This window comes from Rhipicephalus sanguineus, chromosome 9, assembly GCF_013339695.2.
Source record: "Rhipicephalus sanguineus isolate Rsan-2018 chromosome 9, BIME_Rsan_1.4, whole genome shotgun sequence".
In the NCBI taxonomy this organism is placed as follows: Eukaryota; Metazoa; Arthropoda; class Arachnida; order Ixodida; family Ixodidae; genus Rhipicephalus; species Rhipicephalus sanguineus.
The window spans coordinates 144,427,988-144,572,166 of NC_051184.2; the positions used below are offsets into that span (position 1 = coordinate 144,427,988).

The following is a 144,179-nucleotide window of genomic DNA, read 5'->3' on the forward strand; positions in this document are numbered from 1 at the left end:
TGTATTGACACCGCCTGATCACAAGGATCATTGAATACCATCAATCCACATTTTGTTACACTAAATCCTAGCCCTAGAGCTTCACTTTCCCTTCCGCATATACCCGCCAGCTGCTGTATATCGACGAGGGTAGCCAGGAAGGCAACAGTGCGGCTAGGATCTTGACACACAAGTAAGAAAGGGCCCGATGAACAGGAAATGAATTTGACGAGGGTAGCGATGCGGGCTTGTTGGTCTGTCATGGTACTTGGGATCGCTACCCTCGTCAAATTCATTTCTTGTTTATCGGGCCCTTTCTCACATCCAAGTGCTGTATATCATCTCGACTGTCAGCAAATAAGACAATATCGTCAGCATAAAATATTCCTGGAAGCTTCTGCTCAGTCATCACGCCGCCCTGTTTGTGTGACAGATTAAAACCAATGTTGCTACCTTCTAGGGCTTTTTCCATATTCACCATGTACAGCATGAATAACAGCGGGGACAAAGACATCCATGTCTCAGCCCCTTGCTAATCTCAACGTTCTCTTTGCTACTCATTCCTTCCCGTTCTATGCAAACTGTATTTTCTCGGTATATCTCCCTCAAAAGCTGTATACAGTCGTCGCCTGTGCCCATTTCTTTCAATATATCCCACAAAATTCCCCGATTAACGTTGTCGTACGCCCCAGTGATGTCTAGAAAAGCCATGTACAAGGGCCTATTTTCTATTTTAGATATTTCGATACAATGAGTGAGAACAAACAGGTTATCGTCTAACCGCCTGTCGACTCTAAAGTCATTCTGATGTTCTCCCAAAATATCGTTGTGTTCTGCCCACGTTTCTATTTCCATGTTTACTGCTTGCATCGCCAACCTGTATAGTACCGATGTAATGGTTAGTGGTCTATACGAGCGAATGTTATCCTTTTCTCCCTTGCCTTTATAGATTAAGCTCATTCTACTTTTTCGCCAACTATCTGGTATTTGCCTGTCCTTTAAGCATAGAATAACAGAGAGCTGAGCTAGTTGGTAAGTATTCATTCTAAAAAGACAGGGCGTGCAAACAAGGACACAAGAAAGAAGTCAGGACACCACAAACGCCGACTAACAACTGAAGAGACGCACAACGGCTGAAAAGAAAGAAGGCACGAAAACTTATCTGCGCATGCCCATGTAACAGGCGAACCTATCAATCCGGCACGCGTGGCGGTCTACGTTGAAGATAACTGTTAAGGCATTTGATTTCATCTTTATGCAAGTTAATCGACGGTTGGCTCACGCATGCGTTACCACTATTCTCGATATGCCATGCTTCTATCATCAGGCGCGTTTCTTCATTTCTATGACGGTACAACACTGCGCATTCATCGAATTTTGGCGTGCACTTACAATCTCGACAATGTAAAGATAGATTAGAAGGTGAGCCTCCTGTTAGCGATCTCTTATGTTCTAATAATCTCTGGTTGATGCATCGGCCCGTCTGTCCTACGTTTGTGGTGTCCTGACTTCTTTCTTGTGTCCTTGTTTGCACGCCCTGTCTTTTTAGAATGAAGACCTTTAAGCATTTTTCTACGGCTTTCAGCAGTGCTTCTTTAGTGCTATGTCCTAGTTCGTTAATGAGGCCTTTTTCCAGTTGAAATCCTCCAGTGCTAGCTCTTCCTCGGTTGCTCTCTCCGCCACACTTTTACTCACCGGGGAAATCCCCTGGACGCTCTTTTTAAACGGATCGACTGCTAGCTTTCGGATGTAACCAAGCGCTTCGTACCCTTCCAATTGATTTCCTCCTTCATCTACAATGAATTGTTGCATTGTGACGGACTTCCTACCGAGCGCCTTTATGTGGCTCCAAAATATCCTAGGTGCGGCCTCCCTTTTTTTTTTTTTCGTGAATCTCTGTCATCCAGCGGTCACTTTCACCTTTAATTTTTGCCTCGACCAATTTCCGTACAATGGATTTTTTCTATAAATATATTTCCCATATATTGTTGACTTCGTCCTGCGGCCGTTTCTCCTTTTTTTCCTCTTCTCCTTCTCCTTGTTTCCTTATTTCGGTCCTCAGTCCGGCGCGCAATCTCTCGGCACGCGGATAACGAGAACATTAACCATCTCTCCCCAACGAGCGCTCCCTTCGCGTCGTTCGCTCACCTATTTCTTACACCGTGGCCGCGGTGTACGGGTATGCGCCACAGGTGATTGACAGTTTATATCTACCCAGGAAAGGCAAGAACAGACATGGGTAATTTAAATGCGAGCGCGTAAAAAGAAACCGACATCGGCAGCGTTGACCCGACAGATGGAAAGAATAAAATTAGCATCCCAGCAGGAATCGAACCCAAGCATTCTGCGTGGCAGTCAGGTACTCTACCATAGAGCCACGCCAGGTCTATAAAGTGGTTTGGAAAAACAGCCTATGCAGGCGTAATGTCGGTGTAACGTCAATTGTGGTTGTGGTGCTGGCTATCTAATTTTACAAGAAAGCAATAAACACTACATATGTACTCTTACGATACAGGCGTCATATCAGATTAATGTCTGTGGTTCCAGTGTTGGCTGCGTTTTTATAGCAGTCTCATAAGCATTACATTTGTATTCCTATAATTCAGCAAGCTATATTGAAGCATTGCTCGACCCGGGAGGAATACATTAACAGTTACGTATGATATTCACATGATTGCGCCATAAAGTGCACTTAGTTTCGATAATACTGACGTATGTACTCGAACGTGAGGGCTGACGTTACGTCGCACCACAAGTTACCCTTTAAACGCCAGTGTTGCCGACGCGCCTGGTAAGCCCACGATGTGCACACAGCTACTACACTTACAAAAACACGTCGATCCACCTCGTAATGCTCGGCTCAAAGCCATAAAATACATAATAGAAGTACTTGCTGACTGCTTCGCGTGAAACAGATTCCCCACAACGCATGGGATCTGGCGAACTTTTATGTTTTCTTTTTAGTCTGTGTTTCTATCTCGCTCTATGCTTGTAAGCAAATCTCGAGCATAACAGCTCTGCTGTAAAACTCGTATAGCGCGTATGTGCCACAGAAATTGAGCAAATCCCACTACTCGCTATAGTGGTCCACTAAACATTAACGAGGGGACGCACGGGCTGCGAACACTGGGTAGGGGCCGCACGTAGCAGCTTCTCTCGTTAACGATCTGTACCGAGTGCTTGGGCGGCGACTGAGCGCGTTTATGATGATGATCATCTTCTATCTACGACACACGGCAAGCCTAGACCATAGCAGCTCTGCTGTAAAACCATAAATCCATAAAGCTGCCTGTTTAAGGTATAGGTGCAGCAATGCCGTCGCCTAAGCGTTCTTAGGGCACTAAAGCGGCTGTTTGGGTACGTCAGTAAGGCAATATATTTTACCAAAAATGGTTTCTGTCAAGCGTGAACAGTAGACCTTCCCTGCGTTGCCATTCACCTTTTTTTTTTTTTTCAGCGTGTACACAATGCAAATACGCGCTGGTTGGAAGCACAGCGTTGTATCACACTCTCTTAAAGGCAAACTGCATATTTATTGATAACAGATCTCTCAAAATATGATGCAAACACAACATTAATGCTACCACTGTGCGAGCGTGGTATCAAGTGCAGTCACATCATTTATAAATTGTAGTCAAGCATTAATAGAACGGAACATTTCTTGTATAACTCCCGCTCTGACACGACACTTGTTCTGCAGGTGCTTTCAGTGGGCGTGTGTGGACCAGTTGGAAGCCTGGAGCCCAGCAATGCATCAGCTCATTGTTGCAGCTTAGGAGATGCAAGTCCTCAATGGCAACATTGAAATTGGTAATTTCATAGTAGAAAACATACACTGTGAGCCTGACAGTGAAGAGTAACTCAATCTTTGTTTTCACCTCAAGAAATGTCTAGATGTTCAAGCAGTGCTGAATGGCTAGCTGTTTTTTCTGGCTTTATCGAAATTCTGGGCATATCATTCTGTGAACCAAAAATGGGAATTAGTAGGAATGTTGATCTGCCTAAATTATGTCCACCTGCTGTCTTCTCTCTTGCATGGAAGTCAAATTCGGTTACAATAAAAAAAAAATGGAATAGAATTCTCCACTTCGTGCCACTGACACTGCAGGAATGTTGGTGTCCTCTGGTTGTTTTCAAATTTCAGTGCCCAGCATCTGCAATGAAGGAAAAAAATACCTTACACTGTTTCTTTGTGCACCACACTACATCCATCACAAAGAGTAAAATGCACTCATTCAGACAGATAAAAAAGTAAACGTTGCACTTATGTAACAACAACGCATACACGGCATCCACTGAAAGGCACCTGACACTAGAATGCAGTGCAATGCTTGCAAAGTATTTCACGATAGGTCTCTTTACGCGACGGCAGCGTCACCAAGTTTCTGGTACAGCGAGTGCACCTGCACTCAACAATAACTTGCGAACAATTACAATTCAGCGAAAGCAGGCAAAATGCAATAGTAACAAAAGGAGGCTTTGTGGCAGAATGAAAAAAGAAAGAGAAGATATGACATAAATCAATAACAATGTCCACAAAATAAGTGTTTCAGTGCAATGGATGATGCATTCAGCAAGGAAACAACGAGAACATCATAGCTGACATAGTGTTAATGTGGGAGACGTAACCGCATGCTCGGCATGGGTGGCTCTAATGTCATGTGGTTGTTAATAAGGCGCAAATGTCATTTTCGTGATATGCGTTTTTTGGTTGTTTTTGTCATTTTCTCAGGTTGTACACGTACGCTTGTGCAGGCTATTGGTCTCATGAACCGCTGATGGCAACTCTGCAAACGGAACTGCGGTGGCACGAGCACGGGGATACGCCATGACTATAGGTCAAGGTTTTCTTGGTGAACAGGGTATACCATTCATATCGTGACTGATGATAACTGGAGACGCTTATGATCGATAACACATAATAACAATTACCCTATTAATAGCAAGCATTCACAACCCAGTGAGCGTTAAACGGCCCATTAAGAGTTTGCCACGAGCCATACGCTACATCAAGAGGGGGCAACAGGTCTACACATGGTTACCGAAGAGACCTTTCCTTTTAGCAGCAGAGCTGTTCAAGCTTGCGGATCTCCCGCGAGGCGTTCGCTAAAACTCGGGCGGGTATGCGTCACAGGAAGTGCGCAAGCCCCACTACCAAGTACAGCAGGCGCGAGGGAGACAATTAGGAGTTTTCGAATAGGGGCCCCAAAGAAACAGCGTAGAGGCCACAGCGCATGCGCAAGACCCGAAGAGCGTTTGGGCTTTGCGTTGGGGACGCTATTTTTCGAATTTCGCGTGAGCCCCAGAAGCTTTGCATCAAACAAACATGGCGCCACCCACTGAAGCGACGGATCTCGGCCAAGGCCAAACTGACCCGACTTCTGAGCGATGGATGACACTATGAATTAAAAATGCTGGCGTAAGCTATCGCACTCTCATATGAAAGGGAAACTGACAACCACCCGTTTGCAGCACGAAGCCACAAGGAAATCCATGCCGATTTTTCAGAAAGAAAGCTTCTTAGTTGCCAAAAAATTCGTCCTGGTCCGGTGATCGAACCCGGGACCAACGCCTTTCCAGGGCGGTCGCTCTCCCAATTGAGCTAACCAGGATGCTAGCAATAAGCAGCGCGGGGCGAATTTATCTACAACTCGAAGCACATGGCCACACATTATGCAAATTAGTTATGCGGAATCCTGCAAGATGGCGGAAGGGTTAGGAAAGGGAAACCGACAACCACCCGTTTGCAGCAAGATAACCCGCGGCTTACGGAGCTTTACGTTTTTCTGAAAAGCGTGAAAGCTGGTCCCAGCCGTAACGTACGTGTTCCAGAAGCCTACGGCCGCGCATTTCGTTGACATCGTACACTACAAGAGAGTTGAAGCTCTTCTGAATTAGCCGCTCATAAAGGGGCGTCACGCAGCGGCTGCAGGGAGTTCTGCTAGGGTGGCTGGAATGTGGAGGTGTGACGACCGGCCTGGCCCAAAGACGCCTTCCTGTCACACGATGGCGCGGCCGGCGGGGGCACTGTGTTTTTCTCACTTCGTCGGCTTATCTCCGTGCGGGAAAATGATTTTCCACTGCTGTCATTTCACGTGTAATCTACAAGCGCCGACCAAGCTGCCGATATGCAGGGGTCTCAAACACACGGCACGCGGACCTTTTGCTAACGGCCCGACCCGCACGAGACTGCCTTTTCCTAATATTTTTTGTAGCGATAGCAATTACATGGCCACTCGACGGGTTTTCGCCGTCGTCGTCATGTTCCGTATCAAGACCACACGTTCAATAGCAACCTCTGCTGTTTCGGCACGTAGTGTCGTCCAAAGGTGCTTCTTCGTTTTCAGGGAGCAGATGGCCTTCGCAAAGCAGGGCCTTCAAAAGTCCAGGAGACATATCTCCTCCCTTGGAGATAAGTCACCAAGCGAGGACTTTTACCTCAACTTTTATATATGCATACACATGTACGAACGTACGTACCCTGCATGCAAGGTACGTACGTTCGTACCCTTTCGAAACCGCAGAATTGTCTTGTAGTAACTTGTCGGCCCTCGGTATGGCACGTGCCCACTTTTAAAATTTATCTTTGCAGGCAGCTGCACGAAAGAAACTCTCAAATTTCTCCGCAGGACTTGTAGCCGCCGTCGCAACCTGGCATAAAGCACCCCCTTTGCGTTTTTTTAAATGCGAAGACTTTCTTAGCGAACCTCAGGCATCTTCAAAGGTGCGCTTAGTGAACACAAACGACACAAACGAAAAAGTACAGGACATAAGGCAACGAGCGCAAATTGCACACGTACGAGAGGTGGGGAATTAGGAATGAAAAAACCCGATGTACTCAAAATGACATTGAGAAGAGCTATAAGGTGGGCTAGTTGGTGTTGATTCATCTTCTTGAACCTCAGGCACTTTAGGCGCGCGCATCCATCCGTCCGTCCGTCCAATCTATCTAGCCGCCTACGTCTGGGCACTCTTACCGGTCGTCTCCATAGGTTGTAATATACCAAAATTTGCATAGCATAGGATGAAAGTATGACAAACACGATTCACTGGTGATGACATGAATAACGCAAAATACCTGTCGCGTACGTCATGAAACCCTTTCCCTCAGTCACGTGTGGCACATACCCGCATACCAGAGTTTGTTATGCTGGTATGTGCACAGCTGATAACCGAGTCTCAATCAACACAGTAACCGCGAACATACACATTGACGTGGAAGGAAAGTGATAATAATAGTGATTGTTGGGCTTTTTGTCCCGAAACCAGGATATGATTATGAGAGATGCCATAGTGAAGGGCTCCGGAAATTTCAGCCACCTGGTATTCCTTAACCTGCACTGACATCGCACAGCACACGGGCCTCTAGGCTTTCGCCTCCATCGAAATGCAACTGCCACAGCCGGGATCGAACCCGCGACCTTCGGGTCAGCAGCGGAGCACCGTAACCACTACACCACAGCGGCCGACACAAGGAAAGTTAGGGAGCTGAAGACAGCACCCCTGCAAGACGCTGGACTACCATTCACTCGTCCACGTGGTCCACAACGTCGAATACGTGGATTACACAAAAACCGGGGTCAATGCTTCCTACAATAACTGCCCCGCCACGGTGGTCTAGTGGCTATGCCGCTCGACTGCTGACCCGAAGGTCGCGGGATCGAATCCTGGGCGCGGCGGCTGCATTTTCGATGAAGGCGAATATGTTTGAGGCCCGTGTACTTAGATTTAGGTGCACATTAAAGAACCTTAGGTGGTCTAAACTTCTGGAGCCCTCCACTACGGCGTCTCTCTAATCATATTGTGGGTTTGGGACTTTAAACCCCAGATATTGCTTTTTTTATTATTATTCCTACAACAACTCTGCCGAAAGGATGATGTCCCTCATGATTACCGGTGACTTCAGCATTGATTTACCAAAACCCAACAACGCCTGGTTCTTAGACGGCATGGAAGACGGCTTGGATGCGGACAGGGCAGTACAAGACCTCGGTGCCACGTGCAGGATAGAAGTCATCATAGATCATTTCTTCGTGAAAGCCATCCGCGGCTTCCACCAGCTGTACTATACCTTGCACTTCGCTGCACTTGGACCGTTCGTAGCCGCAATCACTAACGGATCCGATAACAAGTCCTGTCCAGCTGCCGGTGCTCACTGATCGCGGTGATGATGACCTTATTCAAGAACTGCCAAGAACCCTTTCCACATATGCACACAGGTTCGTGAAACGTGCGTGCGTTCTCCGTCATAACGGATGAGTATAAGCGTAACTGAAACGCAACTATAACTGCAACCATGACTGTAACGTACGTGCAGTGCGCCTGCGCGTGCCACTCGGTTGTGTATATGTCTAACGAAACTTTCCGGAATAAAGCTTCAGTGATGCTACCGAGGACTTCTGATTTGGAGCAATTTTTGGAGCAGCGAAATTTCCGTTTGGGAGCACTTTGGAGCAGTAAAAGTTTTCATCTTGGAGCACTTTGGAGCAGATAATTTTGCATCTGGGAGCAATTTGGAGCAGCAAATTTTACATCCTGGAGTGCACTATAGAAGCATATTGCATTAACATTCAAGCCCCTTAATATTATTACAGGGCTCTTATGAAGGCTAGAAATATTTCGATTCATTGCAAATCTCATGAAAAAAATCATCTCAGGAGAACTCCATACTTCACTCGCTAATGAAAAAATAAGGGCTCATGCAGTTGAGTGTTCTGGATTAACCTCTTCGGCGATTATTTTCGACACTAACAAATAAACAGAAATCCGAATCAATAAAATTGCATTTTATGAAATAACACTAAATACACCTATGTGGTTATCAGCAATAAGGTACGCATTTGGGCTGGTTGATTCATGATTAACTGTAGAAACTGTAGTTTTTTTTTTTTTTTTTTTTTTTTTTTTTTGGTTGTTAGTCAGCGCCGTTGTTTGTGTCCTTTCCTCGTTCGTCCCGTCTTTTAGCGCTGTTTCTACAGTTAACTACGGTTATCAGCAGACGTGGTAGACAAACGCCGTGATGTACAGCAGTGCCTCAATACCAAAGAGCCACACTGTCCCTAATGCATTCCCCCAAGAAAACTCCAAGGCGAAAGCCAGGTTCTTTTTCTTCCTCGATTGACAGGCAGATCGTCCCTCTCCCTCTCTGCAAGCTTTCTGCACCTCACCTGGTTTTGCGCTAGCTCCATGATCGGCGCACCAATCACGGAAGCAGTGCAAAGCGACGATGTCCTGCGATGACGTCATCACGTGACATCACGATATATGACGCCATGATGACGTCACAAGTTTTGACGATCTATGACGTGTGATAACGTCATCACATGATTATTTTTTGCATCAATCGATTGACGCCGCCGATGGTCAATTTTCGTGTTTGATAAAGCATCTAAGGCTTTCGCATTAATATTACGTATTGAAAGTTAACAGCTTACATACCAAACTGGCCTCCACCATGTCACATCTGTGCCATGCGCGAAACAGCTTTGCTTATCATCCACTTCAGAAAGTGAAATGGCTCCTCAATTGTCTTTTAATTTTTATTGTGATAGCAATTATATGGACACTCTCGGCGGAATTTTGCCGTCGCCGTTGCCGTAATTTTCCGTATAAAGTCCAAATTAATAACATCACCACGCGCATTCTAGCCGCGGGTAAAATCTCGCGAGCACTGACGACGAACGCGGCTGAAGCGGAGATAAAACTAGGCGGCCGTCTGTCTCCGTCGCACGGAGTGCGCATGAGATAACATCTTCCCGCGTGCGGGCCTGCCGTCGATTGCTCATCAAACAGAGAGGAAACGCCCCGCCCGTCTTTCGTAAGGAGCACGGGGCGCCAGTGGAGCGGAGGGGACCGCATCGTTCGAAGGGCGCAGTCGCTGGCGCGCGCGCTATCTCGAGGCATCAGGAGACGGTTCGTAAACTTGCTGTGCTCTCAACGCTTACTTCGCGTTTAGAAAACTCAGAGCACAAAAACACTTCGGTTCCTGGAGTGGCCATATTCTTTAAACCAGCGTTTTGTTGAATTACGCGAGATCGGATCCAAAAGAGTTAGCTGCTAGTCTTACTTCGTTTAACAATACAATTTGTTGGTATCGCATTCATTGCTTCGCCCTCAAGTGAAAATTTTTTTTAACCGTCAGGTATTGACCCTCGAAAGCGAGGGGCGGACATGTAACATGGCGTAGCCGCTTCACTGTGGGCCGTCAGTGATGGGCCCGCTACTGACAGCTGCGCATTTGCAGCTGCTCCGACCAGGAGATATGCTTTAATAATGAGATTACATTTTTAAAAAAGCAAGCGAAAATTCGAATTGGAACCGTAGCACGTGAGCTCGAAAGGGCAGGGCCTTTTAGGGGTTACCGCAGAGTGATTACGAACTCGGATGTGCCGGCGGAAGGAATTACGAAAAAGCACTTCTGGATGAAGATCCATGGATAAAGTATATCTGAGGAAAAGTGTCAACGCGTCCCCACCGTTCGCGTGCTCTTCCATAAACGCGAAGCAAGGAAAATTCAATATTGTTCCATATCCCAGATTTCATTCCGCGATGTGCAGAAACAGAAGTGACAGACATTTTAGCGACACGCATGTAGGTATTACTGAACATTGCTTTCCTTGCGTGCCGTGCGACGCTTGAAACGAGCTATCAGCAGCGTTTCTGGAACAGACAACGTCCACCGATGAATCGCCGTCGCACTTTCTCGCTACCGATAGGCCTAGACGTCACGAGCCTCTGCGGAGAGCGCGTTTTGCTGTCGAGTCGACATGCAGAACAGAAGCTGCGTCGGCACTGGCATCGTGGCTTACTCGGGACGCACGCGCGAGCGCTATTTATTGAGCGGAATAATTCTCGGTCCATGGTTGCGACTTTGGCAGCCCCAAAATCAAGCTGCACATGTTCTGACGCTCCGGCGGTCCGATTGCCGGTGATAGACGGCCCCAAACCCGAGACTTTGGCGCAGTTTGGCGCAATTTTCGTCGATATTATCCGGATGGCGCAGTAAGTGCCATTTGGCGCACTTTGGCGCAGTTGGCGCAGGAGTGGAATCACTGAAGCTTATTTGTGAGTAGCGCCTGTCCTGTAAATCTGTGTTCCTTCATTGTCTTATTCGAATTCGCGCTATCCAGTATTGAGGAATATAAGTACTACATATCAGCTTACAGCGTCTGGTGTTCGTAACACCTATGTTGCTGTTGACATCGTTAAGCAACTGTAAACAACTGATTATATAACACATGTGCGACTCTTCAAAATGGTTTCAAGAAAATGGTGTCAAACTGAAGGCAGAAAAATTTCATTTTCGTAAAGACTCAGTCGTCCACTTAGGAGGTCGGATCGACAAAGGCGGCTTGCACCCGCTGGGAAAGAACCTGGCCGCAATCAGGGGCGTAGGAAGAATTTTTTTTCGGGGCGGGGGGGGGGGGGCACTTTACTTTCTTGATTTGAAGTGGGGGCCAGGCAGGCAGATGTGGTCAAGTGTCATTTTGGGCTTGTATGCCACAGCAAAAAAAAAACCGGGGGGGGGGGGGCGGGGCGGAGGGGGCACGGGCCCGGTGTGAGCTCCCCCCCCTCCCCCCCGGCTATGCTACTGGTTACAATACGCGATTCAACACGGCCTACTAATGTACACGAACTACGCTCATTCGCTCATTTTTGGGCCTGCTGTCTTATTATCACCGGTTCATGCCAAACATGTCAGAGATATTGGCCCACTTGTAAATCTGCCCGAAAAAGAGCATAAATGAGAGTGGGGAGCATCTCTGAAACAAACGCTTCTCAGTTCACCAGTGCTGACATATTTCAACCCCGACCAACCAGTGCGGTCGCATGTGATGCGCCACCGTCTGGTTTAGATGCAGACATCTCGGACCGCATGCGACCGCATGGACGAGCGCAAAGATGTCTGTAGCAAAACAGCCATTTGGGCTAGCTGGTAACGGTTCATACCATAAAGCAAAAAGGCACACTGCGGGAACAAGGACATAAGAAGGGGGGAACCGACGACACAAAGCGCACTATTGAAAGATCACACATAAATATGTTACAAAAACGGCACGTGGTGCAATTTCCCTCGCCGAAATAGGCGCATGCGTCTATACAAAAAGGAAGTTTCTTCGAACTTCCTTTTTGTATACACGCATGCGCCTTCATGATCTGTTAAGGGGATTTCCATCTTGTTTTGTTTTGTTTCGGCGAGGGAAATTGCACCGCGTGCCATTGTTGTAACATATTTATGTGTGCTCTTTCAATAGTGCGCTTTGTGTCGTCGGTTCCCCCCTTCTTATGTCCTTGTTCCCGCAGTGCGTTTTTTTGCTTTAAGATATGAAAGATCTCGGTGTTGTTTAGAACTTCGTACTACATGGATGGCCTAAACGCCGTTCATCATGTCACGGTCATCTTCAACCTCATTTTTGCCGAATACTGGAGCTATCGAGCGCAGAAGGCCTGCTCTACTGAGGTCATCGAGTTATCGTACCCTGCAAAGCGCGGGGGCCCATGCTTGCTGAGCTACATCGGTCACACCAGGGAGCACCTTCGATGAAAGGACTGGATCAGACGCTGTTCTGGTGGCCAGGTTTGGATGGTGAGGTCGAAAATCTTGCACGTTCATGCATCTCATGTGTACAAGCGCAACCAATCCCCCATCGCCAAGCGCCTATCAGTTGGCAAGAAACAGGGACGAAGTGGTCACAGTTTCACATTGTTTAACCGTGACATTGTTCATGGTCACGGTTTCACATTATGACGGGCTAATAGAGGGGCGCATGTTGCTGATAGTCGTCGACTCGCACACAAAGTGGACCGAGGCACTCTCGGTCAGGTCGGTAACTACCGATGTCACAATCACGCGCCTTCGCAAATTGTTCGCTCGTTTTGGTTTGCCGCACACAATTGTGTCAGATAACGGGCCTCAACTTGCAAGTCAGCGTTTGCCCAGTTCATGACAGACAACAACATAACGCATCTACGCTGTGCCCCACAGCACCCAGTCTAACAGCCTTGCAAAGCGCGCAGTCTGCACTATAAAGGATGGCCTTCTCAAACACTCGATGGTGAACGACCTCGAAGCAAAACCAGCGAGTACTGCTAAACTACCGCCGCACCCCTCTACCGTGCGGCAGGTCTCCTTTGGAAATGCTGCTTAATTACCAAGTTCGCTCACGCTTGGATACTTTTGTGCCATCTCTATCTCGGAGTCATTCGCAGCCTTCCAGATTCCAGCCCTCGGACCCGGTGGGGGTGCGCAACTTTGCCCACGGAAGGCGCTGGTGTCCAGGTGTCATCAAAGGCACCGATGGTTCACGACTGGTCAGTCGACCCTCCAGATGGGTCAAACCGGCGTCACTTGGACCAGATTCGGCGGCGGGTGCCTATGTCACCCGTGGCTCCAAAGGCGGAGGCTGGCGATTCGGTACCCCCCAGCCCTGACAACGGCGAACAGCAGGCGTCAGCACGAGAGTCCAGTACGCATTGACGCCGTTCCTTCGACAACACTGCGGAGCCCGTAGGTCTGCCGGTCTCGCGAAGGTCTACCCGACCACGAAGACCAGTGCAAAGACTAGCTTGAAAGAAAGGGAGATGTGATACGAAGTGCTGTGCCAACACGTGTAAAACTTCATTCGCTGCGAGATCGAGCGGAGTCGCCGCCTGGCAGCTACTGGCTGAAGCGCGCATAGTGTGGATTGCTCCCTACGTCGTCTGCTAGCCCCGTCGTGTTTGCATGTGCGCGTACGTCCTGCACATTCTCAAAGGGCGGTTTGTTTTGTTATGTTAGCGCGATTTTAACTGCTCGTACGTATACCTACCATGGTGTACGGAAGCAAATGGGCTTGCTCGGCTGCATGCGCATTGTAATAAGATCAGTGAGTGCGACTTTCGAGAGGGCTGTGTATTGGTGCCGTACCCTTCGTTCGCCAGAATCATTTCAGTGCTGATGCCGCTTTCTGGTTCAAGCACGTCGTAAAGTGCGCTTGGCATAGTCCCAAACGTGAGGAGCATTAAATTGTGTGAACGCAGCGTTTTAGCGACTCCGTGGTAAGCAAAAAACGCCAGGCCTGCGCTGAAACCGCAGCACAGTCACAGCGAAAGCTGGAAGAGCGGCGTTTCTAGAGCCCGTTAAGCTCTCTTGGGGCTACAATACAAGTACACTAGAAAGGTACCCACTACGCCACAAATCAAAATTTTTGTGAAGTTGGGAAGCACCCACTAAGCCATTATTCGTCATTCTATGGAGAAGCGAGGCACCAGCTACACGTCTGTAAGGCATTATGTGCACTTTGTTGACGTGACGACTGATGACGATGAAGAATTATGGCTCAGCCCTTTGTAATGGGTTGGAATCTTTAAACGGCCCACCAGTTATGTAATTTGCATTGGGTGACGCCCGGTCGCTATTTCCCTCTCCCGTCATGCTGTATACGTTGACGTGGAAGAGAGACGGGGGGGGGGGGGGCGAAGAACTTTATTGAGACCCCGAGGTAATGGATCATGCGCTTATGGGCTTCCTTGGCAACCAATACAAGTGCACTTGCGAGGAATCCACTACGCTGTAAATCATTGTAATCTTACTGAGACCCCGAGGAGAGAGAGAGAAGAAATAGTAGAGAAGGAAAGGCAGGGAGGTTAACCAGTATAGGACAACCGGTTTACTACCCTACACATGGGGAAGTGGATCATGCGCTTATGGGCTTCCTTGGCAACCAATACAAGTGCACTTGCGAGGAATCCACTACGCTGTAAATCATTGTAATCTTACTGAGACCCCGAGGAGAGAGAGAGAAGAAATAGTAGAGAAGGAAAGGCAGGGAGGTTAACCAGTATAGGACAACCGGTTTACTACCCTACACATGGGGAAGTGGATCATGCGCTTATGGGCTTCCTTGGCAACCAATACAAGTGCACTTGCGAGGAACCCACTACGCTATAAATAATTGTAATTTTTTAGAAGTAGGGCAGCAGGCACTGTGCCATTTTTCGTCATTCTACAGAGAGCGTTGGTACCTGCTAAACGCATGTAAGGGATTATGCGCACTTTGTTGATTCTGCGCCTGATTACGATGAAGAATTATGGCAGAGCCCTTTTGTAATGGGTTGGAAGCATTCAACAACCTACTCGTTGCGCAATTCGCAATTGTTTGACGCCTGGTTACAGAATTCGCGTTGTGCGACGCTTGGTGCTTATTTTAATCTTCTACCACGCTATATTGCATATGCTAATGTGGTTCCTTCCCGACATGAAGCCTGTATAGGACCTTTTTGCAAAGCAGTTTCAAGCACCGGCATGGCTCAGAGGTTGAATACTGGGCTCCCACGCAGAGGGCCCAGGTTCGAACCTCGTTCCATCCTGGAATTTTTTTCTTATGTTTTTTTTCTTATTTCGAGTGATACTGGTTACGGACACCGGCGGCGGCGGCGGCGGCGGACAACTACGGCGCCAAAAACGGCCGGAGAAATGATCTCATAACAGCTTTCGCTGTAAAACGAGGCTCATGCACTTTCGTGTTGTTGTTAGGTGTATAACTGTGGCACTGTATTTCATGATGAGCTTTAGTTGCGCTTAAGATGTCCTTTTATTTTACGGTCGTGGTCCCGCTACAGCGAAATATGTGTATCGAGTGAAGTCTGACACTTCGGTACTCAAACTGTCATTAAAAAAAAAAAAAGGCAATGAAATGACACGGCAGTGATAAAACGGTGATGCCGCGGGCAATTTGAACTTGCGGCGAAATTTATGCAGAACCACCCGTGTTCTTAGCCCGACGGCGTGCCTCACATTTATGTCGTATAATTTCACGCAAAACCTCATCCTTTTTAAATGCGAAACATTTCTTAGCGAACTTCTGCGACTTTGAGCGTATCTATCTATCTATCTATCTATCTATCTATCTATCTATCTATCTATCTATCTATCTATCTATCTATCTATCTATCTATCTATCTATCTATCTATCTATCTATCTATCTATCTATCTATCTATCTATCTATCTATCTATCTATCTATCTATCTATCTATCTATCTATCTATCTATCTATCTATCTATCTATCTATCTATCTATCTATCTATCTATCTATCTATCTATCTATCTATCTATCTATCTATCTATCTATCTATCTATCTATCTATCTATCTATCTATCTATCTATCTATCTATCTATCTATCTATCTATCTATCTATCTATCTATCTATCTATCTATCTATCTATCTATCTATCTATCTATCTATCTATCTATCTATCTATCTATCTCTATCTATCTATCTATCTATCTATCTATCTATCTATCTATCTATCTATCTATCTAGCCGCCTACGACTTTGTGCTCTCCTGGCCGTTTCGTTAATCGGATGTATACCAAAATTGGTGTGTCATAACATGGCCTTATTACGAACATAAATGACAGGTCATATCATGAAAATCATGACACGCATGTCATGAACAGCATGATTTACATTCCACGGCCTTTGGGCTCCCTGGCCGTTCCGTTAATCAGATGTGTACCAAAATTGGTGTGTCATAACATGGCCTTATCACGAACATAAATTACAGGTCATATCATGAAAATCATGACACGCATGTCATGAACAGCATGATTTACATTCAACGGCCTTTGGGCTCTTGCGGCCGTTTCATTAATTTCATATATACCAAAATTGGTACAGCGTGACAAGAGTTCATGACGAACATAATGACAGGTCCTAACATGCAAATCATGACGCGCATGTCATGTGTTTTTCACATTATCTTGAGCGTTTATGTGGAGTTGTTATAAATTGATGGAAGGCAGCGGACATTATTATTTTGAAAAAAAAAAAAGACACTTATTCCACAAAATAACCGGACCTTTGTTGCATCACTGTCGTGCACGTAATCAATCGATGAAAGCTCTGTGCTAAACTCCTACCTGCGTATGCGTATTCGCGTGAACAATGCTATTGAACTCATTGCACAGGAATATGGGCTGGTATACAAATGAACAAGAAGTGAAGTAAACACTTAAGTAGTTCAGCCGTGCTACAGCAGTGCGTAGCACAGAGAACGCAAGCTAAACACGTACAGAGAAAACAACAATATATATATATATATATATATATATATATATATATATAGTGCGTAAGCGCAGACTGTCATCCAGGGCGAGCATCCGTTTCATCTAATAATAATAATATCTGGGGTTTAACGTCCCAAAACCACGATATGATTATGAGAGACGCCGTAGTAGAGGGCTCCGGAAATTTTGACCACCTGGGGTTCTTTAACGTGCACCTAAATCTAAGTACACGGGCCTCAGACATTTTCGCCTCCATCGAAAATGCAGCCGCCGCGGCCGGGATTCGATCCCGCGACCTTCGGGTCAGCAGTCGAGCGCCATAACCACTAGACCACCGTGGCGGGGCCATCCGTTTCATCTGATGCTTGCGCTTCTCTCACTAGTAATAGGAACGTTGGATGATCTTCGTGCATCATTTCAACAATGAGGAGTGTATATATTACCAGTAAGCAGCAATCAACGCATTTTATTCGCCGACAATCGGCTCAAACTACTCACAACGAAGCGCCGCTGTGTGCATTTGTATACGCGGCTCCGGCCGCCTCTCCACACTAACGCGGCGACACTGCTGCCACCTATAGGTCCATCTCGCGGCCAATAGACCTTTGCATCGGGCAAGGAGGACCGGCCTGGCAACCAGCGCACTTTCCTCTTTTCTGGAATGTGCGCGACGGCTTGGAGTGTACGGGCTGGTGCTTGGATGTGTGGCGTTGTAGAACAATTTTTGCGTGCTTTAGGCTGACCTGCGGATTTTCTTCTTTTATTGCGATGTCAGCCAGGAATACGTCAACGGGAAACCACTGACGGTTTTGGTCGTACTAACAACTGCAGAAAAAGGAAACTACTGGCTGAAGAAGTATGCGACGCGCATCACAAAACGCGAAGTGTTTCTGGCTGCGGGCTCTGTGGATTTTTTTTCTCTTTTATTGCGATGTCAGTCACCAATACGCCAACGGGAAGACACTATGCAGTTTTTGGTTGAACCAACATTTGCAGAAAAAAGAAACTGCTGCCTGAAGAAGTATGCGACGCTCATAACCAAACGCGGAGTGTTTGGGGCTACCGGCTATTCCTAGTTACATCGTTTTTGTTACGTTACAGCTCATAAGTCGGCAAGTGTTGCAATATATCCAACTGGAATACCAACTAGCCCGATCACACACGTTACTTCAATATATCCAGAATGGCCAGTAATCCACGCAGTGACATGGTAATCGTATATGCAAAGGTTGGTGAACAAACATATGTAGGCGGTCAGGTACGGCCTTGTCCAGTAAAGTGCGAAACATCTAAACGCCACTCGTGAACATACTTGCGTAAGCGCGCCACCGATGTTTTCGCTGCCTTTTATTATTATCTGTTAATATGATGTGTTTGGTCTAATAATTAGCCTCGTACCTCGGCCCAACACGGTGACCGCTTCAGTTGATGTAGCGGTATTAGCACGGATGAGTAATCCCTCACTTCGCAGCGGGGTAATCGGTATGATAGGTAGCTCCGCACCGGCCCTTTAAATCCCGAACATCCAATGAACACTGCATAAAATGGACGTGGCGGGATCCTTGTAGTGAGGTTGCAAGTTCCGTAAAACAGCGGGGTGTACGTAGCGTAGATGATATGCGATATGAAAGCCGAACATTAAGTACTTCAATATATAAAAAATAACCAATAATCAACGCAGTGAAATGGCAATCGTATATGGCGAGGTTGGTGAACAAACATATGTAGGCGGTGAGGTACGACCTTGTCCAGTCAAGTGCGAAAAATCTAAGCGCTACTCGTGAACATACCTACGTAAGCCACCGCTGTTTTAGCTGCCTTTTACGATTATATGTTAATATGATTTCTTTGGTCTAATGCTCGGCTGAACACGGTGATTGCTTCAGTTGACGTAGTGGTGTTAGCACGGATGAGAAATCCCTCACTTTGCAGCGGGGTAACCGGTATGATACGTATAACTTGTTCTCCGCCCTTTAAATTGCAAACATCCAATGAACACTGCATAAAAAGGACGTGGCGGAATCCTTGTGGTGAGGTCACAACTTCCGTAAAAGAGGAGGCTGTATCGTAGATGGTATGAAAGCCGAACATTAAAACGTTTCTGTCGCTTCGTGTGCTGGACAACTTTGCTTTACTACCTAAGAAGGAATTTTCTTCGTGGTCAAAAACCGCGTCCGACCTGTCCGGCAATGCTATACCACATAATGATCTTTGAAGTAACAAACAAAAACCACGTTGTGCTTGCGTAGTGTTTCTTGAATTGCTAATTTTAATGCTTTGCGAATGACAGCGAGAATTTAGCAAAAAATTTCGTAGACGAAGCTATTAACACACACACACACACACACACACACACACACACACACACACACACACACACACACACACACACACACACACACACACACACACACGACGTCCGAGGTGATTTGTGTGTTATGTGAAAAAGAAATTGTGCATCTTAGCAAGTGCAACAGAACAAACACAGAAGAAAGAGACACGTAAACAGGACGGGCGCTAGACATCAACTGAAAGTTTACTGACGTAAAACGGTTGAAATGTACAGATATGTGCAAAACGCACCAAGAGGTGAAGACTGCGCTAACGTAGATAGCAAAACTTTGGTTTGGGCGAGCTGCTTCATCGTCGAACTTGTTTGGGGCAGCGCTAAGGAACACACGGACAAAGACACATAATAGACGCCATGGGCACTGACTTACACAACTGAACTTTATTGCTTTTACCAGTGCCTTTATATGTGCCGTAATCACTCGTTGTGACAGCCAAGTTTTCCCAGAACTAACAAGCAGCGATAAACAACAATCTTAACAATTCGTTTAGCTAGCAGAGGATTTCACATGGTACATGCGTGCAAGAATAAACGAGTAATGTAACGTAACTGGCGGACGCTTCGCGTGTAAAAGGCATAATACGATGAAGGATTACATGACAACAAAACCGAGATGTGCATAATGCGAACGATGCTTAAATAATACACCATATATACACCAAGTGTCGCACAATATTAAATGAATAGCAAGGAAACACAACGTCCAAGTTGTTTTTTCCACTCCTGCGAACTCTCAAAGTTGTGTGCTATGACTAACGGTAAGAAGAGACGTGTTTGCGTCACGCAACACCGGAATAAGTTTACAGTGTGCGTTTTTAATGTCGTCTACAGCATTCCGCTGAGTTGTGGTCGCCGGTACATCGGTCAAACCGGCCGATGTTTTAACGAGAGCTAGAGAGCATGCGGAATCAGGGCATCGACGAAGCCTATATAAACATAATGGAAGAAATCTACAGCGGATCCACAGCCACTATAGTCCTCCATAAAGAAAGCGACAGAATCCCAATAAAGAAGGGCGTACGGCAGGGAGACACGATCTCTCCAATGTTATTCACCGCGTGTTTACAGGAGGTTTTCAGGGCCCTAGATTGGGAAGAATTAGGGATAAGAGTTAATGGAGAGTATCTCAGTAACCTGCGATTCGCTGATGACATTGCATTGATGAGTAACGCGGGAGACGAATTACAGCTCATGATTACTGAACTGGATACGGAAAGTAGAAGAGTAGGTCTGAAAATTAATATGCATAAAACTAAAGTAATGTGGAACAATCTTGGCAGAGAATAGCGCTTTGCGATAGGTGGCGAGACACTGGAAGTTGTAAAGGAGTACGTCTACTTAGGGCAGGTAGTAACCGCGGAGCCGAACCATGAGAGTGAAATAACTAGAAGAATAAGGATGGGATGGGGCTCATTCGGCAAGCATTATCAAATCATGAATGGTAATCTACCACTATCCCTCAAGAGGAAGGTATATAACAGCTGCATCTTACCGGTACTTACCTACGGAGCAGAAACCTGGAGACTTACAAAGAGGGTTCAACTTAAATTGAGGACGACGCAGCGAGCGATGGAAAGGAAAATGATAGGTGTAACCTTAAGAGACAGGAAGAGAGCAGAGTGGGTCAGGGAACAAACGGGGGTTAAGGACATCATAGTTGAAATCAAGAAGAAGAAATCGATATGGGCCGGGCACGTAGCACGTCGGCAGGATAACCGGTGGTCATTAAGGGTAACTGACTGGATTCCAAGAGATGGCAAACGCTTGAGGGGGAGACAAAAAAATTAGATGGGTAGATGAGATTAAGAAGTTTGTAGGTATAACGTGGCAGCAGAAAGCACAGGACCGGGTTGATTGGCGGAACATGGGAGAGGCCTTTGCCCTGTAGTGGGCGTAAACAGGCTGATGATGATGATGATGATAGAGCATAATTTGAACGCGCGCAATCAAACGGGAGGATTTCTGGGTGAGCATTGCAAACGCTGTGGTTGTACCCCTGATTTTCAACGTACACAGTTCTCTAAGAAAGCGAAAGAAAAAATTGAGCGCGAAATCATGGAAGCCTTTTTCATACGTAAGGCAGGTGACAACTGCGTGAGCAGGCCTTCAATCGTTTTGTCTGACGCTGAGATTATCTCAAAGGTTTTATTTAAGCGTGATTCTCATTCGTACATCTCGCTTTTGTTGTCATGTAATCTTTCATCGTTTTATGCCTTTTATACGCGAAGCGTCCGCCAGTTGTTATGTTACATTACTCGTTTATTCTTGCACGCATGTACCATGTGAAATCCTCTGCTTGCTAAGCAAATTGTTAAGATTGTTGTTTATCGCTGCTTGTTGGTTCTGGGAAAACGTGGCTGTCACAACAAGTGATTATGGCACATATAAAATGCACTGCTAAAGGCAATAACGTTCAGTTGTAAGTCAGCGCCCGTGGCGTCTACTATGTGTCTTTGTCCGTGTGGTCCTTAGCGCTGCCCCAAACAAGTTCTAACGTAGATACCTGCAATGTCGCTTCAGATAAGCTGTTGCTTTCGCATGCAAAGCCAGTGAAGGTGTACTCACACATTTATTAGCTTCTATACCGATGCAGTATGCCTCACAGATTTCGCGAGCTTGCTGAGCAACAAAGCTGCGCAAGATACGGGTGCCCTTAAAGCCAGGCGCGCAAGAACGCCTCCGACAGTGATCTGCCAAATGTCCAACACCCGCCAATGAATTGACAGCTGCGCGATGCTGTCTCAACCTTTCATTAATGCAGCGGCCAGTTTGACCGACATTCCACAAGTAAGTGGGATCCTGTATACCACACCTACTTTGCATTCAACGAAATTTGTGGCGTGCTTTTTATAAGTGCAGCCAGCCTTGGCAGCCCCATTCACACAGCTGCACGTACGTACAAGCTTGTCAGATGCCGAAAAAGCAACCGAAATGCCGCACTTCCCGGCCAGCTTTTTGAGGTAGTGGGAGAGGTCGTGCACGTACGGCACAACCACGGGCCGCACCTTTTTTAGTGTCCGGGTTATTGGGGCCAGTGTGGTTCCCGGTATTTTCCAGCAATGGAAGCCAACAACCCAATGGGGAAGCCAGCCCTGCCTAGGCGGAGCACTTGGAGCTGAAGACTGCACACGACCTGATGAACCCATGACATTTTGAGAGCAGCGCGCATGCAATTTCGCAATCTTGGAATGGGCCGAGCTGAGGACTGGTCTTTTGGATCTCGGATGGTATGACCCACTGATCTCCACTAGGAGGAGCTGGATGGCGCATCGAGCACGCGAGCGTGAAGCCACCGGAAGCCGCCGTTTTGTCCCGGAAAGGAGCTTTTCTCTTCTTTTTTTTAAAGAAATACCTGCTTGTACCGCAGTAAACTGTACGAATCGACCGGAAAAGTCGTCAGGGAAAACATTTCACGCGCAAGTACCTCAAAGTTGCATTACTTTTTACGCATTTTGTACGTTGCAGCACTCCGCCGTATTCGGACGGTGTCGGCACGGCGTCTGTCATCTTTTGTGTAGCGTTCATCGGCGTCTAAAGTGACGCGTAATCGCAGAGTTTGAAAAAATAAAAAAATAAAAACAATCGTAACAACAGCTGCCACCCGAGAATATTTGAATTGCGCGACTGAGACGCACAGAAGACGCCGGCTTCCGGGACAAACAGGGCACCTTCCGGTGGCTTCACAAGCGCCCGCCTCGCAGAGCGTGGATGCGCCGTCCAGCCTTTTTAATGGAGGTCAGTGGTATGACCAGCATACCTTACCTTCATGCACACTTAAGCGTATATCGAGAAATGGACCACATCCTGACTCAGGTAGCTCAAACGTGAATGTAACACCTTTGCCACATGGCTCAAAAACGCTAAGCACTTGTTGCACAATCTGTTCAAAACCCCCCGGCTTCGCTTCCTTAAGGATTACTAGTAATAGTCTACATATCTAAATATGTTTGAAATCTTAGCAGCACATGATTTTTCGATGCACGTTGGTATGCTGGCGATACCATCCGAGATCCAAAAACCAGTCCTCAGCTACGATTCGGCCCATTCCAAGATTGTGAAACTGCATGCGCGCTGCTCTCAAAAATACCTGCGTTCATCAGCTCCAGGCGCTCCGAGTACGCAGGGCTGGCTTCCCCATTGAGTTGTTGGCTGCCATTGCTGGAAGCTTGATCAATGAGTTGAATACCGGGAACCACACTGGCCCCAATCAACCGGACACCAAAATGGTGCGGCCCGTGGTTCCAACCACAGGCGTACAAAGAAAACGAACACAAGAAATGCGTACATTTCTTTTTTAAACACAATTTTCTTTTGCATTTTTTTTAAGTTTTTTTTAAATACAATTCTTTTTAAATGCGTACAAAGAAAACGAAGACAAGAAAGAGAGGAAAGAAGCATAATATGATTATGAGGGGCGTCGTAGTGGAAGGTTCCGGAAATTTTGACCACCTGGGGTTTTAGAACGTGGAGTTCTTCGTGCATTGAATACAATAATGAGGACAGAGACGAATGCGACAGATGTAATCTCTTGTCTCTCCATTCTTGTTCTTGCACAAGAAGAAAGCATGAATGTGAGAGGGAAGTGTGAAAGGGGACTGCAAATTTGCAATAGTCTAAACAATGGAACTGTATTGAGCAATTCACTAATGCATCGAAGTTTCTTTAGATACAAATGGCAAGTAACATATTGAACACACTCATTCTGCTAATAACTTTGATCTGTACCTCCAATACTTATCCTCCCGGTATCTTGTATGGTAACTCCATACAGTAGCAAAACACCTTTGCCCTGCCCTGCTGACCACGGATTAAACGAGCGTTTAGGCTGAGCCTTGTGATTGGAATTCCGATGCAGCACGAATTCTAATCCAGCGGGTGTTACCGCCTGTGCGTTGATTTGACAAAACTCAACCAAGTCGTTCTCCGTGAACGCCACGTACTCCCGACCGTCGACCAAACCCTCGGACTTCTCTGTGACGCACGCGTTTTTCGAAGTTCGACGTAACTTCAGGCTTCCACTAAGTACGCCTGGCGCGCGACTCCCAGAAGTACACGACTTTCATCCCACCGTCTGGCAAGTATTGCTACTGCCGCCTCGCATTCGGCATAACATCAGCCCCGGAATACTTTCAGCGTAAGATGTCTCGCCTGCTGGAAGGGTTGGCCGGTGTTGTTAACCTTATGGACGACATCCTTGTGTTTGGCCGCACCACAGAAGAACACGACCAACGCCTCCAGGCAGTCCTCGGTCGCCTTAAACAAGCAGGGGTCTACCTCAACGCTGCCAAGTGCACTTTCGACGTGTCCAGCGTGCGATTCCTTGGCGTTGTAGCCGGTGCCAAGGGCATCACTCCGGATCCAGACAAAGTGGCGGCCATTCAGCGCATGCCAGCTCCTCAGGACGTTCGTGGTGTCCAACGTTTCCTCGGTATGCTTAACCATGACGGTCGCTTCCTCCCGGGCCTCTCTCAAACAACTGCGCCAATCGGAAGTCTCCTGAACAAGACTGCAGCCTGGGGACCAGCGCAAGCTTCAGCATTTGCAAAGTTCAAGAGCATGCTGTCCTCAGACATCTGCCTCGCAAGGTATAACGCTGCGCTGTTGACGACAGTCTCCGCAGATGCCAGTTCCTTCGGGCTAGGTGCTGTTCTTCTTCAAGACTAGCGATCAGGGGAGCACCGACCAGTTGCATGAGCCTCTCGAGCGCCGACTGAAACGGAACGGGGGTACAGCCAGATCGAAAGAGAGGCACTGGCTGCCACCTGGGCCATCAACCGATTCAACGAGTTTCTTCAGGGTGTTCGTTTCACCCTGGACACCGACCATAAGCCGTTAGTAAAGCTCCTAGGAACGGCGGATCTCGATCTCATGCCACCACGAATCCAGCGCTTCCGCATCCGCTTTCTCCAGTACCAGTCTGACGTCAAGTACGTTCCTGGGAAACAGCTGGCCACCACAGATGCACTCTCAAGGGACCCAGTCGTCCAGCTGCCAGCGACTCCAGCTGTTGACAAGGTGGAGCTGTACGTTCAAGAAGCACTCCGTGCTATCCCTCCCACATTTGCAGCCCTCCTCGACGACTTCCGAGCTCACCAGGCTTTAGATGTCGAGTGCGCGCAGCTCAAGTCGTACTGTGAGCAAGGGTGGCCTCGGAAAGAGAATCTGCCTCTCAGCATGGCTCAGTTGTGGGCTCATCGGGCCGAATTCAGTATCGGTGACGGCCTTCTCCTCTGCGGAGGACACCTGCTGGTGCCCGCTTCTCTGCGGAAGCACATCCTCGCTCCCTCATCCACAACGGACACCTCGGAGTGAACCGCTGCCGTGCCATCGCCAGGGGAGCTGTCTAGTGCCCAACCATGGGGAGCCAGATCAAGAGCATGGAGAACTGCCCCAACTGTGGCACCACGCGGGTCCAGCGAGTAGAGCCACTGCTGCCTACTGCGACGCCTAGCCGTCCCTGGGAGCGAGTCGGGGTGGACATCTTTCACCACGAAGGAGCAGACAACCTTCTCCTCGTAGATTACTACTCGAGGTACCGCGAAGTGCTGTCCCTTCGCTCGACGACGTCCACAGCGGTGATCTCCATCATCAAAACTGTCTTCGCAAAGCTTGGGATCCCAGAGACCCTCGTCAGCGATAATGGGCCTCATTTTTCGTCGGCAGAATTCCGCGTCTTCGCCCAGAGCTACGGCTTCTCCCACGTCACCAGCAGTCCCATGTACTGGGGAAGTCCAGCGTATGGTGCGGACGGTTAAGGAACTATTCAAAAAGTCTCCGGACTGACCTTTGGCTCTCCTGGCATACCGCAATGCGCCTGGCGTGACTAGGCACAGCCCTGCTCAGCTGCTCATGGGGCGTAGCCTCAGGACTCGCCTTCCGGTCCCAACGGCCACGTTACTTCCCGAACCGCCTAACGCTGCCGACTTCCACCGGCGTGGCACTGCCCAACGGCGTCGCCAGCGTCAAGACTTTGACCGTCGACATGCTGCACAAGATTTGCGGTTCCTGGAGGAGGGAGAGAGAGTGTGGATTCGCGACAGAGATTGTGCTGGCACTCTTCTCAGCCCAGCGCAGCGTCCACGATCCTATGTGGTCCAGACGGATGCACGTGCTCTCGTCCGCAACCGGAGACATCTGGTTCCGCAGCAGTCTCCGTCATCAGGGGGTCTAGACCTCGGCAGCTCCAGTCCACGGACGCAGGGATCCGAAAGCCTGCCACCGACTCCAACTCGCCCAGAGACTGGGTGCAGCAGTTCAACTCCCAGGGCACTTACTCCTCTACCAGTTGCATCGCCACCGGTTGCCCCAGCTACTCCCTCAGGACCGCCTGTGTCGGTTGTGCGCACTCAGTCTGGATGTTGTGTTAGGCCACCGGTGCGGCTGAACTTGTAGAGCATGCCATGATATCTGGGGTTTAACGTCCCAAAACCACGATATGATTATGAGACGCCGTAGTGGAGGGCTCCGGAAATTTCGACCACCCGGGGTTCTTTAACGTGCACCTAAATTTAACGTACACGGGCCTCAAACATTTTCGCCTCCATCGAAAATGCCTCGATCCCGCGACCTTCGGGTCAGCAGTCGAGCGCCATAACCACTAGACCACCGTGGCGGGGCTGTAGAGCGTGCCATGAGACATTTGTTATTACGTTGCATACCGGACAGTGAGGGGTTGCTGTCAATTTCCCAAAGGGGGGGAGGGGGAGTTAGAGGGCGCGAGTGCCAAGTCAAATATGAGGCGCCCTCTATAGGATGTAGTATATAAAGGTGTATTGTCAATAAACGGGGGCACTTCTGCTGGGGATTCGGAGCGTGTGTTTTTACTCCGCGGCCCTCGGGCTTCAGCCTGCCTCCTCGGCCGCCTCGGCTCGAACCCTCCGAACACAGTTAGTGCCGCAGGGGCAGGGGCACGCAGAGACCGACGCGTACACGCTGCTGGCTCGGACGAAAGTGGAACCCCCAGGCTTTATTGGGCACGAACATATATCATGCACTCATGCAAGTAACAGGGGGCGCCACGCTCCAGCGGCGGCCTAATCAAAGGGCTGAATTGTGGCGACCTCTACAACCAACTCTGTGTGAGACATGTGCGCTTTTTGCTGGGCTTCATCGACTTCCTGCTTGTTACGGCGGTTGAGATATGCGTCGTCTGCAGCGAGTTCTGCCAGGTTGTTTCAGATGTAGTCGCGTAGAGACGCAGCGGCGCGCTGGCGCCGTGCCCCGCCGAAGTCAGCCCGATGTTTCAGAAACGTTTTAGCGATTTTAAGTTAATTCGATTACTCCTTGGTTATTTCTGTTAATTATATTACTTTAAACCTTGTTCGTTCACTTTAACCCGGGTTTGAGCATTGCTAGCCTTGTTATGGCTTGTATTGAGCGCTTTACTGTGAGCGTGATCATGCCACACTGGATGGACGACAAGCCGGTCCCTAAAGTGCCCAGCACTTTAAAAAAATTGGCCGCCATCCCGCCCTGCGAACGTGAATGTCCAGCGAAGCTATATCAAACACCACACACATGCAGAAAGGGTCTGCTTTATTGTTACTTTAGAGTAGTGGTACTTATAGTCGCTTTGTGGTAGACCGTGATTGGTTCCGCGACCATTTTCATCTAGATGAATTTGTTCCTTTCATCGAGCGTAGTATTCACGCTGTTCTTCTAGTGCCTTTAATTTTCGTGGTCTACCCACGGCAGTCTTAGAATGAACTGAATGAGTTGCTAGACGGGTCTTTCTTTTATATGAAAGCGGGAAACACACGCGGGGAGAAGGAAAGACCATCTGACATCATTCGAAGCCCTCGTGTGAAGTGCAAAGCAGCTGCAACCTAATCTGTACCGGGAACACGTGGGAGGGTGTTCCCATTGTTTACGGGCACCTTCCATCATGCGGTTTCGATGCTTGTTTTGTGGTTTTCTTTATTGAAACGAATACTGAGCTCTATGCTGTATGCCTGATTGCAAAGAAAGATATGCCCTTTGCCTTCAATAGTTAAAGGACGCTTGAGCTTCGCCTTCAAGAGCAGAACGCGATAGCGTAATCGGGCCCTGTGCGCATCGCCCCCGCCCCCCCGTCTCTCTTCCACGTCAACGTAACAGCATGACGGGAGAGGGAAATAGCGACCGGGCGTCACCCAATGCAAATTACATAACTGGTGGGCCGTTTAAAGATTCCAACCCATTACAAAGGGCTGAGCCATAATTCTTCATCGTCATCAGTCGTCACGTCAACAAAGTGCACATAATGCCTTACAGACGTGTAGCTGGTGCCTCGCTTCTCCATAGAATGACGAATAATGGCTTAGTGGGTGCTTCCCAACTTCACAAAAATTTTGATTTGTGGCGTAGTGGGTACCTTTCTAGTGTACTTGTATTGTAGCCCCAAGAGAGCTTAACGGGCTCTAGAAACGCCGCTCTTCCAGCTTTCGCTGTGACTGTGCTGCGGTTTCAGCGCAGGCCTGGCGTTTTTTTTACGTAACCACATGCATGTATATAAGTGTGTGTCGACGTGAATAAAGATCAGTTGAGAGTCCAGCGCCTGTCCTCGTGTATTCTTCGTTTGTATATCGTGTCCGCTGCGCCGAGTTTAAATCATGAACCCACACCAACTTGCCCAACTATCAGGGTTACTGAACGTGATATCTAGTACATCGGGCTTCATTGCTGTCAACAATGTTCATCTATCCAATCCCGCGTACGTCGCTACAATCATCGCAGTATGTGTGTTCAAGGCAAGGGTGCTGTCGTGGCATGTACGCCACGGCCTAAAGGTCGAGACAGACGGTACGATTTTCTATGCGATGCGACGTCCGACACGGCGGTGGGGAAAACCGGAATGGTGACCTTTCATAGCATCGGACCGCCACCATTCCCTCTCCCCCACCGCCGCGTTGGCCAGCACATTGCATGGAAAATCGTACCGTCTGTCTCGCGCCCTCCCGAAGTTCAGTCGTTGTGCGGCTTCGCCGCTCCTTCTAGGGGTCATGTCAAGAGTCGCGAAAATCGCCATTTCAGAGCGGTGGCGTCAAAGTCGCATGTTCAAGGACTTCCTGCGTGTGGCTTGCGGAGAGACAAGGACACGGCTGGGGCGCCATCGGTTCCATGAGTGGTGCTTCACCGCTGAGAGAACTGCAGATCAGCTGTGGAAAGTTGTACGCCCAGGCCTACCGTCCAGAAAAAGACAGCCAGTTCAAGAGGAGAAAGTGGTGGTGCTCGGCGACAAAAGAGTGCCGGGATCGATCAAAGACGTGCTCAGTAAGGGCCCCAAGTTCGCCACGGAACCTTCATTGTCAGCTGCGGAAAAAGTCTCTGTTGTAAGGTCAGTCGCCAGAGTTGTACCTGATGAAGTTAAGAACCGTTTCATTGATGAGTGTGTTGATGTAGTGTGTAAATCGGATAACGTTCATAAGAAACGAGTTAATACGAAACCTGTGGTTGATTTTCTAGTAGACCACGGCTAAGGTGGCTAGAATGGCCACCCTACCACGGCCTTAGGGCCTTAATTAGTTGCCGACAAGGAGGGTTCCTTCGTAATCCTTCCTGAACAGATGTTTTCGGAAAAAGCACTCGCTGCAAGAAGAACTTCAAAGAACTTCAAAGCCGTAACCGTTAAATTTGAGAACGCTAAAAAGGAAGCTGCCGAGCTTTTGAAGAAAAGAGGTCTAGAAAAGTTAGCCTCTAGCGTGAAGAGAGAAAAATGATTGCTGTTAGAAGTATTTCTTACAGTAAAGGCCCACAAGGAAGGGATGCCGTTCCGAAGCATTGTATCCGAGAGGGGTTCATGGCAACTGCTTGCTTCGAAGTACCTTCAGGCAATCTGATAGTCCCAGATCCCTTCTTGATATCAAATTCGGAAGGCGTAGTACATCACTCAAGGAAATGTGAACCGGGCTTATACACCGCGTTTAGTGTAGACGTGCAAGAGTTGTATTATTCGATACCACAGGAGCAATTGTTGTCATGTGTTAAAAGATGCACTGATTTGTACAATGATGAATTTAATTTTGTTACCAAGTGTGGCGTTTCCGTGGCAGCCTTCTTGGAAATTTGAACGTGCTATTTAATCTACCGTCATTGGTTTTGAAGACAAACGGTACACACAAAAAGAAGGTCTAGGATAGGGATTGGGATCGCCCCTATCCTTAGCAATGTGTTTCTAGGATGTGTAGACGAAGGTATTGAGCGGGGCATAGAACGTCGGAACATCAGGATCTTCCGTTACGTAGACGACTATTTAGTGCTCATAGATGAGAGTCGGTGCAATAACTATGAATGAAATTTTAGAGCTGTTCAAGCAGGAAGGCATGGGCCTAAAGTTCGTGCACGAGGTTCCGGAGCAGCAGAAACCAAGATTTCTTGATTTGGCGATTTTCGTGATGCCTGGTCATCTATGTTGGGAACTTTGGCCACGCTCCAAAAAAGGCTTTCTAAATTACTCATCAGCCCACTCCAAAGTAGTAAAGGAAGACATTGCCACTTCATGCCCGAGGTCGGCTGTCCAGAAGACATGCCGTCGTAGAATTAAGGCAAGCGTGTTTAGACAAGTAGGCCGGTTGGAGTGCGCCGGTTTTCCGGATCATGTAGTATCCAGAACATGTGAAACGTTAATCAGATCAATAAAGGCTGAAGCGAACGGAGACAAGAAAAACAATAACGAGGAAAACAACAAGAAAATAGCTGTTGTACCGTATGTGCATAAATTGTCGCAGGGGTTGAAGAACGTGGCAGGCCGATTCGTTGTTAAAGTAATTTTTTTCTGTGCCTAATCAGATGGAACGAATATGCGCACTCGTCAGCAAAAAAGGCAAAAGAAAGAAATGAGAAGAAGACGGCAGGATGCGGTGTCAACCACCGATCCCCAGCCACTGATTGCACCACGGGGGTTGTGTACCAGCTTCCCATGTCTTGTAACGAGGTATACATAACTTGCAACTACGTCACACCGCGGAACTCTGGGATACGATTTCGCGGCATGCGCCGCCATTACCGAGCACATGGCCGTAGACGACACCGACTCAAGCTGTGCGGCTCTCGCATTTCCCATAACGCTGCACATCGCAACGGCGATTTGTGCGATATTTGGCTGCTGCACGAGAAGTGTAAATCTATAAAAAAAAAAGACCAGACGGGTGGGCGTACTGTTTGCCAAAGTGATCACAAACGAAAGAGCTGTCCGAGAAACGGAGCACATATAACTTATGCGCGCGTAAACAGGAAGGCCCTCAGACGTTGCACATCTGTGTGTGCGGGTGTCACTTCATAACAGGCAAGTTATGCTTCCGAATCTCCTCACCTTTTCGCCGAGTGTATCACCACGGACTTATGCGCGAGGTCAATTTTTGTCGAAACGTGAAGCACCGAAGTGAACACAGTAATCGCGCCTTGGTTTTCAGGAGGTCCTCTTAGCTCTTCAGGGAAACGAACCCCGACTGGACGCCAAAATGTTATTGGGCCATGGTTTTATGCAGCAATCAGCGACGAAATCTGTGCAGTTTGAGCGCCGTAAAATGCAGGTGGCGAAGAGCGCCGATGTATAGGTGACTCGTGCGAAGTTGTTCCTACCATTACGTGCGACACCACTGACGACACTGCAGGCTTCATAATGTTCTGAACGATTCTCGCTCGTCATAAGCGCAAGGCAAACGATCAAAACACGCGCACTACGGTGAACGATCCGCACACGAACGTAAACACAGCGCGGTCACTGAGACGTACGTGCTCGGTGATGGCGGGCGGAAGACAAGAACTTACGTCACTTGCAGGTTATGTATACATAGGACAAACCGGAAGGTGCATCAATGTTAGATTAAGGGAACACGAGGCCAATTGCCGCACCGATGGCCTTTCACATATAGGCGCGCACTGCAAAGAGTGCGGGTGCGCCCCGCAATTTGAAAAAAGCCAACATCATCGCCAGGAATAATAAACAGACAACTCGCGTGATAATAGATGCTTTGAACATTCATAACAGCAACTCATGTATCAGCGTTCCGTCCATCGCCCTGCAGCAAAAATAAATTTCGTATTTGAGCAGGACAGCGTGAAAAAACCTTGTATATTTTACCACCATCGCGTGTTTTTTTGTGTAACCACGTGCATGTATATATAAGTGTGTGTCGACGCGAATAAATATCAGTTGAGAGTCCGGTGCCTGTCCTCGTGCATTCTTCGTTTGTATATCGTGTCCGTCGCGCCGAGTTTAAATCATGCATCCGTAAGGAAACACACGAACCTACGCATGCTGCTCACTTCGTTGATGTTCTTGCCAGTGATGCCACGGCTGCTGATTTATCAGTAGATCTGACTTTTTAAATTTTCTGCTGATTCAGTGATAAGGCGTCTCGATCTACGGATTTTTCGTCTTTTTGCAGAAAACAAAGGAACTTGTGCTTTTTCACCGCCAACCTTTCTTTGCTGTGGTGCCACGAGGCAAACAAGAATGTTCCTTCAATTCCAGATTCTCAAACGCAGCAGTACATATGTCCTAAGAGCCATCGAATTCCAAGAGTAGTTGGTGTAGGAAGCTCCATGTTATTCGTAAATATCGGAAAATCACAATGTAAATGCATTAACGCCCCCCGCGGCTACGAAGCCACAACGAATAGCTCCATTCCCGTTGTGCTTCGAGTTCCCCCGCTGTGCTAAGAACTGGTATTGGCTCGATAGCCAGAGGAAGATATGACCGGCCGGCCGTGTACGTTCACACTCAGAAGGCGCACGCTTGCTGGTCACGTTGGTGATTTCGGCAGTCAATCCCGCCGTGGGCCTCGAGATGATTCTTTTGTTCTCCGCGTCCTCTCTGAGCGCCACAGCTGGCCACTGGCTCGGAAGCCGCGGCCCTTGGTCAGTAAAGGGAACCTAATGGGAAGACCTACATGCTACAAGGCCAACACGGACGCTATTGGGGCATTCTGCACCCGGGACACATCAAGACTTCTTCAGCATGTCACGTACAGATTCAACATCCACAGGCCATTGATAAGGCGAATGAACAACACGGATGAACATTGAGCATTTAATGGGGTGTTGCTGGTTCACCAACCTCTGGAATGCAAGGAAACACGTGGTCGTGTTAAAGCTCTGCCAGGAAAGTCATTTTCGGAAGCTTTGTGGGCCTCATGCTTTCTTTCATATCTGGCATAAGTAATGCCTGAAATAATCATGCTAGGACATGGCTCTCGGTTATAGTGAACTAGAACTCGGTATACCGGGTTTCTGCAGTAATGCGTCACCGCTAATCTCACGGACATTTTCGTGCTATTTGTTATAAAGTACAATACTGCAGCAATTGCCAATAAAAGCGCTGAATTTGTCATTAAAGAAATCCTGCGCAAATACTGAAATTAGAGGCTTACTGATTTCTGCTGATTTTTCGCAAAAATATTCACTACTATTTTTTATGTGTCGTGGCAACACTGGTTCTTGCTGATGATGATGATTAAATATGTCTGAGCGCTTTGCAATGGGTGGCCCTTTAAGACATCCGTTCGTGGCGCAATTCACATGTTTTGACGCCTGGCAAGATTCTATGCGCTTATGCCACACACTATTACATGCGTTAAGGAGACACCTCCCACAACAAGAAGGTTCAAGCAGCGGCGTGGCTCAGTGGCCTGCTCGCCACGCAGAGGGCCTGGGTTCGATTCTCACTCGAGCCGAAGATTCTTATTATTTGCATCTTTTTGGTGTTTTTTGTTTACGCTACGAAATTTTCCGACCAACGAGCTGTTACAGTTTCACTGTTAAATGATCACCTGTCTGTCTCATGCATTATTGCGAGATCAAAACAAGAGTTAATGATAAAACAACAATGCAGCAGCTGTGATACTTGGTTAGGTGTACGTAAAACCATGAGCCTAGTTGCCCTTTGACCCACCCCTTCGGAACGGGTTCCCCGGCATACCCCAAGGCCCGTAAGATTAATTTACTTTTATACATTACATTCAGAATAACAGTGCACTGACACACACTGCTTTGTCAATGTCTAGTCAAATGTCTTGTAGACTAGCTTTCCATTCTTTCTCTTTTTCATTATCTTGGTTTCTTCGGAGATTGTATGATGTTTCCTTTGTTTGATATCTTGTTTCACTTCCCACTCACTGCGTACTTCGAATATTAATTGTACCACATCTTTTTATATTTGCTTTCATTTTGTATAACACCTTCAACTATGTAATCGCCATGCTTTCATTTGTCCAATGCTGCCTATGTTTTTAGCACTGCGCAGGTGGCATGCAGATTTCTGCCTTTAGTGTTGCATCCCAGAGAAACCAAGAAATTTATTTGAAAAAAAAAAGAAAGCACACACAGCACAGGTACAAAGCTTGCCCACTGCAGCAAGAACTATTGCGAAGTGAAGCAGCTGCAGCTGTTTCAAGAAAGCACTTGATATGTGCACTGCACAAGAAAGCAAAATGCAGAATGATTAATAAGCAAACCTTTTTGCCTTTGCTGCAGCCTTTGAACAACAATGCAGTATATTCCCAGTTTTCGCTATCTCAAGAGACAGATGTGTGGAGCCTTAAATAGGTACAGCATTTAGTACAAATCATCGATACACCTAACTACCCCTTCGGGTTGGCTATGTGCAGGTTCAGCTTTGTGTAGATAATCCTCATCAGTTTTATAGCTTTGAAGACCAAGCACATCATGAGCGCATTTAATGGGTTGCTTTCAAAATGTGGACATCATATTTGCATACCGTTTCACAGTGAATGGCGGCACAATGCAATCACGATATTGCCTGTGCATTCCCCAATACAAAAAAATTCACAAACGTCACAAACTAAGCGGTACAACAAGTATGCAAGCCTCAGCAGCTACAGTTGGCAGAGAAGTGGCTACATCCACTGAAACCAGGGGCAGTCTGACGCTGTCTGCAGTTTGATATGCTGTACGCAACACATATAGCAAATAGTGTGTACCTTGCATTCACTGCTTCTGCTCAAAGTAAACTCTGGTGTCAGTGGCGCCTCTGTGGCAGCTTGCTGCTACCCTGCCAGAAGCAAAACATGCGGGTTAGTGCGTTATCAACACAAATTAGTAAGCAGCAGCCATCAAGGTGCAATCAGCACAAAATAGGGGGTGCTGAAATACACTGTTGCATCATCCGGAATAATGTACTTTTGAAATAACATTCCTTTCTTATATATGCTGCTGCATGTCACATGAAAAGGAGACATTGCAATGACAAATTCACTAACACATGCATTTGTGAATACGACATCAGTTGGAAAAAATTTTATACTACAACACTGAAAGAAACATACAAGTACAAATTGCTGTATGCAGCACGACTCGTACATAGTTCACTTAATAAAACACGTTGCGGGGCTAGTTGGTGCATAGTTGCTAGTTTATTGCTAGTTGGTGATACATTCTTATTTAAAAATTGTAGCGCTATATTAGACGAGGACAAGAAGAAAGGTACATGACCGTCCTGTCATGTACCTTTCTTCTTGTCCTCGTCTAATGTAGCGCTACAATTTTTAAATGAGAATCGTACATAGTCGTCAAGAATGCATGGAGAATAAAATCTAAGTACATTAGCTCTCATGAAATATGGCAATAAATTTCCCTTTTCTGTATCAGCCGTTCATTTTACATAGCAATTGTATCTCACCACAATGAAATTCACAAAATGCACACGAAAATTGTGTCACGGAAGTTCATTGTCCCAAAATTTTATATAAAGCTACTCTGGTCCCTGCAAGGATATGAATGACCCACATGAAATAGCATATGAAACACAAAAGCCAGATTAATTTTGGCAGTCCTCGGTGGGTATCAAGTGCGATTCACCAAAATGCCAGAAGTGTGCAATGCAGAAGAGCAAAAACTGTCATGGCCACAGTCACGAAGCAGTAGGGAATGAAAGGAAAACCTAAATGCTTCATTCCTATTTATGTTTTATGTGTCATGTGGCTGTGATGGCGAAGGATGCAAAATTCAAGCCAGTAAAGATGAATCTTCTTTACTGAGCGGACTTGTGGCCACGGAAAGAAAGACCCAAAGTACAAGCAACACTTGCTGTACAACGATAACGGTGAGCGTACACGTTGGTCATTGATGATCTGCTCATCTGTGAAATTCGTCAACTTTTATACATGCCTTACCGAACTTTCCAGCGTTATCGCTGTTGCTCACGCAAGCTCTAGAATAAACTCGGTAACTCGTGTCCTGCGCATAATCTTGACAGAACAGTCTGAAACAATCGCAAAGTTTCCAAACATCACGGTGTGGCCTGCGACGAGTGGTGGTAAAAGGCTTTTGTGGGTGATGCCCGATCCCAATAAAATAAAGAAATAAGCAAGTGCGGCAATAGCCATTATTCTTGCACTTACGAAAGCCACTTACTTACTGTTGGTTATGTGCCAGGTAACTATATTCACATATAGCAGCTAGGCTGTAATCATGTAGCATGGTTGCTATATACAACATGGTTGTATGAAGCAACGACATAGAAACATGGCTGCTATACTCATGACCATGCTGATAACAACCAGTTTTTTGCATGGTGGTTGCAGCACACTGCAGTTTCATTTGGATTCTGTGGGCACTGGCCGTATGCCTTCAAAACTGCACAATAATCCCCCATGTCATCTAAGTGCAAGGACATAAACGTAGTGGAACCTGTGGACAATAACAACACATTCTACCATAATGTGCACACTACCAGATGGCCGATAAGTACACTCAAACCTCGACATAACGAACACGGATATAACGAATTATCGGTTATAACGAAGTAAATGAAGATAAGTCTTGTCATAGCTACAGTGTTACAAATAAACGTTTATAACGAATTTTCGGATATAACGAAGTTATTTTCGTGGCAGATGTGACTTAGCTATGATGAGGTTTGAGTTAATGCGCAATCTGTTGCCAACAAGTCCTCATTTGTGAATGAACTATAATGCAGGTGTGGTCTTGGATGATGACAGTATACCCCTAGCACCGTGGCCACACTGTGAAGGAAGTCTCAAGCCCTTTCGTAAACAACGAGCTGCCATCCCTAATTTTTGGACACTCTTGAGCCACCTCCCACAGAAACTTCTCCGAAGTGGAAGTGCCTCCAGAAAAACGAATCGCTATGAACAGACCATTCTTGTGTTATTTTTGTACAAGAACGTACTAACAGGAAATTGAAAATTTTTGTTGTAAAAATTTCACAATAGCTCAGTTTATGGTGGCAGGATATTACTAGGTGACAAGTTCTATCTATCTATCTACAGATATTACCTTAATGTCCCAGAGGAGCATTGAGTAGGGGGGGGGGGTTACAGTGAAATGACAATAAGGCACACGAATGAACTTTATACCAGGTGAAACAAAGAGATTTTCATTGGAAGGGAAATGAAACACTGTATGCAATTGTAGTAACAGACAATAAGAAATAAGCAGGGTCATTCCATGCCAACTGCCCCAATCATGGCACACGACAAAAATTGACTTCTCTAGAAAAATCCGAGAAAATTACAAACACATAGACAATACTTCTACAGTATTTGCCCAAAATAATTTTTTGGGCACGAGAGTGCCATTTGAAGTTCACGAAATGTTGGAAAACCAGGTACGAAAAAAAAAAGATCTGCAATAAATTGACCGTTCCAGGCATTCTTTCAACACCTGCATTTTGCGGTTTTCGAGCATTGTGATTTCATTTTAGGACAGTTCTTTATAATAGCTTTATATTTTCTACTCATTAGCGCGCAGTTAAAGTTGAGTAAATTGTAGCGTTTTCGGGATTTTTTTTCACAAAAGACGTTTATAGATCAAATGCACAAACTATTTTTATAGAACTCTCCATAAAACATACTATGGCCTAATTTTTTTTTTTTTGCCCGTGTGCGGCACATAGGCTGCAAAATAAAATCCTGAACTTGGCAAGAACGCTACTTTGGCCTATGTTGAGACATCTGTAGCATCCTAGGGTGGTCCAAGAAAAAATAAGCAGAAAAGTTAATACCATTGAGAATCATAATGACTTTATACGGAGGAAGTTTAATCAACGTAGTGTTAGTTTTAGTCGAGACAAAATATTTTTTGAAGTTTAGTCCCACCATTGCATTATTTTGCTACGGGGGCAATACAAACCAACTAAATTTGCTGCGTAAAAAAAAGAGGTAGTGTATTCATGGCACATTATTATCAGTTCCTTTTGTAAGTGCTTAAGATTGTTTATTACATAAGTAAATTCAAGGTAAAATTGCACCAAATTGAAAAAATTTCACAAGCTTAACATTGCTTGGTTTTGAAAGTCAATCTCACCCATGCCCTAAAAGCTTAAAAGGAGCTTTAATACTCACACCCACATAATGGGCTATTGAAATGCATCAATGAAAGCACTAAGCTCAAATGTTGCTAGACCATCCTCTTTTTACCTGCAGCAACAAGCGAAAGTTAAATAAACGGAAAAGGCTGTTCACCTATATTGTGAAAAAGCAGTGTACACTTTGTTTATTGGTATGCATAAAAAAATCTTCCTTATTCTTGCTTGAAGTGAATGTTTAGTACCGTTGTTTCACCTGTACTCTCGAACCCAGAGTTGTTAAACAAGCACCTTACATTACTGAGGCGGCCCTTTGCAAAGGAAGGTTGAAGGAAGCTTTTAGAATATTGTGATGGGGTCGTGACGTCGACGAAGGCAGCGGTCGGCGTGTCGTCGATGAAGCTCTTTATTTATTTATTTATTTATCTTTACATACTGCAGCCCAATTAGGGCTATCGCAGGAGTGGGTTTTCTGTACATCAGCACACTGTGATGAGTGAGTGTAAGACCGGTACGACGGTGCGGTGTACTCGGTGCTGTGCTGTGGTGTCGCGAGTGCTGCAAACGCCGTGGGGTGACACGACAGAGGCACCACACAACAGACACGTGCGGCGCGTTGAAAAGAACGACGTCGGCGGGGAATGGCACGTGTAAGCGGACGAGGGAAATCGGACGAGAACCAATCAGAGGGTGGCACGGCAGACGGAGGAAGACGACGACGGGATCGAATGCGGGGAGTCAGACTCGGGGAGCCCGGAAGAAGGACACGCTGGTGCCAGGGTCAGTGTCGTCGGCTTACGGAGCCGAACACGAAGGGCCCGACAGCGTCGAAGGGTCTCCAGACGTCCTCGGAAATGGGCATTCGTCGGTACGAGGCGTTCCCGCTGTCCGACCAGCTGGACCCGATTCGTGGGAAGCAGACTTCGCCGTCCCGGTTGGGGGAGCGGGTTCCTGCTGCCGGTTGCCTGCCGCGGGACTAGTCCGAGTGCCTGCCGCCAACCTCCATGTTGCATACGTGGGCAGGGAGGTCGTCTGCATGCTGCGCCTGAGGGTGCTACCTGCTACCACCTCTGCGACGACTCGACTCCTCGTTGGCTCTACGAGGGCCCTCGCCGCCAACGCAAGCGCCGCACCACAACGAGACCACCGCTCACATCTACTCAAGCATCGCACAATCGGTGACTGTTTTCGTTTTTGGAACGTTCTGCGGAACTTTGAGAAGTCTTAGTACATCGGTCGCTATATTGTTAACCTAGGCTGAGCTTTAGTATATTTGTTTCAGTTACTTGTATTTTTTTCCTTCTCTTTTCTTTTGTGTGATAAAGTTCGTTTTTTCGTGTGCATTTAAAATGGCTCCCTCCTTTCCCGGTCAGAGGCCTTGCCTCAACTGAAAGAAATCGCAACGACACAAAACCTGCATAACAAATTGGCGTCCGCAGCGACAGGACATTACTCTAGGATCAGCGACGTGCCTGATGTGCTTCCCGTGGAGTCTCGGGGCGCAGCATGTCTTTTCTCTAAGGTTTAAGGTGGTGGCCGCATATTCTTGTGTAGCGCTGGATGTGGTTTCAGGCGCCACAAGCATTGTCGAAGATGAAGTGAACAACTCACTCTTAAAGGGGTACTGACACCTTTTTTCGAAGGCGAGTTTACTCGGCCATACAAATCTCCTCTATACACAGACGGCTCTGAGCAAGTGAGAAGCTCAGCAAATGCTGATAAGATATTTTAATTCGATATTAAAGTCAATTTTTACATGGCGCACCTACTGACATCGATACTAGCTTGACGTCAGGCTACAGTACAAATTCTGGTGACATCACGCAGCAGTCTCGCTAGTTGTGATGACGTTAGGTACCAAAACTTCCGAGATGGCCGCTTGTGCGTCACCAAAACTTCCAAAATGGCCGCTTGTGCGTCACCAACGGAGCCACGGTGCGGAGTGGCAGTGGAAACGTTATTGTGCGAGCACGCGACGAGAAGCTCATACCCGTGTTGTGACGTCAGGGTACAGTACGAACCGAAACTAGCTTTTAAAAACATACTGTAATTACTTTTCCAGGCGCACTTGCGCTTAGCAATACCTTTTCTAGGCTCTTGAGGGCTTGACCCTTCATTTGACGCAAAAAAACGACAACTGAAAATATTCGTGTCAGTACCCCTTTAAAGAGAAAGAGTGTGACTTCTGGGAATAGCGCAGATGCTACTTCTCTGAGACAGCAGGATGAGAGGGCAGAAGCATTCATCAAAACAAACAGTATCGAGTCGAAAGCGCGTTTGTTTGTACATGCTGATGCGGCCGAGCAGGATGGCCAATGTGTAAAGGTCACTAGCGTGGAACCCAGCGATAAGTCGGTTGAAGGTGAACAAGATAGCCAATTGGAAGCGCAGTCCTCTTCAAGCACCGATGAAATTTTTGCGTTTGCTGGAGCGTCCTTGGTTTCAGGAAACACTCAGAATTTGTGTCGGCTAAGAGATCGTGAGCCAGAGCAACGCCTCCTGAGGCGCTGGCCAGAGGAAGGCGTTCGCGTAAGGAAAGACGTCGTTTGGACGCTCTTGTCTCGGTGCGCCTGGAGAACGCCTCGTGTTGGGATTGAATTCTGGCTGTGCTGTGGCTAGGAATTCCATTGAGCGTCCAGTTGTTTTCACGTGGGGTTTTAGACACGCGTCTTATCGAACACGCTTGAATGCGTCTTTCTTTCTTTGGCCTTGTCGGCGTGTGAAAACTTCCACTCGTCTGGTTTGGGACGCTATAACTTGAGCGTTGAGTTCAATGACCAGTCGCTGTTTTGGGTTCCTGACTTTGGATAACGGAAGTGTTGAAAGGCGGGCAAGTTGGTATAGATTCATACTGAAAATTGGCAGCGCAAACAAACGGGACACAGAAGAGGAACACAAACAGGCGCAGACTGAAACTTGGATTTATTCACAGAAGGATTGATATGTTTTGTAAATATCCGAGTTTGTTGTGAACTTTCTCTTGACTTTGAATGGAAGGTGATGTACAGATAGTGATGTCGGATGTGAGGTAAGGTGAATAGCTTATGTGGCAGCTGTTTGAGTGTATAGGGAAAGCTGGCTTGGATTAAATAGGCCTTTCGGGAATGGTCATGGTGCACTAAGTGTGTTTGTTTGACCTGAATAGCGAAACTGTGTAATGACTTGGCTGCTATACTGAATGGACTGATGTGGTGTCAGTGTTTGAAGAGTTTTATTGATTAGTCTCTGCTGGTGTTACCAATATAAGGTTAGATCGTTAAAGTACCAGATCATTAATCTGTTGCTATGATTGCATAGTCTTTTTTAGTTGTTGTCGTTGTTGTGAGTGCTACAATTGTGTGCTCATTGACTGTATTAGTCAAACTGTATTAGTTAGTGAAAACTAATTAGTACCCAATGCTGTGCTCTCTATCACTTGTGTGTTCCGCGCACTGAGCGGCAGTTTTTCGAAGAGAAAAACTTTCCGAAAAAGGGGCCTATGTGATTAGTGGAGTGCGCGTTTGAATTGTGCACCTTTGGAAAGTGCGCGTAATAAAGAGAGATGACAAGGAGTGCGCGCGCTGAGGTGGGCATAGTGCCGAATGGACGACGACGACGACGAATACCTTCACGAGGGCACGAGGTGCAAGGACTCGACGTACAAGGGGCCCAATCAGATACGAACACGGATCAGGTCAGGGGCCAATTACTTGCTAACACCGAGGTCCAGCAGTCTCCAATGAGGAGTGGACAAGTGTGCCCGAGGGCAGAAAAAGCCTGGCCTGAGAAGAGCCGGGGAGTTCGAAGGGAACCAGACAAGTGGAAGGTTGGCACCGGACCGGGCGCTGAAGACAGGCCGTCGGGTTTCGGACCCGAGCCTCCAGGACTTCAACCGGCCGGAGCCTCCTGCCGTCGCGTTCCCGAGCGAGGGCACCACAGCCATGGTACGCGAACTCCTGCCCAAGGCCTGCGGACTCCGGTGCCAGCAGGCAACATAGCAGCAGCAGTTGGGTTACGGGCCCGAGCTGCGCATCCACTTGCCTGGCCAGGTTGTCCCTGGCGTCTCATCGTGCCGGCCAGCAGCCAGCTAGCCCGCGTCAACTCTCCATGCCGGAGCCACCGCGTTCCCGTCGCGTGCGAGTCACCCAGCCCGAAGCCATTTGGTGAGAATGAACTCGTTTTCTTCACCGCTCCGCTGCTCAGCCGCGTCAGGACTAGACTGTCCAGTTTAGGTCTTTGAACTCGCCTTTTGTTTGTTGTTACGAATATTTTTCCGTGTGCAGTGAACCTTTTGTTGAGTGTTTGGCTTTAGATTGTTTTTCGCGCTAATGGTTTATTAAACGTCTTTGTGTGTGTTGAAACCAACGTCTTTGTCCTCAATAAAGCTCTCCTAAGCTCAGTCTTAGAGAGCTGTCGTAAACAGAAAAAGAACCTGCATCACACACACACAAGAATACAACTCCTAACAAACAAACAAGAATACAACTCTTAATAAACAAATTGCAAATAAATACATTCATGCAAATACAAATACAAATTACAACTCTTAATAAACAAATCGTGAATCAATACATTCATGCAAGAAATCTTCTAAAGGCAATGATCTAGTAGTTGACCCAGGCAATAGATTCCATTTTTCTATAGTGTGCGGAAAGAAGCTGAATTTAAATAGGTTAGTACCTGGATGGAACGGTGACAGGTTGAGTGTGTGGCTATTCCTTGTGGGTTTCAGTTTATCAGGGGACAGATATTCGTTAGTTAACTTGTAGCGTGGGGTATTAACAAGAATATGCAGCAATTTTAAGCATTCGAGATCCCATCGCTCGGACAAGGTTTGTACACCTAGCGTAACAAGGTGAGAGGAGGGCGAGAAATTCCAGTTGTAACGGCGGAAAATGAAACGGACGGCTTTCTTCTGAATGAATTCTAATGTGGTGATGTCCGATTTTTTATTAGGGTTCCATACGGGGCAGGCATATTCGAGGACGCGACAAATGAGCCATTTATACGTTAGCAATTTTGTTTCGCGTTTAGCATCTTTTAATGTACGATTTAGGTAGCCCAGTTTCTTTAAAGCTTTATTGCAAGTGTATTCAATATGTTTAGACCAAGACATATTGGGTGTGAAGATGAGGCCTAAGTACTTATAATCAGACACACGTGACAGAGAGGAGCCATTGAAAGAGTGATCGAACAAACAAATGGAGCTGCGTTTACAGAAGGAAAGAGTGACTGTTTTAACAAAGTTTATGTTAACTTGCCATGTGGCACACCATCTGCAAAATTGTGCAAAACAATCATTAAGTAAAATGTGGTCATCATTGGTATTAATTACATTATATAGTACACAGTCATCAGTGTAAAGGCGGATTTTCACAGACAGACAATTGGGCAAACCATTTATGTACAATAAGAACAAAAGTGGTCCCAGGACCGAACCCTGGGGGACTCCGGATGATACATTCACAACAGACGAGTTTGAGGAATTATATTGATATATTGATATTGATTGCTTTATTTCGTCACAGTACAGTGTAACAGGAGGCGGAGGGAAAAGCCGTAATGACGGCTTGAGGGATCCTCCGCCCCCTTTGTGAACAATGGCAGCAGCTGAAAGGACATCACAATATCATACACTTTTTATACATAGCTTATACAACAAAGAAACCTGCTGCAATCTTCTGAACCCAAATAATTGCTACATTGTTTATACAACAAAAAGAGCCGTTAATTCAGCGACACTTAAATGAGACACATCTATACCTTTGCTAATGTAATTATTTAGAATTCGCGGAAGAGTACATCGAAGCATCTGAAAACCATAATTAGTACGAAAGTAAGGAACGTTCCACATTTCTGTATTTCTAGTTTCATAAGCCTTTTCCTTTAAGCAAAGATTCGCCATATCTGTAAACAAAGAGTTTGAGCGTTTGCAGCTAAGACAGTACTCTCGTAGTAGTCTGTATTGATATAGGTCATTCACTTTGATTATCTTATATTTTTTAAACAGTGGGTCGCTAGGTGCTAGAACTATAGCGTTGTCTATCAGCCTCAGTATTTTCTTCTGTATTCTCAGTAATTTTGTTAAGTTTGTTTCTGTAGTTGTTCCCCAAACCAAATAGCAATAACTAAGATAAGAACTAAACAGTGATTTGTATATGAATTAAAAGAAACAAACTGAGAACGGTTGTTTAAAAAGCTAGCAATCCAGTCAACTAAGGAATAATTGTTAAGAATAGCGTGAAGTTTATGCAGAAGTTTAGAATGTGTAACAGTGTCGAATGCCTTTGAAAAGTCGACGAAAATTGCATCAATTTGGTAACCAGAGTCTAGAGCGTGCGAGATGTCGTGTGAGAATTCTACAAGCTGGGTTGTTGTACTAAAACCTTGGCGAAAACCATGCTGGGCATCACTTAGGATGTTATTATTTTCAAGAAACCCCATGATAAGCTTAAAGATTATGTGTTCTAAAAGTTTACATGATTGTGACGTTAATGAAATCGGACGATAGTTTAATGGAGACTGCTTGCTGCCAGATTTATGCATAGGAAGAATTTTAGCTAATTTTCAAGTTGAAGGAACAGTTGAGGTGCATAAGGACTTTTGAAAAATTACGGTCAAGTAGCAGCTGGTCCACTCACAATATCCAAGAAGAAAAATATTAGGAATGCCATTAGGACCAAGAGATTTCTTATTTCCCAAGTGCAAAATTAGGTTCATGACACCGTCGAGAGACACAGAAATGTCACTGACTGATTTATTTGAACCATGTAGAAAGCTACGGATGTCTAAGTTGTCAGTAGTGAATACCGATTGCAAGTATTCGTTGAACACGTTGGAAATGGTTGAGGGGTCACTACATGGGACGTTATTTATAACAATTGTATTTGTGGCAGCTGAGGTGGGTAAAATAGATGCCCAAAATTTTTCAGGGTTTTAGGGCTGGGAAAACGAAAATCAAACTACAGCATTACATACTGTACACAGAGAGCGGTGAACAGAGCATCGGCCATCGAAAAACTGCGGCAAGGCGCGGCGACACTTATACATGCGGCATCGAAGATTCGAGCCTTATCGCTGGTGGTCGAGTGCGCGCTCTGGAATAATCTTGACTATTCGCGTCATGTGCGCAATCTTAACAAAATGATCTACTGCAATCTGGAACGTTCCCAGACATTCTGGCGTGGCTTGCGCAAGGCCCTAGTAACATGTATAAGGGGGCGGTAACGTAAAAACTAGAAGAAAAGAAAGGAGCATGTGTGGCAATATGCTGGCACTTTCAAGGAGCTCCTTAAGATAAGGAGGCATGAAGGGCTCCTCACGTAAGATGAGGAGCGTTTCAGAATACGGGCCTTAGTCTCTGCCAGTAGATAATATAGCCAATAGACTGCGCGCTATCCAAAATTCAAGAAGTTGCTCAGACAGTCCAAGTTACTTCTGCAATGAAGAACGCCCCATTATTGTTCTGTTCTCGATCATGAATGTTTGCACTGGAAAATCATACAAAATGGGAACACTAACTAGTTTATACAACTCACAGATTGAAACGTGACATCAAGAGCACAATGAGCGGTAAGCGTGACTGCTGGGAATAAGTATTATGTCACTACGAATGTTGCCACTAAAGATGTTCGCCCTGATGTACACATATGAGCCAACATTATAATTAAGAAACACAAAGACTGGAAACGAAAGCATGTCCATTACTAGGATTTAGTGTGTCAGCTGCTAAACATAAGCTCGGGCTTCCATCTCTTCGGGAACAAAGAAATAGTAATAATGTAGTGAGGAAGAGAAAGAAGAGCTTCCGCGTCTGTTGTTGCTGTGAGCGTGATCTACCTTCGTGTTTGCCGGTGCTATACCTCGACTGTTCAAGACGTCGCTGTCTCACAATAAATCGTCGTACGACAGGCTGATTGTCGACTGTGTCGGTCATAGTGTTGAAAACAGCTGGCAACGTTCGGTTGCGAGGTTCCAGGTTTCAGCCAGGCATTCCAGCAACCTCCACCAGATTAATACCGTATTTACCCGCATAATTTGCGCCCTCGCATAATTTGCGCACCCCTAATATTTAGCCAGCTTTGCTAAAAAAAAATATTTACTCGCATATTTTGCGCTCCCCGCCCCGCTCGAGCCAGCTCGGCGGCGCGCGCGCACGGAGAAACTTTGGACGGCCGCGCCCCCGCGGCCCTCACCGAGCAGGCGACGCAGTCATACACAAGAGGGGCTGCGAGTGCGAAGTCCCTTCTTCCGATTACTTCGTTCTATTCTCCGGAAACCAACGAGACCGTACCAACCGTACCCGAACACCCAAACCTGTTCACGGGTTGTCGGAACTGTTCGAGCGTTCCCCCGCCGTGAGAACGCAAGCACGCGACACAGCACGGACTACTTTCTGCATCGGAGGCGTGCGAGGGCCAGTCGCGCCAACATTTCCCCTCGCTGACCCTCCTCCTTTGCGTCCGCGCTGCGACGCAGCCTTCGTTGATTTCGGAAGTTTAGGTTTCGCGATCAGCCAGTTGCGTTTTCACTGTTCTCTTGCTGTTATAGAATTTGCCTAAGGAAACGGGAACCGTGCCACAGAAGAGTTCGCTTTTTAATACAAGACCGGGAAGGAGACCGTTCCGAGGATCGACCGAAGCATGGAAAGTTTCCTGCCGTTGAAGAATACCTTTTCAAATACTATGTGCGAGAGCTTAGGCCCACCGGTATCGCCGTGCCGTGGCACCTCGTAACTCCCAGCATTGTCCCGAAGAGCTTCAAGAAGACGCCTCAACGCACTCGATGGAACCAAGGACGACGCGCTTTGGGAGGGCGGTGACAGCGGCCGCGGCGATGATTCTCAGTCGGACTTCTCAACCAGTGATTCTGACTAGACCGTGCATGACCGAATCTGGCTGATTAAAGTACGTGCTAATTATGTTAAAAACCCTTCGTTTGCGCTATAATTTATTTTCTTCTTTAATGTATTATATCGCGCGTGTTAGAACCATATATTGTGCGTTATTTCAGATGTGCTCGCGAAATCTCCGCGTAATTTGCGCACCCCCTTTTCGGAGCTCCAAATTCGCGAAAAAAAGTGCGCAAATTATGCGAGTAAATACGGTAATAACTGTTGGTGTTTAGCGTCCCAAAACTATGACACGATTATGAGGGACACCACAGTGGAGGGCTCCAGGAATTTTGACCCCCTGGGGTTCTTTAACGTGCACCTAAATCACGGGCCTCAAGCATTTTCGCCTCCATTGAGAGTGCGGCCCCCGTGGCAGGAATAAAGAAAGAAGCTTCGCCTGAAGTTCTTTCATGACATATACCACTCTAGGACTGGCGTAGAACATGAAGCAGACCCGAGTATATTTCTATGCATTTTGACCACGTACATAAATTAAAAGAAATAAGACGTAAAACAGAATCCTTTACGATGTCCATTTTCCCAAAACCGATCCATGACTGAGATACTTTACTACAAGATGTTAGTATTACCTCAAATGATGCTTTCTTTTCATCTCTATAACTACCATGTTTTCTTGCATATACATAAGCCACCCCTGCATATAACCTGCACCGCTAACTTTAACTCTACAAAAAGAAAGAAAGAACATGCCTATAAACCCCACATATATCAGGACTCCCACTTTTTAAGCACATTATTCCTAAGCCGTAGGGGTGCAACGCGAAAGACAGGGACAGAAAAGGCACACACACAACCACACGTAGTGCTGATGTATGTGTGCCTTTTCTGCCTCTGTCTTAGCGCTGCTCCCTTACGATATGTTCAACCAACTAGCCGACTAATTCACTCTTCACATTTTCCTGTTTTTTGGTGCCGGTTATCTGCCTGGACAACATCTTCCTCTAATGCTAACAGCTAAAAAGAAAAGAGAACAAAGTCAAGCTCCAGCTTCACTTTCTTCTCTTTTTTCCCCCCTTTCACGAAGTGTATTTTGCGCCACAGTCAAGCATACCTAAGTAAGCATACACAGTGTGCAGTGGGGGGGGGTCGTATCTCACAAGTTAGAATTCCTTCAACAGCAGAGCTTTTTAAGGTCGAAGTTATTCTCCAGGGAGCGTACGCAGTTCCTAGCAGGTATGCACCACGAAAATAGGACATGCCCACTACTCACCACTGGTCCCCTAGAAATGAAGAACACGGGCAAAAGCATATGTGCCACAAGGAGAGAAAGAAGAAGAGAAATAAAGGAAGAGAAAGAAAAAAAATGGGCAAGAGAAAGAAACACTTTGTGGAAGATATTTTGTTGGGAGAGCAAGAGGAAAATGTGTATGTTCGTTTTGATGAGACAGTGCATTACTGAATGAAGGAGGAGTAAAGGAGGGCCCAGGACATACGCCTCATTTGTAACAATGTAGACCACGCCTACCAATGTGATGCCACCGGCACAGGGGTGGAAGTGGGCCTCTGTCTTTTGCAACTGCTCAGGGAGCAGGAATAATTCTGTTCCAAAACAGCTTTGGAGCGGTAAAAGGGGAGTCGGAGCGTCAAAAGTTGTGCTTTGGAGCAATGCAAGTTAGTTTTGGAGCATATTTCTAGGGACAAACATCATTGTTAATTGAAATTTTTTATTTCTAATAAACAAGAAATTCCAATGGTTTTTACTAAGCATTCAGTAGTGGTGAATCGATATACACTACAGCTGACAGAGCAATGAATCGGAGGGAACAAGAGATAAGCGAGGCTTTGGATAGCCACACTTGACTAGATCTCAGACGAATGAAAAACAGTTATCTGAATAAAACACCACAGCTGACATGAACAACAACTAAAGACTGAATTGCTAAGTTAACATGGCGAAACTTATGGCGCACAAAAAAGACACGAACAAAGAAAGTGACGACTGGACGATGCACTTTGTCCATGTCTTTGTCCGTGTCTTTTTTGTGCGCCATAAGTTTCACCATGTATCATCACCAACAAGCCCATTCTTACGTTCTTTCATGATAAACTAATTGTTACGTACGTGTGACCTGTTGGTGGTGCCACCTAGCCTGTGAGTGATACGCAATAAAAAGCAGTGGGGCAGAGGCGGGCCCTAGTCAGTTCACCACCAGCAAGTACAGCTGAGCGTTTTGTTTCTTGCCGGGTATGCGCCGAGAACTTAACATTGGGGATGAGGTAAACACCTTAATTATTGCAGCCTGCCAAAGTACAGCTCACTTGAACCGTTCGACCCAGACAGTGGTCCCTGGCAAGAATACTTTGAACGAATGCAGTAATTCTTCGCTGCGAACGACAAGCAATATGCAGTGTTCTTCAGCAGCTGCGGGTTAGTCACACACCTATTCAATTCTGCACAGCCTTCTTGCACCCAACAAGCCGACTGACACTACTCTCAACAACTGTTTGAAGATGCTGAGCAACCATTTTTCGCCGAAGCCATCGATAGTGGTGAGCTGTTTCAAGTTCAATAGTCGCGTTCGTGAAAAAGGTTCATCGGTGAGCAACTTCGTTGCCGCCCTCAAGAAACTCTCAGAACATTGCGAGTTCGGCATGTTCCTGAAGGGCCTGCTGCGTGACCATATCGTATGCGGCATAAGGGACCCGCAAATGCAAACTCGCCTGCCTGAAGAGCCTAACCTCGCACTCGAAACTGCAGCATCGACTGCTATCGCCATGGAGTCTGCAAAGAGCAACGCGTTTGAACTGAAAAAAAAAAAAAAAAAAAAGCGCCAGTTCCGCGAATGTGAAAGCGGCCAGTTCCGTGAATGTAAATGCACTCATGACGTCCAATAGAAAGCACCTGAGTTGCTACCGATACGGTGACACCCACTACGCCACGGAGTGTCCACACGTTCGCAAAACTTGCAGTTACTGCAAGAAGTTGGGTCACCAACAAAGCTGTGCCAGTCGAGAGATGCTGGCAGCAACCGCTGCACTTCCGCCCACTAGTTGAAAAAGCTAACAAGCAAGCTCCTGTCGACGCTGTTCACAACCCGCATCACAACATAACTCATTCAGTACAGCACAGTCAGTGCTGGGCAGTATCGAAGACACATGTGTCTTAGATACTATCTTAGATACTGTATGGGTATCTTGTATCTGTATCGCGATACTTCTCGAAAGACGGGTATCTGTACTATCTATATTTCCGATACATTCCATAATGTATCGTGTATCTTAAGATACAAGATACTTCTATCGCAACACAACCGTGCGAAACAACAATTGCTGGCCAAGCTCCGCTTCTCAAGCTGGTACTGGTGACACTAAGCCATCTGAATAAGTCTTAGGGCAGTGAAGCAATTTTATATTTCCCCCAGAGTACCCCAGCGAGGGCAGAAGATGAGGAAGACAAGCGTGCGGACATCTACGCCCAGCCCACGTACATTTTGTTTGCTCGATTTCTTTTCTTTATAGTTGCGCCAATGACGCGACACTTGCTCTTAGCCACTGTCGTGCGCCGCGTCTATCGCGCAAATTCCGATGTTGCTACAGTGTCGTTATTCAAGATTCTCTTGCGTCTTGCTCCGTAACGAAATGTGATGCGTGCAAGAATGGGGTTCCTTTGCGTCGCGTGGGTTTTACATATCCGCGATTTGAAGGATCTCGTGGATGTAAGTTTGACTTGCATGCCATGAATTAACTTATATGAAAATAAGAATCTAACGAAGTTAGCACCACTGGTACTGATGCTAGATCTAAAAGAGCAAGCGTTTACCTAACAGAAAATATCTTGGCGTACGGTATTTTTCACTTCTTGCTACATTTATTCAAAGAATTTATGAAATCATTTTTTATTTTTATTAGCACAAGTGCTTTTTTAGCTGTCATTTTGCATCCCTTACATTACCTAAGTCTCTGCACTGTTTTTCCGGTCTGGTCACTGCAGTATGTCTTTGTAACGCACTCCCAAAATAAGATCTCTGCTTTATTCTTCTGTCTACTTTATTTCCACTACTGTTTACACATTTACACATTGCCAAGGCGACTTTGAAAACAAATGTATAATTATGTGGGCGTACCTTGAGTAAACAGTACAAAACATTCTGCTTACCACTTAGCAAAATAGCGAAACTGAGTTTGCATTATAACAATGGAAATCATTAGGAGCCATATTAAAGATGTTAGGAAGGGGATTCGAGAAACTTTGTTTTACTGAATGCTCTGTTTTGCTCATGAGCGTCCCAACGAGCCGTTTCAGGAAATTTTCCATTGTCTCAACAGGCAAGTTGACAATACTTCATGTTCATAGCTATTAAGGCCGCCGTCTATTGTGTTCTTGTACTCATTCAATGTGAATGTTTGATACAAAACCACCTCTCTATTTTACTTATATTTGTTTTCCTGCTTCAGGCTTTCTTAAATATTTTTCGCATTATACTACTTGCCACGTAATGGGAGCTATAAGTGGCAATAGTGCGAATAGCGACGGTGTCCTGCGACGCTTTATGGAACTATACAATACGTCTGAGACGTTTCTGTGTCGAACATGTTCTCTCGTTGAAGAAAAATTGCTAAAAAGATTGCACGTTAGTGAGTATATCAACAAGGAATCCTTTACGGCAGCAGATAAGTAGAATACGACAATTCATTGCAGTTTTACGTCATCTATGTATACACCAGGGGTCTGAAACTGAGCATATAGCCAGCGGGCCGCAGTCGCGAAATTTAGCTGCAAGTGCTGGGAGAGTGATGATGGTGGGAGAGAGTTTGAACAAAATGACGTTTGAAAGGAAGCCTTTCCCATATCTCATACACAGGTCATTTCTGAAGGGGACTTGGAGTCAGGATTCGAGAAACATCGATACCGATTTACAGAATGACTGATATCTGGACGCGGATTCTGAAATATAGAGTTTTTGTTCGACGGTTATGTTTTGGCACATGGTGACCACATGTTCCTCACGAAAGGAATGCTTGAGACCAGTCATGTCTGTGCAGCTCACGAACATTTAGAAAATTAGAACAAATGAGACGAAGACGGTCATGTGTGCGGGCCGGGCCGGGCTGCTAGAGAAAGGTCTCAAACCCCTAGTATACAGCATGCGTCCCCCCCTCCCCCCCCAAAAAAAATGTCGCTACCAGTGTTGTTGCTGCTGTACACCTGTCCGGATATACGGTATTGTACAAGCTGTCTTTTACGGACAAGGTAAAAGTCCACATCGGTATTTGCGCCGTCGTGAGAAAGCTTCTTATTGAAGTTATTGTGATTATATGGCAACCTGCTAGATGGTCGGCAAGCTGTGCAATGCAAGTACCACTGTCAGCGAAGTGTACTAAGAGTTGTCCTTTGAAGAAGCTAAAATAAACCCCAATAAGTTATTTGGGAAGGAAACTAATGTACTTTGAGCAAGAAGGGCAAAACTTTTGAGATACTAACAGACATCTCATTCAAGTGAAACAAAATAGGTCACAGTTAAGAAATTTTGAAGCAGACATTTTCGTGCATAGGCGTTTGCTGCTACATTATATGGATCTATAATAACAAATTTGAGAATGTATCGAAGTATCTGAAGATAAAATTGCCAAGTATCGTATCGGACACAATTTTTGTGGCAGGATCTTGTATCTGTATCTCCAATACTTGTTGCCTGAGTATCTTGTATCGTATCGCGATACAATTTCAATGTAACTTTGCCCAGCCCTGAGCACAGTGCACCTTCCTCATGCGATGAAGAAACTGTCTACAACATGTGAAAGTTTGTCCCAAGGTCCAGCGCATTCACACCAAAGCCTTTCCCTGTGCAGCTTGAAGTACAGGGGTGCCCATTTCGAATGGAACTCCACACAGGGGCGAGTGTGTCCACCATAGGAGAAGCAATTTGGTGCTGTCAGTTTCCATCACTACCTCGTGAACAGTGCAACGTCCAGCTCAGAAGTTACTGTGGTGATGTCAAGCCCAAGACCGGTAAAGTGACTGTATCCGTGAAGTACAACAACCACATTCAAGTACTTCCCTTGATCATTGCTGAAGGTGATGCTCCATTGCTACACACTAGGAAGGGATTGGGTTGAGGCATTGAACATACCCGTTTACAATGTAGCTGATGCCTGTTCATTGGGCCACGTCAAGCAGATAATTGACCAGCACCATGTTTTCTGATGGCCCAGGAAAATTTCTTGGTGGGTCTGTTAAGCTGGCAGTCCAAAATATAGCAAAGCCACATTTCAAGGCCCGTACAGTTCCTTTTGCACTTGTGGACAAGGTGGGCGAACAACTTTTGAGGCTTCAGTGAGAAGACATCCTAGAGCCAGTCACTTCATCTGAATGGGCAGCACCAATCGTCCTGGTGTTAAAAAAGGATGGTGGCCTGCACATTCGCGGAGATTACAAGGTTACGGTCGATCCGGTTGCCGTAGTCGACAAGTACCCAATTGGCTGGAGAGCTGTGGGCCAGGCTTTCAGGTGGAGTCAAGTTCCCCAAACGTGATCTCAAAGATGTCAGCAAAGTTAGAAATTGGGCTAGATGGTTGTACATGTTGGAGGGGAATTGTGCTACAGTTAACAAAGCTAGAGGACGGACGAACGTTATGAACACGACAAGCGCAAACTATCAACTGAATTTATTGAAAAGAACGTTGAAGGGCGAAAATTCTATGAAAGGGGACAACAGTCAGTCTACAAAGGGAGAGGGCGTTACAATCTTCTGAACAGGTATCTAGCGCCACACGTGCCTGGTGTGGGTGACGCCAATGATGCAATGGGCTTCTACGTACCACCATGTTCCCCACTAAACCGTGTTCATTTCTGCATTGAAGCCATTGTAACAGCAAGACAACGTACCAGGATGTGCTCATACGCCTTAGCAAACGGACTGACTTCCCCGGTCGCCTCGACAATGTTTGGAGGGATTGCACCATCGGAGGCCACGGCTCGCAGGCTCTGCAGAATTATCCGCTGTTAAGGCGTTTATTGACGGCGGGATTGACGGTGACAATGCACAACGACAGAGCGCAGACTCGCAGACTCTCACGAGCACGAGCACGAGGGGCGTGCTCTCCGAGAAGAGGCGAAGAGGGCGACCCACTAGGAGGCGCTCGAGAGGACGACCCATTAGAGCATTCCAATGCTTCTGTACAATCACCCCGGGTACAAAAAGGGAGCCGCCTGGCGACCTAACAGCTGGTCACTATGAGCGGGTCATGGTAGGGCTTGAGGCGCTCCACGTTGACAATGTCGCGCCCTCGGCGGCGCATGTCTGAAGATGGTTCAATAGGTTCAATGAGGTAGTTGACCGGGGATGTGCGTTCGACGACACGGTAGGGGCCTTCGTATTTGGGTAGTAGTTTGGAAGAGAGGCCAGTTGCAGTGGTAGGAACCGAGAGCCATACGAGCGCTCCAGGGAGGAACGTGGGTGCAGAAGTGTTGGTGGCACTGCGAATGCTCTTCTGCCGCTCTTGGTCCTGCGTAGCAAAGGTCCTGGCAAGCTCGCGACACTCCTCAGCAAGTCTGGCTGTGGCAGAAATAGGCGCACACTCAGATCGATCCGGCTTGTATGGAAGGATTGTGTCGATTGTGTGCGACGGGTGCCTGCCGTACAATAAGAAAAAGGGTGAGAAACCAGTGGTGCTTTGAGGGGCAGTGTTGTAGGCGTAGGTGACGAAAGGCAGAATCGAATCCCAATTTGTGTGATCGGCGGCGACGTACATCGAGAGCATGTCGCCGAGCGTGCAGTTAAAGCGTTCGGTGAGGCCATTCGTCTGCGGGTGGTAAGCAGCAGTTTTGCGGTGAACAACGTTGCACTCTTTGAGGATGGCTTCGACGACTTCCGACAGGAAGACACGGCTTCGATCACTGAGCAGCTCCTGGGGTGGACCGTGGCGCAGCATGGACCGGTGGAGCAGGAACGAGGCTACATCGCGCGCTGTAGCTGCTGGGAGGGCGGCAGTTTCGGTGTATCGCGTAAGGTGGTCTACAGCGACGATGGCCCAGCGGTTACCAGCCGACGTCAGAGGAAGTGGCCCATACAAATCGATGCCAACACGCCCAAACGGCCGGTCAGGGCAACGGAAAGGTTGTAGACCTGCTGGTGACTGGTGCGTTGAAGTTTTGCGGCGCTGACAATCGATGCAGGAGCGAACGAAATTCTGCACATAGCGGTACATCCCTCGCCAAAAGTACAGTTGGCGAATGCGATGGTATGTTTTCGATACCCCAGAGTGCGCACACTGGGGATCAGCATGGAACGATTCGCACATGTCAGAACGGAGACTGCGGGGTATTACTAGTAGCCACTGGCGGCCGTCGGCGTTGTAATTGCGTCGGTGAAGGAGGTCGTCGCGAATGGCGAAATGATGGGCTTGACGACGCAACGCGCGAGTGGATGGTGTTGCTGATGGATCAGTGAGCAAGTCTATCAGTGAAGCGATCCACTGATCCTTTCGCTGTTCGGTAGCGATGGTGTGAATGTCGATGGAGGAAACGACATTGTGAGACATTGAGCTGTGGGTATTGTTGTCAGGCAAGGGGGAGAGCAAGGGGGCGAGAGTGCGTCGGCGTCAGCATGCTGGCGTCCATTGCGGTACAGCACGAGGATGTCGTAGTCCTGTAGGCGAAGTGCCCAGCGGGCGAGGCGGCCTGATGGATCCTTCAATGATGACAACCAGCATAGTGGTCGGTGATGACATCAAATGGGCGACCATACAAATAAGGTCGGAGCTTCGTAAGGGCCCAGATGATCGCCAGGCATTCCTTTTCGGTGACGGTGTAATTGGTCTCGGCTTTGGTAAGCGTACGACTTGCATACGCCACGACATATTCCGGGAACCCTGGCTTGCGCTGCACAAGGACAGCGCCAAGGCCAACACCACTGGCGTCTGTGTGTACCTCTGTAGGAGCCGTAGGGTCATAGTGGCATAGTATGGGAGGCGACGCCAACAAACGACGGAGCTTCGCGAAAGCTTCGTCGCACTCTGACGACCACGAATTGAGCGGCCCATTACTTCCGAGAAGCTTCGTCAGCGGCGATATGATAGTCGCAAAGTTTCGAATGAATTGCCGAAAGTAGGAACACAGTCCTACGAAACTGCACAGTTCCTTGACGTACGTAGGTTTGGGGAACATGGTCACGGCCTGAAGCTTGGCTGGATCGGGTAGAATACAGTCTTTGGACACGACGTGACCGAGTATTGTCAGCTGCCGTGCTGCCAATCGGCACTTCTTTAGATTCAGTTGCAGACCGGCCTCGCTCAAACGCGTCAAAACATGCCGCAGGCGTTGAAGAGGCGTGGAGAAGTCCGGAGCGAAAACAACGACGTCGTCGAGGTAGCATAAGCATGTGTGCCATTTCAGGTTGCGTAGAACGGTATCCATCATGCGCTCAAAGGTGGCGGGCGCATTACACAGCCCCAACGGCATGACGTTGAATTCGTACAAGCCGTCGGGCGTGACGAAGGCGGTCTTCGGTCGAGCGTCATCAGCCATGGGTACTTGCCAGTACCCTGAGCGCAGATCGACAGATGAAAAGAATTCTGCTCCTTGCAGGCTGTCAATCGCGTCGTCTATTCGTGGTAGTGGATACACGTCCTTGCGAGTGATCTTGTTAAGTTGTCGGTAGTCCCCACAGAACCGCACAGAACCGTCCTTCTTCGCAACAAGAACGACAGGAGACGCCCAAGGGCTGTTAGAAGGTCGAATAACATCGCGGCGAAGCATCTCGTCCACTTGCTCGTTGATTACACGGCGTTCTGTGGGAGATACGCGATATGGACGTTGCCGCAGGGGCGGCTGGGTGCCAGTGTCGATGCAATGCGTAACGGCGGACGTGCGGCCGAGAGAAGTTTGAGTGACATCGAAAGAAGAGCGAAATTCTTCCAACAGGCCCAGAAGCTGGGAACGCTGGACTGGCGTAAGGTTGTCAGCAATGGAGGAACCAAATACATCAGCGAGTGATGAACCAGACGTGGAAACAGCACCGAGCGTACTGGAACTGTGGCAGTGCATTTCATCTGGTTTGTCCATAACTTGTGCGTCTTCGAGGGGTTCCACGCTACCGAGACGTTCCCCTTGCACCAACGTGACACTGTACGGGGATGGATTTATAACAAAAATAGATTTGCTGCCCTGAGTGACTTGCACGGTCGCGAAAGGCACCAGCAAGCCTTTCCTCGTGCAAACACGGTCAGATGGCGAGAGGAGTGCAACGGAGTCTGAGAGGCTTGCGCAACAGACTGACACCGCCGTTGATGAGTTTGCAGGCACCTTGGTGTCGTCTTTGACGTGTACCTTGCCCGCAGCCGATGGATTGTCTGCCGGCATCCAATCAGAGAACAGTGAGAGCTCTATTTCGGCTGGTGCGCAATGAATGACGGCGTCATGATCAATTCGACGACGTACAGAGCATCCTGAATAATGACGCGGGCGGTGCACATTGCTGTAGGGTGAATACTTTGGGCGCTGGCTGTACGGAGGGAGAGACCGGAAAGTGGCGTCGTCACTTTTCGCAGTAATCGGCTAAGTTTTGCGTCCATGACGAATACAGCGGCTCCAGTGTCGATAAGGGCAGATGCGCGAACACCGTCCACAAACACATCTATCACGTTCGATGGGCTTCGATGAGGGCATTTGCAGTTCGATAGCGTCGCAGCCCTTGCCTCGTGGACTGCGATGACTAGTTTTCCTGGTCACGTGAGACCGGACGTGGCCGCATCGGCGACAGTGAGCGACGTTGTGGAGACGGTGACCGGCGGGTAGATGTTGCGGGGCGGGACGTCGGTGACATAGGCGGCGCTTGGTCATAATAAGGTCGGCTTGATTGGCTGGGGAGGGCTGATGCGACCCGAGGCGGCTCCATACGATTGCAGTAGCGTGCGACGTGACCGGCGCAACCGCACGCGAAGCAGATGGGGCGGTTGTCGGAAGTGCGCCAGCGGTTCGCGGGTCCCATCCATGTCGCAGAACGGGATGGATGAGACGGCTGCTGATATGAGGACATTGTGGGCAGGAGTCGGGGCCTGGGGACGACGTCGACGTACGTCGGCGGCACAGCCGCGTTGAAGGCCTGGGGTCCGACGACGGCTTCGGCGTAACTTCGCGGTGTAGCCACAGGAATCGCTGGGGGCGGCCTGGCTACAGCTTGCGCGTAGCTTAGTGGCGCATGCACTGGAGGCGGTTGGTGGTATTCAGGAATGGCCTCTGCGATTTCCTGCTGAATTGCTCGGCGGAGAGGAGGCAGAAGGGTAGTTGGCGGCTGGTCAACATGCTGCGGTTGAGCGAAAGCCAGTAGAGAGACCTGGCGGGCAATTTCCTCACGCACGAACGACTTGATTTCGGCGAGCAAGGTGGAGTGGTCGGAGGTGGAGTGGTCGGAAATGGCCGACAAGCCCGCGAGATCAGCATCGCGTGATGGCAGTCGACGGGTCATCAAGCGCTGCCGGCGCAGCTCCTCGTAGCTTTGGCACAGCGTGATGACCTCTGCCACTGTGCGAGGGTTTTTGGCCAGCAGCATGGTGAAGGCATCGTCGTCGATGCCTTTCATAACATTCCTGATTCTGTCAGACTCCGGCATGCTCGCGTCAGCTTTTTTGCACAAGTCAAGGATGTCTTCAATGTAGCTCACGAACGATTCACCGGCCTGTTGTGCCCGCTCACGTAACCGCTGTTCGGCTTGTAGCTTACGGACGGCAGGGCGGCCAAACACGTCGACGATGGCGGTCTTGAAATCGTACCACGCCGGGGATTCGGATGCATGGTTGTTGTGCCACATGCCTGCCACACCCGCGAGGTAAAAAACCAAGTTGCTCAGCTTGCCTGCTTCGTCCCATTTATTGGGGACACTCACCCGTTCGTAAATCGAGAGCTAGTCCTCGACGTCGGTGCCATCCGCGCCGGTGAAGACAGGAGGGTCGCGGATGCGGGGGACACGGGACAAGCGGTCGGAGCAGGAGGCGGCGTTTGCTGAGCGGCGTCTTGCGGCATGGTAGATGGCACGGTACGGGATCAAAGCTCCAGGGGCATCGAATGGAGACCGAAGTTCTGGTGACGGTACAGCACTCTCCGCCACTTTGTTAAGGCGTTTATTGACGGCGGGATTGACGGCGACAATGCACAACGACAGAGCGCAGACTCGCAGACTCTCATGAGCACGAGGGGCGTGCTCTCCGAGAAGAAGCGAAGAGGGCGACCCACTAGGAGGCGCTCGAGAGGACGACCCATTAGAGCGTTCCAATGCTTCTGTACACCGCCAAGAGAACTGGAGGCATGTACGCCTTTACAGAGACCATATATCAGCTACGTGTGCTAGCAGGCTCAACCCGGCTACATGCAAAAGCATGAAGAAGTATTTTTTTTAGCTAGCTGAACATAAAGCGGAGCAAGCATGGAAGGCGACATTCGCCTACTTACTGCGCAAGCAAAAAAGAAGAGGACGCTCGAATAGCAATGGGAAGACTAAAGAAGCAGCCATTAACTTGTCCGAACATAAGATAGCAGATGAAGTAATGGCCACACTTAACAAAGGACCCAAGTTCACCCTACAACCAAGCCAGGACGCGGCAGAATATGTAGGAATGGTGCGTGCGGTCACCGACAAAATACCGGAACAGGCAAAGTTGGCTGGCGTCATGCAAGGACTCAAGGGAATAGACCTAAAGACAGGAACGCGAAAAAAGCAAGCATCTGCAGGGATGAAGAAAGTGGTGGAATACTTTAGACAGCAATCATTGAGCCTGCTCCTCTCGGACAAGACCGGAGTGTTTGTGACAACAAGCAGGGATATGTACAACAAAAAAGCAACAGAAGCACTTAAGAAATATTTTGCAGAAGACAAGCAGATGAATCAGAAGAACCTCAAGAAATGTCGCGCAGAGGCCGGAAACCTATGCCTTTAATTGGGACTTGAAAAACTTGCAAAGAGCATCAAAAAGAGCGACAGAGACAGCTTGCAACCGTTCTTTGCAGTAAAGAAGCATAAAGAAGGAAACCCCTTTAGGCTCTTTCAGAAGCCACGGAAGTGGCTATTTCGCGCAAAGAAAACACAAGGGGAGGGATAAGGGGCCCTTTAGGCTCATCGTAGAAGGCCGCTCGACTTGGCAGAACAGCCTGGCATGCTTTTTACAGGAGCACCTAAAAACGCTTGCAGTCAATGATCCTTTTCTCATCAGGAATTCGGACAGTGTTGTTGAATTCCTTGAAACAACTTCCTGCGCCTCAATCTTCTCGATTGACGTTAAGGACCTCTATTACAACATTCCACAAAAGGTAGCCCTCAGAGCAGTTGAAGAATCGATCGGAGAATTCGGAAATGTCAAATTTCAAAACCAATGTGAGATAAGCTTAGCAAATTTCATGAAACTTCTGGAAGTGTACTTAGGGGTGTTGCTCGTAGAACACAGTAGTGTGGTATACAAGCAAGTCGAAGGTATTTGCATAGGTTTGTGTCTGGCCCCTACACTCTCGGACATGTTCTTGGCAGTAGGTGATAGAGCACTTCATCAACAGTTTCAAGGGACCAACGTCGTGAGATGCTTCAGGTATGTCGACGACTACCTCGTGTGTGTAAACCAGCCAATAGACGCATTCGCCGTGGAAAGAGTGGTCAAGATGTTTACGGAAGCGCATGCGGGTCTGCAGTTCCCCCTTGAAGTCCCCATCGAAAGTACCCTACAATACTTAGACCTGAACATAAGGCAAGAACAGAGCCATATGTGCTACATGTACAGAACGAGAGGCGAAAAAGGCAATCTTCGCTTTGACTCTGCACACACGAAACTAGTGAAGAGGGCAATCGCTAACGCATGCATGCTCCAAGCAATAAAAAAATCCTGCGCACACAGTTGCAGTGAAAGTTTCAACCTGCAAGTGCAGCGCCTACAAGGAAGTGGTTACCCAGACAGCGTGCTGGTCTCCGTAGGAGAGAGCATGTTGCAAGAATTGAAGCGAAAGAAAAGCGCAGACCGCACGAAGAAGGACAAAAAACCGGTGGTTGTCCCTTACGTGCACAAAGCATCCCACAAATTGAAAAAGATAGGAGCCAGGCATGAGCTGGACGTTGTTTTTTCTGCCCCGATCAAGCTGAAAAGCATGTGCAAAAGAGTAAACGACCAGGACATGAAAAAAAAAAAGAATGCCGAACTCGTCATGCCAAAAAATATGTAGAATGCGAAGTTGGCACCGTGTATTCCATCCGACTGACTTGTGGCAGGGCATACGTGGGACAATCGGATCGGTGTCTGAACGAACGGCTGAAAGAGCACCGCTACACATGTCAACAAACGGCAATAACAGGCAACCTGTCAATGCACTGCAGAGAATGCGGATGCAGCCCAAAGTTCGAAGAAACTGCAGTATTAGCCAAATCAAAGAACAAGAAGACCAGAGAAATATGGGAGGCCTACCATATAACTAACCAGCAAAGCGCATGCGTCAGTTCATGCTCCATTCTACTAACCCCACAAGAAATCGACTTCAGAAAAAACAAGCATCATTGACGTCACCCACACCAGGCACGTGTGGCACAAGATACCTGTTCAGAAGATTGTAACGCCCTCTCCCTTCGTAGATTGACTGTTGTCCCCTTTCATAGAATTTTCACCCTTCAACGTTCTTTTCAACAAATTCAGTTGATAGTTTGTGCTTGTCCTGTTCATTACATTCGTCCGTCCTCTAGCTTTGTTAAGTCTCAGTTAACTGTAGCGCAATTCCCCTCCAACATCTCAAAGATGCTTACCAACAATTAGTTTTGGAGCCCTTCTCAAGGAAGCTCACTACAATCAACACACCAAAGGTTTGTTCCGGTACAAGAGGCTACCTTTCGGGATTTCAGCAGGCCCTTCAATTTTTCAGCAAGCGATTGAGACTCTCCTGCAGGAGAGTCACGTAGTGGTATATTACTTCGATGACATCCTGGTGACTGGTACGGATGACAAGGACCACCTCAGCAACCTAGGCAAGGTTTTTCAGCAAATGGAAGAAAGAGGACTCAGCTGATGTACAGCAAATGTAAATTTATGATAGATGGGGTGGAGTACCTGGGTCACATCATTGATGCTGATGGATTGCATCCGGCACCACACAAAACCGAAGCAGTCATCAATGCTCCGGTGCCGAGCAATGTGAAAGAGTTAGTAAAAAGCTTCCTAGGGTTGGTTAACTACTACAGGAGGTTTCTGCCCAACCTTCTTGCAGTTGCGGACATATCTACTAGCGCGAAAAACACAAAGGACGAGGTAAAGACGGCAGACAGGACGCAGCGCTAATACGCACCAACTAGCCCAACTCACTTCTCTAATTCTTGCAGTTCTTCATCCATTGCATAAAGTGCAATCAGCTGGAGCTCCCTGGCGTTGGCATAAAGAACAAGAGGATGCAGTTGCTGAAACCAAGCAACTTCTCACTTCAGCACCAGTCTTAGGGCACTATGGTCCTAAGCAGGAACCAGTACTTGCTTGTGATGCCTCCCCTTTTGGGCTTCGAGCTGCACTGTCTCAGCGTGATGCTCATGGCATAGTGCGTCCCATTGCATTTGCATCCAGAAGCCTACAGCCAGCTGAAAAAAACTATATTGGACTGGTCTGGGAGGAACTCGCATCAATTTTCGGGGTCACCAGATTCTGGCGGTACCTGTGGGGGAGGCATTTTGAAGCTGTCACTGACCTTTGCTCGGATTGTTTGGCCATGACATAGCCATTCCAGACCGCAGCTCCCCGCGAGTTATACGATGGGCTCTGTTGTTGTCTGCTTACATATACACCCTGGTCTGTCACCCAGGACAGATCATTGGCCATGCAGATGGACTGAGCCGGTTGCCGTTAGAAACTAAGAGTTTCCCTGTGCAGGCCCCGGCTGATGTGTTTATGCTAGAAGGCAAATATCCATGAGTTTTGTCATCCACAGCTATTGTTCGGGCATCTAGCAGAGATCCCATTTTGTCAAAAATCCGTGACACTTTGCTTTATGGTGGAGAGTTTCCCCCAAGAGCGGGAATGGAACCCACAGAAGACTCGAGAAAACGAGCGCGGTTTGCAGGACAGCTCCCTTCTTTGGGGAATGAGGGTGATCATTCCCATTTCACTTAGACAAAAAGTACTACAACTGCTTCATAAGGGTCACCCGGGTATCGAGAAAATGAAAGCCATTGCCCAGAGCCATGTGTGGTGGCCTGATATTGACAATGATATCAGACACAAAGTGAAATCTTGTGCGGTAAGCCAGGAGTATCACCATGTGTGCCAACCAGTGCAGTTGACACCCTGGCTATTTCCATAAAGGCCATGGTCGTGACTACATGTTGATTTTGGAGGCCCATTCAAGGACCATTACTTTCTAGTCATTGTAGACGCCTACTCTAAATGGGTTGAGGTAATTCCTGTAACATCACCATCTTCTGACGCCACGATAAGCAGTCTACAGGGCTGGGCAGAGATGCTCGGAAAAGTATTCCAAAATACAGACATCGAAATATGTGGACTGGAAGCCTAAAATAAATATACTGAGATACATTCACTTTTAACGTAACGGGATATTTGTGAGATACTTTCGCAATAAGACGAAAAAAGTATTCCGGAATACAGATACAGCGATACAGATACTGGAATACTTCCTTTTATTTCAAGGATGCTCACACTCCACAAATACACTTATAAGTGCTGCATGACATTGTAATTAATGTTGCAGAGCATTGAAACTTTCAGTTCATTTAATTATTTATTACAGTACCCTCAGCGCCATTAAGACATTACAGAGGGCGTGAGGGGTGTTACAAATGACATAATTAGTAATAGACATAATTACATGCATCAGTTGCAATAAAAAAGTCCACTATTTCACAGCAACAGTAACAAGCATTGGATACCAAAATCGGCATACTTGGTGACAACAAAATGAGCTATGCTAGAAATAGCATAGTTTTAAGCAAATCACTCGAATCACTAATAAAAACAAGTGAACTGAGAAAAAGTGTACATTTATTTCGCACATGAGATCTGCTTAGCTGAGAAGGTTGCTGTGCGAGCTTTTCAAATAGGCTGTCTTCTAGACAGCGTTGGTTCGGCCTCAGAACAAGACTCTCGAATGAAAGAAAGCCTTTCTACCACTGAAGACGAGCACAAATTCGTGTTATAGTGAATAAATACTGCCTTCATAGCCGGATAGCCCTGCAGCGCTGTGATATCTCTTCTCAGGTCATCTAGATACTGAAACACTTCCGCCCTCACGTGGGTTGTTCTGACCATTCTGAAGCTGAAGTCGGTCCCCACCTTCGGAATCCTCAGCCGTCTGGCCCGGTCAGCGCCGAGTCAGACAGCTGAGGATTCCACTGCCCATATAGACCGGCAATAATTACCTACGTGCAATGAAGCCCAATATGTCAAAACAGCACAATGCAAATACTGCCTTCCTAAAATCACGTTCTTTGGGGGTGAGAGAGTTTAAGCCTTCCCAAGTCGCTCCTGCCAGCTCTCTAAACAGACGTAAAAACGGACAGCTGCTCAGAGCACCCCACCAGAAACTACAGCAAGCACTTGTCGCCTGGGCCGAAAGGGTCACTTTTCAGTAAAGCTGTCACCACCCCCGACGCTACCAGCACCCATTTCAGCAAGCCGCAACAGGCGAAGTCGGCTGCGGTGGTGGGGGAGCCTGGCACCACAAAAGACCGTTTCACGCTTGCGATCAATTAGGAACGCACGCCGACACGCTTGAGAGGTGGCTGAAAGCGCGATAAAAAAAGCCAAATTCTAGTCACTTCCGCCGCGACTACGGGAACTGCTTTTGGAAGTGCCGCCGCTTTGAGAACTGTATGCACGCGAAGCATTGCGAAGCCACTGTTCCAAGGCAGTATCCACGTGGGGCGTGATGAAGTAATGGCTTGCCACCCGAAAAGTTAGGCCTGCTGCACTGGCCTTGAGAGACAGCGACTTTCGTCGGCAGAGGCAGACAGCACTGCCTCCGCGATTCTGCCGTCTGCGGCGTCGCGCGCTCTATCACATGGGCCATTCTGTGCTTCAGGGGAAACCATCGCCGCCCTTTCTGTCGGCGGCGCACCTTTGCTTGCCTTGGCACAAAAAAAAAACTGCCATTCCCCCGTTGGAAACACGCCTCAACTCATTTCCGACAAAAAAAAATGTGACGAAATACCCGTGTCCTGCATAGTATCGCGATACGAATGATACATCGTAAAAGTATTTCAACTAAGATACAAATAGACTTTTCAAATGTATCTCGATACAGAAATACAGGTACTCAAGAGTATCTCTGAAATACTATCGCGATACTCTGGTACTGCGATACTGCCCAGCTCTGGCAGTCTATGAACAGTTTTTGCTACTCATTGCATTTCTGACATTATAGGCCTAGTGCGCTGCAGCTATGACTGAACAAGTGGCGCCGCCCTTGGCGTGGCACACGACTAATCAGTCGCGGCTGAGAGCGGGTGCATAAGGGCGGAACTACAGCAGCTCGAAAGAACTACGCTAATGAGCGGTCAAACAAGAATGTAACTATGATGATATTGCTGCATGCATGGGTGTCACAACAGCTACAGAAACGCTGCCGGTAAGCTGTCAAAAATAAAATTATATGGGATTTATGGAAGGTTCATGAGAACGAGTGATGAGAGCATTGGATGAGGGTGGTGCAATGTGCGAGATAAACAGACACTTTTCATTTTTTAATACTGGCTATTATTGCGCATATTAGCTCATCGTGGTCATATACTCCGCCTTTTTTTAAGCCCCGATGGAGGTCTTCGGCAGCTTGTGAAGCATTGAAGCCACATATGCAGCGCCCACTTCTTGGGTGATGATGAGAGAAGCTTGATAGCCCTGCGCTCTAACTGCATGTTGACACTTTTTCCTGCATGCTATAGGAAAGGTGACAACGTGACCCTACGACGAAGCGTCGAAGATCTCCATATCTGGAAGGGCACACAGTGATTGCCAGAGCAAGGTGCGTGGTAAGTCTATGCGGGATGTGTGCTCGCACTTATTGACAAACATAGCCAAGGCAGCGTCGTGATTACACCATCCTCAACACCCAGCCTTGCATGTGCGCCTTGCTCTCACAATGTGCAATTCGTTCTATAGACAACTGGGAAAATGTGCAGAAATTATCGAACAGCCCCAAGGAACGAGCGAGCGCAAAAAACTCGCAGGATCCCTTATGCATTCAGTTAAGACGACTCGAAGGCAAAAGCCATCTTTTCCCTCTAAGCCGATGTATTGATGCTGCCCTGCCACCCTTTAAAAGCTTTCTGTCCTTAACGTGGTTTTGCACTGCCCCCAAGGCACCTCACGTGATTTTGCATTGCCTCTGTGATCGGACCACCTGTGACCAAGCTACGATGTGATGTGATGACATCATCAGGGGTGGAAGCGGACTTCAGTCTTTTGGAGCAGCTCAGGGAGCACGAATAATGCTGTTTTGGAGCAGCTTTGGAGCGGTGAAAGGGGATTTTCGGAGCAATTTCGGAGCACGAAAATGTGTGTTTTGGAGCAATGCAAGGTGGTTTTGGAGCAGATTTCTGGGGCCAAACATACATGTTATTTGATTTTTTTACTTCTGGGAAACAAAAAATTTCAGAGGTTTCTACGAAACATTCAATACTGATGAACTACCAGACTTACTGCAAATGCGTGTGTGTGTGTGTGTGTGTGTGTGTGTGTGTGTGTGTGTGTGTGTGTGTGTGTGTGTGTGTGTGTGTGTGTGTGTCTTCCTATCATTAAAACATTACAGCTGACAGAGGAATAACTCAGAGAAAACAAGAGATAAGTGATCTTTTGGATAGCTACACAAGACCTCAGAAGAATGAAAAACATCCATGTTAATAAAACACCGAAGCTTTCATGAACAACAACTGAAGACTAGAGAAAATCTAATAAAAGTCACATTCATTCTAAAACAATGAGACCCTATACTATAAACTAAATTAAAAAAGCTTATGCTCACGTCATTAAACCGCCGCAGCCGACATGTGAACCGCGAGCAAAATAGAGATGAGCAGTGCACTGCATAGCTAAATCTGACTATGCTTCAGAGAGAGAGAGAAAACATTTATTGCAGAAAGGCTTGTGAGTGAAGGTGGGAGGGTCCCTCATTCCAGGAACCCTCTGGCCTGGACCGCCCACTTGAGCAGCAACTGCGAACTTTGAAGATAAGGGCACGGTCGCTGGCCATCTCGGCAGCGTCAGCAAACGGCCCACTTCACGTTGAGACGACAGAAAGAACGAAAACCGCTTCGCTCCCTGTAGCGGCCGTATTCCCTTACACCAGCGTTTTGTAGAGTTACGCGAGATCGGTCGACTTAGCTGCTAGCCCTTCATACAACATTACAATATATCGCATTCATTGCTTTGCCCTTGCGGCGAAACTGTTTCGTGCCGTCATTAACGTCACGGAGGGCGCGTCAAATGATAATGACGACAGGAGCTTGCTTGGGTACGCCACGTCGCAGATGAGAGCAGCACATGAGGGCAGCAAAGACCGCTTGGGAGCAGTTTCGGTGCAATAATGCATTTTGGAGCAGGATGGCGCAGCAGAAGCCGAATGGCGCAGCGTGGCGCAAATGGCGCAGCACTTCCACCCCTGCATCATGTGACATTACGTCACAGTGACGTCGTAATGACTTCACGAATTCTGGCGATCTGTGACGTCATCATGACATCATATGATGACGTCATCTCGAGATGACTTTTTTTTGAATAACTTGTCTCCAATGGCGCTAGATGAAAGACGCTGCCAACACAGTCAAATTTCGCAATTGATGGGGCATCTAAAGCTTTCGCCTTAAAAAGCGAGAGGAGTTTGAGGCCCGTGTGCTTAGATTTAGGTGCACGTTAAAGAACCCCAGGTGGTCGAAATTTCCGGAGCCCTCCACTACGGCGTCTCTCATAATCATATCGTGGTTTTGGGACGTTAAACCCCAGATATTATTATATTATTAAAAAGCGAGAGGAACAGAACGAACGAACTTTTCTCTTGCTTATCCCGAACACCTACTACCCACAGAACGGATGCAAAAGTCACAGGACGCTCTTTGCATAATAGATGAAACGAAAAAAGACTTTTACTTAATGTAAATAAAACAAGACCTTGATAAAACTTCGATAATCTGAAGGCAGATATCCTAGTCGACACTCATCATCTGAGCAACACACTTGTCAATGAATTTGGAGGGCCCCTCTGCAGACACAGTTTCCTCCCTAACACCGTAAACATGATTGCCGGCGTAAAGATCATTGCCGTGAAGAAGACTGCTTGCATTTTAATATATTTCTACGTGTTCAGTTCAGCGGAATCCAGACAATAGCACATGCTGCTCATTCCGCAATGTCATTGCAAAGAGCGTCCACAACATGACCCAACAGGATCATGCGCACGGCCGCTACTGGTGGCGTTGACTCTCCTAGCGCCACAGCGCCACCATACTAGCTGTTGAGGCCAATACAGTCGAACCCACTTATAACGATCCCACATATAACGATCTATCGGTTATAACGACCATATTTGGGTGCACTTACGATTTTCCTATGCTAACCAATGAAGCTGCGTCCAGATATAGCGAGCATTTTTCAAAGCCTCCTACTTTTACAACGAACACTTCAGACACGGTCGCGGTAAAAATATGGCGCATACGAAGCGAAAAAAAGTTAAAATATGCCTTCTAAAGCGTGACAGGGGCGCGCGCTCGCGCGTGCCCCGCTCCAGTTTACTCGCGACTATTAGATACCCAGATCGGCGAGCACCGCACGCAGATTTCGGATGCTGCGAGCGACGTCGCACACTTTCCAGGCGTTTCTTCAGTGGTAGAATGGCAGTGAGGGCAAAAAAATAGTAGGCAGCATGAAGCCTTGTGGTCAGCTTTCGCACAGTAACTTTCCTGACGCCGTTCTCTGCAGCTACGACCGCCTGCGATGAACCAAACAATGCCTTGGAACGCAAGAAGGCATAAATGCAAGAAGTGATAACCGCGATAACTTTCCATCGCAAAAAGGTTCACTGCGTCCCTAAACTCGTCGAATGTGCCGCGAAAAGTCGTCCGTCTTTTCGGTAACGGCAGAGACCGGGGGATCGGTGATTACGACTTCCGCGCGAGTGCGGCGATGCCTTCGCGGATAAGCATCAGAAAAGAGCGAATGCGAGGTGGCGGCCGTCGATGAACGAGCCATTATGACTTACAGCCGACAACCTTATCACAGTCATCTGTAGATATCTGCTCGGCTGCGCGTGTGACGTACGCCGTACACTGCGGATTGACGGCGGTACGGGCGCGCCATGAGCCATGCTGCCGTTCGCAAGTTCGCCGCCGCCGCGTCGTGTGAGACCGCTTTAAACTGCGCGTCGCTTTGTAGAAACGAAAGTAGCTTGCTGTTATTGAGCCGCGCGGGCACCGAGAAACGTCGATGCACTGACAGCGAGCGTATACTGCGTGTTTGACTAGGTGACAACTGAAGTGCGCCGCGCATCGTCGTGCAGGGCCGCGAGAGCATCGCGGAGACGTAAAGTGCGCGTTGCTTGGAAAATGCTTGTTTTCGCCGCGTTGAACGAAGAGGCTAGTCGCCGCACCCGTGCACGGTCCGGAGTGAAGCAGGCACGAAGAACGTACAAACGCGCGCATACGGCATAAAGCAAGCGGCCCGGCAGTGACTCCGCGACCCGAGTAGGCGACGCGCTGCACGCAACTAGCCAGGGATGATCGGCTCCACGTCACGGTACCGCGCTTCGGTGAAACGGTGTCAGCTCATTGCAACGGCGGTTAATTCACTCGTCAGCACGCAGCGAGCGTCGCTTCACGACGCGAAAAGGCTTAGCTTGTCACCGAAGGGGTTGTTAGCACTTTAATAAAAGTGCACAAAGAAAAAAAACGGCTTGGCCGCTAAGCGCACGTTTTTAAGGGCGAGTCCATATACAACGAACTACTGATATAACGACCACTTTTCGCAACACTTTCGAGTTCGTTATAAACGGGTTCGACTGTAGTGTCAGATAATGGCACAGCGTTCACTGGTATGAAAAGTAAAAGCGTGAAAGCACTGGGGATAAATGTGGCTGGAGCAGAGAAGAAACGAGCCGGCCATCTCCATTCCACCATGAAGGGAGCATGTGAGAACATCGCCCCTTGTGTGAGGCCTGCCGTTGATGGCTTCTGAAGCAGAGGAAATGCCCTGCCCGTTTTTTGTCACGCAAAGGAGCATCAAGGGAGCCGAGAGAGAGAGGGCGTCGTTCGAGCAGCGATTGCGAACTTTGTTCATACGCACGCTATGTCAGCCCACATAAGGAAACGGCCCACTTACTTCGCGTTGAGATCATTGAGATGACAGGCAGCATGGAAACCGCATCGCTCAATGCAGCGGCCATATTCCCTTCCCTTACACTAGCGTTTTGTATAGTTATGCGAGATTGGAACCAAAAGAGTTAGCTGCTAGCCTTATTTCGTATAACATCACAATTTCTTGCTATCACATTCACTGCTTCACCCTTGCGGCGAAACTGATTTTTTTCGCGCCATCATCAACGTTTACGGAAACTGCGCCAGGTGATGACAGGAGCTCGCATGGGTGTGCCATGTTGCGAATGACAGTGGCACACCAAGGTACCAAAGACCGCTTGGGAGCAGTTTCGGCGCAATAATGCGTTTTGGAGCAGGATGGCACAGCAGAAGTGGAGTAGCGCAGCGTAGTCCAAATGGCGCAGCAGTTCCAGCCCCCACCAGCCCGTTCTTCAACCAGCCTTCACGACATTAAGTCAGTGAAGCTGCTTCAATATTTTTTCTTGCTGACTTTCATTCCCCTTTATACCACAATACATACATCATTTAGAAACTGCAAATGACACCTCCACGTAGCAAAACAGCCATTTGGAGCTAGTTGGTAACGAATGATCTTAAATGCTAAAATGGGGCGCAGTACAAAACAGCGACAAAAGAAGAGAACGATGACACAGGCCTATCAGAGGAGTACTTTCTTGGTTCTCACACCTCCTTTCCCATTATTATTTTTCCCTCTTTTTTTCACTTTGATGCATGTGCCTTCACAAATTCTCGTCTAATGTGGAAAGTCATTCTGTTTTTAGGCGAGAGAAACCGTACTACATGCTTAATGTGTAAGCTATACATGTGCTGCCTCTTAAAAAAATTTTGGAGTGGCTTAGCTCGGCTATGCCAGCATATACCTAGCGTTACCAAATGTTCAGCTGATTATTCTTAGCTTTCCAGATTGTCTAGGATTATTAGCCTTCTTCTGTTCATTCTTCGTACGGTGAACCGCTGATTCCGAGGCAACTACTTCGGGATCCGATGAGATAAGCTTCTCGCCTCTTCTGCGCCGTTGAGCAGCATTTGCACTCTCCTTCTCCATGGCGTTACCCACCTGCAAACGCCAGTCAGAGGCGCTATCACGTGGCTCCAGCGCTGTGTCAGACGGCAACTGCACAGCGAAGGCGAATAGCTGAATGTGCGCTGGCGCCAGTGTGTCTACCATGGCTACGACGTCACTCCTCTCGAATGCGCAGACCAGCAGCGGCGAGTCGCGCGTAGTGGTGAGAGCGCGTGAGATCGCAGTGGCGGAGAGCCAGCTGTGCGACATCACTGAACCTTGCGCATGCGCTGCACGGCTCATGAGGGTCCACGCGAAATCGGCTCCGGCTAGGCAAAAGTAGCTAGCCAGTTTGCAAGTGGAAGCTTACAGCTGGAAGTTTACAACTGTGTCGTCGTTCTCTTCATTGTCCCTGTTTTGTACTGTGCCTCCTTTTTGCATTTTAGGATGAACACCTCCATGCTTAATTATCCCTTGCGTTTGTGTGATTGCATCTAACGAAAATGGATCTCCTCAATCAATTACCCTTCTTTTGTTCAGCTTCACAGCTGGAAGCCCCCTGCAAGCTGGACAAGACCACAATGCATTGGCCAACTACATGCAGTGAGTAATGCTTACATCCCGACAAGAGGCTGCAGTTGAGAACATGACACTGTCTTGAGGAGGACTCTTTCTAATTCATTTGCAAGTTGGGAGCACTCACATGGAACAGATATCGAAGCAGGAAGGCCGAGGCGACGCCCAGCACAAAGACGCACAGGTAGGGGGCACAGCTGAGCAGCCCAGTGCCAAATGGAGAACCTCGCTTGAGCAGCAGCTGCCGGAAGTAGGCAATCTTGAAGTCGTCTAGTGGAGGATAACGCTTACGGCCGAATGCCTCTCCGATGGGGTTGAAAGAGCGCACCAGCACCGCCTTCTTGTTGGAGAAGGTGTCAAAGGAGTACTTGCCGTGGTAGCGACCCATGCCACTCTGGCCTACTCCACCAAAGGGCAGCGTGTCCACTGCATTCAGGAAACAGTATGTGTTTGTTCAAATTGGTGGCGCATGAATCCGCCTACATTTGTTAATGCATCAAGACAGTTTTTTGTTATAGCCATTAAAAATGCCATCCACCTTCATGGCTGCATTCTTACCTCTGTAGTAAGCCGACGCAACTATGGCCTGCAAAATAATGGGCAAACTCATTCCTTTGGCTACCACTTGGTCTATCCATGAGCATGCGGGTGGGCAGCAGCCATTGCCCAATTGTGCACATTAGAAGCCCAATGCGCCTAAGAAGTAACAAATCTACATCTTAACATAAAGAGGTTAAAAATTCTTGAAAATAGGGTGTAACTGGAGCCAAAGTTTCGAGAAGTGCTCTTGCCTTCTTCAAGAAGGCAAGACCACTTGCATCTTCCCCTGAACTTCTGATTTTACCTAATATCAGTGAAAGCATTTCATGGCTAGGTGGTGTCCTAGCAAGAAACGCTTTCGCATTACTGTGTCAAGTTCTGTCTGAAAAGCACGTGACTTTTGCAGCACCCCTCCATAACAACTTAGCCAAAAGAAACTCTTTCAGGTTTTCATCTCATAAGAATGTGCTCAGGATCCTTTGGAACATTTCTCATGCCAACATGCAGTGACTACGGTTCTAGGAAATCAGAGGCCCCTATGTGGCACATTTCGAAAACGTTGATATAGGCAGCAATATTTAGTACGTAATAACGCACACCCCCTTTGTACACCGTAATCTTAGGTGTTTACACAGCAGAGCTGTTTCAGGCCGAGGTAAATCCCTCGGCATCCTATATATAGGTACGTCTGTTTCAGTGCACAGTGCTGAAACGGACGAGGACAAAACATACAGTAATAGAATAACAGGGAGCTGACCTAGTTGGTAAGTATTCATTCTAAAAAGATAGGGTGTGTAAACACGGACACAAGAAAGAAGTCAGGACACCACAAACGCCGACTAACAAATGAAGAGACGCACAATGGCGGAAAAGAGAGAAGGCACAAAAACTTATCTATGCATGCCCATGCAATAGGCGAACCTATCAATCCAGCACGCGTGGGGGTGTACGTGGAAGATAACTGTTAAGGCATTTGATTTCATCTTAATGCAAGTTAATCGACAGTTGGCTCACGCATGCACTACCAATATATTCTCGATATGCCATGCTTCAATCATCAGGCATGTTTCATCATTTCTATGCCTGTACAACACAGCGCATTCATCGAATTTTGGCGTGCGCTTACAATCTCGACAATGTAAAGATAGATTAGAAGGTGTGCCTCCGGTTAGCGATCTCTTATGTTCCAATAATCTCTGGTTATGGGGGGGACGTGGCTTTGGAAAATTAACTTTCTTATAACTTAACAGATGTCTGCCAATTTATACGTGTGTAGTAGTGGAGCCTTGCCTTCAGCCTCTGCAGCGCGGTACTTTCACCAGCTTAGGGACTCAAGTGGGCAGAATTCATGGTGCAGCTCTTCGTCTCTCGAGGTGACGTGATAGAATGTTGCCATTATGGCCTTTTGCATGTCACCAACGTCAATGTTGTCTCGGATAGCCATACCATAATAACTAGTCAGTCTTTTAATCAGGTCTTGAGTCAGGCCGCCCCATCCTCCTAGTTGTTGATCCTTCTTGCTTCTTGATACAAGTGTTGGCAGAGCTGTACCCATCCTCTTTTTGACATGATTTATACAGTCTTCTTTAGCCAATGGAATAAATCCGTACGTTTTTTTCTTCAGAAAGAGTCAGGAAGGTATCACTGTCTCCCTCACAAACAATGGATGTGTACCGGAGGTCATTCTTTCCAGTGACCTTCTGAATAAAATTAAGGCACGCGCCGGGGGGGCTTTACCGATCGGCGCTCGCCCGTTGCCGATCGGGCGAGATGGCTACATACTACTACTACAGAGGAGGAAACGACCCACGCCCTAAGGAGCTTCGCCCCTAAAAAACTTTCTTTACCCTGCCGGATCGCCGGACTGCTTGGGACAACGCTGGCGCGGCAGTAAAGCAGCGGTGGTGGCGCTGCGGTCACCAGCACGCACGCAGTTGTGAAGTTGGCTTTCCCTCAAAAGAATGCTTTTTGCGCACGTGAGCGCGCTTGGTGAATGGGGACGCGAGCGGTGAGCTCTATCAAAGGCGCAACCCTGCTACCTAGAGGTAGCACATACAGTAACTCTACGAGGGGGCATCCGTGCGCGCGCGCAACGCTTGGCTGAATGCTGTGCCGGTTCGAGGCAATGGCTTATCTTGCACCAAACCACAATAATTCAACTGCCACTCATACTTCACCTGACATACAATGAGGTTGTTGCATACACATGAAAAAAACTTACTTTCGCATATATTTTTTTTTAAATATCAAAGCTGCGATGGATTAGCCGTGCCGACGCAGCAACATTAGCTGTATATGTTGTTCTAGCGAGGTCCCTTACCTCATGCAGTGGAGCATGAGAGTATTTATTCAGGCACGGGATATATACTTAGACTTGTGACAATGCACAAGCCTTGCAAACCCACCAATTTGCAAACTGAAGTCTACGCCGTCTACGCCGTGGGAAACAAAAGCTCTTCGTTCCTGTGTTTACAGTTTATAAAAGCTTACTTCACTCCGCTGCAGCCTACCTCCCAGAGCTTCAGCAACACTTGAAATCGGGATTGACGAAGCTTTCGCAAGGTAATGTCCGTGTGCCGCGCGAACACCCTCTGATCTCTACGACCTAACCGAGACTTAGTAACCAACCGTTTCGTCCATTTGCTACGAGTAATTTGACAACTTCATTTTATGTGGACATTGCACGAGCGAAAGTGTGGCGCACTTTACATTGTGAAGTGTCACAAGGGCACTCAATCTCGAATCTTCGAGCTGGTGGCACCTTCACAAATCACAACGTGTGTTACTGTGACTGCTTAGATGGACTATGTCTGCACCGCATTATGCAACGATTTTCTTAAAGACTGCACAGGGGAGACTTGATTAACTCAATCAAAACCGTGTTTCACTAATCTAGAGAAAATAAACACATGTGTTCACAAGCTGTTATGAAAGGGAAAATAGACAACCACCCGTTTGTAGCACGAAGCCACAAGGAAATCCGTATTATTTGTGGCTTCGTGCTACAAACGGGTGGTTGTCTATTTTCCCTTTCTTAACCCTTCCGCCACCTTGCGGGTTTCCGCAGAACTGATTTGCAACAAGCTGTTATGCTATCGAATTATTCAGAACGTGAAAAAGGTAACACAGGGCAAAATACCCAGAAACGTGTCAAGCTGAAGAAACACTAATGCCCATTGCATCCATACTTCATTATGATTGCTTATTTCTACACATATATGTTTGAGAACATCACAATTTCGAGCCACTAATTTACAGTAAACAAAGCAAGAATGCTACAATTGAAACAGAAAAGATGGAAAAACCTTTATTGGAAAAAAACCTCAGAAAACAAAGTTATGAGCGACATTTTCCTAGCGTAGGAAAACTAACTGCATGGCCAATATGAGGAGGAAGGAAGCTATTGCAAAAAACAAAGCAAACTTTGAAGTCCAATATAAAAATTTTTAAAAATTACTAAGTTGACATTCAGTCAATACAAATACGAAAAAAAAAACGCTGTTTTTAGCAACGGCAAACAAGGAAACAATGCCAAGTACTTAATAAGCTGGAAAGAACCTAAAACACTGGCAAGCTGTGAAAGAAACAGTGCCGGCCCGCAACTTTGCCTTCTCGTGTTGCAAATACACATTTTCTCTATTCACTATGAAGCTTCGTCCATTCAAATAACGTTAGTGGTGTTCAAATGTTTCTTGCACACTTAGAATCTAAGGTAAATCCGCCAGCTTCCTGTCGCACTATTGCACGTTTCCATTCATCCCTCTCATCGCCATCGCTCGGCAAACTAAACGACACCTTTCCGCTTGTACGGTTGTACCTCTGCGGCCGGAGCGACAATTCGGCACATAGCAAATCTTTGGCATTGTCACTCACGACTAACATACACCATCCGTGTCCTAGCACACATTTCTCACTGCTGTCAGTCGCACAAATTTAGAAAAACAAGGAAAACTGAATGTCGATGCCGTGGGATTTCTCGAGCCCCCAGCTCTCCCTAATGCAGCGAAGCTCTCCTGAATGCCCCCCGCGCACTCCTAGCACCGCCACGCGGCAAATGCTGCGACACAGCAAACTCTCCCCATAGCGTTATGTAGGAGTTTCATGACCAGAAAAGCATTGAAGGACTCTGTTATGACATTGCAATCTCTGGGCATTGGTTAACAGTGTTCACTGTCATTTTCTCCAGATCAGCAATCTCTGCAATGGTTGGCTACATGGCTACAAATGGCTGTGCATGCGACATTGTCGTGGTGGTCTTTTAATCTGTTGTTTAAACATCATCCAGTTTGTCCCATGTATTGCATTTTAAACATCATTTAAAATGAATACAGCAGAACCTCATTGATACATTCCCGCTTAGTACAATTAGTATGGCTTGTACGTCTTAGTACGTCTTGGTACGGATTAGCACGGATTGACATATTTGCACAGCGCTAAGTAAACGAGGACGTATGAAAGGACACAACACAGGCACTGACTTCAACTAAATTTTATTAGCGAAAACACTAGAAATATATACAGCTGATAACGCCAGCACATATCAGCACAAACGCACAAACCTATTGCATCACAGGCAGATACGCGATTTCCTTTTTGGTTAGGGCAACTGATGGCATGCTTACACAGAGGTCACCCAGCACGGATTAGTACGGCTCCTACGCTCGCAATCGCGAAAACTAAAAATAACCCAATAGAGCTACATGTTAATACGTTCCAGTTAATACATTCCCGGAAAATACGATTATTCGGCAGCAACGTTCAGCACCGCGGCAAAGTGCGGTCGTATGATACATTCTGTAGCCAAAAACTCTCATTCAGGTGTGCAAAAAGGCCCTCTCGTGTACTTGTGAAGCTCCGCTGCGCGGCGACGGCGGCGTCTCTGCCGTGCCTAATTGCCCCCCTTCGCACCTTCTCCGAATTACTCAACCGTTCCCTCGGTGTCTTCTCCGAATCACTCAATCGTCCCTTCAGCCATTGCCTCAGCTTTCTGTCAATCACACACCGACCCGAAGGTAGGCGGTCAGGTTGGCCGTCAAAATCTTCAAACGGCTTTAAAAAAAAAAAAAGTGTCGTTACTGTAGCACAGTGGTTTCATTATGCAGATACGTAATCTGTAGCACGGTGCGTAGATACATAATCGTTCCACACACTTTCGTTGAGACCCCATGGCTACAACAGCCCGGAGAAAACTGCAGAGCTAACAATACGGCGAAAAGAATGCATGCTGTCGAACATCTCCAGTTCGCCATGGTTTGGTACAATACGTACAGCATAGAGTTAATATACTGACTCTAGAGGAAAAGCTGGGCCGCGTGACCGCTAACCACAAGAGCGCCGACATCTTGGAACGTTGCCATTCTTGCCATCACATATTAATCTTAAGGAAGCCTTTGCACAATTAACACCGCGCGGATATTGTTTTGTGTTTATTTTTAACACTTTTACGAAAGAATACGATGGCTATTTATGCAATTTACTGAGCGTGGAAAGGAGCATTTTCAGGCTGGTTTACTATATGGCGCCACCATATCAACACAAACACTCGAGAGTGTGCTTGCGGACGATTGCGCCGGTTTCTGCGTCGCGTTAAAGCCCCTTCAACTACGTCATGTATCTCGTAGCTGTCATAGTGTCTCATTGTGTGTGTTTTCTGTTGCCAAGTACCACTCGGCTTCATGTGACAGCCCTTTTTTCTTTCAAGCTGAAACCTCAATGCAAACCAGGATGGACGGCAAAGAAGAGATGAGACAAGCACTGAAAGTTATGTAACTAAGTGCAACCGAAGTTTTTTTAGTCTTTTTAACGGCGATAAAATTTCGTGTGCCTTGTATCTTTAGAATGGGGCATAGCGCTAACACACACGGACGAGGAAGAGACAACAGGACAAGCGCTAACTTTCAGCTGATCGTTTATTTTCGAAACCAACAGTATAAATAGATCCGTACGCAAAGTTCTACTCATCGCACATGAAAACCTGCCGCGTCAAGAAAGGCCAATTCATTGGCCGTCAGCGCCACCGACGGGCAGCTGACACAGCTATCACCGGCTCTCGCGATCATGGCGGCTTCCACAATCTCTCTGGTAGTCTTATCGGCATTCCTATATACTACTGTGCACTCTTTAAACAACGCTTCACACCCACAGTCGTTACAACGTACAGACACATGCCCATCATGATAACGGCCCAACTTCTGCTTATGCTCCCTTAGCCTATCATTCAGGCATCTCCCCGACTGCCCAAAGTAGACCTTGCCGCAAGAAAACGGGAACCGATACACTACATTATTTACGCATGGAACAAATGGATGCTGATGTTTTTTCACACATTCTGGACGTCTCTTAGCTAATGGGTCTGTGGCTTTGCAAATGCTCATTAGTTTCTGTGGGGCAGAAAAAAGCACGTCTACCTTAACCTTCTGGCCAATTTTCTTTAGGGCGTGTGACACGTTGTGAATATACGGCACGATAACCCTTTTCATTCCCTGAGAATTGTTTACACAAGTACCAATCTGTCTAACTTTTTTAGTCCACTTTCTGCCACTGAGATAAATACATGGCCGGGGTACCCAGCCATTAAAAGGCGCTCCTTCTGATTAACAAAACTGCTAGATATCTTATGGGGGCACGATTTGCGAAGCGCGTTGTCAAAACAAAGATTGGCGATTGCTCGCTTCACCAGCTTAGAATGGGATGATTGATATGGAAGTAGCATCTTGTTGTCGCGAGGGTGATAATCCCAACACACATGATGTTCGAACAGAAAAATTCTTAGGTCTAAAAACTGAATAACATTCTCAACGGGTAGCTCATGTGTTATCACCAGACTGTCAAGATGATGGGTGAAAAGGTTAACTACGTCACTAACACGCTGAGTGGAGTCAAACAAAACAAGGTAGTCGTCTACATATCTAAACACTTTGGTGATCTTCACTGCTGACAAGCATGCTTCGATCCGTATGTCATAATAGGCTAAGAGAATATCACTTAAAATGGGCGCCAAACACGACCCAATACAAACTCCTTCTTTTTGAAGATAGACCTGTCCATCATATTCAACATAGGTCCGTGTGTGTTAGCGCTATGCCCCATTCTGAAGCATATAACCAACTAGCCCAAAAAGCCACGTTGACAAACTTTGTATCTTTAGTTTTGATTGAAGCTTTCGGGTGACGTCTCACTCACGTTCGCCGTTGCATGCTGCAATCGACATTGTTCTGCTTTATGGCACTCTGCACTGAAGTACGGCAGCAATGAGCTGAAAAAGAACGTGGATACAGGTGTCTCGTCATTGCAAGTCGAAGCCCCGCACGACCGCGGCCTACGCACTTTGCTTCGAGCTGCGAATCTGTTGAGTGACCCTTGTGCCAGCGAACGGAGAAACTTTATTCGTTATGCATTACTGGTAGGGCGTGCCTAGTAAAAACCATGCACAAACAGGTGGAAATGTTAACTGTTATCAGTCGGGCCAGCTGCACAGACAACGCTACACTAACACACGGCTTCGCGCATCAAAACACAGCTGATGTTCCCTGAACAGTGCGTAGCTGGCTTAGGTTGGTAGATTAAAACTGATTACTACCGTCAAATATAGTGAGCGTCTCAGGGTCTGGCAACGTTCGTTTTGTTCCATCATGGCGGAACCCATGCGGTTATGGGTTTCAATGCATGGGCCCTATGGGGAGCTTTTCCTCTAGAGTCAGTATATTAACTCTATGATGTACAGAAGCGCACATGGCGCACACGCCACGCCACGTAACCATAGCAACGCCGCCACTGTGCCCAGTGCGTATGGCCGATAAGACGTCATTTCCTCTACACTTTTCTTTCAGAGCGCATTCATTTTTGGCTTGCTCCACCCACTGCCCGGTGCACTTCCAGAAGGTGTCCATTCTTCTCTGGCAGGACAGTTCTGCCTACCCGCATGTCACCAGAACCTGCCAGGGCCATGGCGGTTCTTTCCTTCCTCTATGGCCGGGAGAAATTTGTTCTGGAAGAATTCTGTAAGGTTACTGGCTATCAGACACCAATAAGAGACGATGCGTGCTCGCCGCCATCTTTGTAAGGACTCGACACTTGGCGACTTCCATATTCGGTTGCCATTATGCTTGGCGTTATCTTCTGCGAGATGGTGCGATTACGAGTGGCAGCGAACTTACCGCCGCATGTCTCAAGTTAAGACAACACGCAAACTGATCAGCGCGTGTGTGCGACATAGTACGTGATAACCGGGGGTCGCTGTCGCTTTTAGGGACACTTATCACTTTTGCGGCAAGATTTCGCATCGTGTTGTGCCACGATGTTGTAGCGCATCGTGTTGTACAGCACTGTTATTCTAAGCTTTATTTCTAGTACTCTGAGCCCTTTTCCATGTTCTCCTACTTATCTGAATAATCACGTTTCCTTGGCTTCTTTAACTGCTATTTGTTTGTTCTGTGCTAGGACTATGTCATGGTTTTCTAAGAATTGAGGTTGCCCTGCTGAAGTTCAGCCTTTGTGCGGCTTTCTGCAACTATCTACCGGACATGCCCGGAGAATTTGTGCCATACTGACCGCGGAATCTTGGCGTCAAGTCAGATTTTACCACGAATGCCTCAAGGTCCGTTGCTCTACTCCACGTGATAATTGCCGCCAGAAACAGATGCATGCCAATTCGATGAGGGTAGCTATATTCATTTTAAAAGACAGGGTGTGCAAAACACGGACACTGAAGTCAAGACACCACAGACGCCAACTAACAACTGCAAAGGCGCACAATGGCGGAAAAGAAGGCACGAAAACTTATCTGCGCATGCCCAGGCAATAGGCGAACCTATCCATCCGGCACGCGTGGGGGTCTACGTGAAAGATAACTTAAAGGAGCACTGACAAAATTTTGAAGGCAAGATAACTTGTAGAATAAATTTGTGTAGACATACACGCATCATCTACAAAATATCAACTGATAATATAGCTTAGAACATATATGAAATCAATTTTAAAGTAAATGTTGCATCAATGGACACGAAACGCGCCTTTGGTTTTCATGTAAACAACCGACCACCCCCCCCCGCATCACAAGTTTGTGCTGGCTGCCACGATCCTTGCAAGCGCTGTCTCCTAGCAGACCTTTTCAACGGAAAGAGGGGGCAGATTTGCACGAAAGTACAAAGGCTGATATCCTTGTCTCGGCAGCACATTTTTTGGGGGGTCACGCATATTTACGCCTCAGAGAGGATTATAGCAGCACCCAGGAAGCCTTCGTTGAAAAGAGTTGTCAATGCGGTGCCGATGTGCAAACGGTTTTGTGTGCTCACATAACCAGTTATGTTTACACGAAAATCACTCTGAGTCCCGCCTCACTCAGCGCTCTCTGAAAACGAAACTGCGGCTGAGCGCTATAAGACTGTCTCCCGCAGTTAGGAGCAGATAGAAGGAAGTTTTATTTATTTATTTAAAAACAGAACTGATAAGCAGCGTTATAGTATTGCATGGACAACTTGCTAGAAACTACAACTTGCATAATTTAAGCAATAGCTTTATTTCAAAGCTCACGTTGGACTGTAGAAGGGTACGCATTTGGGCTGGTTGGTTCATGATTACGGGTGAGAAACAGCGCTAAAAAGACGGGACAAGAAAGGACACTAGACGACGGCGCTGACTAACAACCAAATGTGCTTTATTCCTTCAGTCAGCATAAATATACTTCACCACTAACGTAATGAAAAAACAGAAAACTCAGCCTGCGCAGAGGCAGTAAGGCGATCAACGAGACAAGAATTCTATCTCCTTCGGAAGGAGGGAAATCGAGGGGAAGCTTACACATGCCTCGCCGCTATTGTAGATGTGATAAGCTTCTGAAATGAGGCGCGCGCGCTCGTCATGGTATTTTGACAAGAAAGTGGCATCGTTAAAAGATGGATGGCAACCGCAACTGTTACAGTGAAGAGATAACTGACTATCTGTAGCTTGTTTTTGTACCTTGTTCAAATGCTCGCGCATGCGGTCATTAGCGCACCGCCCCGTTTGCCCGACATAGTAACGCCCGCAAGAAAGTGGAATCTTGTATACAACTTCTTGACAACATTCAACAAACTTCTGCCTGTGCTTCTTAGTGCATCTTCTTTTCTTCTCTTCTTCTCGGTTGACTTGCTGGCACAGGCTGCCAAGCTTATTTTGGGCAGAAAACAACAGCCTAACGCCTGCCCTGCTGACAACTTTCTTGAGATTGTGCGCGACTTTGTGCACGTACGGAATAACCGCAACAGTTTGCTTCGAGTTTTTCTCGGATTGCACAGCAGCTGAGCGCTTGTTTTTAAAGCCTGCTACGAGGCTTTCGGCAATGTTAGTCAAAAGCGTTGCTGGAAAACCTGCGAGCTTCAGGCGTGCTACTTGTGAAAGAAAACTTGCTTCAACTTGGTGGTCACAGGACCTGTTTCGGCCTTTCTCCGGGATGAGTGTCCAGTGGGCGTGCGTGCCTTTTCCGTGGATATCAAGGACTTATATTATTCGTTGCCTCAGGAAGATGTGTGTACAGAAGTTAGCAACTGTATTGACAAATATGGGGCTCTTAGGTTTCAAAACGCCAGTGGAATCACTGTGGACAGGTTTTTAGAGTTTTTAAAGTTTTATATGCGATCCACCTTTGTCTGCTTGGAAGATAAGCTTTTTATACAGCGGAAAGGTGTGTGCATAGGCTCTTGCATCGCCCCTGTTCTTAGTGACATTTTATTAGCTAGCTATGACCGCAATCTTGAGAGCAAGCTAAGTAAGACGAGCACGGTTAAGGTGATGCGATACGTGGATGACTTTTTAATCTTTTACAGCACTAACCCTTCTGACACGCAGCCTGCTGCTGCTACAATTTTTGACGTGTTCCTCACGGAATTAAGTTCTTTTGAACTTACCACTGAGCATCCCTCAGACAGCAAACTGCGCTTCTTAGACTTGGAACTCTCGTTCTCAAATAGCCATTTATGTTGGAGTTATGCGCCCAGATCTCAAAAGAGCCTTCTCCCTTTTTCATCTGCGCACTCGAAGATTGTTAAACGCGGAATTGCAAGAGCTTGCATGAAGGCGGCGCTAGACAGGTCCTGTGACCACCAAGTTGAAGCAAGTTTTCTTTCACAAGTAGCACGCCTGAAGCTCGCAGGTTTTCCAGCAACGCTTTTGACTAACATTGCCGAAAGCCTCGTAGCAGGCTTTAAAAACAAGCGCTCAGCTGCTGTGCAATCCGAGAAAAACTCGAAGCAAACTGTTGCGGTTATTCCGTACGTGCACAAAGTCGCGCACAATCTCAAGAAAGTTGTCAGCAGGGCAGGCGTTAGGCTGTTGTTTTCTGCCCAAAATAAGCTTGGTAGCCTGTGCCAGCAAGTCAACCGAGAAGAAGAGAAGAAAAGAAGATGCACTAAGAAGCACAGGCAGAAGTTTGTTGAATGTTGTCAAGAAGTTGTATACAAGATTCCACTTTCTTGCGGGCGTTACTATGTCGGGCAAACGGGGCGGTGCGCTAATGACCGCATGCGCGAGCATTTGAACAAGGTACAAAAACAAGCTACAGATAGTCAGTTATCTCTTCACTGTAACAGTTGCGGTTGCCATCCATCTTTTAACGATGCCACTTTCTTGTCAAAATACCATGACGAGCGCGCGCGCCTCATTTCAGAAGCTTATCACATCTACAATAGCGGCGAGGCATGTGTAAGCTTCCCCTCGATTTCCCTCCTTCCGAAGGAGATAGAATTCTTGTCTCGTTGATCGCCTTACTGCCTCTGCGCAGGCTGAGTTTTCTGTTTTTTCATTACGTTAGTGGTGAAGTATATTTATGCTGACTGAAGGAATAAAGCACATTTGGTTGTTAGTCAGCGCCGTCGTCTAGTGTCCTTTCTTGTCCCGTCTTTTTAGCGCTGTTTCTCACCCGTAATCACGTTGGACAGCATGCCTCGCTTCTTAGTAAATACATCCGCACCTACGGTAAATAAGCGCTCGACAGATGCATTAGATGATACTCCTACTGGCAACACCTGGGAGGCTGATAGCAGTCCGCAGCTGTGACATAACGATAGCACTGGGGATATGACGCCTACGAGACACAGGAGTTTTGTGCACGACTCCCAGGATTATTGAAATAAAAAAATTACTGCAGCTTGCACTGGAGGCACAATGCTAAAGGGACAGCGGAGCTGATGGGCACCTACATGTATGCAGAACTGGCTTTAGCTGTTTTGTAAGTTCTGCAGATTTCCTTTTTCTTTCTTCCCATATTTCTTTCTTCTTTTCTCCTTTCTTTTTCTGTGTCTCTCTTTTGCTGTTTATTTTAATTTATTTCTGTCTATCTCTATATTTCTTTCTCTTTCAATCTTTCTTCCTCTTTCATCCCTTTCTCCCTCTACATTATATATTTCTCGCTTCCTTCCTCCTTCTATCTTTTTCTCTTTCTTTGATTCACCCTCTTTCTACTTTTCTTTGTCTATTTCTCTCATTCTTTCTATGCTATGATTATTCTCTCCCCTCCTCCTTTCCCACCTCCTCACCATCACATCTCTGCTCCTCAGCTCACTTGCCTTTCCCGCCCCCTTGCTACATTATACTATACCAGGCTACACTATGCTCTGCAAGCGTGCCTGGATAGCCGGGTGGTTGAGACGCTCGCCTTCGGATCGAGGGTACGAATCCCACCTTGTGCAGAATTTTTTTTTTTAAAACATATTGAGTGCTCACAACAGGGATGTAAGGGAGACGACAACACAACGCGCTAACTTCAACAATTTTATTTCTAGAAAACACCAAACTATTTAACCGTGCACAGTGGCGCCACCACTCCAACCACTAGCCAACCAGTGGCTAGTGGGCAGTGGTGCCACTGTGCATAGTTAAATAGTTTGGTGTTTTCTGGAAATAAAATTGTTGACGTTAGCGTGTTGTGTTGTCGTCTCCCTTACATCCCTGTTGTGAGCACTTAAATGTCAAGTTCCGTTTACCAACACGGCCAAAAATTGGCAATGCTAAAATTTTTTTTCGCCAACAATTTCTCTCCTCTTTCTTGCTCTCTCTCTCTGTACTCGTTCTCTCACCCATCAGGGTTATTACAGGCCACGCCAGGAAAATTGGCGCACGTGTTCTTGGAGCGAAGCAGAATAGGACAAAGATGAAGAGGATGTAAAGCGCACGTGCCGGTTCATGGTGCAAACTTTTAGCGCGCAACAGGGAAATGAAAGCGATGTAGATAAAATGACACGGGACAACACAAGTGCGAACTAACACCTGTTTATATATTTCGTCGTGATTCTGTAAAAATACACACAAACAAAGGGGGCAGAAAAAAAGAACAAAAACACTCGCACATGCACAAGAAATAGATGCTTTCTTTGTGTGTATATATTTCGTCATGATTCTGTAAAAATAAGCAGTTGTTAGTTCGCGCTTTTGTTGTACTGTTTCGTTCCATCTACGTTGCTCTCGTTTCCCTGTAGCGCGCTAAAAACTTACACTATGTACAACCAACTGGCCCCTACCTTGGCTCTTCTAGTGGTTCATAATGATGATCGTTTCTGTTTTTTGGCAGACAAAAAGTAACGAGTAACGTGACACCTCACGTTACCAAAAAATGCTAATGTAAGTACGTTACCCGTAACAGTTACAAAATGGTAACAAGCACATTAATAAATTACCGAAAACAGTAACACGTTACCGGTAACGACATTATTTGTAATGCGTTACCGCCAACGCTGCTAGATGGAGATTTGTTTGCTCCGCAGACTTGTGAAATGCAACAAATGAGGGGCTATTAATCAGTTGCCATTGTAGAACAGCCTGGACATTGTGTAAATGTCAAGACTTCAAAAGTTTCATTCCTTAAAAGGCAGGCCATGTAGCCACTTGTCTTTCCCTGTGCAGAGTGCAAATGTACTCCACCCTTTTGTTGTCGCAACAATTTTTATTTCAGTGTGGAGACCAAACAGCTAGAGAAATAGCACAAACATTTTTTCATCAGCTGGGGAGATAACTGCATAAGCCGCCTGTCTTTCTCACTGTCAGAAAAAGAAGTTAGCTTTCTCGTTTCAGTGTTGGCAGAGTGGAAGGGGGATAGTTTCTTTTAACAGAGCCAATGCACATGGCCCAATGTATGTATATAGTATGTGACCTTTCTGCAAAGAAATGTCGGCTCAAGTTTAGCACCTGTTTTGTCTGTCTAGCTTGTGTCCCTATCTCAGGGATGAGACAGCTGAAATTGAATTGGGAGCAGTTTTTGGAGCAGCGAAATTTCAATTTTGGAGCAGAAGAACCTCGATTTGGAGCAGTTAGCGGCATTATGTCATCTTAGGAGCTTGAAAAAACACATTTGTAGCAACATGGGGGGACAAGTGCATATTTTAATTGGCTACTGACACTGAAACAGCTTTTGGAGAAAGTTTTTTATAACAGATTATCGCTACATATGAACTACACTACCCTTTTTGCAAACCACACGGCCTGTTTAACCTAGGTAACATAGGAAATAATTGAAAAGGGTTCTGCAAACTGGGTTCACTTCATAAACAAGTGAAAAAAAAAAAAGAAAAATCAGAGTTCTCAAAAATTTTAAAAATTGTGGGAGTGCTGTTTCTTGGGTGAGTTGTAAATTCATACTTGGAAGGGTAGCGCTAGTATACACAGACTAGAGGAAGACACACGGACACACAGACGGAAGCGCTCTAGCAACTGCTAGAGCGCTTCCGTCTGTGTGTCCGTGTGTCTTCCTCTAGTCCGTGTCTACTAGCGCTACCCTTCCAAGTAAAAATTGTGATTTCGCAAGAACAGTAGTTACATAGCAGTGGGCCTTTGCTGAAGGTCAGTGAAATGATTTAGCAGATTACTGCATTAGTTTTTTGTAGGTGTGTTTATTTAGCTTTTCAAGCTTCCACAGCGCTTCCTGTAGGTCAGTGTTCCCCTTTGTCAGGAGAACATCACAATGAGCACCTTCAGCTAGCTGCTCAGCCACACGGGTGGCGTAGCGTCACGTGTACTACACGCTTTTAACAGGCATGCTGCACTGCCTCCGTTCACTGGCACCTCATGCGGGACCACCTTCAAGAGTGCCAAGAAACCTCGCCGCACTACTGGAGCTTTAGTGCCGGGGCCCCTAGCAGCTTGTGGACATAAGCCCTTGAGTTCCTTCATATTCTCCATGGGTGCGGCTGGGAGTACAAAGGAATGCAAAAGCGTGCGTACCCAAGCAGCTTGGGGTCCCCAGCACTAAGACACTCCCAAGCGAAATGCACGCATATGGCACTACAAGCGTAGCACCGTTGTAAGTGCACTGCACACATTTATTAGGGGAAGAACATGCTTCGCATAGGGCCGCCTTCTCATGCAAAACCACCAGAGCATCAGAGAGATGTATCGCATGCAGGAAGCTGGTTGTCACCGAATTCACACAACAATGTGCACCTCACCCGTGTACGGTATGGGGTGGAGAGTACGAACACTCCCATGGCAAACACATGGTTAGGTGACCACGTGCGTTCACACGAAAACCGCAGTGACCAGAGAAACATGCTATGCATGCCACTCATTAGTTTTCTCTAAGCGACAGTAGCACCAGAACACACAGCCTAGCGAGTAAAAGCAGCATATTTTTGGGCGGTCTCACATATTTACAACAAACCAGAGGACATTATCGTGGAGCCTTCATTTGAAAGGTGCATAGAAGAAACACGCTTGGGCACGTCTATGTATTCCGCAACATCTCATTTTCTTGGCATCCCTGGCGGCGCTGCTTGGAAAATCATGTCGGCTCAGCCTTTTTTCCTTGCTGAAGCTGACGTGGGCATAAAAATTCTGGCTTTTGAGTCTCTTCTGGAGCAGCTCAGCGCAGGAAAACGGAATGGCATCAAAAATGCGCAATACGTGCAGCTGTCTTTTAGTGCTAATCTACAATGCAGCCATGCCAACCGACTCAACTTTCCGTACCACTGTTCTTCTAGCCTACAACAGACCGATATGAATCAAGGACACAAGTGATGTACATGAAATAATGGTTAAGCAATATTACTGTGCATGCACACTTCCTTCAAAGGATCATCTCTGTTCAAGTCTAGAATTTCTAGCAAGGCCAATTGAGACGAATACATCAAAACTTTGTCCAAATCAGAGAAGCAGTACTCCGATGGCATGTGAAGCGTGACAATCTAATTCAAGCTCTACTCACCAGACAGATGAACCAGGGTGTCGTTGGCACACATGCTGCCACTTGTAGTTTCATACATGAAATGGTCTATCACTTTCTGCCGTGATGAGAACACGTACAATGTCAGCGGCTTCTCCCTGCACAAAAATTTTGTCATAGAAATTATGCCCTGCATCGTTTCCAGCACAGGGATAATGAGTACTCACACTGCGTGCAAGTGGCACCACCTGGAAGTAACTTCACTGCCTGCTTCTATGTGTCCATCAATTATTATTCTTCAACTCTCCTTTTTTGAGGTCATAGGGTATGAATGCCACAATGAACATGAGCCGAAGACGACCGGCACGTTCTTTTGGAGCTCATTTGTTTGCATAGTTGAAACTGCACCAACTTGCCCAAGCTTCTAAACTCCTTGAGGCAGCAGCAGCACGTAAAATGCATGTGCAATGCGCATAGCTGGATGCACCACCATAGCCATTTTCAGCCTATTGACAGCCAAGCTGTTCTAGGGCTTGGCCCTGACGCATCGAATGTCACGCTCCGGTTCCCAGACGCACCCATGGACGACATAACTGCCTCAGTAGCTGACAAAGCGGTAGCCGAAACGGGGAAGGGCAGCTCGAGTGTCCTGTCAATCTCTACTCCATAAATAATGTAATCAGCCACGCAACATCACAAAACATCACAGAAAATCGAAAGGGAAACACAAGAGAGCTGCAGCTCTACTGTTTGTGCAGATTTAACACTGAGTGGAGCTGGGGTAATCATTCTCAAGTCCACTGCAGGACCTCTCCCAATGATGTACTGTTTACTCAATTGCGTGGATTCCATTTCATTGCTGCAAACTTTTTTACTTCGTCACTCCACCTAACTCGCTGCATTCCTTGACTGCATCTCCTAACTCTTGGTAACCTTGCAGTTGCTCCGACCGACCACCGGTGGTCTGTTCTGCGCATTACATGGCCAGCCCAGGTCTACATCTTTCGCTCGATGTCAACTAGAATAATGGATACCCCTGTTCTTTCTCCAATCCATTCTGCAGTCTTGCGATCTTTTAATGTTACTCGTACCATTTTTCATTCCATTGCATGCTGTGCGGACCTTCACTTTCTCTCTAGTTTCTTTGTTATTCTCAATGTTTAAGCCTCATATGTTAGAAGTGGTAGCATGCAGTGATTGTATACTTTTCATTTTAGGGTTAATGGTAATTTGCCTGCCATCACTTGGGAGTGCATGCAGCATGCGCTCAAGCCCATCCTCATTCTTCAGTGAATTCCCTCTCCGTGATTAGGCTACCCTGTTGGTAAGTGACCTAGGTATATATTCTTGTACAGACTCCATTGGTTGGTTTCCATTTGTGAACGCTTCCTATTTAGCCACGCTATCGAGCATTATTTTTCTCTTCAAAATGATACAAGTACAGATGGCCGGAAGATAGCTGGAGACTACATAGCAAAATAAGACATGGCGCTACGTGAGCCCAAAACGAACTAACTCTTTATTTTCTCGCGTCCCCATCTTTCAGTCCCCAGGCATGACGACACAACACACAAAGCAACAGCGCTGCGCGAGGGCGCTGCATGTTAGCTATTAACATTGTGACACTCTTCCCCCCTTAAGAAGAATCACTACGGGGAGTACCTAAGCACAGGTTTCCTCGACCTTTTGCTGTGTTGCAACATTGGTGTGCAAGGCGCAGCCACGGAAGAGTCACTCCCCACATGAACACCACTGTTGCTTGCAGTCATGTCAGTATTTATGGCACAGCCCCTCACAGGCGAACTTGTAGAATTGTAGCGAGAGAGAGAGAGAGAGACGTCAAGGCGGCCGACGTGGCCGTACCGAAATCTCGCCACTTTAATCTAGAGACGACCGACCTTGCGACGGCGGCTGCAAGCGTCCTAACCGCCAGGAGCGTGAGCTCGTTCTTAACTGCTCGCGCCTCGAGTTCTGAGCATACACTGCGTGAGAGGCGCGGCACGTAAGTGGTAAAAAGGATGATGACGATCGTGAGGGATGACGATGCCGCCACAGATTCTTGTTCCGGCATGTCCGGAACAGTTGATTCAAAGAGAGGAGGCTGTTCCCGTTGTGGTATGGCCACAGTACTAGCACGGTGAAGCGCATCCGTTCCGTTTCAGACGTAGCCGGTGGCCCTGTCTGGGCAAGACGCAAGTGGTCACTGTGTCGGTGCCATATAGACCTATCAACGAGAATGACGCGGGCCGACGGCGTAGTGATGTCGACAACACTGGCCCGCACCCATGGTGCTCCCTGTCAAAAGTTTCGCGCATACACGCTGTCTCCTGGTTGCAATGACGGAGCCTGCCGGGATCTTCTGTCGGCATACAACTTCTGCTTAAGTTGCCTTAGAAGTACCGACATCTGCAGGCTTGGCCGCAAGACATCCAACGGTGTCTTGAAGGCTCTGCCTGTCAGGAGTTCGCATGGTGACCGACCTGTTACTTCGTGAGGTGTAGTCCTGTAGTGGAATAAGAACCGGGACAGTTGTGTTTGGAAGCTGCCCGACCCAGATTTCTTGAGTTTGTTTTTGACAGTCTGTACTGCTCGCTCTGCAGCACCGTTGGACGCAGGGTGATACGGCGGTACCAGCATGCGGCATATTCCATTTCGAGTCAAGAAGTCCAGGTACTGGGCACTGGTAAAAGCAGGACCATTGTCCGAAACTATGATGTCGGGGAGGCAGTGCTAGGCGAATGCCATTCTCAAGGCAGAAATGGTAGCGTCTGCTGATGCGGAAGACACAGGGAAGACTTCTATCCATTTCGAGAAGGCGTCCACTATAACCAAGAATGTATGCCCTAGAAATGGTCCCCCAAAATCAATGTGAAGAATAGACCAGGGTTGCTGTGGAAAAGGCCAGGGTGTCTGCTGCACTGGCTGGGCAGCTCGATGTTGAGCCTGGCAGGTAGCGCAGCTCTTCACACTGTTTGCAACGTCATTGTCAATGCCTGGCCACCAGACATGGCTCCTGGCGATCATCTTGCTCTTCTCAATACCCGGGTGGCTGGCGTGGAGCACACCAAGTACCTGGGCCAGAAATTTTTTCGGAATCACGACTCTTGATCCCCATAGTAGACAGCCTTCATGGAGACCGAGTTCCGCACTTCTGGCATTGAAGGGGTTCCACCCTGGTCCCGCTGGGAGGCTTTCTCCTTTCAACACTGATAGGACAACATGGCTCAATCCCTTGTGGCTCGTGCTACAACAGCTGGTGAGAGGAGTTGTGGATATGCCTCCTCCAGCATGAAGATCTCAGCAGGGCGAGGAAATGCAGTGCAGTCGTTGGGCAGCAGCAGTCTACTAAGCGCATCAGCATGCTTGAGCTCTTTGCCAGGTTTGTAGACAAGTTTGTAGTTGTACGTGGAGAGCTTCAGGGTCCATCTGACCACTCTTGGCGAAGCTTGCACAGGAACAGGCTTGTTGGCACCCAGAAGTCCAAGAAGTGGCTTGTTGTCAGTGTGTGCTTCAAACGGTATGCCCCACAAGTACTGGTGGAACCGATCCACGCCAAAGACCAAAGCCAGTGCTTCCTTGTCAAGTTCACTATAGTTTTGCTCTGCTTTTGATAAACATCTCGAAGCAAAAGCAATGCGACATCCTCGGCCATCGGCGTCTTTGTGCGCCAAAACTGCGCCCATACCGTAAGGTGATGCATCACAGCTGAGACATACAGGCCAGCCCGGGCGGAAATGTACAAGAACTGGAGCTGAAGTCACCAGATGCTTGCAGGCAGTGAAAGCATCATGCTGGTCCTTTCTCCACTGCCACTTCTTTCCATCACCAAGAAGCAAGTGCAACGGACGGAGAAGTGCAGAAAGGTTGGGCAAGAAACGCCGATAGAAGTTGACGAGTCCCAAGAAGCTTTGAAGTTCCTTGACATCTTGTGGCACAGGAGCGTGCAGAATGGCAGACACCTTGTCCATGTTCGGGGAGAGGCCTTCCTTACTGATAATGTGCCCGAGATGCTCAACTTGGGGTATGAAGAAGTGGCACTTCTCGAGTGTCAACTTGAGGCCAGATTCTTGAAGTTTGCCTAGTACCGCACGGAGGTTGCGACAGTGCTCGGAATAACTTACACAAGTTATGAGAATGTCGTCAAAATAGACAGCTACATGTGGCAGACCCCTGAGCAAGTTCTCCATCTCGCGTTGAAAAATAGCTGGAGCAGATGAGACCCCAAAAGGTAAGCGGGTGTATTGAAACAACCCCATGTGTGTCGAAATCGCGACGTACTCTCTAGAGGCCTCATCCAGGACGACTTGCTGGTATCTGTCACGCAAGTCCAACTTTGTAAATTTCTCACCTCCAGCCAGCACAGTCCACAAGTCCTCAATCCTTGCAATAGGGTAGCGTTCCACCGTTGCGACTGGGTTAATGATGACACCAAATTCTGCACAGATTCTGATGCGCCCATCCCTTTTTGTCACAGGAACAACTGGAGCAGCCCACCTAGCTGTCTGATACATGCGCAGATGGCCGGGAGATAGCCGGAGACTAGATAGCAAAAATAAGACATAGCGCTACGAGAGCCCAAAACAAACTGACTCTTTATTTTCCCGCGTCCCCATCTTTCACCCTCAGGCGTGACGCCACAACACACAAAGCAACAGAGCCGCGCGAGGGCACTGCATGTTAGCCATTACATTGTGACACTCCTCCCCTCTTAAGAAGAACAACTACGGGGAGTACCTAAGCACTGGTTTCCTCGACCTGTTGCTGCGTCGCAACACTGGTGTGCAAGGCGCAGCCACGGAAGAGTCACTCACTCCCCACGTGAACACCACTGTTGCTTGCAGTAATGTCAGTGTTTATGGCACAGTCCCTCTCAGGCGAACTTGTAGACGGCTCGACAGCCTCTTGCTCCGGCATGTCCGGAACAGTTGATTCACGGAGAGGAGGCTGTTCCCATTGTGGTATGGCCGCAGCACTAGCATGGTGAAGTGCATCCGTTTCAGATGTACCCGGTGGCCCTGTCTGGGCAAGACGCAAGTGGTCACCGTGTCGGTGCCATATAGACCTATCGTCGAGAATGGCGCGGGCCGACGGCGGGGTGATGTCGACAACACTGGCCCGCACCCATGGTGCTCCCTGTCGAAAGTTTCGCGCATACACGCTGTCTCCTGGTTGCAATGACGGAGCTGGCCGGGATCCTCTGTCGGCATACAACTTCTGCTTAGGTTGCCTTACAAGTACCGACGTCTGCAGGCTTGGCCGCAAGACATCCAACGGTGTCTTGAAGGCTCTCCCTGTGAGGAGTTCGCACGGTGGCCGACCCGTTACTTCGTGAGGTGTAGTCCTGTAGTGGAATAAGAACAGGGACAGTTGTGTTTGGAAGTTGCCCGACCCAGATTTCTTGAGTTTGTTTTTGACAGTCTGTACTGCTCGCTCTGCGGCACCGTTGGACGCAGGGTGATACGGCGGTACCAGCATGCGACGTATTCCATTTCGAGTCAAGAAGTCCAGGTACTGTGCACTGGTAAAAGCAGGACCATTGTCCGAAGCTATGATGTCAGGGAGGCCGTGCTGGGCGAATGCCATTCTCAAGGCAGAAATGGTAGCGTCTGCTGATGTGGAAGACACAGGGAAGACTTCTATCCATTTCGAGAAGGCGTCCACTATAACCAAGAAGGTATGCCCTAGAAATGGTCCCCCGAAATCAATGTGAAGCCTAGACCAGGGTCGCTGTGGAAAAGGCCAGGGTGTCTGCTGCACTGGCTGGGCAGCTCTATGTTGAGCCTGGCACGTAGCGCAGCTCTTCACACTGTTTGCGATGTCATTGTCAATGCCTGGCCACCAGACATGGCTCCTGGCGATCATTTTGAAGCACAAAGCTTATAAGCGCACATAAAACGAGGACCGAAGATATAAGAACTGTTTAGGCATAAAGATCAGGCAACACGTGAAATAGTGGAGGCATTTCATATTAGAAAAAGGGGCCCTGACTGTGTTAGTCAACCTTCCATCACGTTACACGATAAGGAGTTTGACTTTCTTGATAAGTGAAGATTGTTAATATCACTATGCTGTGTTCATTGTTTCTGGTCCTGAAGGCAGTTAGGCCTCTTGTTCGACTACGCATGTGCAATTCGTTCTCTTGTGCTTTTAAATGTTATTCTGTTCAATAAAAATTTCAGTTGTGAGTTAAGCGCTGTCCTGTCAAGTTCTTATATCTTCGGTCCTCGTTTTATGTGCGCTTATAAGCTTTGTGTTTCAAAATGAATGTTCACCAACTAGCCCATCTCACCGTCTTGATGGCGATCATCTTGCTCTTCTCAATACCCGGGTGGCTGGCATGAAGCACACCAAGTACCTGGGCCAGCAATTTTTTCGGAATCACGACTCTTGATCCCCATAGTAGACAGCCTTCATGGAGACTGAGTTCCGCACTTCTGGCACTGAAGGGTTTCCACTCTGGTCCCGCTGGGAGGCTTTCTCCTTTCAACACAGATAGGATAACATGGCTCAATACCGGATCGTCTCTTGTGGCTCGCGCTACAACAGCTGGTGAGAGGAGTTGTGGATATGCCTCCTCCAGCATGAAGATCTCAGCAGGGCGAGGAAATGCAGTGCAATCGTTGGGCAGCGGCAGTCTAGTAAGCGCATCGGCATGCCCGAGCTCTTTGCCAGGTTTGTAGACAAGTTTGTAATTGTACGCGGAGAGCTTCAGGGCCCATCTGACCACTCTTGGCGAAGCCTGCACAGGAACAGGCTTGTTGGCACCCAGAAGTCCAAGAAGTGGCTTGTGCTCAGTGTGTGCTTCAAACGGTATGCCCCACAAGTACTGGTGGAACCGATCCACGCCAAACACCAAGGCCAGTGCTTCCTTGTCAAGTTGACTATAGTTTTGCTCTGCTTTTGATAAACTTCTAGAAGCAAAAGCAATTGGACGTTCTCGGCCATCAGCATCTTTGTGCGCCAAAACTGCGCCTATACCGTAAGGTGATGCATCACAGCTGAGACATACAGGCCTGTCTGGGCGGAAATGTACAAGAACTGGAGCTGAAGTCACCAGATGCTTGCAGGCAGTGAAAGCATCTTGCTGGTCCTTTCCCCACTGCCACTTCTTTCCATCACCAAGAAGCAAGTGCAACGGACGGAGAATTGCAGAAAGGTTGGGCAAGAAACGCCGATAGAAGTTGACGAGTCCCAAGTAGCTTTGAAGTTCCTTCACATCTTGTGGCACAGGAGCGTGCAGAATGGCAGACACCTTGTCCATGTTCGGAGAGAAGCCTTCCTTACTGATAATGTGCCCGAGATACTCAACTTCGGGTATGAAGAAGTGGCACTTCTCGAGTTTCAACTTGAGGCCAGATTCTTGAAGTTTGCCTAGTACCGCACGGAGGTTGCGACAGTGCTCGGCATCATTTGCACCAGTTATGAGAATGTCGTCAAAATAGACCACTACATGTGGCAGACCCCTGAGCAAGTTCTCCATCTCGTGTTGAAAAATAGCTGGAGCAGATGAGACCCCAAAAGGTAAGCGGGTGTATTGAAACAACCCCATGTGCGTCGAAATCGTGACGTACTCTCTAGAGGCCTCATCCAGGACGACTTGCTGGTATGCGCCACGCAAGTCCAACTTTGTAAATTTCTCACCTCCGGCCAGCACAGTCCACAAGTCCTCAATTCTTGAATAGGGTAGCGTTCCACCGTCACGACTGGGTTAATGGTGACACCAAAGTCCCTACAGATTCTGATGCGCCCATCCCTTTTTGTCACGGGAACAAATGGGGCAGCCCACCTAGCTGTCTTCACCGGAACAATGATGGAATCTCTTATTAATCGCTGAATTTCTTGCGTGACTCCGTCTGTCAAAGCATACGGCAGTGGGCGTGGCTTGAAGAACCGTGGTGGAGCATCTGAAGGTACATGTAGTGAAGCTGTCGCACCCTTGAACGTACCCAAACCTTCTTCAAACACTTCAGTGTAATCTTGCACTACGTGTTTCACATCAGCAAGTGCATGAATGTTCACTTCAACGTCGGAGACGCCGATGCCCAATTCTTGCATCGAGTTGCGTCCGAGCAGAGTGGGTGATTCGTTTCCGGCCAGAAAAATCGGTAGGTGAGCCTCCTTGCCATGAAACTTTACATGGACATCAGCTTTGCCTTGTACCTTCTTTAAATCGCCGGAATAGCTTCGCAGAAATACTTGAGACGGCTGCACAGGAATTGAAGGCAGAAGCTGTAGCAAAGGCGACTTGGCAATGACTGAGACACTTGCCCGCTCGTGTCCACTTCCATGCGGAGCTGCTTGCCGCAAACTTCAACAGTGACGGTAAAAGGTGGAGGCGCCTTGGTGTAGTCAACTAACCACATGTCGAAAACTTCGGCGGGCGAAGCTGTAGCGGAGGCTTCATCCTGGACAGTATTTACGCGATGACGGTTGCTCGCCGACAGTGAACTTCGGCCCGCGAACGAACGCGACCTGGGAGACCCGTCACTCTGTGATTGCTCGTCTTTTCGTTTCGTATTGCAAACTTTCGCCAAGTGGCCGCGTTTGTGGCAGTAACTGCAGACGGTCTTTACATGCCGGCAAGCGGACGCCAGGTGTGCATCCCCGCAGCGATAACAGGACACGCCCACCGGCGCTGCCGAGACGCGGAGGGTGGAAAAGAAGGTGCTAGCGTGAGCTTGCGCTATCTCCCCTGCATCGTTCTTTGCTGCTTCCATTGCTAGGGCGGTCTGCACTGCGTACAAAAAGTCAGGTCCGCTTTTTCCAGCAATCTTGTTTGGACGTCTGCGTTGTTGATGCCACACACGACGCGGTCGCGGAGCATGTTTTCAAGCTCTTTGCCGAAGTTGCAGTGCTCGGAAAGGCTCTTCAGCGCTGCAATGAAGTTGCTGACGGACTCTCCTTCAGCGCGAACGCGCGAGTTGAAACGGAACCACTGCACAACAGCAGAAGGCTTTGGGCAGTAGTGGTTTCCTAGCACCAACAGAATCTCGTCCAACGTCTTGTCACTTTGCTGGTCAGGCTTGACCAAATTGCGAAGCAGCGCATACGTTTTCTGCCCGCAGCAGCTGATGAAGACGGCTGTTCGCTTGTCTTCAGCGATGTCATTCGCCGTGAAGAATGCCTTCAGCCGGTCCACGTAGCAGGGCCAGTCATCGCCTCCTCCCTCGAAAGGCTCAAGATTGCCGAAATTTGGCATTTGGACGGATGGTGCAGCGGCAGGAACTCACGAGAACATTCTTTTTTATCTTCGTCGCCAGTTGATACATGCGCAGATGGCCGGGAGATAGCCGGAGACTAGATAGCAAAAATAAGACATAGCGCTACGAGAGCCCAAAACAAACTGACTCTTTATTTTCCCGCGTCCCCATCTTTCACCCTCAGGCGTGACGCCACAACACACAAAGCAACAGAGCTGCGCGAGGGCACTGCATGTTAGCCATTACATTGTGACACTGTCCTCACCGGAACAATGTTGGAATCTCTTATTAATCGCTGAATTTCTTGCGTGACTCCGTCTGTCAAGGCATACGGCAGTGGGCGTGGCTTGAAGAACCGTGGTGGAGCATCTGAAAAAGTACATGTAGTGAAGCCGTCGCACCCTTGAACGTACCCAGGCCTTCAAATACTTCAGTGTAATCTTGGACTACGTGTTTCATATCAGCAAGTGCATGAATGTTCACTTCAACGTCGGAGACGCCGATGCCCAATTCCTGCATCCAGTTGCGTCCGAGCAGAGTTGGTGATCCGTTCCCGGCCAGAAAAATCGGTGAGCCTCCTTGCCATGAAACTTTACATGGACATCAGCTTTGCCTTGTACCTTCTTTAAATCGCCGGAATAGCTTCGCAGAAATACTTGAGACGGCTGCACAGGAATTGAAGGCAGAAGCTGTAGCAAAGGCGACTTGGCAATGACTGAGACACTTGCCCGCTCGTGTCCACTTCCATGCGGAGCTGCTTGCCGCAAACTTCAACAGTGACGGTAAAAGGTGGAGGTGCGTTGGTGTAGTCAACTTGCCACATGTCGAAAACTTCGGCGGGCAAAGCTGTAGCGGAGGCTTCATCCTGGACAGTATTTACGCGATGACGGTTGCTCGCCGACAGTGAACTTCGGCCCACGAATGAACACTGCCTGGGGGAGCTGTCGCTCTGTGATTGCTCGTCTTTTCTTTTCGTATTGCAAACCTTCGCCAAGTGGCTGCGTTTGTGGCAGTAATTGCAGACGGTCTTCACATGCTGGCAAGCGGACACCAGGTGTGCATCCCCGCAGCGATAACAGGACACGCCCACCGGCACTGCCGAGGCGCGGAAGGTGGAAAAGAAGGTGCTAGCGTGAGCTTGCGTTATCTCCCCTGCATCCTTCTTTGCTGCTTCCATTGCTAGGGCCATCTGCCCTGCATCTTTGAAAGTCAGGTCCGCTTTTTCCAGCAATCTTGTTTGGACGTCTGCGTTGTTGATGCCACACACGACGCAGTTGCGGAGCATGTTTTCAAGCTCTTTACCGAAGTTGCAGTGCTCGGAAAGGCTCTTCAGCGCTGCAATGAAGTTGCTGACGGACTCTCCTTCCGCGCGAACGTGCGAGTTGAAGCAGAAACGCAGCACAACAGCAGACGGCTTCGGGCAGTAGTGGTTTTCTAGCACCAACAGAATCTCGTCCAGCGTCTTGTCACTTGGCTGGTCAGGCTTGACCAAACTGCGAAGCAACGCATACGTTTTCTGCCCGCAGCAGCTGATGAAGACGGCTGTTTGCTTGTCTTCAGCGGTGTCATTCGCCGTGAAAAATGCCTTCAGCCGGTCCACGCAGCAGGGCCAGTCATCGTCTCCTCCCTCGAAAGGCTGAAGATTGCCGAAATTTGGCATTTGGACGGATGGTGGAGCGGCAGGAACTCACGAGAACATTCTTTTTATCTTCGTCGCCAGTTGATACAAGTAGAGATGGCTGGAAGACAGCCGGAGACTACATAGCAAAATAAGACAAGGCGCTACGAGAGCCCAAAACAAACTAACTCTTTATTTTCGCGCGTCCCCATCTTTCAGTCCCCAGGCGTGACGCCACAACACACAAAGCAACAGCGCCGCGCGAGGGTGCTGCGTGTTAGCTTTTAACATTGTGACACAAAATATTCACTTTTAGCCCTATATTAGATTTTTCGGTTTGAGCTATGAATCATTTCTTGCAATTCGTCACCATCGTTGCCGAAAAGCACTACGTCACATGCAAATTGTATGTTGCTGAAATATTCTCTATCAATTTTTATTCCTGTTTCTGCGCACTCCAGTTGTTTAAGGTGGCGGCCTGACTACAGCAGCATGAACACATAATTTTTGTCGCTTTTCCAGCTGACGCAGCGGTGGTTCTCCCTCTTTTATATGTTGCCTTACATATCACTGAAAAGCTTGACATTTGTAAATTTCAAATATATTTATAAAAACAACTCAACTTTTAGTATTTGGGGATGAATCGCCAAGAATAAGCGCTATTTACACGGTTTTGGTTGACTGCGCCTCAGCAGTGACCAGATTTTGAAACGTTTGCTGCAGTTACAGTACTGTTTCTTGCGCAGCACTTTTAAGACGTATTTACCTACTTCCTCAACGTAGCAAACTAATGTCGGACTTCAATTTTTTTGTTGCTTAGCTTTTGAAAACATCCAAATTTAGTAACTTTCGCAGCAGACTTTCAGGTAACTATTCGCTAGAGAAAGTTCACTTTCGGGGCACATATAGAGGAAAAGATTTTCCGTCTGAATGCTCTATTTTGTCGTTGTACGCGAGCTACTTTTTAAATTATATTAATCCAAATTGGGCAATATTGTAATGTGGTCGTGACGTCGACAAAGGTAGCAGTCGGCATACCCAAGATGAAACTTTTTATGTGGCCGAACTTGTGGCAGGGACATGAAAAGTCAAACTACAGCAATACACACTGTATCCTGATAGCGGCGAACAAAGCGTCGGCCGTCGATGAAAACTGCTCATGGCTGGGACGCGCCGTCTTTTATACATCACGCATCGAACTTTCCAGTCTTATCACTGGTGGTCGCGCAAGCTCTGGAATAATCTAGACAATTCGTGTCCTGCGCGCAATCTTAACAAAGTGATCTAGTACAATCACGAAGCTTCTCGAACACTGTGGCGCGATCAGCGTCGAGCGTTGCTAAATGTCCATGCTGGTCAAACCGGAATATATCAAAACAAAACAAGAAGCGGGCGTGGAATTGCCCCCCTCTGAAAAAGCATCATCCCGACACAGAAGGAAAAAAACGAGTTCATAGACAAATAAATTACAATAACAAGGAGAAAGTAGACTCCCCAGGTTTGCTAACGTGCAAAAAATGGCTTAAGGCACACGACATGGACGACTTCAGGTCGTGCGCAGCGTCGCTGAGAGTTCGTAATGCCGTCCAGGATGACCTCGCAGTCAAGAGCGCCTAGACGTCGAAGCACCTTGTATGGTCCGAAGTATCGTTGGAGGAGCTTCTCGCTAAGTCCCCGTCGGCGTATCGGTGTGCAGACCCACACACAGTCACCGGGTTGGTACTCCATGTGGCGTCATCGAAGATTATAGCGACGGCTGTCGGCCCTCTGCTGGTTCCTGATGCGCAGGCGGGCGAGCTGCCGCGCTTTTTCGGCGCATTGCAAACAAGCGGCGATGTTGAGATAGTCTTCGCCGGTGGCGGTTGGTAGCAATGCGTCGAGCATCATTGCCGGGCTCCTTCCGTAGACTAGCTTGTACGGCATCATTTGTGTCGTTTCTTGCATGGCCGTGTTGTATGCGAAGGTCAAATACGGAAGGATGGCATCCTACGTCTTGTGTTTGACGTCGACAAACATAGCCAGCATGTTGGCGATGGTCTTGTTTAGCCGTTTGGTGAGGCCATTGGTCTGCGAGTGGTACGCTGTAGTCTGGTGGTGGCTTGTTTGGCTGTATCTCAATACTGCCTGAGTTAGGTCGGCAGTAAACGCCGTTCGGTGATGAGAACCTCCGGGGCGCCATGACGCTGGACGATGTTCTCAACAAAGAACTTCGCTACCTCAGCGGCATTGTCTCTTGGTAGGGCCCTTGTCTCGCCGTAGCGGGTGAGTTAGTCGGTAGCTACGACGATCCATTTGTTTCCGTTGACGTCGGGAACGGCCCCAGTGTCCATGCCGATTTGCTGGAACGGCCGTCGAGGTGGCTCGATAGGATGCAGAAGTCTGGCTGGCCTAGTCGGCGGTGCCTTGCGTCGCTGACAGTCCTGGCAGGTCTTTACCTAGCGAGTGACGTCGGCGGCAAGGCGCGGCCAGTAGTACTTTTCCTGTATTCTTGCGAGCGTGCAAGAAACACAGGTGTCCAGATGTTGGGTCGTCCTGCAGAGCCTGGAGGCCCTCTGGTCGCAATGTCGAGGGCACCAGAAGGGAATTGGCTTGAAGCGGCGAGCAGTTCTTCTTTAGGAGAACACCCTTGCGCAAGAAAAATGACATAAGTCCCCGCGTGAATACCTTCGGAACAACGGTGGTCCTGCCCTCGAGGTATTCCACGAGACCCCTGAGTTCTGGGTCTGCTCGCTTTCGTTCGGCAAAGTCGTTGGCACTTATGGTTCCCAAGAAGCAGTCATACTCCTGGTCATCCTGCGGCGGTGGGTCGACGGGGGCGCGAGACAGGCAGTCAGCGTCAGAGTGTTTTCTTCCAGACTTCTAAACGACGGTTATGTCGAATTCTTGAAGTCGTAGGCTCCTCCGTGCAAGGCAACCTGAAGGGTCCTTCAAGTTAGCTAGCCAACACAAGGTGTGGTGGTCGCTCACTACTTTGAAGGGCCGGCCGTAGAGGTAGGGGCGAAACTTCGATGTAGCCCAGGCCAGGCACTCCTTTTCTGTTGTGGAATAGTTGATTTCTGCCTTTCATAGCGACCGGCTAGCAAAACTGATGACCCTTTTCAGTCCGTCGGTGTCCTGCACAAGTACGGCGCCGAGTCCTACACTGCTTGCATCGGTGTGGATTTCCATATCGGCATATTCGTCGAAATGCGCAAGTATCTGAAGCGTCTGCAGGCATCGTTTCAATTCTTGAAATGCGTGAATTTGCGACGTTTCCCACCTGAATTCGAAGTCAGCCTTCGTGAGTTGAGTCATTGGCTCGCCGATCCGTGAAAATTCCTTGATGAAATGTCTGTAATAGGCGCACAAGCCGAGAAAACGGCGTACGGCCTTCTTGTCGGTGGGGTGCGGGACGGCAGCGATGGCAGCTGTTTTCTGCGGGTCCCAGCGAATGCCATCCTTGCTGATCACGTGACCCAAAAACAAGAGCTCCACGTACGTGAAGCGGCATTTTTCAGGCTTCAAGGCGAGTCCGGAGGTCTTTATTGCTTGAAGTACAGCTGCAAGGTGCCGAAGGTGTTCGTCGAAGTTTGAGGAAAACACAATGAAGTCGTCCAAGTACACGAGGCTCGTCTGCCATTTAAAGCCGGCCAGTACTGTATCCATAACCTGTTGAAAAGTCGCAGGTGCCGAGCAAAGACCAAAGGGCATGACCTTGAACTTGAAGAGGCCGTATGGTGTTATAAAGGCAGGAAGCACATCCTCGCTCCCTCATCCACAACGGACACCTCGGAGTGAACCGCTGCCGTGCCATCGCCAGGGGAGCTGTCGAGTGCCCAACCATGGGGAGCCAGATCAAGAGCATGGAGAACTGCCCCAACTGTGCCACCACGCGGGTCCAGCGAGTAGAGCCACTGCTGCCTACTGCGACGCCTAGCCGTCCCTGGGAGCGAGTCGGGGTGGACATCTTTCATCACGAAGGAGCAGACTACCTTCTCCTCGTAGATTACTACTCGAGGTACCGAAAAGTGCTGTCCCTTCGCTCGACGACGTCCACAGCGGTGATCTCCATCATCAAAAGTATCTTCGCAAGGCATGGGATCCCAGAGACCCTCGTCAGCGATAATGGGCCTCAGTTCTCGTCGGCAGAATTCAGTGTCTTCGCCCAGAGCTACGGCTTCTCCCACGTCACCAGCAGTCCCAGGAACCCGCAGTATAATGGGGAAGTCGAGCGTATGGTGCGGACAGTTGAGGAACTCTTCAAGGAGTCTCCGGACTGGCCTTTGGCTCTCTTGGCATACCGCAATGCGCCTGGCGTGACTGGGTACAGCCCTGCTCAGCTGCTCATGGGGCGTAGCCTCCAGACTCGCCTTCCGGTCCCAACGGCCACGTTACTTCCCTAACCGCCTAACGCTGCCGACTTCCACCGGCGTGACACTGCCCAACGGCGTCGCCAGCGTCAAGACTTTGACCGTCGACATGCTGCACAAGATTTGCGGCTCCTGGAGGAGGGAGAGAGAGAGTGTGGATTCGCGACACAGATTGTGCTGGCACTGTTCTCAGCCCAGCGCAACGTCCACGCTCCTATGTGGTCCAGACGGATGCAGGTGCTCTCGTCCGCAACCGGAGACATATGGTTCCACAGCAGTCTCCGTCATCAGGGGGTCTAGACCTCGGCAACTCCAGTCCACGGACACAAGGATCTGAAAGCCTGCCACCGACTCCAACTCGCCCATAGCCTGGGTGCAGCAGTCCAACTCCCAGGGCACTTACTCCTCTACCAGTTGCATTGCCACCGGTTGCCCCAGCTACTCCCTCAAGACCGCCTGTGTTGGTTGTGCGCACTCGGTCTGGACGTTGTGTTAGGCCACCGGTGCGGCTGAACTTGTAGAGCGTGCCATGAGACATTTGTCATTAGGTTGCTTACGTGAGAGTGAGGGGTTGCTTTCGGTTACTTTCCCAAAAAGGGGGATGTGGAGGGTGTGAGTGCCAAACCCAATATGAGGCGCCCTCTATAGAATGTAGTGGTTAAAGGGTGTAGTGCCAATAAACGGGGACACTTCTGCTGGGGACACGGAGCGTGTTTTTACTCCGCGGCCCTCGTGCTTTAGTTGTCTCCTCGGCCGCCTCGGCTCGAACCCTCCCACCACATTAAGTACTTCTAAGCATGAAGTGAACAACACTTGGGAGACTGTGTCTGCTTGTCTGACCGCGTTTCCTATTGCAATTTTATTACTTTTTCTTGCGGAGAACAAAGGTAGCCGTGAGGTCTTTGTAGATGTAGAAACCAGCCATTGAAGTTATGGGAGCCACCAATGCATGCGTGAGCACAACTGATCGCCGACAATCCTGCCATGATTGAACTCTGCTCAACAGCAAGTCTGCTCAATAGCACAGTCACAAGCATAATGTGCACACTTAAATGGTGACAGCCCACATGCACAGCGTTGCTGTTTGCTTCTGCCCCTTATGCCAAACTGCTTCACATGTGCAACATTTCTAGAAACAAAAGCTGCCGTCACCGCACTGGCCCCACGAAATGTACTGCACCCGCATATAAGAAAACGCCAGTGCTCAGACACAGAAAATGCGCAGCATGTACAATGCTCACAGACTGAAATGCGTCATCAAATTTTTTAGTGATACGACTGGTATGTGCATTTTCTCAAGATAACCGCATCATGACACTATGAATCTGGCTGCTAAATGTAACAGGCTCTCATGTAAGTGTGCGTCGAAATTACGCTGATACCACACGAACTGGACACGGTGGAAATGAAAGCGTGTGCATTACTTAGCTTTAAATTGTCACACTTCAATCCGTGAGCACTGCAGAGTTAAAAGAGTAGCAGCATGAGTGTACTAGGCAATTCACTGCAAACAAATCGCTTGGGTCAACCGGTGCCAAGCAGCAGCAGATAGGCGCCAGTTCTCCCTCAGTAGCAGACAGCTGCATAAGTGCACACATTAAAACTGGGGGAAAGCTGAACGAGCTTTCTGCTCATTTACCATGTCATAATATTCAGGTGAATTTGCTATGACAAATATTCCTTTTCTTTTTGTGCTGCCACTACTATTGCGTAAATGTTTAATATTTAATACTGTTCTTATAAATGTCTATCTTGCTGTAATACTGCATAGGACTGGAAGTATGTGGAATAAAAAAACGTATGTGGTACACAGTGAGGTGGTATTCGGTGTGGCCAGCATAGGTAACAATAAGAAGCCATCATCAAGGTGGCCTTCCACAAACTTTGCAAAGTTAAAAAACTTTTAGTGCCACTTGCAACAAAAAGAAAACGCCACAAGGTAAGTCACCGACCTCTGATTGATGAACTCGATTGCTTCGTCTGCACTGTTGACCCGCAGGATGGGCAGCACTGGGCCAAAGATCTGCAAGGCCCGAACGGAACATCAAGAGGTGATCACATAGGCATTGTCGAGCAATCGCACGAAAGTGGCATCGTGAAAGAAAACAGTGACACGTTTGTAGTGCCGTCTAAATAGAACCAATAGAGCCAAGGTGGTGGGAACCGTATCGGCGGCTTCCGTAGGCAATCCCCAGATTCGGCGGCTGGCCCGATGAACGGGAGTGTTGAATGGCACTGGGCTTGTAGGGCGGCTCCCTGGAGGGTCTGCAACATTCGTGAGGGCTACTCCACTCCTCCACCAGTTTGTCACGAGACTTCAGACATACTAAGTCCTTTAATAAGCCAACGAGTAGCTGACTCCTGAAAAGCACGACCGTCGAGGCTGGCTCTCGAATGGAGAAGAAGCGTGTGGTCTCCTTTTCTAGGGCGAGAGCCACTCTGGCCCTCAACCCATTACATGCAGGTGGCCATAGCATACTATCAATAGGAATAGGTGCGGTCACATAAGAGTTAACAAAGATTAACAAGCAACAGGAGAAAAATCGACAACATAATTTCAGGGTACATGCACAGCTGCCTTGATAACAATTCATGTGAGTGGATCCATGAAACTTAGAAAATGACTAACAAAAAACACACTGTAAATGAAATTCCTTATATATGAAACCTCTAAGGTATTGAATCTCAGTGTCAGTGGGCAAAATAGATTGCTTGCTGGAACAACTGTCTCCTGCTTTCCTGATAAAGAACGCTTTAACAAAATCATGTTCAGTTTTGCCTTCTTTAAAAATTGAGTGTTCTAAAAAACGTGCACACATCTACACTGTTTGCAATGTTCTGCTAGAAAGCTTCCAGTTCTGTGGCGCACATTCAAATTGAGTTCCTTTGAGCTTTTCATTGAAACACCTTCCAGGGTGCCCTACATATTGTCATCCTCAGGTTACAGGGATCTTCTAAACTACATTGCAAACGCATCGTGTGTAGCGTATTCTATGCTTCGTAGTGCAGAGCCACCGTGAATATTTGTTATCGCACATAATTTAGACATTTGCACAGTGCAGAAAGCATTCCTTGAATACTGTGAAAAATTCATAAACGGAGGTTGTGCTGGAGCTGACATTTCAACAAGTGGGCTTGTCTTCTTCAAGGCTGCAACAGCTGCAGCCTTGAAGAAGAGAAGTCCTAAACGTCAGCTCCAGCACAATCCCTGTTTAAGAATTCTTCATCACATGCTTCCATTTCGCCCCGACTCCTGCCTTTTTTTTATTTCTACTTGAATGTTGTTCTTTGACACTATTCTTCTGATGTTATGAGACACGCAGTGAATATATGGAATAGCATCAACATTCTTCATTAATGCATTTAGCTGGGTTAGTTGGTATTGACTGAATGGTTCCATAATATAAAATAGTGAAGCTTGCACTAAGTCGCGCAAGGCTTGAAACAGCGAAACTGGACGATCTTGACGTCTAATCTGGTCGCTTCTAGGTTGTCAATGGGCTTTAGCTAGGTTAGTCACTGTGGTGTCATGCGAAGCCTGTGTGATGTCACGCTGTAGCGCAGTGCTCATCACCATAAGCGCTGTGAGCCGGGCGCTCTGTGTTCTTTTCTGGCTCAGCACTCGCGCACAAATAAACCGTTTACATTGTTCGCTACTCATGGCCACTCTGGCTCTGCCTCGTCCATCGCGGCTGCAACAGATGGGAAGAGAATTCCACTGGGCTGCAAGAAACCATTAGCGGTGGTCCCAGAGCATGCTGCGAGGAGACTGGCAGGATGGCGATGATAGGAAGGTTTGATCAGTTCATCGAGGACGCGGTGACGAAGATTTCCAGTCCTACGTGGAGCAGTTTGACCACTTCCTGAAGCCCTCCCAGGTGAGCAACGACCTGAAGGTGTCAGTGTTCATAACGGCAATAGGGAAGAAAGCCTGCAAAACTCTAAAAACGTTGCTGGAACCAGAAAAGCCGGAAAACAAGACATACACACAGTTGGTGCAGACCCTGCAAGAGCAGTGCGTACCGAAAACCTCTGGAATTGCCGAGCGGTTCAAATTTAATCGTTGTTTCCAGCAAGACGGTGTAACGGTGGCAGTGTTCACGGTAGAGCTGAAGCGGTTGGCGACGTCCTGCAACATCGACGCATTTTCAGATGAGGCTCTTCGCAACCGGTTTGTGGCAGGACTTTGTGACAAAGAAATGAAAACAGAGCTGCTAAAGAAGAGCAAGTCGACATTTATAAAATGCCTGCGATATCGCAAGGAGTATCGAGTTGGACCGCAAGGAAAGCCAGGATGTTTAGCCCAGTGTGGTGCAAGGGACAGTCGGCGCTATTCACTGCAAACCAGGTAGCGGGAAACGGCCACCGCGCCAGAGAGAAGAAACTTCTGCAATGCCTGCTGGTACAAGGGCGACGGGAATCACTGCATTTTTTCGATGTGGCTCAAAGCATGCAGCATCTATCCGGAAATTTCACAATTACCATTGTCGGTTGTGTAAACGTGTTGGACACTTGCGAAGATGTGCCGGGATCGAAGTAGACTTCACAAAAGCGATATATGAGAACAGTGACGTGGATGAACTTGTGCAGCACAAAATCTATTCCCGTGAGGAGCGCACTGGACTTACAAAATTTGTCAGAATCTAGAGCACAAAAGTGTCCATAATGCAGATTGACACAGGGGCATCTGTGGAACTGCAGAATCTCATGAAAACAGGAGTGTTAGTACCAGTTCAGCAAAGTGAATGGACGATGCCACAAGTAGTTGTGCCTAAACCAGACAATCAGGTCAGGGTGTGTGAAGATTTCAAGGAGACACTAAATCCATGCCTTAGAACTGATCATTATCCCCTTCCCATGATGAAGAATCTGTTTGTAAAAATGGCCTGTTGCAAATATTTCACTGTGTTGGATTTGTCTACTGCCCACCACCAGCCGTAATTGCACCCGCAGGCGCAGTCGTGATCAACACACATTTGCGGTTATTCAAGAACACGCGCTTACTATATGACATTACGAGTGCCCCTTCGATTTTTCAGGCAGTCATGGATTACGTGTTCAAAGGACTTGATCGGGTAGCATACTATCTGGACAACGTGCTGATAGAAGGAGCTACATTTGAAAAATGTTTCCGTAAAGTGGAAAATGTGCTGTCCCGGTTTCAGGAAAGAGGCATTCAATTGAAGAAAGAAAAATGCAAGTTCTTTCAAACATTTGTCTTGTATTTGGGGCACGCTCTGGACGAAATGGGCATGCGCCCGTCAGATGAATAAGTAAAAGCTACGACTCAGGCCCCTGCACCAAAGATTGAGGCACAGTTGAGAGGTTACCTGGGGTTGATTGTCACGTATCTCGGGAGCGCTTGCAATGTGTGATGGAGTTGGGAGAGTGAGCGAGGCGGGAGACCGTGGCGTCACGGCAAACAAACTTTATACAACACAACACTGCAAACAAGAAGTTAACACCAAAAAATTTACATCAAAAAGTAACGTTAGAAAACGTGACGCTCTAGCGCGCAATCTCTAACAACTCGCAAAGCCTACAAGCTATGCCTAACTTCTACACACTCCAAAGTCTGGCCACTATGGCGCCTCAGTCTCGCTACGCGAATCGAACGTTCTTACGGTTCGTGTTGCCCGTCGCCTCGATTCGATACGAAGATCGACGCCCTGCCCAGTCGTCGCCGCTGCTGTCGACGTCTTGGGGTCGTCGTCGTCGATCCGCTGCGTCACTAGTCTTCCTCGTCGCCGATCCTCCGGCCCTTCGTCGAGAACCTCCGTCTCGTCCAGCTAGGCCTAACTCCTGGCCTCCCCTTGGTGCCACTGGCTCGAACTGTCGTCGTGGCTCTCCGGTGATTGCTGGTGGGTCGCCGTCGTCTTGCCGAGCTGTGGTAGTGCTGCAGGTGCCACGAGAACTGCGTGCTGAGGCTGCCGCAAGCCCAGGACGCCTCGCTCGGTAGACCCCGAGGTCGACGGCCACCCTCCCGGGGCATGCACAACGCTGCCTCCAGAACTCAGCCCTGCTGTTCCCGCCGCGGACGCGACGCTGGCCTGCACCACCTTGCTCCTCGACGACTCCACCGAACAATGCCCAACTCTTCTTCTCTGGTCCCACAGCTCAGCTCGGGTCGCGTGGCACGCGCCTTTCTCCGGCCAATGGCTTGCGTCGACGTGGCGGGGGTGCACACCATCGGGTACTTTTCCATTCCCCGCACACCATCGACGCATTGCGCTGTCCGGCACGCGCCCCGTGCCTCTTTACTCATGACATTGATAAACTTTTATGGAAAGCTTGTTCCCAACCTGGCCGCAAGGCTCAGGCCATTGTATGACGTCTTAAACCAAGAAGAAGGCTTTGAGTGGTCACTTGAGGCACATCAAGTCTTTCAGCAATGTAAAATGTGGCTAATAGAAGAAAAGGCTTTGACATGCAACAGTTAAACCTGCTTATAACGAACCTCCATATAACGAATTCCTGGATATTGTCACGTGGTCGTGACATCGTATGTTGGCTAGCTAACTTGAAGGACCCTTCAGGTCGCCTCACACGATGGACTCTGAGGCTTCAAGAATTCAACATTACCGTTGTGTATAAGTCCGGACGAAAACACTCTGACGCCGACTGCCTGTCTCGTGTCCCCGTCGCCGCGCCGCCGCAAGACGACGATGATGATTGCTTCCTCGGAACTATAAGTGCCGACGACTTCACCGAAAGGCAACGAGCCGACGTGGAACTGGGGGGCCTTATGGAGTACCTTGAGTACAAGACCGCCGTTGTTCCGAAGGTATTCAAGCGAGAACTGCCGTCGTTTTTCTTACGAAACAGCATTCTCCTGAAGAAGAACTTCTCACCACTTCGAGCGAAGTACCTTCTCGTGGTGCCTTCAGAATTGCGACCAAAAATCCTCCAGGCCCTACACGATGACCCGACGGCTGGACACCTCGGTGTTTCTTGCACGCTCGCAAGAATACAGGAAAAACACTACTGCCCATGCCTTGCTGCCGACGTCGCCCACTACATTAAAGGGCCCCTAAACCCCCTCCGACATTTTCCCAAACATTTCAAGTAAACAAGCGCATCGCGTGCAGAATGCCGTCGCGATCAACGATGCCACACGCCGCAGCACTACAGGTCGCGGGCGCGCCGCAATTTCGAAAAAACAGTAGCTTCTCCTTTCCGGTCCCCGTCATTCCCGCCACTGACGTGTGACATCACCAGTGAAACTCGATGACGTTATCACTTTCGATGCTTGCGATTGGCCGAACGACAACCGACGACTTCCGGTTACTCTGCAAACAGCTGTTCGCGCGCACCTTGCAGTTCTTGGTCGTGTTGCCGCTTGCAAATCGACAGCTGCGGCCCGTAAGGGCCCGCTCACGCTAGCGGCAAGCCTGCCGCAACGGCGCGGTGCCGCAGAACGTCGGCCGCCGCCGCACGCACGACAGCAGTCCAACTTGAACGGCAAGCTACGCCGGCAAGCCTCCGAAACAGGGGCGGATCCAGGCGCTTGCTTTGGGGGGGGGGCGGTTGGTTGTAGGGGGGGGGGGGGGGGAGGGGGGGGGGGGGCGTTGCCCAACTTTAAAACTTCACGTTAGTAACCAAATGCTCATTATTTTTGTTCTCAGTTGCATTGCTCAGTGCCATTTCATTATCTAAAATTTCGCATATTTCCGCTAAACATTGGGGAACACGTATCAGTGTTGTTGGTAAGAGGAGGGTGAAAGAGGGAAGGGCAGGCCACCTGCTCGATAAATGAGTATTCCCACAACGGCGAGCTCTAGTATTCCTTGAACGTAGTTTCGGAGTAAGCCTCCCTTTGTTACCCCGCCCCCTCCTCCCCATTGCCTTTTTTTCTGGCCGGTCGTGTTGCCAGAAAATGCCCTTTCTATCTCCGCAGCCTAAGGACGGTCAAACGGAGCTTTCGGAGTCGCGCTCGATTATACCCCGCGCACGTGCTCTCGGAGGCTTGCTCGGTACTTCGGCGAATATAATTCACAGCACCACTGCCTGCCTTCCTTCTTTTTTTTTTTTTTGGACCAGCCGCTGAAGGTTGACTAAAAGGTAACTTGTTCTGCACGCTTTGTGGGACCACGGCCGGGCTAGACTGCACGTGCGCGCTCAAGCGCGCACGTGCAGTCTAGCCCGGCCGTGGTGGGACGAAAGATGCCAGTTTGAATGACACAGAACAGACTCCTGTCTCTGAGAAAAAGATGGGAGAATTTGAAGACCCCTCGCTTTGCTGAAGAGCTGATGGCCCTGGGAGTGGGGAGGAAACTTTAGCTCGCTTCCATAAAGGCAGCAGTTGCTTTAGCAAAATAGTTGAGGCTTGTGCTCGTCGGTGCCTATTTGAAAGATGCAGGACGCAGAAGAAATCTTTTCTAGAAAGCCTGTTTCGCTCTTAACAAAAGCGCTAGGCTGTGTGAGGGGTGCTTCCCTAGTCTCGGATTGGGATGGACACAGCGACCACCTGAAAAAATTCTACGTTCTGAAAAATGGCCTTCGGTGAGGTGAAAAGCGGGGGGGGGGGGGTTGGGTTGGCTTATAGCTTTGGGGGGGGCGATCGCCCAATCGCCCCCCCCCTGGATCCACCACTGCTCCGAAAAACATGGCCGCAGTGCCAAAAGCGGTTGTCGTCCACCTCGAATCTATCAAGTGGCCGCCGTGCGCTCTGTAGCGTGTAAGCTCCGAACTGATGCTTCCATTTGCTTTAGATTCATGTCCTTAAGCTTCGACAGCAAAGTATTCGTACCGATTCAGCCCCGTTTTGGAGAGCCATACTCAAATAATCGATGCTGTAGGCTTAGCGAGTCGAGAAGGGCGCTTCTGAATGGTCGGAGGACATAGATTACGCGTTTGTTAGTTGTTTCTAATCCTCCATAGCTGGCGCCACTTGACCTGGCGCCAGCTTGGGGACACTTTATTTGGTTTTACGCGACGCTTTCTTTAATGCCGGACAGACTAAAACGCTTTATTGACTGCTGGAACCATGCCTGGCAACGACATGGACGACATCCGCACTTTTAGCGTGAAAAGCGCGAAAAAAAAAAGCAAGCAGCTCGAAGCGTCCCGCGACAGCCGCACACGACGCGGAGAGCCGATCGAATGCAGACGACACGGCGCGCCGTAGCCATGGTAACCGCTCCTCCGTCACTGATTGGCCACGTCGCTCTCCGGCAGACGGAGAACGGCACAAAAATGGGTCTCGGACCTATTCTGCGAACGGCAAAGAACGGCTGACGTGCGCGAACGAAATCGCTTGCGCACGGCAGCCTGAGAACGGCAAACGACGAGCTGCCGTGCCGCTAGCGTGAGCGGGCCCTAACGCAACCGCCAAGTCGCTAGCGTAATTACACATCCACGCCTTGCGGTTTGATGAGCTCCGTGAACTCAAGCTCGGCTCCTCATCTCGAGCCGAGGTGGTCTGGCACGGCGTGTCCCCGTACGGGTCCATCACGTTGGCGATCCTTTGAAGGCGTGAGCGCAACACGGGGTCCATACCGGCACGATTCGTAGGGGCACAGGCCGGCACGGCAGCAACAGCGGTTAGTCAACGAACAGTGCACCCAGATACCACCGAGTTGACGGCGAGCTGGAGCGTCGGAGTCGCCGGATTCGCGGCAACCGGAAGTAGACGCTGTCTCAAACAGCGCGTCAGCGGTGACGTATGCCACGCGAGATGAGGAGGGGCATTCAGCTGACTCAGCGTGGAGGGCAAAGCGGTTTTGGAAGAGGGTAGCGTAGGAAAGAGGGAAAGAAGCGATCGTCGCGTTTCGATCATCAAACGCGTGTAACTCCACTATTACGGCACCGTTTCGAAAAATTCTCACGGCTGCGTGTTCGTTGCACACTCGTGCACAACTTCCTCACCTCAACTAAATTTCGACCGCTGGGTGGTTTAGGGGCCCTTTAAGACTTGCCGAGATTGCCAGCGATGGAAGACACCGCCGACTAGGCCAGCGGGACTTCTGCAGCCAATCGAACCACCTCACCAGCCGTTCCAGCAAATCGGGATGGACCTACTGGGGCCGTTCCCGACGTCGACTTCCGGCAACAAGTGGATCGTTGTAGCAACTGACTACCTCACCCGCTACGCCGAGACAAAGGCTTTGCCCAAAGGCAGTGCGGCCGAGGTAGCCAAGTTCTTCGTGGAGAACATCGTCTTGCGTCATGGCGCCCCAGAGGTCGTCATCACAGAGGTACTGCCTTTACTGCGGACCTAACTCAGGCGATCTTCAAATACAGCAAGACGAGCCGCCGCCGCGCCACCGCCTACCACCCGCAGACCAATGGCCTCACCGAACGTCTAAATAAGACAATCGCCGACATGCTGGCCATGTACGTCGACGTTGAGCACAAGACGTGGGATGCTGTCCTTCCGTACGCGACCTTTGCTTACAACACGGCCGTCCAAGAAACGACGCAGATGACGCCGTACGAGTTGGTCTACGGAAGGAGCCCGGCGACGACACTCGACACCATGCTACCCAACGTCACTGACAAAGAAAATCTCGACGCCGCCGCTTACTTACAATGTGTCGAAAAAGCTCGGCAGCTCGCCCGCCTGCGCATCAAGACCCAGCAGCACACCGACAGCCGTCGCTACAATCTTCGACGACGCTTCGTGGAGTACCCGCCCGGCGACCGTGTCTGGGTCTGGACGCCAATACGACGACGCAGACTGAGCGAGAAGCTTCTTCGACGATACTTTGGACCGTACAGGGTACTTCGGCGTCTCGGCGCACTCGACTACGAGGTTGTGCCCGACGGCATCACGAACTCTCAGAGGCACCGAGCTCGACCCGAGGTAGTGCATGTGGTACACGTTAAAGCATACTATGCTCGTTAATGCAGCTGAGGACTCTAATGTCTGCTTGCTTTATTAGTTTTCTTTAGTATTGCATGTATTCATGTTCTGTTTTTAAGCGTCGGGACGATGCTTTTTCAGGGGGCGGGGCATTGCTGCGCGTCTTATTTTTCATGAGTTGAAGCTTCACCCACAAAGCCTATGGGCAATGCGCTGCGCAGGCCATGCCGCTGTGTGTAAGAAGCTTTGCGATTGTTTCAGAACGTCCCGTTAAGATTGCGTGCCGCACGGGAATGTTCCACCTTTGTCGAGAGATAACGCTGCCACCAGAGATATCGCTGGAAAGTTCGATAGCACCTGTATAAAAGCCGACGCGCTTGACCGCTTATCAGCTGATCGACGGTCGACGCTCTGTTCGCCGCTATCAGTGTATTGCTGTAGTTTGACTTTCAATTTCCCGGCCTCAAGTTCGGCCAAATAAAGAGTTTCATCTCTGACATGCTGACTGCTGCCTTCATCTACATCAACGACCACGTGACATCGTACATACCAACATATGCGCGGCAATATAAGGAAGTTTTTCTATTCCCCACCGTTACTCCATAGAACCACATGTATTTGAGACCTCTATGTAACGAAGTGGCAGCGGGAGACCCCCTCAAAATAACGAATTTTCCCCACCAATGACCTAAAGGTGTTGGCCCAAATTCTGTCATTCTTGCACGAGCAGCAACCTGAAGCACCTTCTCCGCTGCAACAGAAAGTGAAGCGGCAGCGTCACACTTGGCGCGCTCGAAGGCACGGCGAATGCAAGCACACGCGTGCGTGCATGCGAGCGTGCGCGAGGCGGGCCTGCATCCCTTGACCCAGCGATCTTGCCGCCGTGGGCGTGGCGTTTCCGAACCCTACCCTCAAACCTGATCCCACCGTTTGCTTCAGCTGGCCTAGCCCACCCCTCTTTGCCGAAGAGAGAGAGAGAGAAAAAAAAGTTTTTTGGTTTTTTTTCAACGCGCTGGCAGCGCCACTTTGGTTACAGTGCAAGTCTCTGCGCTCCACTTCGCTAACCTCACACTAGGTGACACTACTTAAAAAGAAAAAAAAAAGAAATAGAGGGAGTCGCAGCAGCGCCGACAGCGCTGTGGCTTTCCCCACTCTCCGTGTCTTTCTTTGTTGGTTTTCTTCGGTACGACGCTATCGTGTTGCTCGTGCTTCGTTTCCGACGCCTCGCGCTTCTGCGAACCGACACGCGACCACGCAGCCAGTACCTGTTGTGAGAATCCACGGATATGTGCTTCAACGAAGAAACGCAAGATACTGACTCTTGAAGTCCAGGGTTCGACGGAAACCCGTCTGGTCGGGAAAATTCATGGTGGGAATGGCAAGCACAGACCAATCGTTGAAACAAACACAAAAATTGACGTTTCGGCCCCGCTACGGAGGCCTTGTTCACATAAGGCCTCCGTAGCGGGGCCGAAACGTCAATTTTTGTGTTTGTTTCAACGATTGGTCTGTGCTTGCCATTCCCACCATACTGACTCTTGAGGACAAAATGGCCATCTTGAACGCCGTTTCTAGAGGCCAAAAAAAGAAGGATGTCGCTGCCAAATTTGGCATCCCAGCTCGTTCTTTGTCGATGATTTTAAACATGAAAGATGCGATTCGCAGCGCTTTGGAGCGTGGCATGAACAGCAAAAAGAAGAAGTTGAAGTCATCAACATATGCCGATGTCGACAAAGCTGTGTTCACATGGTTTATGGACATGCGGGCACAGAACGTACCCATCAGCGGCGCTGTTTTGCAGCAAAAGGCAAGGGATTATGCTTGCATCCTGGGCTGCGATGACGTAAAAGGCTGTAATGGGTGGCTCGAAGGTTTTAAATGCAGGCACGGGATTGTCGGCAGTGGCTAGTCCTCCTCTGTGGATAGAGATGGCGCCGACTCTTGGATCCAACACAAACTACCAGGTATTTTGAAGCGCTACGAAGCGTTAGATGTGTACAACGGTGACGAAACGTCGCAATTCTACGAGTTGCTTCCGAACCGTACCCTTACGCTTAAAGGGGACGTCTGCCACGGCGGTAAACAGAGCAAACGTTGTTTCACTGTTCTACTGTGCACAAATTTAGACGGAAGCGACAAGAGAGTTCCGCTGGTCATCGGCAAAAGCACCCGACCTAGGTGCTTCAAAGGAACACACAGGACGCCCGTAAAATATGTAGCGAACACGAAAGCCTGGATGATCCGCGACATTTATTGAGTGGCTGACGGATTTCAACAATGATGTCAAGAGGCAAGGACGCAAGATTTGTGTGTTCATAGACAATTGCACTGCACACCACGTAGAGGGGCTCGAGCTTTCCAACATTGAATTGCAGTTTTTACCCGCAAACTGCACATCGCTAATTCAGCCCCTTGATAAAGGAATTATTAACAGTGTCAAGTGCTCATACCATCGGCGACTAATCTAAAAACTGCTCCTGAACATTCGTCTGCAGCGAGATAGGAAGGTAGACATTGTGGAAGCAATTGAGATGCTTGGAGCGTCCCGGCAAGAAACAAGTGCTGAAATTGTTGAGAACTGCTTCCGCAAGGCCCATATATCTCAAGAGAGGTTCAGGCTGAGGAAATCGACGCCTGAGAGGAGGAGCCTTCACGCGATCTCGCCGAAGCTTGGATTTCGCTGCGCACGAATGGAGGAGCCCTGGACGATGTGCAGATTTGTGATTTTTTATATGCAGACAACTGCTCTGTCACAACTGAGGAGATGAGGGATGAGGCTCAGGCAGAAACTGTCCGAGACCGCAGTGACGACAACGGACCTTGGGAGGATGACTCGGCATGTGCTTTGCCCTCCGCAAAGGAGGAGACTTTTTGCGCCGCGGGCTCGCTGGACGATGATGGAGCTGCATTGTGTTAATTGATGTCGTACGAACGGTCAGTGCTGCTGTCCATCACGAACAAACAACTAAACAAAATCACGCAGTTTTTTACCGCGAAATAAATGTTTTGGGTGAGTTCTGCCATCTGTTACTTTTTTCTTACTTAAGCGTTTCTTTTTTGAATTTTCGTGCCAAACCTCCATATAGCGAAACCCTCTTTATAACGAAGTTTTTCGGGAATTTGTCAATTTCGTTATATCGAGGTTTAACTGTACGACAAAACTCAAGAGATAGGTCTTATGTGTGACTCATCCATGTATAGCGTTGGCGGCATTCTGTTTCACAAGATGGATAGAGAGGAAAATACTCATGACGGCCCGCACAAACGGAATACGGACGAGAAAAAGAAACGAGGACACAGCGCCTTTGTTGTCGTTTCGTTTTCTCGTCCGTGTTCCATTTGCGCAGGCCGTCATAAGTATTTTCCAACTCGCCCAACTCGCTACCCCATTAGATAGGAAAAACATATTGCATATGTATCTAGGGCCTTGAGCGAAGCAGAGCAAGGTTATGCTGACATTCAAAAAGAGGCTCTCGCTGTGGTCTTTGGGTTTAACAAGTTCCGCAAGTACCTGTTTGGGTCTAAAATGACAGGGCGTGTAAACACGGACACAAGAAAAAAGTCATGACACCACAAACGTCAACTAACAACTGAAGAGACGCACAACAGCGGAAAAGAAAGGAAGCACGAAAACTTGTCTTTCCATGTATTTCTTCCATGTATTTAAAGTTGACGCTGGTAGGTTGGAAGGAAAGCGTTTATGTGCAGAAATCAGGGATATGCATTGGTTCTCAGGTTGCTCCGGTCTATAGTGATATACCTTAGCAAGATTGACAAACTATTGGAAGGTGCCTTAGGTAATTCTATTATTAAGGTTTTTCGTTATGTGGATGATTACTTGATTTTTTGTAGCCGTGAGGACATTGAAACCATGGTAACCTCAGTGAGCGAAAATTTTGAATTAAACGCAGGAGTGCTGAACCTTAGTAAAGAGGTGTCTCGGAACAATGGAATACAATTTTTAGACAATTCCTTAACATTTCAGAAGAACCACGTATGCTGGCAGTATTCTCCTAGATATTCAAAACCGCTGTTAAATTGTTCATCAAAGACTCGAAGGTTGTAAAAATGTTGCAGTGGCTTAGCTCGGCTATGCCAAGATGACGTAGCGTTAGCAAAGGTTCAGCTGATTGTTCTTAGCTTTCCCGAGTGTCTAGGATTAGCCTGATTACCATGCTTACTGCTGCTCCAATGACACACACATGGTATACATATTATGTGGCACATGTATATTTATTTTGCCAGGCAACAACTTTGGGATCCGATGAGTTAAGCTTCTTCACTCTTCTGCACCGTTGAACAGCATTTGCATTCTCCTTCTCCATGGCTAAACCACACTGGCAAACGCCAGTCAGAGGCGCTATCAAGCGGCTCCAGCGCAGTGTCAGACAGCGACTGCACAGCAAAGGCGAATAGCTGCGTGCGCGTCGCCGCCAGTGCGTCTACTTCAGCTACGACGTCACTCCTCTGGAAAGCGCAGACCGATGGCAGCGAGTGGCGCGCGGCAGCGGCGGAGTGCGCGGGAGGTGCCGGCTCCGATGTGCCAGCTGTGTGACATCACTGATCCTCGCGCATGCGCAGCACGGCTCTTGAGGAGCCACGCGAAACTGGCTCGGCTAGGCCAGTGTAGCTAACGCTACAAAAACGATATAGCCATGTCTTGCCTTAAGGGGGGACGCAGGGATCATTTCTAACTTTTAAGTTTCTTGGCGTAGGTTGATGAAATTTGGCACGCACACTACAAATCTTAAAAAGACAAATTTAAATTTTAATAAATATATCTTTACTAGTTTTTATTTTATAAAAATAAAAGTGCGCTCGATCTGTCTAAGTGTTCCTTCTTTGTGTTGTCCTTTTCTAGTTTAGCGCAAATTTTCCTGCATAGTATGAACCAACTAGCCCCTCAAGACGTCCTGATCACAAGTTCCTTGCTTGTGGAAAGCCTGACAGTGATGAAACATATTAGGAGGCTGGAACTACTTTGTATCTTTGCTCACATACTGTTTGTACTTAAAGACACTTTTAGGTTTTTTTTTTTTACTGCCCTAATAATTTTCTGCTGAACATTACATGCAAATGCCTGTGTCTCAGCTAATCGTGCCATGCAGTAATTATGAAATAAGAAAAGAATGAAAACTAGGGTTGTGCGAATATTCAATATTTCGAATATTTTTCGAATAGTGTTTGCCATTTGATTTGCACTAGAATTTTAGTATTCGAACAATTCGAACTTCCCGAAGACGATTACAGTCGACGTCCGACTGAAAGTGACCCCTTCAGATTTTCAGTATGCTTCACCTCATTACACTCTCGTATTGCGGCAAAGCTGCCTTTCAAGCTCCGTTACGGTTGAACTTAGCCAAGACACAGTCAATGTCCGATTGGAAGTGGTCCCTAGATTTTCAATATGCTTCACCTCATCACACCCCCGTATTGCGGCAAAGCTGCCTTTCAAGCTGTGCTACGGTCGCAAATGTATTAACTCAAAAAAACGCTGGTTACAACATGGAGATGAACGATGTGGTGGAGGTGGGGGCTTAATTAATGCCATTTTGGACCTCAAATTTGGGCAGAAAGTCCGAAAAATCGGACGCTGAAGCTTTTTAGCATCCAAAATTTCAGATGTTCTTATATATCGAAGTCTAGAGTCAGATTTAGAACTACGGACTTGAAGGGGCAGACCTTTCCCACATCAGTTGGGCTTCCACAGAAGTTGAAAGAGGAGGAGAGGCTGAGGAAATGGCATCATTGCCTATCACGTGTAAAGTGTTGTCCACAACACTTTGGTTGCACCAAATCATGTACACTGCATCATTCTTGATAAGACAACTATGAAACACCACCCCGCCAGTGCTTCATCAACCTAGAAAAAAGAAACTTTCATGTTGCTATCTCATAAAAATATGCTTAAGAATCCTCAACTTTTTTTTCTACGATTTCACTTCGAAGTATTAGAAAAATATTCGAGAAATATCAGAAAAATATTCGGTTCAATTCGCACCCACACTTCAATATTCTAATTCGCTTCATACCCAAAATTTTGCTATTCGCACAGCTCTAACGAAAACCTAAACAAAAATTCCAGAACTGTGTTGAAGTACAGCACAGTCTATGGATTACAATAAAATAAACAGCACAAAAATTGGCCCAGCCATAGTTGTGCTATGCTTTCCACAAGCAAAGTGGCAGGCACAAAACACTTTTTAGAATGGACAACAAAGTTTTGGTTGCTGTTGACCCTATGCTAAAGTGTGTCATCGCAGTAATAATTGGTGTACTTGACAGGAGGCAATCTTTTGGGCCTCTACTTTTTAATATTACCTGAGTTAGGAACTTTATTACCTTCTATCATTTACCGCAGACGCTTTTGTGCAGCCCCCTGGAACGCAAGTGCACCAGGCTGCATGTTGGACTGTATCGCTACTTTTGCGGCCGCGGAACGTGTCGTCAGGGCGCCTAAATAGTGGTGTATTAGTTTGATGAAGCTTTGCGATCCCCCCTGTCAACTAATTAATGCCTAAAGATTTATTTTCTTGTACAATAAACCACACCCGCACAGCAGAGCCGACGCCTTCTTGGAAGTCCAAAGCTGAACGTCACTTTGCACCGAACTATACCGCAGACGCATTTTCTCACATTATGAACTTTTCTGAGTGAAACGAGAATGCTCTTCTGCTAGTGGGAACATTAGACGCGCGTTTTATCAAAATGGGACCAGGAACGTGTGTGCACGAAGCTCGGGTCTCAGTGGAGCGGCGCGAGAGCAAGCGTCGGCAGACTGTCTCCAAAGTGAAGCCGGTAAAGTGGCACTTGCGCCTCATCTGATAAGTAGTAAGCGTTTTGATGATAATACGCTATGATTTACATCGTTGTTGCTTTTTTACCGTCCCGGCAAGGGATGACACGATGTGCCGACAACCCAGTCGGTATGCCCCAATCTAATCACTGGCTCACCCGATCCATGCGATACCGTTTCCCTCCGTACGAAACTAAAAAGGCTTGCAATTTGCCTCCCGTACAGGCGTCACCTTTCGAACAGTGGCGATTCACTTGCTTACGGCCGCAGAGTGATCAAGCAACGAGCACTCCACCGTCCATTAACCGACGCAGGAGGGACAACGGACATTTAGTTGCTTTCTGCATATTATACTGTGGCTGCTGAACTACTCTCTGTTGTCGTTTTAGATCTTTGACTATCGTTAGCTTTTATTCGAAGTAATGTTGGTATTCTGCTCAGTATTATGGAAAGCGGAAAGAGTGACACGCTTATGGAATTTACTAAGTCGATCGGGGACAAACCACCTGGATCTATAAAGGAATAACGATATGAGAAACAGCGCGACACACAGGACAGTGAAAGAGACAGACCAAGCACTGTCCTGTGTGTCGCGCTGTTTCTCGTATCGTTGAACATGTACCAACCGGCCCAAATACGCACCTTAGTGCTATAAAGGAAGTTGTCAAGACAATGGCTGAAATGACCGCAAAAATTTGTGGAGTTTTATCAGAATTGAAGACAGAAATGAAAAATATCGACAGATCAAACAACAGCATAAAGGCTGAGCTCAAATCTGTTGTGGCTTCAGTGGGCTTTATGAATAGCAACTTTGAAGAGTTCAAGGTAGAAATTGCTAGTCTTCGACAAGAGCTTTCCCAGGTGCAGAAACAAAGCCTGGTATGTCAAACGGCAAACAAATGGATGGACAAAGAACTCAAAAAAACATGTAGGCAACTGACTTAATTGAAGCAGTACAGTCGCAGAAACAACCTTGAATTAAAAGGCGTCCCCTGCACTGAAAATGAGATTCTTGACGAAACTATGCAAAAGATTGGAAAATTCTTGATGGTCGATCTTGTAGAAGGAGATATTGATGCCATCCACCATGTGTGCACAAGAGGTGATGGACATGCCAATGTCATTGTCAGGTTTAACTCACGCCGAAAGTGCGACTTGATTCTGCAAGCCGCAAGAAAGAAAAGGCCAACGACAGCAATGCTTGGCTCCGAAAATGCTCAACCTTTGTACGTGAACGAGCATCTGTGCCCAGAATATAAGGTATTGCTCGGCAAGGCCATCCAAATGAAGCGAGAAAAAAAGTGGAAATTCGTGTGGATATCAGAAGGCAAAGTGCTTATGCGGAAGGCGGATGACTCTAGGGTCATCAGCCTTACCAGTGAAGAAGATTTAGACCAAATAGTGTGATCCATGTTCCTCGGTTGCCTGTAAAGTTTAATCAATAAATCAAAATGGCTTACGCATCGAACCAAATCGACCCCCTTTGCCTGAAAAAAAATGTATAAATTTTTCATTGCAACATACGCAATTTAAGAAAAAACGCAAACCTGATGACCGCATTTTTATCGATGCATAAATTTTTGTATGACGTCATTGCGACAAGCGAAACTTCGCTCTTGAACGAAGAAATCGTAGATATGCCCGGTTACAGATTAATATCTCACCCGCGCGTGACATGCTCTAGAGGGGGCAGTGTCGCCCTTTTCACGAAAAATGGTCTCAGTTTCACACTTCTGCCTTCGATTACATTCTCATCACCAGATATTGAAGTGCTATTTGTAAAAATAGAAACTGGATATATTGTGGGCGTAGTCTATTGTCCTCCAAACACGACCCTTGCTAGTTTTCCCGATGAAATGGAAACAATTTTATCTTATTTACGAATATACCAAGACACGCCGGTTGTAATTGTTGGTGACGTGAATATTGATACACTCCGTTCAATACACAAGGATTATAGTTACCTCCTCGAATCATTTAATTTCTGAAATCTAATAAGCCAACCGACACGTGCAACAAGCACTACGGCTACTCTAATCGATCATGCATTGACAAATATCGAATCTGGAATTGTGAGTGGAGTGTATAGTGATGAACCACACAGCGCGAGTAAACAACGGGGACACAGGAAGGGAACACACACAGCGCATTCCTGTGTCCCCGTTGTTTACTCGCGCTGTGTGGTTCATCATGCTTAACCAACACGCCCAAGTTCACTCGAGTGTATAGTCTTCCTATTTCAGACCATTTGCCAATTTTCACAGCGTTTGAGCGTTTGATATCCAGCATCCCAAAATACTGTTGACAGGAGGCTTGTAACTAAGTTAGATTATAAGAAATTCCGAGACAAAATCACTGAGGCCAACTTCGAACGAATTTTCAGCGACAATGTACATAAAGAGTTTTCCAATCTAATCAGCTTAATAACCAGTCTGATAACCGAGCGTAGCACTACATATGCTCGAAGTTCTTATAACGAGCCTATCTGTCCATGGATGACGACCCAGATTTTAGAAATATTAAAAGCAAAAGAATATTGGTATAACAAGTGGAGGCATAATAGAAGCAACGAATTCTATTCAGGTCAGTACAGAACATTTCGCAATAAAGCTGTATCCATGACGAGGGCCCAAAAAAGATATTTCAACTTACAACGTATCAATCAAGCAGATGGTGATTCAAAACAACTGTGGCGAAATATAATTGAAGTAACAGGGAAAAAAAACGAAAAAGAGTGTTTATCCACCTATGGTAGATGCAGTCACCGTCGAGAATTTCAACATGTACTATTTTAACACCGTAGGCCCAGAATTGGCAGCTCAATTACCATACTCAAATAGAAAAGATATTCCTGCTCCAATTTCACTCAAATTCATTTATCTTAAGTGAGATAGAACTTCATGACATCGTTTCAACTGTATTAAGTATGTACACCCAACGATAAAGAGACAGGGCTCGATGGCATAACTGTCAGGTTGCTTAAGGATAACATTGACATCCTAGGCCCAGTACTATGTCGCTTGTTCAATCATTCCATTACGCATGCTCAGTATCCAGCCCCTCTGAAAATTGCCAAAGTCATTCCTATTCATAAAGACGGTGATCCGGCTGACCCTGCAAACTATAGACCAATCTCTGTTCTAAGCATATGCAATAATATTTTCGAAAAAATTATTTCCAACCAGATGAAAACATTCCTCGTAAAGTACAATGTGCTCTGCCATCAGCAACACGGCTTTCGATCACGCTTCTCGACAGCAACCGCAGTCATCACGTTATCACAGAAGATAAATATGGCTTTACATCTAAATAAACTAGTAGGTGTTGTTTTTTTAGATTTAAAGAAAGCATTCGACACAGTGGATCATTGCATATTGTTGGACAAACTTAAACATTGTGGATTTCGCGGTAACTTCTTATCAAGTTACATGGAAGATCGATTTCAGGTCGTGACGATCAATAATATTACTTCTTCAAGACAAAACATCGTTACCGGGGTTCCACAAGGCTCAGTATTAGGTACTCTTTTTTTTCCTTATATATAAATGACCTGCAACAAATAATCGGCTGTGCAGAAATATTGATGTATGCAGATGACACATGCATTACAGTAACTGCGGATAATATTGCTGAACTTCGGCACAAGTTAAATCTAGAGCTAAACAGTATCTCGGAGAGGTTCTTAGGTCGTAAATTAACAATTAACACAAAGAAAACAAAACATGTTGTATTTCAGTCTCGATTCAAAGTAGTAGATACCACAGCTTTAAACATACAGATCAATAGCATTTCGCTAGAACAGACAAGTTCTTACAAATACCTTGGAGTGGTTTTTGACAAACACCTACAATGGGAAGAACACATAAACAGTGTCTGCTCCAGATTAGCGTCTGGTTGCTACGGCTTAACACTAGCTCGTGAGTACTTTGACATCCCAGTTTTGCAACTTATGTATTTTGCTTTTATTGAAAGTCACTTGAGGTATTGTACTGACTCGTGGGGCTGGGCATATAAAACCTTATTAAACTCCAAAAACGTGCAATAAGAATTATGTCTCACTCTAAGCATAACGATCACATGGCCCCATTATTCTGTCAATATCACATATTACCATTTGAACACTTGCGACAGCTGAGCATTTCACTGTGCGTTTATAAGATTGTTAGATTCAACCATCCATTCAGCTCATTCATATTTTATTCGTCCTCGTGCTGTACTAGAAATGTAAATGTAGCTCACTTTAATCTCGCGCCATGTAACAATGTGTATGGTGAACGCATGCTTCAGTTCACAGGAATTAAGACCTGGAGCAGACTCCCAGCAGTAATCATTAACTCTGTGAACTTCCCTAGCGCCCTGAAACAATATTTTCTTTCTTTGTTAAGGATAGAGTAAATTATAAATACCATGCTAGTTCTAAACGAATTATAAATTTTACTGACGATACCGTGCAATAACTGTCACATGATAGTGTTGTATTACTATGTAACAAAAAAAGTTGTATTTCTCCCGTTTTGTTCACTTGCACATTATGTATGCATTTTTCTCTTTAATAGAAATATCTTGCCTGATAAAGGTTTGATAGATATGCACTTCTTATTTTTTTGTATATGTCACAGTACATTTTCAACGTATCTGTACGTAGCCCCTACCTTATTGTTTTTGACTGCGATAAATGTTAGTTATTGGTTCTTTTACTTATATTGATTTGTGAAATCAACTATGACATTTTTTGTTCATTGCAAATGTTACAACTGCTGTTCTTTCTTTCTATTCCATGCTGTGTTAGGATTTCCTATCCTTTTTTTTCTTTTTCGGACCTACAACTAGCCTTTGGCACACGTCTGATAAGTGTTTGTTATCAGTATGTACAATATGAAATAAACAGTATCTGTAAACACAGCGGCTGTAGCTGTGGCATCAACCAATAGAAAAGCGCCTCTCAATGATATCGCGCGCTCCGCCAATACGAACGCCGCGTCCATTGTAAGGTTCGTGAAAATGCTCTCCGATATTTTTGTTGTTTGCCCTTTTTCTATGGGTGATCATAAGCGAGAAGGGCGGGAACGGAAAGACGGAACTTTGAGCTTTGAAATGACGCCAAGATGGCGGCGCTCGGTAGCAGGAAAGATGAGATACGACGCCGTGAATTGCGCCGTTTTAGCGCAATTTTGGGCTTCTTTTAGATTCGAAGCAGCTTATGGTCGGGGCTATGTCACTCCCTCCCTCCGCCGTGCGGTGTCCACACCCCCACTGCGCATGCACATCCTCCTCCCCCTCCTCTCCTTGTCTCCGCTCCGGCATTCCTCCTCTCCTCTCCGGGATTGTGCAACGAACCTTCGGTTCCGCGCGCGATACTGTGAAGGGTCTAGGCCACTCAGGTGAAGGGTTACAGGTGCAATGGTAAGCGCTGCATACTCCGCTGGGGGCGCCACTGTAGCTCCGCAGTATAAATGACGCGCGCGTGCTCCACTCAGTTTGGTAGTTACCATGGAAACCAAACGGTAAATATACCGGTAGCTACGAACCTCAACTTAACTGAAATTACGAACTGAAACTAATGGGCACTTGCGTCGACCCCATGCTGCTTCGCATACTACTCAGGGTTCCCTACGGGAAGATGGTGTAATCTTTTTACACAGACCTCACTTACTGAATGATTTTTTTCAGGCACTTAGTGTGTGTTTTAAGTGTAATCGTTTAGATACTGCGTAAATAAGAGACCACAGATGCCAAAAAGAGTGTTTTCCAAAAATCGATTTTTTCTTCTGCTATTTTCGCGATTTGGTCCCCGCATCCCCCCTTAAGTCTGCCCGCACCAAGTCCTGTGAGCACAAAATGAGTGGCAGCTTTAACGCACAAATTACGCATCTTTTAGATGTAGGTTATCCTCGTGATGCAGCGGCCACTGTCACTGAACATTTAAAGAAGTCCATGTTATGTGTTAGCATAGTTGCAGAAAGCGATAGGAAGAAACGCGTCGTAGGTATACCGTACATTCATTGCGTATCTCACAGGCTAAAGAAAGTAGAAAGTGGATACGGCGTTAATGTTGTTTTCATGGCTGCCAATAAGCTAGGTAAGATTTGTGCCGCTGTGCAGAGTAAAAGACAAGAAGCGGACCCGATATTTGTTTCATAAAACACACCAACAAATTCAATCATTGCCGTACAAGCGTGGTGTATAAGCTCCCTTTCAGCTACGGCCGCCTCTACATAGGACAGACAGGCCACTGCATTAACCAGAGGTTGTTGGAACATAAGAGATCGCCAACCGGAGGCTCATCTTCTAATCTATTGTGGAGAGTGAAGTGCACGGCAAAATTCGTGTAATGCACAGTTTTGTACCAGCACAGGAAAGAAGAAATGTGCCTGATGATTGAGGCATGGCATATCGAGAATAGTGGTAGTGTATGCCTGAGTCAACTGTTGATTAATTTGCATAAAGATGAAACCAAATGCCTTAACAGTTATATTTCACGCAGACCCCCACGCGCGTTAGATTGATAGGTTCCCCTATTGCATGGGCATGCGCAGGTAAGTTTTCGTGCCTTCTTTCTTTTCTGCCGTTGTGCGTCTCTTCAGTTGTTAGTCGGTGTTTGTATGTCGTGACTTCTTTCTTGCACCCACTTCTGCACACCCCATCTTTTTAGAATGAATACTTACCAATAAGCTCAGCTCTCTGTTATTCTAACCTGTTTGGGTGTCGTTTTGTCAATTATTCAGATCACCAGCTAGCCTTCCGCCGCACGGCAAGCCTATTCCAGTAATGTCCACGGCGTGCACGCAAACGCAACGATGGGCTTTGCTACTAGCGGCGCACGATTACAGATGGGCGTATCGTAAAGGCAGCACCATGGGAAATGCTGATGTGCTTTTGCGGTTGCCACTGGCGAATGATCAGATATCTCAGATTACATACACTTCTCTGTTGTCAATGAAGAGTGGCCAGGAAAGAGCGGCAGCTATGGGACCGGTGGTGAATTTTTTCTGCTTCATCGTACAGATTTCGTCTCTCGTCTACACGTGGCCATGCACTGCTTCTGCGGCGTCAACGAACAGATCTACGTCAACAATCACCTTCATCGCTGTCCCCGCTGCTCAACCCGATGCCCGTGCTGCAACTGTTTGGATGGCACCGTTCCACCTTTTGGACCAGCCGGTTCCTTCATCGACGTCAGCACATCCTGCTGATTTAAACGTCCGCCCATCGTCGGCGCCTTTCAGTGGCCAGGAAAGAGCGGCAGCTATGGGACCGGTGGTGAATTTTTTCTGCTTCATCGTGCAGATTTCGTCTCTCGTCTACACGTGGCCATGCGCTGCTTGTGCAGCGTCAACGAACAGATCTACGTCAACAATCACCTTAATCGCTGTCCCCGCTGCTCAACCCGATGCCCGTGCTGCAACTGTTTGGATGGCACCGTTCCACCTTTTGGACCAGCCGGTTCCTTCATCGACGTCAGCACATCCTGCTGATTTAAACGTCCGCCCATCGTCGGCGCCTTTCAGTGGCCAGGAAAGAGTGGCAGCTATGGGACCGGTGGTGAATTTTTCTGCTTCATCGTGCAGATTTAGTCTCTCGTCTACACGTGGCCATGCGCTGCTTGTGCAGCGTCAACGAACAGATCTACGTCAACGATCACCCTAATCGCTGACCCCGCTGCTCAACCCGATGCCCGTGCTACAACTGTTTGGATGGCACCGTTTCACCTTTTGGACCAGCCGGTTCCCTCATCGACGTCAGCACATCCTGCTGATTTAAACGTCTGCCCATCGTCGGCGCCTTTCAGTGGCCAGGAAAGAGCGGCAGCTATGGGACCGGTGGTGAATTTTTTCTGCTTCATCGTGCAGATTTCGTCTCTCGTCTACACGTGGCCATGCGCTGCTTGTGCAGCGTCAACGAACAGATCTACGTCAACGATCACCTTAATCGCTGTCCCCGCTGCTCAACCCGATGCCCGTGCTGCAACTGTTTGGATGGCACCGTTTCACCTTTTGGACCAGCCGGTTCCCTCATCGACGTCAGCACATCCTGCTGATTTAAACGTCTGCCCATCGTCGGCGCCTTTCAGTGGCCAGGAAAGAGCGGCAGCTATGGGACCGGTGGTGAATTTTTTCTGCTTCATCGTGCAGATTTCGTCTCTCGTCTACACGTGGCCATGCGCTGCTTGTGCAGCGTCAACGAACAGATCTACGTCAACAATCACCTTAATCGCTGTCCCCGCTGCTCAACCCGATGCCCGTGCTGCAACTGTTTGGATGGCACCGTTCCACCTTTTGGACCAGCCGGTTCCTTCATCGACGTCAGCACATCCTGCTGATTTAAACGTCTGCCCATCGTCGGCGCCTTTCAGTGGCCAGGAAAGAGCGGCAGCTATGGGACCGGTGGTGAATTTTTCTGCTTCATCGTGCAGATTTCGTCTCTCGTCTACACGTGGCCATGCGCTGCTTGTGCAGCGTCAACGAACAGATCTACGTCAACAATCACCTTAATCGCTGTCCCCGCTGCTCAACCCGATGCCCGTGCTGCAACTGTTTGGATGGCACCGTTTCACCTTTTGGACCAGCCGGTTCCCTCATCGACGTCAGCACATCCTGCTGATTTAAACGTCTGCCCATCGTCGGCGCCTTTCAGTGGCCAGGAAAGAGCGGCAGCTATGGGACCGGTGGTGAATTTTTTCTGCTTCATCGTGCAGATTTCGTCTCTCGTCTACACGTGGCCATGCGCTGCTTGTGCAGCGTCAACGAACAGATCTACGTCAACGATCACCTTAATCGCTGTCCCCGCTGCTCAACCCGATGCCCGTGCTGCAACTGTTTGGATGGCACCGTTTCACCTTTTGGACCAGCCGGTTCCCTCATCGACGTCAGCACATCCTGCTGATTTAAACGTCCGCCCATCGTCGGCGCCTTTCAGTGGCCAGGAAAGAGTGGCAGCTATGGGACCGGTGGTGAATTTTTTCTGCTTCATCGTGCAGATTTCGTCTCTCGTCTACACGTGGCCATGCGCTGCTTGTGCAGCGTCAACGAACAGATCTACGTCAACGATCACCCTAATCGCTGACCCCGCTGCTCAACCCGATGCCCGTGCTACAACTGTTTGGATGGCACCGTTTCACCTTTTGGACCAGCCGGTTCCCTCATCGACGTCAGCACATCCTGCTGATTTAAACGTCTGCCCATCGTCGGCGCCTTTCAGTGGCCAGGAAAGAGCGGCAGCTATGGGACCGGTGGTGAATTTTTTCTGCTTCATCGTGCAGATTTCGTCTCTCGTCTACACGTGGCCATGCGCTGCTTGTGCAGCGTCAACGAACAGATCTACGTCAACGATCACCCTAATCGCTGACCCCGCTGCTCAACCCGATGCCCGTGCTACAACTGTTTGGATGGCACCGTTTCACCTTTTGGACCAGCCGGTTCCCTCATCGACGTCAGCACATCCTGCTGATTTAAACGTCTGCCCATCGTCGGCGCCTTTCAGTGGCCAGGAAAGAGCGGCAGCTATGGGACCGGTGGTGAATTTTTTCTGCTTCATCGTGCAGATTTCGTCTCTCGTCTACACGTGGCCATGCGCTGCTTGTGCAGCGTCAACGAACAGATCTACGTCAACGATCACCTTAATCGCTGTCCCCGCTGCTCAACCCGATGCCCGTGCTGCAACTGTTTGGATGGCACCGTTTCACCTTTTGGACCAGCCGGTTCCTTCATCGACGTCAGCACATCCTGCTGATTTAAACGTCCGCCCATCGTCGGCGCCTTTCAGTGGCCAGGAAAGAGTGGCAGCTATGGGACCGGTGGTGAATTTTTTCTGCTTCATCGTGCAGATTTCGTCTCTCGTCTACACGTGGCCATGCGCTGCTTGTGCAGCGTCAACGAACAGATCTACGTCAACGATCACCCTAATCGCTGACCCCGCTGCTCAACCCGATGCCCGTGCTACAACTGTTTGGATGGCACCGTTTCACCTTTTGGACCAGCCGGTTCCCTCATCGACGTCAGCACATCCTGCTGATTTAAACGTCTGCCCATCGTCGGCGCCTTTCAGTGGCCAGGAAAGAGCGGCAGCTATGGGACCGGTGGTGAATTTTTTCTGCTTCATCGTGCAGATTTCGTCTCTCGTCTACACGTGGCCATGCGCTGCTTGTGCAGCGTCAACGAACAGATCTACGTCAACGATCACCCTAATCGCTGTCCCCGCTGCTCAACCCGATGCCCGTGCTACAACTGTTTAGATGGCACCGTTCCACCTTTTGGACCAGCCGGTTCCCTCATCGACGTCAGCACATCATGCTGATTTAAACGTCCGCCGGTCGTCGGCGCCTTTCAGTGGCCAGGAAAGAGCGGCAGCTATGGGACCGGTGGTGAATTTTTTCTTAAGTTACTTTTGTGCGGGGATGTTGAATTAAACCCACGACCGGACGATAAGGTGCTGACAGCTATTGCTAGCCTTTCAGATAAAGTAGACTCTCGTCATGCGGAACTTCTTGCCGTACTTAACCAAGTTCAAACCAATCAGTCTCTATTAGAACAGAAAGTAACCGATCTTTCTAGCAGGCTAGCGACAGTTGAGACGATGGTAGAATTACATAACTCGGGTCACCATATTCCTGATCTTCCGCAAGCAGTAAATACAGCCATAAGAAGCGAAACGGCTGCTCTTCATTCCCGACTTGACGAGTTGGAAGATCGGTCTCGCAGAGATAATTTGATATTTTTTGGTATTGCTGACAATGCTTCTGAAGGTTGGGCGCAGAGTGAAAAAATAATCGCGGACCCTATATCTCAAAAACTTGACCTCAACCTATCAAATGAAGCAATACAGCGAGCACATAGGCTTGGCACCTATGTTCCCAATAAGTGCTGGCCTATTATTGTTAAATTTCAGTCGTCAAAAATAAAGGATAACGTTTTTTCCCAGAGGATGAAGTTTCAATCCTCTCAGGTGTCCAAGATCAAGAAGGGAGCCGACGGATGGATACACGTTATAGATTTCAAAACAGGAGAAAGTGCCTCAGATCAGGCTGGCCGACATTTCGATAGGGGACCTATCTTTGTCAAAGGCGCCTTGTCATCCCTGGCGTGTTAGTTTTATGGGGTTAGTGATGACGTCATGTCAGCGGCGGCGCGTCTGTTGCTGTTGGTAATTGATGCCTGGAAAGAGAGAAACTCGAAAGCAGAGGAGTAAAGCCCTTGCCACATTTCAAGAGAGTTTGCAAACACGTTCGGGTCTGCCATGTCAGAGTTAAAGGTAGCTGCAAAGAAAGAAAAAAAAAGAAAAAAAAAGGGGGGGGGGTACAACCAAGCGAGAGGGCGAGTGCAGCCATCACAAAGAGCTGCAGAAGGTGGTGAGGAAGGGAACTACAGGCGGGGAGAAAAACCGGGCGGCTTACGTTTAAATGTCCGCCAAGGAGCTGCAGAAGGTGGTGGGGAAGGCAGCTACAGACGACAAAAAAAAAAAAAAACGCCAGGCCTGCGCTAAAACCACAGCACAGTCACAGCGAAAGCTGGAAGAGCGGCGTTTCTAGAGCCCGTTAAGCTCTCTTGGGGCTACAATACAAGTACACTAGAAAGGTACCCACTACGCCATAAATCACAATTTTTCTGAAGTTAGGAAGCACCTACTAAGCCATTATTCGTCATTCTGCGGAGAAGCGAGGCACCAGCTACACGTCTGTAAGGCATTATGTGCACTTTGTTCACGCGACGACTGATGACGATGAAGAATTATGGCTCAGCCCTTTGTAATGGGTTGGAATCTTTAAACGGCCCACCAGTTATGTAATTTGCATTGGGTGACGCCCGGTCGCTATTTCCCTCTCCCGTCATGCTGTATAACATACGTTGACGTGGGAAAGAGACGGGGGGGGGGGGGGGGGGGGGGAGCGAAGAACTTTACTGAGACCCCGAGGAAATGGATCATACGCTTATGGGCTTCCTTGGCAACCAATACAAGTGCCCTTGCGAGGAACCCACTACGCTATAAATCATTGTAATTTTACTGAGACCCAGAGGAAGTGTATCATGCGCTTATGGGCTTCCTTGGCAACCAATCCAAGTGCACTTGCGAGGAACCCACTACGCTATAAATAATTGTAATTTTTGAGAAGTAGGCCAGCAGGCACTCTGCCATTTTTTGTCATTCTACGGAGAGAGTTGGTACCTGCTAAACCCATGTAAGGCATTATGCGCACTTTGTTGATGCTGTGCCTGATGATGAAGAATTATGGCAGGGTCCTTTGTAATGGGTTAGAAGCATTCAACAATCTGCTCGTTGCGCAATTCGCATTGTGTGACGCCTGGTTACAGAATTCGCGTTGTGCTACGCTTGGTGCTTATTTTACTCTTCTACCACGCTATATTGCATATGCTAATGTGGTTCCTTCCCGACATGAAGCCTGTATAGGACCTTTTAGCAAAGCAGTTTCAAGCACCGGTATGGCTCAGAGGTTGAATACTGGGCTCCCACGCAGAGGACCCAGGTTCGAACCTCGTTCCATCCTGGAATTTTTTTCTTATTTAGTTTTTTTTCTTATTTCGAGCGATACTGGTTACGGACACCGGCGGCGGCGGCGGCGGCGGCGGCAGCGGCGGCGGCAGCGGCGGCGGCGGCGGCGGCGGACAACTACGGCGCCAAAAACGGCCGGTGAAATGATCTCATAACAGCTTTCGCTGTAAAAAAGAAGAAGGAAGGTACTCGGGCGGCGTACGTTTAAAATGGCGCCTGCCTACTTTAAGTGATATTGAAAGGGTTGCCTGAAAAGCAAGCTCGTGCTTAATGGGTGAAGTAATTGGCTGGCATATGCATCCAGTGTCGTCGGTGGCTTCCAAAAATTGGGCGCCCGTCAACTAAGAGGGTGAAGTAATTGGCTGGCATATGCATCCAGTGTCGTCGGTGGCTTCCAAAAATTGGGCGCCCGTCAACTAAGAGGGAAAAAAAAAAAAAAAGTTGAAAGGAACGAGGGGCGGCCGGGGGGGAACAATCGGAATAAGTAGAACTTCCTGAGAAAGCGAGGGCTGTGACAATGCTGGCCAGAAGCGGCCTTTGGAGCGCGGAAAGGGGGAAGGAAACCGTGGTTCGGATTCACTAGAAAATGAAAACATCTTAAGAGAATAATATCTACACGTATGTGCACATTTATAAATGCAAGGTTAAGAGATATTAAAAAAGAATATTGATAGTGTATTATGGGAGCTGGTCGGGATTTTATTTTGCGAATAGGTTAAGGTTTTTGAAAGCTGAGCGTACTTCATGTCTCTTAATATTATAGGAATCATGCTATGGCTTTTAACTATTCCAAATTACCACGAGCTAGATTTATTCCTGATGGGTGTAGGAATTGAAATTTGTGTATCAAATACGATTCCATGTATTTCCTCTCACGTGGTGACCGGAAGTTTGTTTGTAGAATGTAAAGTTTGGCTTGATCGAAATTGTGGTCTTGTTGATTGAAGTGGCTGGCTACTGCTTTTGGTAAGTTGTGCTTTGTGTCTGCGCGGTGGCCGTTCAGTCTTACATGAATTGGTTGTCCAGTTTCGCCTATGTACTGTTTTTTACAGGTGGCCAACCAATTCAGGTGAAACTGGACAACCAATTCATGTAAGACTGAACGGCCACCGCGCAGACACAAAGCACAACTTACCAAAAGCAGTAGCCAGCCACTTCAATCAACAAGACCACAATTTCGATCAAGCCAAACTTTACATTCTACAAACAAACTTCCGGTCACCACGTGAGAGGAAATACATGGAATCGTATTTGATACACAAATTTCAATTCCTACACCCATCAGGAATAAATCTAGCTCGTGGTAATTTGGAATCGTTAAAAGCCATAGCATGATTCCTATAATATTAAGAGACATGAAGTACGCTCAGCTTTCAAAAACCTTAACCTATTCGCAAAATAAAATCCCGACCAGCTCCCATAATACACTATCAATATTCTTTTTTAATATCTCTTAACCTTGCATTTATAAATGTGCACATACGTCTAGATATTATTCTCTTAAGATGTTTTCATTTTTCTAGTGAATCCGAACCACGGTTTCCTTCCCTCTTTCCGCGCTCCAAAGGCCGCTTCTGGCCAGCATTGTCACAGCCCTCGCTTTCTCAGGAAGTTCTACGAGTCTTATTCCGATTGTTCCCCCCCGGCCGCCCCTCGTTCCTTTCAACGTTTTTTTTTTTTTCCCTCTTAATTGACGGGCGCCCAATTTTTGGAAGCCACCGACGACACTGGATGCATATGCCAGCCAATTACTTCACCCATTAAGCACGAGCTTGCTTTTCAGGCAACCCTTTCAATATCACTTAAAGTAGGCAGGCGCCATTTTAAACGTACGCCGCCCGAGTACCTTCCTTCCTTCTTTTTTTTTTTTTTTTTTTGTCGTCTGTAGCTGCCTTCCCCACCACCTTCTGCAGCTCCTTGGCGGACATTTAAACGTAAGCCGCCCGGTTTTTCTCCCCGCCTGTAGTTTCCTTCCTCACCACCTTCTGCAGCTCTTTGTGATGGCTGCACTCGCCCTCTCGCTTGGTTGTACCCGCCCCCCCCCCTTTTTTTCTTTTTTTTTCTTTCTTTGCAGCTACCTTTAACTCTGACATGCAGACCCGAACGTGTTTGCAAAACTCTCTTGAAATGTGGCAAGGGCTTTACTCCTCTGCTTTCGAGTTTCTCTCTTTCCAGGCATCAATTACCAACAGCAACAGACGCGCCGCCGCTGACATGACGTCATCACTAACCCCTTAAAACTAACACGCCAGGGATGACAAGGCGCCTTTGACAAAGATAGGTCCCCTATCGAAACGTCGGCCAGCCTGATCTGAGGCACTTTCTCCTGTTTTGAAATCTATAATCCTCTAAGGTGTCACTTAGTGAAGACTTCTCGAAGGCAACACGACACTGCCGGAAAAAGTTACATGAATTTGGCAAAAAACTCTGGACAGCCATACTGTAAACAACTGTCTATTAACAAAACTGCCTATGTGTATTGCCATATTACCGACCGTTGTGTGCGGACTTGAGACTCGTGAGGAGCACAACAACAGTAACTCTGGTAATGCTTCCCCCATCACTCTTCCAGCTGCTGCCAGTTCACGCGCCCCAGCAACAATAGTTAGCACGAACGCAATCAGCCAGTCAGGTTATCAGTGCTGTATTCCAATGTACGTAGTGCATGTAACAAGCGCGACGACTTTTCTTCAATTATTGACACGTGTTCTGCGGAGTGGTACTGTTCACAGAAACTTGGCTGTCTTCCGCAATCCATGACTGATTTATTGCACTGCGAAGTGGGTTACAAGATTATCGTTCGGATCATACTGATGGTAGAGGCGGTGGTGTGTTGATAGCTGTCCGGGCTACCTTGGTCTCTAGTGCGATTATGGTCGACACTAAGTTGGAATTTGTTAGCGCATGTGCATTTACAGGGCATAGAAAGTTATCTTCAGTGTGTGCTACAAACCACCACAGTGAAGGCAATTAAAACAACACTCTGACCACGACTAAAAGCAAATAAAAGCACGACGTTCCGGCCCCCGTACGGGAGCCTTGTTCACAAGTGAAAAATGACTGTCTTTTTCACTTGTGAACACAGACAGTCATTTTTCACTTGTGAACAAGGCTCCCGTACGGGGGCCGAAACGTCGTGCTTTTATTTGCTTTTAATCGTGCTCAGAGTGTTGTTTTAATTGCCTTCATGTCTGTTCCAGACCAGACGGGTTTCCGTCCAACTATCGATTTCAAACCACCACAGTCTTCAACAACATTTTGTCAAGAATTACATGATGTCCTAAATAAGCTGACTATGCGGTTTCCCAAATGTCCTTTATTTCTTTTTGGAGATTTTAATCTGCCTTGTATAATCGGGTCTACTGACCCACCAAGTCTTGCAGCAAATTCAATGGAATGTTCGTCATTTTTTAATGTTTGTTTAGATTTTAACCTTAAGCAACTGGTACTTCAGTCTACTCGTTGCTCACCTCATTCCGCTAATGTGCTAGATTGCTGCTTACGACCACTCCAGGACCCGTCTCACCTCTAGTCTTTATGCCTGGTCTAAGTGATCACTGTTTTATTCACTGCAGTATTCATGCCCATTTGCCTTACACGAAGCAAGTTAAATTTATTAAAGATTATAAAAACGCCAACTTTACCGCAATAAATAATGAACTTGCTAATTTCATCACAGAGTATATGCCGAGTTTTATACTCGCACCATTCAAGAAAATTGGTTGATGTTTAAAGAAAGGTCGCTTTTTTGATTGACCACTACATTTCTAAAAACGACTCCTTTCTCCTTCTAAAGCCCCTTGGTTTAACGCCCATTTGAAGCGCTTACTAAACAAGAAGAAAAGGATTTTCCGCCGAGCAAAAGTGGTAATGACGTCTGAGCGCTGGCACGCCGTACTTCGTCGCTGAACACGAGTACAAAAACGCCATAGCACAGGCTAAAAACGTATTCCACAAAACTACCCTACCCGCTCTACTAAAAGATAATCCCCAGCAATTTTGGAATGTAGTTCGTGGCAGCAGATCTACAACTTTTCACTTAATCGATATCAATGGTGATGCTGTTTCTAGTCGTGACTGCTGCAATGTGATGAACGATGTATTGTTTCTTGTTTTTCTGGCACAACACCCTTTTCCATGCCTTCTGTCGAAGATCCTTCCTTTTTTCCTATGGATTCATTTCTGTTGATTCACATGGAGTGTGCCGTATAATAGAAAAAAACGGCAGGCCTGCGCTGAAACCGCAGCAGTCACAGCGAAAGCTGGAAGAGCGGCGTTTCCAGAGCCCGCTGTAAGCTCTCTTGGGGCCACAATACAAGTACACTAGAAAGGTACCCCCTACGCCATAAATCCCAATTTTTGTGAAGTTGGGAACACCTACTAAGCCATTATTCATCATTCTGCGGAGAAGCGAGGCACCAGCTACACATCTGTAAGGCATTATGTGCACTTTGTTGACGCGATGACTGATGACGATGAAGAATTATGGCTCAGCCCTTTGTAATGGGTTGGAAGTTTTAAACGGCCACCAGTTATGTACTCTGCACTGGGTGACGCCCGGTCGCTATTTCCCTCTCCGTTCCATGCTGTATAACATATGTAGACGTGGGAGAGAGGACGAGGGGGGCGAAGAACTTACTGAGACCCCGAGGAAATGGATCATGCGCTTACGGGCTTCCTTGGCAACCAATACAAGTGCAGTTGCGAGGAACCCACTGTTGAAAATAGAATAGTGGGGGCAGAGTCTTGAGGGTGGGGACAGGATCGCAAGGAGGAGGAGAACGAAGTGGATTCAGAGCTAGCCTTCATGAAGTAAAGACGTGTTCCTGATCTACGACCACGGGTCTCGTTATTTACATTTGGTGCCGTTGAAACCCGGGATAGGTCATTCGTGGACTACAATTACTTCGGCCGAGCGTCTTCGGAAGGTGCGTGGAACTCTCAGGTTCAGCGTCTCTCGGATTATTACGATTCCTGACAGAACTACTGCAGAATCCCGATGCCGAAGCGCGACGTGTCATGACACACGTCAACATTTTGAAGAGCAAAGAAGCTGAGCTCTGCAGTTGGACAGGAAGATCCTCGACGTTATCGAAGACGAGGCACTTGACACGGAACTCGGGGAGTCCAGCCATGAATACCATGAGAAAGGTCTTGTATGCCACGTCGATGGGCAGTAGTTCCTGTCTGAACTCGAACAGTGTTCTCACGGCGTGACACGTGCTGTCCTCCTTTTGCTTACGCCGACGTGACGGTGGAACTATAATCGAGCAGTTTCGTGTCAAAATCGCCGACGACAGTTGACAGCATCTCACGAAGGCATGCAACGAGACATGACCAAGTTTCGGAGGCCCAGATTCCAACAACAAAGACGGATCTGTCTGCGAGTCACAAAGGGATGAAAAACGAGAATAATATCAAATCGGCGGTGCATTGACCTGCAAGAATATGGAGCACACGAGAGGAGGAGGTCTTTTTTGGCCGTGATCAAGCGCCGATGATGTGCGTGGAAGGTCCTCCGAGCAACGTTGCACGCTGTAATTGCACAAGAGAGGAACAGCCCTTGGAGAACTGTGGTAGTATTCCGCAAGAGGGAATAAAGAACCCGAAGAGGATCAAGCGATATCATTCTCGAATTCAAGGCGGGCAGTCGTGAAACCGGTTGGAAGCTGTGGCATGAATAATGAGGTTGAAGTTCGAATGAACAGTTTGTGTCCAGTGAGCAACTGATGAAGCTTTGGAAGGAAAGAAGATGCCGCCAGCTTGCCTCACCTGCAACAATGACTCCTTCAATGAGCTAGCCAAGTCGTGCGTGTTTTTCTTGGAATTCGTCGTCGTTGGCTATGCACAGCTGGATGTCAGGATTTTGTTACGCTTCAGCTTCGTGGACACTGACCGACGGTTAGTGAACAGAGCGACGGGAAGAGCGCATACACAAGGAGGGAGAAGCGCTGGGCTTCTGCCTCAGGGAAGAGAAGTGGAGGGTACCGAAAACGAAGCCAAAGAAATACCACCACCACGCGAAACTACTGTGCGAGCATCTCAACGAACATATCCCTACGAGAAGCGGGAGAGTCAGGCACCGGGACTCGCCACTGACGTGTGAACCGATCAGCAGAACAGCGTCGATATCGGCAACCTTCTCGAAATGCGGGACTTCGCAGGGTTCGGGCCGCAACAAGAAACGTCGCTGCAGGTATCTAGGCACATGGAGAAGACTCCCAAACGCTGCAGTAAACCGTTTGCAGGAGAACCTGAGTGCGGAGTACACCACCAATGCCACACCGAGATGGAAACGACGGAGATGGAAGCGCGCACCTCATTTACACATCGGATGGGCAGGCTTCATCACCGACTGGCGTCTGAGACGCGGCGACAGTGCAAGAACAGCTGTCCGAGTGACGTGACTGCATCACGGACGAGATAATCACAGCCTCTTCCGTTTGTTTGGCTACGGGCCACGTGGTGAACCGGATGGTGCAAAACCTGTGTGTAATGGAAGCCAAAAAATGACTGATGTGACGTTTTTGTCCTCTCCCCCTCGGAGGATGTTGAAAATAGAATAGTGGGGCAGAGTCTTGAGGGTGGGGACAGGATCGCAAGGAGGAGGAGAACGAAGTGGATTCGGAGCTAGCCTTCATGAAGACGTGTTCCTGATCTACGACCACGGGTCCTCGTTATTTACACCCACTACGCTATAAATCATTGTAATTCACTGAGACCCGAGGAAATGGATCATGCGCTTATGGGCTTCCTTGGCAGCCAATACAAGTGCACTTGCGAGGAACCCACTACGCTCTAAATCATTGTAATTTTACTGAGACCCTGAGTAAATGGATCATGCGCTTATGGGCTTCCTTGGCAACCAATACAAGTGCACTTGCGAGGAACCCACTACGCTATAAATCATTGTAATTTTGAGAAGTAGGGCAGCAGGCACTGTGCCATTTTTCGTCATTCTACGGAGAGCCGTGGTACTGCTTAACGCATGCAAGGCATTATGCGCACTTTGTTGATTCTGTGCTGATGACGACGAAGAATTATGGCAGATCCCTTTGTAATGGGTCGGAAGCATTCAACAACCTACTCGTTGTGCAATTCGCATTGTGTGACGCCTGGTTACAAAATTTGCGTTGTGCGACGCTTGGTGCTTATTTTACCCTTCTACCACGCTATATTGCATATGCTAATGTGGTTCCTTCCGACATGAAGCCTGTATAAGACCTTTTTGCAATGCAGTTTCAAGCACCGGCATGGCTCAGAGGTTGAATACTGGGCTCCCACGCAGAGGGCCCAGGTTCGAACTTCGTTCCGTCCTGGAATTTTTTCTTATTTCGTTTTTTTCTTATTTCGAGCGATACTGGTTACGGACACCGGCGGCGGCAGCGGACAACTACGGCGCCAAAAACGGCCGGTGAAATGATCTTATAACAGCTTTCACTGTAAAATGAAATTGTCTAGCTCTGCAGGTAATGGCGACATCAATTCAAAGTTCTTAAAAAAACACCAAGCTTTATTCTTCCATTATACTTGCTGAGCTTTTTTCAGTCTTTGCAGTCTTCCACTTTGCCAGATGATTGGAAGGTGGGTAAGGTGGTTCCACTTCACAAATCAGGTAACACCCACTCTCCCCTCAATTACAGGCCAATATCTTTAACCAGTGTACCCTGCAAACTTCTTGAGCACATCATCTATTCGAATTTAGTACCTTTCTTGAATCCAATTCATTTTTTCGCCTTGGCAACACGGTTTCAGGAAGCACTTCTCTTGTGAAACGCAGTTACTCTCTTTTACTAACGATCTTTTTCGTGCTTTTGACAACAATTTCATTATAGACTGCATATTTTTAAATTACGCTAAAGCATTCGACACTGTTTCGCACACTCTCCTTCTTAAAATGAGCAAGCTAAGTATAGATCCTTACATCCTTGACTGGATTCACTGTTTTCTAACAACCGTCCGCAGTATGTTCACGCTAATAATTATAACTCTCCTACGTTGCTGTTACGTCAGGCGTACCACAGGGTTCGGTTTTAGGTCCATTACTTTTTCTTATTTATTAATGATTTACCTGTCGGAATTAATTCTATCATTAGGCTTTTCGCTAATGATTGCGTGCTGTATCGTGTCATTCATAACCCACATGACGTTTCTACTTTGCAGTCCGACATTGACACTGTTTCTAACTGGTGCGACAAGTGGCTCATGAAATTAAACATTAGTAAGTGTAAAGTTATGAGAGTAATGCATCACAATAAAGTTAATGACAATTTCTCCTATACCCTTAAAAACTCCACTTTAAACCCGTTAGTAGTTACCGTTATCTTGGTGTGCATATAACCCACAACCTCTCTTGGAATATGCACGTTGAACATGTAATTAACAACGCAAATCGCATGCTGGATTTCTCCGCCCTAATTTTTCATCCGTTCCTTCAGATTTAAAACTTAAATTGTATACAACACTCGTTAGATCCAAATTAGAATACGCTTGTTCTATTTGGGACCCATTTAGCTCCGTATTAACTACAGCCCTTGAGTCAATTCAGAACCGTGCAGCTCGTTTCGTGCTTTCTAATTACAACTGCTACGCCAGTGTCTCTTCAATGAAAGCTACCCTAGGTCTACCAACACTTAAATCACGCCGTAAGTACTTCCGCTTAAACCTATTTCACAAAATCTTTTACACGAATCCAACACTCAAAAATGATCTTTTCCTTCCCCCAGATTATGTATCACCACGGTTCGACCATCGTCTCAAAGTTAAAATTCCATATGCCGCACTAACACTTGCCATGCTTCTTTTTTGCCGCAAACAAGCAGTGACTGGAACCACCTTCCTGCCTCCATTGCTGCAATCGAAGAATCTGCCGCCTTCAAAATAGCAGTTATAGATGTATTGTTCTCGGACCACTCCTCTCTGTAATGGAGAGAGACTCGGGAGAGAGACTCGGGAGACACCGTGGTGGCACTGCAAACAAAACTTTATCGCACACACCACGGCAAACAGAACTCTAACACGCACTCAAAATTTACAACAAAAAGTACCATTAGGAAATGCGACGCTATTGCGCAATCACTAACAGACAATCGCAAAACCTTCGAGCTATGCCTAGCTCCTCTCAACCCGAGAGTCTGGCCACTATGGCCTCTCAGTCACTCGCGATACCAATGGAGCGTTCTTACGGTTCGCGGTGTCCGCTGACTCGGTTGGTGGTCCCAAGTCGACGTTTGGCCCCGTCGTCGCAGCTCCTGTCGACGACTCCGGACCGTCGCCGTCGATCAGACGCCTCGCTGATCGTCCTCCTCGCCGATGCTTCCTTCCTTTCGGAGAACACCGGTCTCTCCCAGTTAGGCCTAACTGTCGGCCTCTCGTCAGTGCCACTGGCTCGAACTGTCGACGTGGCTCCGTGATTGTCGGTGGGTCGCCGTCGTCTTGCCGAGCTGTGGTAGTGCCGCAGGTGCCACGAGAACTGCGTGATGAGGCTGCCGCAAGCCCGGGACGCCTCGCTCAGTAGACCCCGAGGTCGTCGGCCACCCTCCCGGGGCATGCACACCGCTGCCTCCAGAACTCAGCCCTGCTGTTCCCGTCGCGGACGCGACGCTGGCTTGCAACACCTTGCTCCTCGACGACTCCAACGAACAATGCCCAACACTTTTTCTGTGGTCTCCCACCTCAGCTCGGGACGCGTGGCACGCGCCTTTCTCCGGCCAATGGCTTGCGTCGACGTGCAGGGGTGCACACCATCGGGTACTTTTCCATTCCCCGCACACCATCGACGCCTTGCGCTGTCCGGCGTGCGCCCCTTGCCCCTTTACTCATGACAGCACTCTCTGACAGACA

The 144,179-nt window shown here is 47.8% G+C and overlaps 1 protein-coding gene, 1 long non-coding RNA gene and 3 pseudogenes across 2 annotated transcripts; 4 read left to right on the forward strand and 1 right to left on the reverse strand.

The window, feature by feature from the left end:
- Positions 1 to 3,829: 3,829 nt before the first annotated feature.
- LOC119403986 (aldehyde dehydrogenase family 3 member A2) lies at positions 3,830 to 107,919 on the reverse strand. The gene is made up of 6 exons (XM_037670618.2): positions 107,911 to 107,919; positions 106,185 to 106,255; positions 89,108 to 89,223; positions 72,530 to 72,828; positions 35,302 to 35,372; positions 3,830 to 4,133 (listed from the first exon to the last, which is right to left on the reverse strand). The coding sequence occupies exons 1-5, from the start codon at positions 107,917 to 107,919 to the stop codon at positions 35,340 to 35,342; spliced, it is 528 nt and encodes a 175-aa protein (XP_037526546.2). The 3' UTR covers positions 3,830 to 4,133; positions 35,302 to 35,339.
- On the forward strand, positions 26,120 to 26,773 carry LOC125759875 (uncharacterized; annotated as a pseudogene).
- On the forward strand, positions 104,098 to 104,753 carry LOC125759874 (trithorax group protein osa-like; annotated as a pseudogene).
- A 90-nt stretch (positions 107,920 to 108,009) lies between the features above and the next one.
- On the forward strand, positions 108,010 to 117,953 carry LOC125759993 (uncharacterized; annotated as a pseudogene).
- Positions 117,954 to 142,433: 24,480 nt separating this feature from the next.
- Positions 142,434 to 143,756, forward strand: LOC125759880 (uncharacterized). Its single transcript, XR_007417641.1, has 3 exons — positions 142,434 to 142,557; positions 143,156 to 143,544; positions 143,622 to 143,756. It is a non-coding gene; the product is annotated as an uncharacterized LOC125759880 (long non-coding RNA).
- The last annotated feature ends 423 nt before the right edge of the window (positions 143,757 to 144,179 follow it).

Coding starts and splice junctions, on each gene's coding strand:
- LOC119403986 (XM_037670618.2), bottom strand. Junction 72,829..89,107: donor CACCCTGGTTCATCTGTCTG/GTGAGTAGAGCT, acceptor TCCTGAATGCAG/TGGACACGCTGCCCTTTGGT. Junction 35,373..72,529: donor TGCTTCGATATCTGTTCCAT/GTGAGTGCTCCC, acceptor TGCTTCTGGCAG/GGTAGCAGCAAGCTGCCACA.